This window comes from Dermochelys coriacea, chromosome 6, assembly GCF_009764565.3.
Source record: "Dermochelys coriacea isolate rDerCor1 chromosome 6, rDerCor1.pri.v4, whole genome shotgun sequence".
Taxonomy (NCBI): domain Eukaryota; kingdom Metazoa; phylum Chordata; order Testudines; family Dermochelyidae; genus Dermochelys; species Dermochelys coriacea.
Genome location: NC_050073.1, coordinates 23,454,497 through 23,589,279, shown reverse-complemented (window position 1 = coordinate 23,589,279; position 134,783 = coordinate 23,454,497). Strand labels below are relative to the sequence as shown.

The 134,783-nt window shown below is 42.9% G+C and overlaps 2 protein-coding genes across 4 annotated transcripts; one reads left to right on the top strand and one right to left on the bottom strand.

The window, feature by feature from the left end:
- Positions 1–10,217: 10,217 nt before the first annotated feature.
- Positions 10,218–35,363, bottom strand: SPTY2D1 (SPT2 chromatin protein domain containing 1). Its single transcript, XM_043516826.1, is given in 16 exon segments — positions 10,218–12,980; positions 14,077–15,193; positions 16,414–16,491; positions 19,090–19,111; positions 19,114–19,248; positions 20,271–20,486; positions 20,489–20,630; positions 20,633–20,742; positions 20,745–21,047; positions 21,447–21,566; positions 21,569–21,670; positions 21,673–22,001; positions 22,609–22,745; positions 28,681–28,747; positions 33,243–33,335; positions 35,181–35,363. Coding segments are annotated over 14 exon segments (1,875 nt in total). The 5' UTR covers positions 33,260–33,335; positions 35,181–35,363; the 3' UTR covers positions 10,218–12,980; positions 14,077–15,096.
- A 49,191-nt stretch (positions 35,364–84,554) lies between these two features.
- TMEM86A (transmembrane protein 86A) lies at positions 84,555–130,008 on the top strand. Of its 3 annotated transcripts, none has more exons than XM_038407170.2 (3): positions 84,555–84,874; positions 115,311–115,575; positions 120,055–130,008. In XM_038407170.2, the coding sequence occupies exons 1-3, from the start codon at positions 84,854–84,856 to the stop codon at positions 120,480–120,482; spliced, it is 714 nt and encodes a 237-aa protein (XP_038263098.1). In that variant the 5' UTR covers positions 84,555–84,853; the 3' UTR covers positions 120,483–130,008. The 3 variants fall into 3 exon arrangements, with proteins under 3 accessions (XP_038263098.1, XP_043372513.1, XP_038263097.1); XM_043516578.1 differs by lacking the exon at positions 84,555–84,874 and adding an exon at positions 111,565–111,967 and having other exon boundaries at positions 120,055–122,071; XM_038407169.2 differs by lacking the exon at positions 84,555–84,874 and adding an exon at positions 112,144–113,900 and having other exon boundaries at positions 120,055–122,071.
- The last annotated feature ends 4,775 nt before the right edge of the window (positions 130,009–134,783 follow it).

The following is a 134,783-nucleotide window of genomic DNA, read 5'->3' as shown; positions in this document are numbered from 1 at the left end:
GCTGTTAGCAAGAGTGCTACTTATCAGACTGGTTTCAGAGTAGCAGCTGTGTTAGTCTGTATTCGCAAAAAGAAAAGGAGTACCCGTGGCACCTTAGAGACTAACAAATTTATTAGAGCATAAGCTTTCGTGAGCTACAGCTCACTTCATCGATGAAGTGAGCTGTAGCTCACGAAAGCTTATGCTCTAATAAATTTGTTAGTCTCTAAGGTGCCACGGGTACTCCTTTTCTTTTTACTTATCAGACTGTTTATCTCTAAGTAATGCTCTTTTTAATGCTGACAGAAGCCATTTCATAGAATCATAAAAACACAGATGGAATGAATGTATTGGATCTTTTAGTCCATCTCTCTGCCAATGCATTTTGCCAACTGGACATAACTTCAAGGTCCAGCGTGTTTGCAACCAAAATAAATCCAGTTATCAGGAATTTGAAGGAAATAAATATAAAGATCTCTGAATAGGTATTTCCCACCTCCCCATTTATTTTCTACAGTTGCCACTTTTCTGTGTTGCAGACTATTTTGGAGGCAGGACTATAGGCCTGATTCAGTGGAAAGACTCTCATTAACTTTAAGCTCCTAGTAAAACTCTCCCTAATAGCCTGCATAATACTCCTTGCAATTTCCAGCAAAGAATATGTTGCACAGAAAGCACTTTGTATACATAACCCAGATACCATAGATAGGTGTTAGGGGCCCACAGATCATGTAAGCTACAGAGAACCCATGTTTGGACACCTGCTGGCTGATAACAGATGCATCCAAAAATAGCAAATGCTTACTTCCAAGCATACACTGCCGTTTCCTATGCTGAAAATCAAAGAGCAAACTTGAGGAAGATCATCAGTCCTCAGGATGAAAGAATGTTCTACCCCAAAAGACAGGCCTGACAAAATTAATACTTCTTTTGCTGCTCTTCTGCTTTCCAGTCCTTAGACATGCTGCTAGACCAGGGGTCTCAAACACGCAGCCCGCCATAGACAGCGACTCCATGGGTGCTCTGGGGCTGGAGCACCCACGGGGAAAAATTAGTGGGTGCTCTGCACCCACCAGCAGCCAAGCTCCTCCTCCCCTGCTTGCCCCCCGCCCAGCATGCTGCGTCCCGCTCCTCCATCTACCTCCCAGCACTTGGCGGCATTTAGGACTTTCCAGGAGGGAGGGGGAGGAGCAGGTGGCGCACTCAGGGGAGGAGGGAGAAGAGGGGGCCGGGGCAGGAGTTGGAAAGTTGGTTGAATAGGGGAGGGAGGGGGCGGAGTTGGGCAGGGAGTTTGGGGAAGGGTTGGAATGGGGTGGGGAAGGGGTGGGGAGAGCAGGGCAGGGTGGCGCCTCATGAAGGGCTGGAGTGGGGTTTTGCAATCTGTTACCAGCCAATTTTGAAGTTCTCAGCTATTTTGACTTGATCATGGTGTGTATCTGTGCTGTGCCAAGAGTACTAGACCATTGTGATATCAGAGAACTCACCCAAATCACCACCCTTACTCAGTAGCTAATTTGCATGCTACAGTTTCATTGGTTGTATGAGGGAGACTTCACGGATGGTGGATTTCTTGGCCCAACTGCCACACCCTTGTGCCTAGCTGCCACTCACAAATCAGTGCAACCACTACACAACACAACCAGCAAGTCCAATACAGATAGCCCCTCACCCCAGCACACACCCCTTCTTTGCCACCAACACAAATCAACCAAAATCTCCAAGCACAACACAACAGGCACTAATCAACACAGCTTTCCATCCAACGCACATTGCCCACCCTCACTCATACTTACATAAACTTGAGTGGCTAAGTGGCAAGTCCTTTGCTAGTAAGCATATTGGGCTACTGTGACAACACAATAAAGTCAGTAGAAAAATCACTGTAAGATGCGATACCATTTAAGGGGTAGAAAAAAGGTATAGATTATCAGAAACAGTACGTGACACTGTCATTAAAAGATTACATGATAACAGTCTCAAAGGGGCAGAGAAAAGTGGTGTGCAACCCTAATTTTGGCAGGTGTGCTTAACTGTGCAGTCTAACATTCGCTTAGTGTAGTTTTTTGTACAGGATGTAGTACAATTTGCACGCAACACTGAGATTGGTTTCGTATCAGGATATCAACCGAATATGATGTTCTGGTTGATGCAAAACGTTGCCAGCTAAGTGGCCAAAAATGAAATGACTGTCAAAATTAACACTGACTTTTCACATTACAGTTTTTAAAAAGTTAATACGTTGACTTTTAATAGCATACTATATACTCTTCATTTTTTTCATTTTTTGACTATACTTTTGTATCGTATGAAAAGGTTGCAATGATGCGGCCCTCAGGCCAATGTACTAGTCCTCATGTGGCCCTCGTGGTGATTTGAGTTTGAGATCCCTGTGCTAGACTAAGCCTTTCAGTTACATCTGACTGTGTAATGAAAAAGCATAGAACAACAGATACTAGGCCACATTTAAAAAATACTTGGAGTTTAGGAAGTTTTTCCTTTTGTGTTCATGGACCATAGCATATAATGGGTTTTTAAACAAATATACAATATTATTGGGGTTACAAATATGTAAATAAAAATGAATGGATCCTTTTCAAGTATTGATCTACCTCTTTTGTTTTAAGCCTTTGATTGATAGTACACCACAGTGGATCTTTTAGCTATTAGAGGAGCATGCCTTTTGGAAAGCCAGTCCCTTGAGTTTGAGCACAAAGTACAGACTAAAAGCCAGTCTGGAGAATTTGCCTGGAGTCCTGCAATATAAATGCCAACAAATTCCATTCCTGTTTGATGGCATACATCCCCCATTATCTACTAGTAAACAGCAAGATGGATCAGAGTGCAACAATGAATCTAACTAAGGGTATGTCTACACTATCCACCGGATTGGAGGGCAGTGATCGATCCAGCGGGGATCGATTTATCGCGTCTAGTCTAGACATGATAAATCGACCCGAGCGAGAGGCGGAGGCAGAATCGACAGGGGAGCGGCAGTAGTTGACTCACCTTGGTGAAGACCCCACAGTAAGTTGATCAAAGTACATCAACTTCAGCTACGTTATTCACATAGCTGAAGTTGCGTAACTTAGATTGATCCTCTCCCCTAGTGTAGACCAGGGCTAAGTAATTTCATAGTACACACTTCTACAGAGAACAGAATCTCCTTGCAAATCAGACCTTTTGTGCATCCATCAAGGCAGTTGGAAAGGGCAGTAGCCAAGATCAAAGGAAATGAGGAAAAAGACAAATTTAGTTTTACAGCATATACAAAATGAGCCATCACAGCTGTTATTTTGCTGATGTCATTCTTTTTTGATGATCTTTGGGCAACTGTTATATAATGAATGATGTCACAATTTACTTCAGTGCATAGTCCACAACTGTACAGCCACCAAGTAAAACTCAACCTGCTGGACTGCGTAAAGTCAGTTCTCTGAGAACTGGCATTTCAGCTTCAACCACTTGACACATAACACTTGTCTGGCAAAAGCAGTGCATCTTTAGTAGAGAACCCCTGTGAGGAATTGTACAATGATTGTAGTTTTCTGGATGGTTTTTGTTTTGGGAACATCACTGAAGGAGAAGTTGCACCTGGCATCAGGTTGGGTGAGTATAAAACCAAGTATGAACCTGTAGTGAAATGTTAGCCATCCCATACTAAAACAGATCACAAGGGTGCTAACAGCATTCCATATTTTCAGATAGTAAGCATTTCTGGCCCATTTCACTAGATGACAATTCAAGTCCTGGTTTTGGCAGACTAGGAAGCAGATCTCTTCAGCTAGTATAAATTTTCATAGTTCAATGGAGCAATGATAACTTACACCTGCTGAAGATCTGCTTCCTGGTCCCTCCAATTTTCTCTGTGAATCAATGGCCAAGATCAGATGGAAAAGAGAAGTAATAATCCATTCTTGAATGTGGAGCTTATTCTTGAATAGGACCAGCAGCTTTGAACAACTGCCCCTCGTACATAATGCAGCAATGAATTAAAGGAGTTGCCTGAAATACCAACTACTATGTACAAGTATGTCAGGGGAATTAATGTAACAGTTGGATTAGTTTCTCTCTAACATGGGTTTGAAGAATGGTGGCATTTGGCTAGCCCCCAAGTCTTTGTTGGAGAGTTGCATAGTGGGTTCAGAGAGCCTGAGATAGCTTTTACTCAGTGGCGAATATCAGCAGATAGGTAGCAATTGGTGAGTAGGGCAGATCAGACCAGTCTGCAGCCATCTCTCTCAGGTACTGTTTCTGATGACCATGATACATGAGGCCTTTGTGACATTGATGTTAGATTGCATCAAAGCATTCCATTGTGGGCAACAAAAAACTAGTGCAGAATAGCAACTTGATTGTGATTGTCAGTAGCTAATGGCATTCTGTCTGTGTTAGTTTCACTGTCTGTCTAAGTGGACACTTATTGAGTTTAGGATTCTGGTTTTAATGTTTAAGGCATTTAGCAGCTCGACTCCCAGCTATTTTAGTTTCCAGATCTCTAAATTCTACACCACTCTCTAAGCTTCAAGAGCTGAAAGACAGCTGCATTTAAAAAACAGGTACTATCTGTACCTTTGTCCCGATAGCTAGTGTTATGGAATGCCTCATTTTTGACTTGAGAAGGACTATGAAATTAATTCCTTTAAAGGAAAGTTTCAAAACCTTTTCTTTCAGAAGGACCCTTAGCTCAGAGCAATAGCATTTTGATTTTGTTTCCTACTGATTGTTTTAATCTTGTACAATTTAAATAATGTAATCTTAGCTTCACAATAAAAGTGGTCAGGAAGCTTTGGTAGATATAAATATCCTTATTACTATGTTAGCAGGCTTTGAAATACCCATTTTTGAGTTGATATGCATAGGCTTCCAGGACATTCTGAACTTAAGTGATCACAGAGAAGAGTAGTAATACTATAGACTACTATTTGCACAGTTTATTTCCTGAAAAGGCAGCATGTGAATGAAAGGAAAGATCCTGTTCTGGATAAGGCTGCTAGGCTATCATTGAATAAATCTGTATTGACACTTCAATTTGTATTGACTTTGAAGTCCAGCCAAACCTTCCTTGAACTTTGGGGATGTTCAAAACCAACCTGAGCTTTTTGGCTCAAGACTTTATCTAGATATCATTGATAAGCTGTATCCTAATACTTACTCAACAGGTCATAATCCCATCTAAACTCTTTTATCCACTCCTTAATATAGTCTTGCAAGCAGACTAACATTGTTCTTCAAATATGACATGAGGATCCTCATCTTTTCTACTACAGTAGAAATACTTGGTTGATGATTCATTTATTTGTATTTCTCACATCATCTCATCGGCTAGCTATCATTGCTAATAGCCCCTTTCTGGCAATTAGAGCAGATGCAGATTTAGAGAGAGGAGTTCCTTTGGAGCAAATGCCAGAAACATGTTGCTTTCTGAATAACCATTTTAGGGAGAGGGCAAATTAAATTATAGGCTTGACCCTCAACCGGTATAAATATGTGCAGCACTGTTGAAATCAACAGAGGAATGCCAATTTGCCCCATCTGAGGATGTGGCTGTTCCTTTGTAGCAAAAATTTTCATTTGCATTCCATAGTCTCTGAAGCTGGTTCCAGGTTAGTTTTACAGATCCCGCATTCCTCCCTGTATTAAGCAAAATAACTCCTAGTACAGTGGTTTTCAACCTGGGATCTGCAGACTCTTGGGGGTCCATGAAAGCTTGTCATTACCATAGAACAGTGGTTTTCAACCTGTGGTCCGCTGACCTCTGGGGAATCTGCAGACTATGTCTAAGATTTTCAAGAGTTTGCACCTCCATCTGAGATTTTTTAGTGGTCCATCAGTGTAAAAAGGTTGAAAACCACTGTCCTAATAAAATATATGACTATTAATTTCTGAGGGCATTCACTATTTGTATGTGTTTGTTTATAGGCTGGCTGCAAAAAGAAAAATGATTCACACAAGAAGTAATGGATGCAGTCATGCAACTGACAACTAAATGCAGAGTTATTATTGATATCAAGAGTGACAAGGGTGTTCCATTACAAATGCAGAACTGCAGCTAAACACACACCAATGTACAATATCTGTTGGTGGTTTAAAGAAAAACTATCCATGCCATGTCCAGTGACTAGCACCTAACAGTCCTCAACGTGGTCAAGCTATTGTTCATGTTGTTGGTTTCACATAAAGCAATTGAATGCCACTGTGTCATAATTTATGTAAAAGTTGCTCAGGTCCTTAGATTTACACCCAGCACACCTTGACCCACAGAACCTGGAGATTTGGGCCTCCATACTAACTGAATATTCAGAGGATATAGCCAACTGTAACCTGCTATAAAAAGGAGAGTGGAAAAGATCTCTCTCATATCCAATTTCCAATTTCTGGGAGAATATTTAGCTTTGTATTTGTACAAGCAAGTGAAAGTTCATATATGGTTTGTAAATGTATCAAATAGAATGGGGTGGGAAAACTTACTCTGCAGGATAGAATCCTAAACTACCAAACACACTGATCCCAATCCAGCAAAGCATTTAAGCAGGAGTAGTCCTGATGAAGTTAATAGAACTACTTGTACTTAAATGCTATGCTGAATAGAGGCCAGAGTTTTCAGCACTTTGAGGGTACAAGTTCCTGATGAACAAACTGCAGGAGACTTCAAAACTCCTGGTGATTCTTTTAAATATGCATGACTGGTATTTACTGGGAAGGCATCCCATACCTTCAACTCCTTTTGGTATTTTTTTTTATTGCAACTACCTTTTCAACAAATGCAAGTCCCAGCCTGTGCAGAACACCATTGCATGCACAAAAGTGAGACTGGAAGGTACATAAGAACATTGTAAGATGAAATTTAGTAGATTATTAAATTGTTAGGGAGATTTTTTTTGGAAGCATTCCAGCCCAGTTCATAGTGAACACTTTTTAAAGCTGGGTGTTAAGTCTTGATGAAATAACCTTTGTCTGCTTTTGATGATACTCTGCAGTCTACACAGATTCAAGACAACTGAAAATCAGATTTGAATTTTAACCAGTTCTTTGTAGTTCAGAAGTGTTTTCTGTGAAAGGAATACGTCCTGGGTCAGGTACTGGTAGAGGTACTTTCTTTGCAGCCTCATACAAAAGTGTAAGGCATCCTATTACGTGGAACATGAGCTACAATTTCTCAGACACCTAGGAAGCAGCAAATCAGGCTGAAGAAACTGCCTACAACTCTAAAACACATCATCTTCATAACTAGCAGTCTTGAAACTCATTCAGTTTAACTACATACTGTGAAAAAAGAAAAGGTGAAATCTTCATATTTTAATTTTGTTCTCACAATATTAATTTCAATCCTCTACTGAAATCTGCATATCCAAAACCTCTAGCCATGTTAATCTTATAACTATATTGAAGGTAAAGGATCCAAATAGTAAGTGACCATGATTTGGGAAATGTATTAGCAGTGTTCTTGATAAAACATTCTCTGTGAGCTCATTCTCTCGAGGGAGACTATCTGAGGATGTGATGCAATGTCCAAATTAAACTAATAGCAATGGAACTGAAATTCCAAGTTACTTCTAAATTTGGATTTACAAATATTAAGATTGCATGAAATTTGTGCTTGTGAAAGATGCCCGATTTACAGCCTCAGAGAATGAAGTCTTGGGGATAAATGAAGACCAGGTTCATACAGGCAGAAGCAGCACTGGCTTCTCCAAAGAAGGGGTAGGTCAGTCTCTGTGCCCATCCTGTCCTTGACCTTTCTGTCCTGGGCATGGTGGCAGCTGATGTTTAGTTATAGTGCAGGTCATAAAAAACATATTTTACCGCCTCAGAGCCATCATTCAAAAACTACTTTTGCTCCTACCAACCAAGGCTGGATTTAAACCAACCATCTCAGATGATGCTGCGTGTCCCAGTGCCAGTCCGGTGACACACCGATTCCCTTCCACAAAATGTTAAAATAAAACCTACCCCGTCAAGATTGAATGTGCTAAACGCACCAACTAAATAGGTTAAGTTGTCCCCCATGGACACTACACTGCTGACATCACAATCATGGAATCCCACCTGGTGCATAAAGATAGGAAATAGGAATTAGGTAAGTAAACATTTTCTGCAAAGATGCTTTATTCTATATAGTTTCTTATTCATTTTTTTTTAAATTACAAACCACACATTCCTGCACTTACCAAACCCCTCAATTAGCTAATTTCATGCCCTAACAGGTTGTGATGACAGCAGCATACTGCATGCTTAGACATCAGTTGAAATGCAAACCAGCTCTTATTCTGCTTACTCTGAACATTCAGCACATGCTTCTGACCTTGGCAGGCTTCCAATGCCACATTTAAAAAGTCTGGTAACATAGGAGTGATGGAAAAGACTGCTTTTTATTACCTGGCCTCAGCCATATAGACTTTAAGGTCAGACGGGACCATCATGATCATTTAATCCAAACCTCACCACTCCTGTAATAGACCCCTAACCTCTGTCTGAGTTACTGAAGTCCTCAAAACATGGTTTAAAGACTTCAAGGTGCAGAAAATTCACCATTTATACTAGTTTAAACCTGCAAGTGACTTGTGCCCCATGCTGCAGAGGAAGGTGAAAACCCACAGGGTCTCTGCCAATCTGACCTGAGGGAAAATTCCTTCCCGACCTTGAATATGGCTATCAGTTAGCCCCTGAGCATGTGGGCAAGACCTCCCAGGCATAACTCAAGCAATTCAAGAGACCCCAGTGTACACAGGACTCTAAACCACTGGAACCCAAGATCCTTTGTCAGATGTATATAAAATGGGCAGAAGTACGGTGGCACCAAATGTCAGAAACTATAACATTGCCACCAAATTTGAGGAATTAGAAAGCTTGAGACCCTAGCTTGAGGAATGCAAATAAATTCAGAAGTGGGCCCTTGTGTTTAACATAAAAATAATCAGAGCTCTTATTCTCTGTACAATATCAATCTGCTGTGAACATGCAAGTTTGCAGAACATTTTGAAATGAACTTGACTACCAGTCTCACTGCACATGGAGCCAAGTCTGCTGAAGCATTCACCAGCACCACAGCAAGCAACAGGGCAGCCTTCAAAAACTTAATCCAAAGGACAAGTCCATCAGGAGGGGGAAATAAGTGCTAGTGGCCTGCTTTTCACCAAAAGAGGAAAATGGAGGAGTTGGGCACAAACAGCACCTGAAATGCATGGGCTTACCTGAAAAACTTACCAATGTGGAGGAAATGGGGGGAGGAGGAGGGAGTCAGTTGGGAGAGGATGGAAACAGTTCAGCTGACACCAGTGCAGAGAGCTGTGAATGAAGTTTCCAAAGGCAACCTGAGCACCAGATCTGTTCTGGGGAAAGCCGCTGACTGACTGTAGCCGTAAAAGCCAGACACAGGCAGGGAAGGCTTGACATTAATAGGCCCAGTTACCCTAGGAAACTAATTACATCCTGCACAAAGACAAAATTACAATGTAATATGCTCAGTGTATCCAAGAATCTAGTGATCAAGAAATCGGACAAATTATTTTAAATAAATTAAGTTGCAGTTAAGCTGCAGAAAAGGAAACAAAACCTGGAAAAACCACAGCTTCAAAGCAAAACAAGGTATTAATATTAAAATATGATCATCCCTGGAATAAATTTCTGCTTCTAAGTGTACCCCAAAAGCACTAACCCATTCTGTGCTCCCAAAAAAGGGAAGCAGATGGCCTGATTTCCACTACCTTGCACCCTGTGTATTCATTTACCCTCATGCAAGGAATGTAAATTGCTACCAAATCAGAATGGTATTGATTTACACCCAATTTTCATAGAAGCGAACAACCATGAAGGATGAGGCAATGGAGAAACAGGCTCCAAATCTTTTATATTTCAGAAGTTGGTCAGTAACAGGACAAAAATTTTGTCATAATCAGACCTGAAACTGTGCATGGCACACTGTTCCCACAGTTCCCCCTGTGGGCCCCATTCTTGTCAGCAAAACGAGGCAAAAAGTCTCATCATAAATACATTGGGCATAAGGATGGAGTCAGCACTGAGTGGAGGGATGGTCCTGTCACTGTGTGGTCTCAAAATTTGTTTTCCTGAATGGCTGAGTTACCCTGCTAGATTTTCATACATTGAGGTTGGCTATTTGAGCACTTGTGATCACTTTCTTCCCCTTCAGGACAACTGGGGCTCACATAGTATCTTGTAAGGAGTCTAGGAGGAAAAAAATAGTATAAATCTTATAGAAATTAATGCAAACCAATGACAAATATAAATAAAATGTTTAATACCTGTAATTTATTATATACATATGCAAAACTTATCTGCACTCTGCATGTGCAAAAGTATACACTTTCTTGCCAGCACCCAGAAAACTGTTAAGCTATATAAGTTTTTACCTGATTTGTCACATTGTGTAAAAAGACATTGTGCACAAATGAAACCCCCAAAGAAAATCAGAGGCTAAAACAGAAAGCATTCAGTTACACACTGATAATTCAATATTGCATCACACTCACCAGAATAAATAAAAGTCAAGTATATTCATCACAATTTAAACACCAGTCTCTCTCCATATATTTTCTCTCTCTGTTTTGGTCTTCTGCTGTATTGGGAAATATGCTTCAGATACTAATTAAGTTTCAAAATGAAAAAAAAAAGTTTTCCTGCACAATTTTGGGGTTTACACAAAAATAATTCCAGACTCCAGTGAGGAGATTTCATATACTTTGAAAGATTTTTACTTTAAAGCACAGGACATAATTGCACACTAAGGCTTCCTGTGATATGCACTACCCTGACCTCCGGACAGCGCTGTGATGTGTAAGCACAGCTGAATTGTAAATACAAAACATTTTCAAAAAGTCTAATACAAAGTGCCCTTAATTTCTTTTAGTAATACAGGTAAAGAAATAGCTACTGTAATTGTGCAGTTGAAGCCTGGAAGGGTTTTATGAAAACTAATCATTTCAGACTATCAAGTTGAAAGGATCTGTCATCCGTGATAGCAGAAACAGACTAACCTATACTTTTATACTCCTACATTCATGAATAGATTTTTTTAGACCCAATTTAGTAAAAAAAAGGCACATCTTCAAACGCTGAATTAAAATCTAAAACCCAAAATAACGTTTAATTATGATGAACGTCACTAGCTTAACATGTAATCCTTATAAACAGGAATAGGCAGTGGTTTTTTGTTGTTGTTTGTTTTTTACTTGAAAGTCTTTTGAAGAGTCATCAGATATTGACTACATTAACAAAATAAAATTAATTATCTGGTAAAGAATAAACAGATTTTTGGATATAAAGTAATTTTTTAGTACTTTCCTAGCTGATTTACAAGCAGGAAGAATGCAGTAAATGTACAATGACATGTTAATTAAATATAGTACCTGTACAAAGTTTGAAACATTAGTAATCCATACTAGCTATGAGAAAATATTTCCTGACTGCAAAGATGAATTAAATTTCTATATGAAATATCAAAAAAATTTAAAAATTATTATTTTATGAGGGAACAAACACAGCACAAGGTGTACTGTGTTTGAGGAAGGTCGGCAATGGAGATGATATTCCAGTCATATTGTACAAGACAAATGACAACACAGTGCTTTCAAGATTATAAAGAGTTGAACTAACCTTGTAATAGTGGTTAATTACAGCATATCTCTGCCAAGTACATAAGTAAAAAAAGGATAATCGGGGCTTTATTTCACCTATTTTTATCTGTAATACAGATTTAGCTCTAAACTGAATATTTTAGAAGTGTCATTTTCTAATATACACTTTGAAAATGTCAGTGGATCAAACAGTGAATACGTTTTTTATTTCCGAAGTTTTTTTCAACAATTCAGATTATTGTTTGGGGCTAATATAGTAATTAGCTGACAAAGATCAGCTTTGATGGGCTGACAAAGATCTAGAGGTTCAATTCAGTTTAAAAAAAAATGAACAGCAACTTGGTCATGGTCCCAACATTCAGTCATTGTCTTGAGTGGATAATTCTAGAAACTACAGCAAACAATTCAGTTGGTCCCATTAAGCAGAGCAAACATACAATAACATGTAAATAATCAACCAATTAGGTTACAGTATCTTGCATCATCTCAAATGTATATTGAGCAGGTACAATAGATGGATCAGTTTTTGTTATTCAATATACACAGTTTTTAAAAAAATACAGAGGCGCACTGGTAATGACCTTCATTTGGGTATCTCTGTCAATTACTACTACACAAACCTGTAACAACTATTCAAAAGGTTCATTCATTTTAGCAATGTATTGAAAAGATGGAATGCTACACCACTGCCAAAACAGTTAATAATAGGGACAATGCCCCCTTTTTCCTTACGAGTCAGGTCACCCGCTGCCAATATTGGTCGTTCCACTTTGATGACAGAATTGCTGTTTCTGGAGGCAGCAATGACATGAAATGCTCTCTGATAGGCTAAGTTCCCTCCTTCCTTGTGTATCTACTCATTTTGCATGCAATTTCTCTTCCCCCTCTCTCATTATTCCTTGGCCAGTCTCTTCCACTTACCCCCAATAACCTTGTAACACTTTGCCAAATGCTTCTAGCATTAGAGGTTAGTAACAGTTTAAGTATCTAATGGTAGAAGTACTATTAATGGAGAGCTAATGCTTGAAACAGAGTAGAGTAGTGATACAGGCTCTTTGATGAGACCACACACTATGGTAGCTTGGGGGGATAAAAAGTAATGCATCATTAGTTTAGGGCAGTGAACCCAGAGTGCAATCTCTGCAGATTTAGATGAACCCTGTGCGTATTGTTTACATGCTTATTTTCTGAGAGGAAACTTATCTTTGTAGTGCATAGCTTGAAATAAATGTGCAATATGGGCATCAAAATAGAGGGCAGAACTCTCTTGATACATATTACATTTAAATTTTTGGTTCACTAAAATTAAATCAGAAGTATTCACTAGTTAAATTCAGGATGACAACTGCAAAGTTATTTGATATCACAGAGGAATTGCAAATGCATCTTGGCTTGATCATAAAAAAAACCCTGAAAATTCTGTTTCAGAGTAGCAGCCGTGTTAGTCTGTATTCGCAAAAAGAAAAGGAGTACTTGTGGCACCTTAGAGACTAACAAATTGATAGAGCATAAGCTTTCGTGAGCTACAGCTCACTTCATCGGATGCATTTGGTGGAAAAAACAGAGGAGAGATTTATATACACACACACAGAGAACATGAAACAATGGGTTTATCATACACACTGTAAGGAGAGTGATCACTTAAGATAAGCCATCACCAACAGCAGGGGGGGGAAGGAGGAAAACCTTTCATGGTGACAAGCAGGTAGGCTAATTCCAGCAGTTAACAAGAATATCAGAGGAACAGTGGGGGGTGGGGTGGGAGGGAGAAATACCATGGGGAAATAGTTTTACTTTGTGTAATGACTCATCCATTCCCAGTCTCTATTCAAGCCTAAGTTAATTGTATCCAGTTTGCAAATTAATTCCAATTCAGCAGTCTCTCGTTGGAGTCTGTTTTTGAAGCTTTTTTGTTGAAGTATAGCCACTCTTAGGTCTGTGATCGAGTGACCAGAGAGATTGAAGTGTTCTCCAACTGGTTTTATAACATTCAAAAACCAGTTGGAGAACACTTCAATCTCTCTGGTCACTCGATCACAGACCTAAGAGTGGCTATACTTCAACAAAAAAGCTTCAAAAACAGACTCCAACGAGAGACTGCTGAATTGGAATTAATTTGCAAACTGGATACAATTAACTTAGGCTTGAATAGAGACTGGGAATGGATGAGTCATTACACAAAGTAAAACTATTTCCCCATGGTATTTCTCCCTCCCACCCCACCCCCACTGTTCCTCTGATATTCTTGTTAACTGCTGGAATTAGCCTACCTGCTTGTCACCATGAAAGGTTTTCCTCCTTCCCCCCCCTGCTGTTGGTGATGGCTTATCTTAAGTGATCACTCTCCTTACAGTGTGTATGATAAACCCATTGTTTCATGTTCTCTATGTGTGTGATATAAATCTCTCCTCTGTTTTTTCCACCAAATGCATCCGATGAAGTGAGCTGTAGCTCACGAAAGCTTATGCTCTAATAAATTTGTTAGTCTCTAAGGTGCCACAAGTACTCCTTTTCTTTTTGAAAATTCTGTATTTCACAGAACTTAATTCTAATGTACTCTTCCAGACTTTGGAACTGCTTGCATAAATAACTGCTTCATATTTTAAAAACCTGATTTTTAATGCAAGAAAAAACATAAAAGTGTACTGTACACTCAATATGTAAAAACAGATGAAACTGTAAAACCAATTTTAAGATTTACAGGGCAGAAAAAAATCCTTAGCATTTGCTTGACCCAAAAAGCACTAGTTATATACAAACGCTGCAAATTCCTACTTTCCAGGAAAAAGGTTTATTATTTGTTTTTTACTGAAATCGGTTGGCACTGACATTCCAGACATAAAAACGCTAATGTAATCTTAGTCACACTGCTAAATGCAAGGTATAATGAATGACAAGCATTTTTTTAGAAATCGAAAGTTCTTCTGTTTAATTACTATTTTTGTTAAGACACAAGGTTCTCAAATCAGAAAAACATCATTTTATTGCTTTAAACAATGGCTGAAATTTACAACCAAGCTATTTTCAACAGAAGATGATATTTCAATATTTTGAGGGATCCTAACTCAGGAGATTTAAGACACAAAGCAGTACTTTTATCTCTCAAAAATAACTAAGGAACATAAATGGCATTCATCTCTTTTTTCCCACATGTCAAATGAAGAATGCAAGTCTGATTTACTGGTGTATGGGCCCACATAAATCTTGCAAGCCAGTGCATAGTTAATCAATATTTCTGCTGGCATTTTGAACTAATTTAGTCAATGGAAACATTCATTAATAGCTTTTATTCCAAAAATCTGCATTAGTTTCTTTTTGTAAAAGATTAACCCTGGCAAGTATTAAAAATAAATATTTAGGGCCAAACTTAAGCCTTGTTTTTCTATGCCCTTTCCTCCCTTTACATATTTTCTTGCTCACCAATAAGCAAATAAAAACTAAAGTTGTACTATACAAGGAGCTGAAATATGGAGGCTAAGGGGTGACCAGGATAGTAGAAAAACAGAACAAAACCACTGTAAATCAGTTAATGTGTCCTCAGCTTCTTTGCCTGCCTCTTACGTTTCAATTCCTCCTCTTCACGTCTCAGCTCTTCTAGGTCCTCTTGGACACCAAGTCTCAAACTGCCAAATAAGAGAAGATATCAAATCCTTTACACACGACTACCCAGGAGACATTAATGTGTACAACTCCTGCTCTCCTTTTCATGTAGGAAAAGTAACTAACCCAAATTTAGAGCTGAATACTGTATTTATTACTTTAATTTAAAATATTTGAAGTTTGGCTTAAAACATTACTTTTCTTTTTAAATGAAAGCTGCAAGGTACCCAGAATTTTAGGTTTGTTGGGTTACAAAGATCTCTCTCCACTTCAAGGATGCACAACAAGCCTAGGATATTTGGTTAAAAGCATTTTGGGGTAGACAGAAAGATATTTTGCGTAGGTGCTTTACAATTAATACCACTCTTTCCTTAGACTTAAGGGGAGCATCTAAAACCTTCAAAAACAGGTTTTTCAGTTAAACAGGGAGCCAGGTGATCAACAGTGAAAAACCCTCGTTTCAGGGTCCCAATCACACAACCTGGTGAACGGCAACTGCTGTGTAGCATTCAAGTAATTGATTGGACATTTGGTCCCCGTAACTCCATATTGCAGGCTGACTAACTTTGTGAGAAGAGTAGCTGTACCTGGGGAAGCAATGAAGACCTACTGGCCAACCTTGGTGAGAAGCTGCAAGTACACAATACATAACACACCTTTTAAAGGACAATGTAAAGGCCCATAATGGAAACAGGAAACTTCTGTAAATGTCTCTATGTTTGCGTCTTGGTACTCAGTAACTGGGGTAAAACACTGAGTAGATTTTATAACTGCACCACATTCCTCTTCAAACCATGCAGATAATAAAAATCTACTACAGACTGTTGGCCTGTATCATATTGCCACTGAAGAAAGGCCCCAGATATGCATGACTGAAAATTCAAAAATCTGCTTTATTTTTCATTTTTATTATTACTGTATTTGCATTTCTGCGTCTGGATACTGTTTATATATGCATTTACTAGTCAATTCCTTTTTCCAGCTCTCAAGAATTAGCAAAATTCTACAATATTTAAGTGATAAAACACAAGGTTTGTTAACATTTTTTGACTGGAACTATAAGACACTTATGGAAGATATTTGGCATTAAGTTTTATGTAAGCCTGTTTTCACAAAGCTTATATTTAGGATCAAATTTCACCTGACAAATGTCCATTTTAACTCAGCTGCATGACTTACAGATTCTAGTACAGTAGTAAGCAGAAGAAAATTCTTGCTACCAAAACTTAAATCTAATTCATACCTCCTGGCTTCCTCTTTCTGTTGCTCTTTCCAGCTGCTCTCCATGTAACGTAAGGCATAATCACTTTCATCTTTATACCTGAAAGCAAATACTTATATTTAATCCAATACAATGAGAAACAAAATTAGAGCTAGTCAACACTAATATATATGGCTGAATTATGAATAGGCATGTTTTTTTAAAAAGATATCCTGATATATACCCTATTACATTTCTCCAAAAAATTAAAATCAAGTTTTAACCCACTGAATAATAAACATACTTTAACTTACTTAACCGAGTATTTGTTAACCCACGTTCAATAGTGAATTACAGAAAGCGTGTCCTGTCCTATGCTGCACACCTGACACTTGACATGGCCCATTCCATTTAGTTTCTGTTGCAGTGCTATGTATATCAGACCTGCTGTTGAAGGTCCAGGTGTCCGTAACAGCATAATATGGAAAAGACTGAAATCTTTCCTAGTATTCTTCATTAAAAACCTAACAAATGTATCCATATGATTTAGTCTTTGAGCCACATGACCAACATTGTAAAAGAAAAGCACCTGACAGTATGCCAGGTTTTTTAAGTCTCTTATTTGAATAATTTTGCTCTTTTTCTTACCTAGGACTTTGGACTGTTTAGTTACCCACCTTCCTTCTCATCCACCAAAAAAGACAAATGGAAGTCAAGTAGAAACAAAGCAGGCAACTGCTTCCTCCTTCATACAATTCAACAGTTTGAGAGGGGTCACCTCTTGTGGTTGAATAGTCATGATATTTTAATGACAGCCATACTGACTGATAAGACAGCTGTGGAAGAACAATTGCAAGCAGAAGAGGATAATACTTCTGCTTCACAAATCTTCAGGTCAAAAGTGTTCGCCTGATACTATTCAAACTAATTAATTCATACGGTGGGTTATGCTTACATGGCAACTCTATTAGGGTTGCCACACTGTGCCAAAGAAAATATTGTTTTATCAAGAAAAATGGAGGTTTCTGAAATATCATTAAGTTTAAAAATATACCTTAAGAAAGGAGGCAGAATACGAAATGAGGAAATAAACGGTTTCATTTCTTGGTCAGTGTGTACATACGTTTATTGCTCTATGCAACAAATATATCAGAGGTTTGACCATCTGACAGAACAGTTAACACAAATTGAAGAGCTAGCTACAGAGCTTTACGCTTAGGCAACAAGATACTATAATGTTGAATATAGCATAAATATTTAGAAGAGAGACTTACAGGCTTTCATAGAAGGCATTAAATACCACAGGGCTGGAAATACGTATCATCAGGTATCACATATGGCAATTTGAAGAATTGATAATTTCGTCGTTTATGTTCTATTACCACAAAATTTTATATCATTCTAGTTTTAATCAAAACATCATGCAGTACCTCGTCAAACGCCTTACAGAAGTCTGAATATATTATGCAACACTATTACTTTTATCAACCAAACTTGTAATCTCATGGAAAAAAGAGATATCAAGTCAGCTTGATAGAATCTATTTGCCATAAAGCCATGTTGATTTGCACTAATTACATTACCATCCTTTAAGTGTTTATTAATCAAGACCCGTATCAGCCACTCCACTATCTTGCCTGGGACACACATCAGCTGCCAGGCCTATAATTATCCAGGACATATCATTTATCCTTTTAAAAACTTGACACATCATCAGCTTTCTCCTCATCTTCCGGACCTTCACCAATGCTCCAAGACTTATTGAAAATCACCATTAATAGTCCAGTGAGCTCCTCAGCCAGCTTTTAAAAAAAGTCTTGGATGGCAGTTATCTGGACCTGCTGATTTAAAAATGTTTAGTAGCTTCTGTTTAACACTCTCCAAAAATATTTGTGGAATGGAAAGCATGTAATCACCATGTGATTAGACTATAACATCTGTTTTACCCCCAAATACAGAACAGGAATATTATTGAACCCTTCCATCTTTTCTGGTTATTGATAATTCTACCATTTCCATCTAGTATTAAACCAATAACGTTGTCAGGATTCTTTTCGTTTCCAACATATTTTAAAAAGTCCTTCTTATTGTCCTTAATTCTGCTGGCTATAGATTTTTCCTTGTGTCCCTTTAATTCCATTATCAATTTTCTACAATTCCTAACTTTCAATTTATATTCATCACTGTCAACATCTCCTTTCTTCCATTTGTTATATATATTTTTTTTTTGTTGCCTTCACTTCCCCTCTAAATCAGCTTGTTTTTTGTTTTGTTTTTTTTAAACCAGCATGATCTTCCACCTCAGTTGTTGGATTGTGGATTTTGGAGCATTTAGTAAGATGTTTTTAAATGATCCTCAATTATCATTCACATTTTTTCTGATTAAATTCTTCCTTCCAGCTGATTTGGCTCATAATTGTTTTCAGCTTTGTAAAGTTGGCTCTGTTAAAGCATCAAGTGTACATATACATATACACATACACATACATACACACAACACACTATAAATGTGATCAAGTCATGATCACTTGTAACTAAGCTACCATTAATTTTTAGTTCTGTGATCAATTCTTGCCTGTTAGAACAAGGTCTAATAAAGAATTCCCCTATGTTGCGTGCAACACTGAGTGTTTAACAATTTACAGTTTCAGAAGAAAAGAGCTGGTCAAACAAAATTAATGTAGGACATGAAAATAGTTACATCTTAATTTCTCTTACTTATTCCGATCATAGCCAAATATTCTCGAATATGTTTTGATATTTCTTCCTGGGGTTGCCCTTCGTCATCAATGAAATCATCCATTTCAGAATCATATTCCTCATCATCTTCTATTTGTCTTTTATAACTTATAGGTGGAAGAGAAGGCCTTGGAAGAGCTAAAGAGAAAGAGTAAAAATATTTACGACTTCTGTAACTCATGTGTTACAAATAATCTTCACTACTGAAATGATTTTTATTTTTTCTATTTATGTTTTTCCCTATTACTTCTCTCCCCTCTTCTTCTTGATAAATAAATGATTTCACCTGACTCTGTGCAGATACATCTATGATTTGAGGTACAATTTGCAGCTCTGGGCTACAAGACTGAGTTTTTTTTAAAAAACTGATTTGGACATTCCAAAAGTCTCAGCAAGAGGAAATATTTCCTCTAAGCTACGTGTACAAGCCAAGTTTCCCATCATTACAGTCAACTGCATCCCAGAGGAACTGCCAGAATGAAAGGTAAATTTATGCCTGCATTCTTGCTCAACCATGGAATTTCAAATACAATCGTTTGCAAAAGTGCTATCCCATTTACAACTGCAAAGATTTTTTTAAAACTTCACTTCCCCATGTCAACAAGGTGGAGTAAATCCAGACAACACTTATTAAGCATACTTCACAGGTTTGTTGTGGGTCCTAATGTTATGAAGTACTTTGATATCTTTGAACAGAAGTCACTATTAAAATTTAATTCAGTCTTCACTATTTTAAATGACACCTGGCCTCAGGAATCCTTCATTTCTCTCCCCTTTGGCCACCCACCCACCTACCCTTAAAAAGTAGCTTGTGGTTATAAAAGTTACCTGAAAAGACCTAATTACATTTTTTTGGCTAGTTGGACTCCTCCCTCCTTCCTATTTATTAATTTTGTTCTTTTTCCCTGGAAAAGACCTCACCTATCTAAGGATCTTATTTTCTTGGGTGTAAGTGTTAGGTGAAGAGGAAAGAAATATTGGAATGAGCAGCAAGGGGAGAGAAAAAGTCATACTGCTATTTAGTGGCACTCTTCAGAGTGCCATTCGGGCTATCTACAACCTCAGTGGCCATTCTGATCAACTTGAACCTCAGAAGTGTGGAACAAGCAATGCATGAAACTTATTTATAACACAAACATTATTTGCTGAAAACAGCATACCTTGTGGATGAAACACTGGTCTATGTCCTGGAGGAGGTCTCGTTCCATTCATTTGTGCATTACTTGGTCTGGAGACTAGATTTTTAGATGAAATTGTTTCTGATACAACAGTGCACTTAGGTTTTGGAGGTGCAACTGAGCCGCTGCCTGGTCGCCCAGGTCCCATGCTTGAATTGACTGATTTTGCAGGTCCTGTCCCCGCACTGCTCCCCGGCGCCCGGGCCCACCCGTGCCTGCACTGCTCCCCGGCCGCCCGGGCCCACCCGTGCCCGCACTGCTCCCGGGCCTGCCCGTCCCGACAGTGCTCCCCGGCCGCCCCGGCCCGCCCGTCCCGACAGTGCTCCCCGGCCGCCCGGCCCGCCCGTCCCGACAGTGCTCCCCGGCCGCCCGGGCCCGCCCGTCCCGACAGTGCTCCCCGGCCGCCCGGGCCCGCCCGTCCCGACAGTGCTCCCCGGCCGCCCGGGCCCCCCGTCCCCGCACTGCTCCCCGGCCGCCCGGGCCCGCCCGTCCCCGCACTGCTCCCCGGCCGCCCGGGCCCGCCCGTCCCCGCACTGCTCCCCGGCCGCCCGGGCCCGCCCGTCCCCGCACTGCTCCCCGGCCGCCCGGGCCCGCCCGTCCCCGCACTGCTCCCCGGCCGCCCGGGCCCGCCCGTCCCCGCACTGCTCCCCGGCCGCCCGGGCCCGCCCGTCCCTGCACTGCTGGGCAGCCTGCCCATCCCTGCACTGCTCCCCGGCCGCCTGGTCCCGCCCATCCCTGCACTCTCCCGGCCTCCCAGAGCTGGAATTTTTAATAATTTCATGCTGAGGGGGTGCTGCACTACCCAGTTTTGTATGGACAGAAGTAGATTTTTTCAGACTAAGTTCTTTAGCAGATTGTAGTTTCTGAGCCCCATTAGCAGGTGCTTTTGAGCTTGGTGTACGAGAGCTTGACCCAAATTTCCTACTCCATTGACTGAAGATTTACTATGGATGCTAGTCGATGACCTTTTTAAAGATCCATTTGTGTAACTTTTGCTTTTTCCACTTGACTGGATTTGGAGGAAGATGATGACCTTGCATGTTTGTTGCTAAACACAGGCCCACTGGATTTCTTATCAGCACCACACTGAGAGGGGAAGCTGCCTTTGAAGAGGAATGTTTATCCGCTGAGTTTTTACTAAGTTTTGCGTTTATAAACTCTTTGTGAGAAAACACTTTATTGAAGAACTTGATGCAGTTACATTCTTAATCTCTTTTTCAGGTTTTTTTTTCTCTTTCTGGGTTTCCCCTTTTTTGTTTTTCCGGTCCAAAAATTCTTCTCTCTCAATTCTTCTGCTGTTCTTGGCCTTTCTTCTGTCTTTTTCACTACTTTTATTTCTACTGGTTCATACTGTTTTTTTTCAGCGAGCCTTAGAAGATCTACAAGTTCATAGGGGTAGGAGCACTTTTGGGAGGTGCCTTTGGTTTCACAGCAGTTTTGGATGGTTTCTCTTCATATTCCTCTGGTTCATGCTCAGATTCAGTCTGACTATATTCAAATTGCTCTGCCTCATCTTCTGTCATATATTCTGCATCTGTGCATCGATCAACACTTTCACAAGTCTGCCTCTTTTTCGGCTTCTCTTCAATAGGAATGCCATTATAGCCATAAAAGTTGTCCTTTGTCCGTGAAGCCATAGCTCTTGCTTTTCGGTCATGTTTCATTTCAATACGCTTAGCTAGAAGTTCCTCCTTCTTCCTTTTGCTTCTAGTTCTGTAAAAAAATATCAGGAAAAGATTTTTCAGCCACGTCTAATCTAAATTTCTGCAGATAAAGAATTCCAGAGGGGTTAAGTAAATATTATGAAGAACATGGCTACAGTTCAGTTTTCATAACAACAACTATAGGGAACATACACACTACTTAAAAACACCAATGGTCTGAATAAAGTCTATAGCCAAAAGATTTAAAATTAATCCAGATGGGGTTAGCATATCTAATTTTAAAGGCACAATGTTCTGACGTAAAGACAGGAATCCTGACTTTTTGTCACTTTCAGACACTGTTAAATACAGTTTTTTCAATATTAAAAGTTGTACAAAAGTTCAGAACAATTCCTTGTGTCCACTCCTGGTTCATGCTATTAGTCCATTCTGGCTGCTTTGACAACGAGTGCAGAAGTGCTGTTGAGCAAACATTTGGATTCACAAAGGAGAACGTGCGCAGCCCTGCTCTACAGTGGTTCTGACTCTGCAGGAATTATGTAAGGACATTCCAAAGAGTAGGGATCTATAACAATAATATTCAAAGGCACGTAAGGAGTAGGGTAAAAATGTCCCAAACAAAGTCACTGAAGAAGTTCTTCTCCAGTAGGGAATACTCTGAACAACATTAACAGGTACCTTTTCCCCTACTTTCTTCTTCTTTCCGTCTCAGAAAAGCTTGCACTGCTGCAGAATGGACACCTTTGACTTTTGGATCTTTTTTGGGAGGGCCTACTGCCAAACTGTATCTTTTCTGCAAAGAGAAAGCAAATTGATCAGAAGAAAACAAAGGGTTTAATATTTATAGCTGTTTTTACTAAATGGGAAAATCACAGTCAATGAGAAGTTTAGGCTATCTACACTACGGACTTTATAGTGGCACAGCTGTACCACTGCACCTGCGCAGCTGTGAAGTCTCCTGTGCAGCCTCTCTATGCCAGCAGGAGAGAGCTCTTCTGCTGGCATAATTAAAACACCCACAATGAACGGCGGTAGCTATGTCGGCAGGAGACGCTCTCCTGCCAACATCGCGCAGGTCACACTGGTGCTTTTGTCAATGAAATTTATGTCAGTCAGGGGTGTGTTTTTCAGACCCCTGACCAACAAAAGTTTTACTGACAAAAGTGCTAGTGTAGACAAAGCCTCAGTAACAGGAATTTATCTGGCTTTAAATATGTTAACAATGAAAGGCAATATTCATTAAGCAACAGACTAACAAGAAATGAGGCGGCTCTGCATTGCACAGGAACAGGCCCTATGTACAAATGTCACAGCAAAGGAGCCATTCTGGGCATAAAAAGGACAAGGAACCAGAAAGGAGGAAATGGACCAAAAGAGAGGACAGAAGAGAATCAGAAGGGATGAAGAGGAAAAGGAGGGGAGATTGAAAACGTGTGCAATAGCCACACCAGTGGTCTAGTAGAAACAGCCATTAGAATGGACCCAAATACAGCTCTACACTCCACGGCCCAGTAGGGGAAAGGAGTACCACACACATCACAAGAGCCTTTGTCTGGAGAGTGAGGTAATACACCTCACTCTTGGATGAGTCCCCCCTTTCCAGATGGGAAGAGTTTACAGGCTTCATCCAGCCTTCCTTGTCTGCCTGCATACAAACTAGAATCAATATAACATTGGCTCTATTTTATATGATTAGTTATTTTTGATGCAAATCTGTGTGTGAACCCTAATGTCAGATTAAGAATAATTTCTTTGGATATAATTTAATTTGGTAAAAAAATCAATTTACATTACATCCAGATAGGATACTCTTAATCCAAAATGGGTGTCCACACAAAGATTTCCTCTGACATAATTAAAGGTGTGAAACTGATGTAGTTATTTCAATTCCAGTGTGAGAGCAGTCAAGCCCTTTGACTTAAGTGGTTACTATCACACAGAATTTTCAAGGAGTGGAAGAAGTAAAAAGGAGAGAATTGGGGATTACTGGAACTTCTTCCCTCAGATAAAAGAGGCTTCAAACTAAAAAGGGTTAGAGAAGGAAGCAAAGGTGACAATGGATAAGATAATGGAAATAGGGGAAATTAGTTAAATCCAAAAGCACCTGGGAGAACCAGAAAGAAAGGTAATTTTAGAACATGTATATCTTCCTTTCTGCTAATAAGCAAAAATCTTTAGCTAATTGGACAACTAGGTGAAACAAAATTGCTCTAAAATTTTGAGATTTCCCCCATTTGAAAGAATTGCCTGGGGAAATGAGCTGAAATTCTGCCATATATGAAACCGTATTTGAAGCTGTATTCCTACAGCTGGCAGTGTGCTGAAACATCATCACTGGGGTGGCTAGTCTCATTCAACACATTTCACCACCTAGACACTTAATTTAAGAAATAATTTTACTGGATAACATCTAGAAAAAGAAATCTATGCCCAAATACCTTGGAGGTAGAAAAACTGGTTAGCAGTGTAATTTTACACATACTTAAGTATATATCCAACTGGAGTTTTTCAGCTCTAATTTCTGATAAAGACTGCAACATACCAACACAAATGCTTTGAGTGTTTTATATAACAATACGAGCTTGTGTTAAAACAAATATGTATATATTAAGATTCAAGGTTCAGAAGATCATTTCTACTAAACACTAAGCCAAAACTGGTTCTTAGAACACCAGCTGTAAGGCTCCTGTAGCAGCTGTTTAAAAGTTGCCTTTTAGTAACTCCTGAAATTGCTAAAACAAAACTAAAAAAAACCACAATCTCATTTCAGTAGCAAACCTTGACATTCAGCATCAAGTTAAAGAGCTTTCTACAACCTGAATGTATCTACTGATAGATATGTCCACACATAAAACGTATCTTCACAATCTGAGTGCTTCTTGCAAACCCCTTACTCCTTTGAGTAGTTAACTCACACAAACAACAATCCTTTGCACTTGCAATTGAAATCAGTGGGACTAATCATATTAGTAAGGCCAACTAGAGAGAGTAAAGATTTCCAGGGTTGGGCCCTTCATTCGAAAGGCACCAATAGCAGTTTTGTTAGTTGTTCAACTTTGCTATTAGGTACAAAATAAAATGTCCAGAGAACTAAACAGTTCAGGGGATCTGAATTGGGATCTGAAGTTTTTCACATCTGGTTTTTTGGTTGAAATCCAACCCATGTTTGTAGTGGGTGAAAATTCTGCCATATAACAATTCTTCAGAGGTCTATGGGAAATGAGTTGGCATCTTCAGTCCACTGCTTATTGGACAGATATTTATACATCATCAAGATTGATCTTTCTGTTGACAGTTTCAGACGTTAGACCTAAGACTGAAAAGACAAAGACTGAACTACCCTCTCGTTCTTAGAGGCAACCCTTCCAGAACAAGGTTGATGCACACTGGTGAGCAGTTTAGAGAATCCTGCACTGCTACTACCGGGTTATATTTTGCTCTGTGGATGATTTCATTCCTAAAGCTGATAACACATTTCACCAACAGAAAATTTACATTTGAAAATTTATCATTCAATTTCTACAAATTATTTTAAAAAATGAATGTACAAAATAGAAATTTTGTTTAAGGGTTTTGTACAGGAGGACCTCTTGGCAAAAAATGCTTCACATATAGCAGGGCCAAATGCAGAATGATTCATCACATTAGAAAGGCTTATAAAGAAATTAAGTGTTAGAGAAGCATTTTTGAGCACTGTATTATAATGCAGCAAAACACTGCTTTCTGGTGAATAAACAGCTCTACAAGCAACCCCTCTCGATACCATTTGTGTGTGAACTTGTAACAAGAATAAACAGTAATATTTTTAAAATTAGTCTTTTCCAGTCAAGGAAGCTTTCTAAATGTCATTTCTATTTGATCTTGAAGATGCAGCTACCAAACACTGCTCAAATTATTTACAGTATTTCTCATGTTATGAATCACTAGTTCTGTTCCAAAAAGTATTATCTTCAAACTGTTTGTAAGCATCATGAAATGAATAACCAGAACAGGTTTATAAGTTTAGCTCTATTTAAAAAATGAATGGTTGGTCTGAAGCACAAAGCTGTTTCAGAACCATCATACAATTAGTCTAAACTGTGAGCTACTCCAACATCAGTTTCCTGGAATGACAGACAAGATAAGAATGAACATTCTACTTTTTAATCAAGTAAGCAGCAGCTACACCAATCAAGTTTCACACAGTTATCAGAAAGTTTGTCAAAGGAATGGAGAAACAGCCTTTAGAAAAGAGCAGGTCAAGCTATTCTGGAACCGTGTGCTTCTCTCAAACTGTAAACACCGATTCTCTCTCAGGGTAGCAACTGATAGCAGCTCCATGGCTAAATATTGCTAAAATGTACCACACTGGCTTTGCTTTCTCACAAAATATAAGATAGGTTATCAAGGCTCATCCTATGGGCATTCGAAGCGCCTGTCCTCAACTTTACATTGTGTGCCTTAAAATACTGAAAAAATTATTCATCCCATCAATGAGCTCTATTGTTAGAAGAAATTCGCTCCCCCACCATCCTCCTCCATGCTCAGAGGATGCTCATTTTTACCTCATCCTTCCTGAATTCTGCCCACAGCCAACCAACCACCAGCCACAGGCAAGCTGGTCTGGCTCCCTCTGAAATTGGCTTACTGTGCCCCAGAATAAAGTGGAGGAGCTGTTTGAGGACTAAGTGTTTTCAGATCGACCTTTGTGTCCAGGAATGAGACTGCACTGGAGTCCCACAGTTAAGCACTCTACATTGCATTCTGAGCTACAACTAGACCATCAAACCTGCAGGATATTCTCTATGCTGGAAAAAACCCTGTGATTCATTTAAAAAGCTAAAGATCTGGGATCTACTGGGCTTAACCTGGTGGATGACAAGTAATAAATGTTAGACTACCATATTGGTGATTCCGGTGCAAATATTAAAATGCAGGAGCTAGAAGTGTCAAAGTTGCAGCTCATAAATATGGCTACTTAATGATTATGGCCAAAACTTTTTTTGGTTTTAAATTTTCTTCCTAACACAGCACCTTTTCTCTACAAAAGAAACTATAAGGTCTTGATTCAGGGACAGGTGTTCTGGTGCTCATACTAAAGAGTCAGGTAGTTCAGGCTGAAAATTTAGCTTTAGTTTAGTTATTACAAAATCCAATTTTAATAGAAATGTTTCATAACTTGAAAAAATTAGAATGAATGGTTTGTTTCATTTTAACCATTCCCTTGCACTGTCTCCAACTCAACAATGGCATTCTGAAACCAGAAAAAGTCTATTTTGGCTGAACAAGATGAATGAAATGCAAAAGGTAAACGAGGTAGAAGAAGAGTGGAAAATTTAAAAAATTACTCCTAGTTATTAATTTAAGGTGTTAGTAGCACAAGTTTATTAATTTTTTAAAATAGTTGTAATCTCTCAACCATAATCTCAGAAAACATGAAGGATAAAATACAATTCGAATAGCTAAAAAAGAATTTTTAAAACTGAAAAAAACAAAAGCAATTTGAGCACCACTCAAATCATTAAGGTAAACCAGTGGCACTCAACCTTTCCAGACTACTGTATCTCTTCCAGGAGTCTGACTTGTTTTGCATACTCCCAAGTTGCACCTCAATTAAAATCTACTTATTTACAAAATCAGAAATAAATACACAAAAGTGACAGCACATTATTACCGAAAAACTGCTCTCTTTCTCATTTTTACCATATAATTATAAAATAAATCAACTGGGATATAAATGTATTGTACTTACATTTCAGTGTATAGTATACAGAGCAGTATAAATAAGTCATTGTCTGCATGAAATTTTAGTTTGTACTGACTTCGCTAGTGTTTTTTACGTAGCCTGTTGTAAAACTAGACAAATATCTAGATCAGTGGTTTTCAAACCGTGGGTTGCGACCCAGAACTGGGTAGCGGAACAGAAGGGACTGGGTCGCGGTGGCTCTGGTCAGCACTGCTGACCAGGCTATTAAAAGTCTGGTTGGCGGTGCTTCCCAGCTAAGGCAGGTTAGTCCCTACCTGCTCCGACATTGCGCTGTGCCCCAGAAGCAGCCGGCAGCAGGTCCGGCTCCTAGGCGTGGGGGAGGAGAAGGGGTGCCCAAGGGACTCCATGTGCTACCCCCGCCCCAAGCACCGGCTCCGCACTCCCACTGGCCAATAGGAGATGGGGGAGCAGTGCCTGAGGGCAAGAGGCAAGGAGAGCCCTGTGGCCCCCCCATCCAGGAGAAGGACCTGCTGCTGGTCGCTTCCAGAGCACAGTGCAGTCCCTGGACAGGCAGGAAGCCTGCCTTAGCACCCTCGCTGACCAGGAGCCGCTGGGAGTAAGCCCACGCCCCAACCCCGTGCCCCAATCCTCTGCCCTGAGCTCCCTGAAAACCCAGAGCACCTTCCTGCATCCCAAACCCCTCATTCCTAGCCCCACCACCAGGGCAGAGCCCTGACCCCCTACTGCACCCCAATCCCCTGCCACAGTCCTGAGCCCCCCCTCAAACCTAGAACCCCCTCCTACGCCCCAAACTCCTCATTCCCCTCCCACATCCCAATCCCCTGCCCCAGCCCAGAGCCCCCTTCCCACACCTCAAACCTCTCATTCCCAGCTCGCTGGGTTATGGGCATCAGCAATTTTCTTCAACTGGGTGGCCAGAAAAAAGTTTAAAAACCACTGATCTAAATGAGTTGATGTACCTCCTGGAAAACCTGTGTGTATCCCCAGGGCTGAGAACCACTGAGGTAAACTATTCAAAAACCTCGACGTTGATGTTCATTCGGAAATTTCCTTTGACCAGAGTCTTGATGTCTTGCTTACAGGGACAATAAAAATAAAAAAAAAAATCAGTCTGAATATTTTATATTTATGTTATTTTCATAAAATTTAAGATTATGGTAGCTAAAAATGATCACGGAAAAAATATTTTTCCGTTTACTCTATGCATTTGACAACATTTATCAATAGCAAGTTTCACTGTTCCCTCCATATAGTCATTTCCCTTGATTGTGCTGGTCTTTTACATAGCAAGAGATTAATACAAAAAAATGAAAGTCAGATCCCTACATACACATTTTGTCACAGACTCTGCCGGACCCTAGAGCTCAGTTATAAAAGAAAATCAAGCTTAGAGTAAAAAAAACAAAAAAAAACTTCCTAGTCCAAACCAGCATTTTTATACCACATCCTATGGCTTGTCCATTATCATATGGAAGTGGTCTAATAGAATGGTGTATCTAGGCTGTGGGTTTATGAGGTGACATGCAGTTTACATGAACCCATGTACGTGTGGAATAATTGTAGACAGGTGTGTCATGTTTTTACTCTACATCATGTCCAATCTTCATATTTCATATGCAGAAATGACATGCCCAAAGTTTTCCACTACCCACTAGAGGAGACAATACACATTCCAATGAGCACAGTAGGTCTTTTGAGTCTTCAACTGCTCATAGGTTTTTTCAAGTATACACTTTGGGTTATAAGCTCTGTTGGCTAGACCTGTTCATAGCTGTTTGTGCATTGGTGCTACTTCTCAGCCACAGAAAGAAATTTTATAGGGACAGGGCTTTATAACGGTGCAATATAAACCATGTTACTGACAGCCATGTGTCTGCAAATTCCGCCAGAGGCTACTTCTTCAACATTCGATTTGTACTACACCCATTAAATCCATCAGCATTAGTCCACACGGTTCAATTTACTCACTTACACATACCTAAGTCTGGTTTACCATAAAATACGTCTCTTCAATTAGTGCAAGTCTGGAGGAAAGTTGTTTCAGTTTTCAGTGACCTCCATGAGATTTAAGTGCTATTCTCTTTCAGGTTTCTAATTGCTGTGTTTATAAATTCTCTGTAATAAGGATTGACCCTTCATCAGAAGTAGAAGAGATCTCCTTTGTCAGTGGATTTCAACCTGGGGTCTGCAGGACTCTCTCTAAGGAGTCTGTGAAAGTTTTCATTACCACAGAACAATGGTTTTTCAACCTGGGGGTTGACAGACTATGTCTAAGATTTTCCAAAGGGGTCCACACCTCCATTTGAAATTTTTTTAGGGGTCCACAAATGAAAAAAGGTTGAAAGCACTGTCTTATGTGAAAGCATTACAGTTACTGATGAGAGGTTCCTGGCAGCAGCCAGGAGTACAGAACTAGATAAAGGGGTGATTTTAGTTGTAACTATTCTCACAAGTGTGTGTTAAAATGTTGTAATTTTTATATTGCATATTCAATATTTTGCACTTTGTAGTACCTTCCATCCAATATCTCAAAGTACTTGATCTTCCATTAAGCCAAAGAACACCCCTGTGAAGTTGAGAAGTCTCCACTTCTCACAATGGGGAAATGGAGACAAGAGTTTAATCCTGCACCCACTGAAGTCCAATGGTTAAAACTCCCATGATTAATATGGTGCACGATCAAGGTACTAATGTCCAAATCCTGAAAAGTATTTAGGTTCCTAAATTCCATTGACATCGATGGAAGTAAGCGCCTAAATACTTTTGAGGATCTGGGCCTAGTGACCCTGCCCAAGGTCACACTAGAAACCTGTGCTGGAGCAGAATACTGAATATATAGTACTGAAACCACTGTACAGCATAATAATCTACAAGACAGATAAAATGTGCTTGCAGCTGCCACCACAAGGGGCATATATCACTTTTCTGCAGCTCCTATGGAAACTTTTGGCAACATCTGCCTAATAAGCTCCTTAGCCAGATGTATATACTCATGTTTGTATTTACTGATAACTTTACAAGGCGTTTTCTTTAAAAAAAAAAAAAAATAAAATAAAAAAGCCAACATTTCCCTTACCTTGTAATGGGGAATACTCTCTGAATTAAACTTACTACTTACAAACATTTTTTTATTATTTCTGAACTTGGTTTTTCTATGGGGAGATGAACAGACCTACAATTTTACTGGGACATGATGCAATACTATCATCCCCATCATCATCATCAAGGCAAATTCCAAAGGGACACAGCCTCCGTGCAGCTCGAGTACCACTCCAATTATCTTTAGCTAAGTCCTTAAGACAGTCTGGCTGAATGTTCAGTCTAAGACTCTCTTTGGCAATCTTATTGTGCCACTGAAGCTTTTGATGACCGCCCTAATCACCAGCCATGTAGCACCATTGGTTGGCAAACAAGATTTTTGTAATTTGTTATACTATCAATGTTTTAACTAAACATTTTTTCTTTTGATAATGACAAATTTAGTGAACTTTCACACAGATAACCTTTTATATAAATAAGTGACAGAACATCATTTTGGCTTCTAACAAAGGGCAACTCCTAAAAGACTTAATAGGATGAAGCAATTATAAACCCTTTCTGCTAAATAACATTTTAAATTCAAACAGATATATAGAACGAATACAGTTTTGAACCCAGAAAAGGATGTTGAATGATGATCAAATGTTCTGGCTGACAAACTAGAAAGTAGTATTTTTGTTCCAGTTTCAAGGCAGGCTGCCCACCCAACCTCAGCATTCCCACTCCACCTTAATTGCTCCTCTTAAAATATCAATTTATGGCCCAGATTGGAGCCAAGCTGTCTCTATGCTAGACCCAATTACAGCCCCTCCTCTCTGAATTGTTGCATGGAGTTCAAAAGGCTGGGACTCAGAGGCTCTAGATCTAGACAGTGGGCAAACTACGGTCCGCGGGCCACATCCGGTCCATCAGACCATTTAATCCAGCCTCAACTCCCGTCAGGGAGCAGTGTCGGGGGTTTGCCCTGCTCCGGCGCTCCAGCCAGGGAGCTGGGTCGGAGGCTTTCCCCACTCCGCGCGGCTCCCAGGAAGCACCAGCATGACCCCCCCTCTGGCTCCTACGTAGTACGCAGAGGTGTGGCCAGGCAGCTCTGCGCACCATCCCATCCACAGGCACCGCCCCCACAGCTCCATTGGCTGCGGTTCCCAGCCAATGGGAGCTGCAGGGGTGGCGCCTGCAGACAGGGCAGCACAGAGTTGCCTGGCCGCACCTGGGAGCTGGAGGAGGGACATGCTTCTGGGAGCTGCTTGTGGTAAGCGCCACCTGGAGCCTGCCCGCCTGAGTACCCCCGTACCCCAATCCCCTGCCAGATCCTCCTCCTGCCCTCTGAACCTCAATCCCAGCCCAGAGCCCCCTCTTGTACCCCAAGCCCCTCATCCCCAGTCCCACCCCAGAGCCCTCACCCCCCCGTGCCCCAACAGCTTGCCCCATCCCTGATCCCCCTCACTCTTCTACACCCAAACCCCTCATCCCATGGCCCAGCCCCCACCCCACACCCCAACCTGGATCCCCCCTCCTAAACCCTGAACTCCTCATTTTCTGGCCCCACCCCCAAGCCCGCACCTTCCGCTGGAGCCCTCACCTCCTCCCACAATTTCATGCACACTCATGGCGGGCCATACAATTTCCATACTTCGATATGGCCCCTAGGCCAAAAAGTTTGCCCATCCCTGCTCTAGATTCCATTGGGAAAGCATTCACTAATTTTAAGGGAAACTGCAGCAAGACACCTCAAATCGATATTCCAAATACAAGAAGGAGATTGGTAGGGAAACACAGATGGATTCTAAAGTCTGGAAGCCAATGAATGATACATAGATGGGAAAGACTACAGAGCAAGCTTTCCAGTGCCCTTTAAATTGACCGTCTCAAATACCCAGCCTTTCTGCATTCCCTCAGGGACAACATTAAGCAACCTGTTTTGGTTTTCCAGTTTTAAAAATCTTGTTGCCAATGACTTTATTCCACTCAAAATACTATGTTGCCAAGAACATTAAGATTAAAGCAGCAGAAGTCAGGAAAAGGCTACAGTCAATCTATGACCCTAATGAGCATGCACTATAATAACAGTCTAAGTTAAAGACCACATACTAGTTCTAAAAAATACAAATACACTTTTCTACAAATCAGATGAGTATGCACAGCATCCTGTTGGTTTTTTTTCCCATTGTCATGAAGTGGAACATTTGTCCTTTACTGACCAAGACCTATAAGTCTTCATTAACACTCACATACTAAAAACTTATAGTAAATAAGCCTTCCTTGAGTAAAATTCAGGGAATAAGTCATGAAGAAAAAAGCTAATGTAGCAGTGAATTTGTGGCCTTTATGTGCCAGGAAGTATTGCTAACGAATCTGTATGGTACATTTAACATTACGTATTATGCGTAAGTATGGTTTATTGTATACCTTTCATAAACTCAGGTATACACAAACATCTTGTATTACTTTGTATCTAAGGTTATAGAAAAATGTATTATATTGCATACAGCGATGTGATCATTAAAGATATTGCAGAGAATACACAGAAGGGGGGAGAGTTACCTAGCATATGAAACCATAACTTAATTGACTTTCCATAGTGTGAATCCTTAGTTGTACAACTTCAACATTCTTGTCACATTTCTTAAGGTTTTTCTAAAAGAAAAAAAATAAAATAAAATGTTCTTAACTGTCCTGCAGGTTTGCAAAGAACTCACAATAGCATGTGTAAATTCTATAATCCGGAATTATTCTGCTAGACCCCACTAAACCACATTGTCCCTTACATTTGAAGTCAACAGGGGTGCCTTAGATGTCTATCTTCAGAAGCCCACAAGAAACAGTCTCTCCTATGAGCCTTAGCAACTGCACCTAAAAGGCCACACAGCAGAGTTCCCACTGCACATCTCACTGAGAACAGCAACCCTTCCTAAGCCCCTCCGCACTACACAGATGGCCTTGCCTACAAGCAGAAGTTGCACTAATTTCACTTGTATCAGTGCAGGGAGACAGGGAAGCCTCAACTCCTGTAAACCTGAAATGCATTTTTTTCACTCTACAATTAAGTTAATCATGCAAGTAAATCCTGCTGATTCAGCTTCCTTTGAAGACAATGGCTATGGCTAAATACCTATTAAAAGCAACAGAACAGGGCCCTGAATAGTATAGACCCTCTGATATGGAACATGAGAGCTGTTTCAACAATGCATAGTAATAACATACAACTATTTAGGATAAGCAGCAAATACAAGTATTCCATTAAAACGGCATGAGAAAACTGAGTAGACAATGTAATTTTAAAGGTGTAAGACATCTAACTACTACAAGACACAAACAGATCAAGTGTTAGGGATAGAATACAACATACAGGCAAATTAATTACCTGTCAAGACAAAAGTTAAAGGTTCTGTTTTTCCTGCAACTGCTGATTCCTCACTAATACCAAAAACAATGCCTCTACCCCACCCCAAAATTTACACCAAGGTAAGTGAAGATATCAAATGTTACCAGGGAAACAGAACCCCAAAGCTCTGACTGAAGAATGGACAAGGCCACTACACTATTTAGCAACAGTAAATTTCCTTAGCTAGCTGGAGTGATCACTGCTGAAAAATGAGAAAGAAGTTCCTTGCCCTCTCCAAATAGATACACTGTGTTAGAAGTAATTTCAGCCCCTGCTAGTCCAGGGTAGCTGAGACAGCAGCAGGGAATCCAAACCATCTAACACAGTACTACCACCAGGCCACTTGCCCCTACCTGCCTTCAGATTTCACATGTACCAATTAATTGGCTCGTTTTATACATAAATCTACATTAGTTCCACATAAAACTGATTTTATTCCGTTTGTTGTAAAAGTGAACCAAGGCTGACATTCATTTTGTTTTAAGAAAAAGAAATTAACCCCAGCAGACTGCAGTCCTCCACCGGCCACAGCTGCCGGCTTCATTTCACAGCAATCCAAGCTATAAAAGCTCTCCGGGGCTGCCTAGGAAGGGCGCTGCTCGCCGCACGGTCTTTCTTTCTGCATCGGAGTCCCACACTGCAAACAAAGGTCAACTGTATTTTAAACGCAAGCGAAAAGCATGATCCAACCCGGACCCCAGGAACTGCGGCTCCCTGCGAAAACTTCACCTGAAGGAGCGTCTCATTTCGGGCAGCTGGGCAGAGCAGGCGGGGGACAAGCCCGCTCCGCTCCCCCGGCGCCGAGAGCCGCGGCTGGAAAGGCCCCCGCCGCGCTGCTCCCGGGAACTGACAACGGACTCTTGGCTGGCAGGGACATCAAAGGCCCGACGCAGCCCAGCCTGTGGGCCCCCCCCCCGACTCTCACCGGCGGCCCCCCCCCCCGACTCTCACCGGCGGCCCCCCCCCCCGACTCGTCCCACCGACCAACTCAGGTCTCCCCAGCTCTCCCGAAAGCCTCCCCCGGCCTTTTCCTCCTCAGCCCCCCCCCCCCGACCCTCACCAGCGCCCCCTCCCCCCGAGCCCCCGCCCGCTCTCACCGACACCGCGCTCAGCCCCTGCTGCTCAGACGCCACCATCAGGATCTCCCGGAAATCCATGTCTGCGGCTCCGGGAAGCGATGGGCCGGCGGCGAGTCGGGCCCCAGACCTCCCAGCTGAGGAGGCCTCACTCCCGCTGCAACTCCCCGACCACTTCCGGCCCCTCCACAGCCGACGGCTGCGCCGAGCCAACGTCTTATATGACCTCGTGTACGTCAGCCCCTTCATACGTCACTTCCTGGCTCACGTCACAGTCCCCCTCCGTGCCTGGGACACGTGTCATCAACAACACGTGACTTGGGTTCTACTGGCTCCACCTCTTCCCCGCTGCAGGGAGGCAGAAGCAGGCCTTTAGGCCGCGCCCCCAAGGTGCAGGGAGGGGACGGGATCAGAGCTTTGGCTCCACCCCACAAGGAACGGGGAGGGTGGGGGAATAAGAGTTACCCACCAGGGTACAGGTAGGTGGAAATCAGCTAAACAGTGTTCCCACCTCCCCAACCCCTGCCCTTAGGATGCAAGGGAGGAGTATCAGAGCTACACTCCCTTGTCCAGGATGCAGGGAATTGGGGAATCAGTGGTACCGGCTCCCCGCCCATCCCAAAAAAATGCAGGGAGGAGAGAATCAGGCCTCTACACCCTCTCTGATGCAGTCTGGGGTGGTGGTGGGATTCAGAGCTGCACAACAAGCCCCCAATATTCCTAAACTAATTAACAATTTAAATTGCAGGTACAAGTTCTAGAACATGCTGCAAACTACTCCCTTCTCAGCCTGGCATCTTGCTAACTTGCAGTTTCATGGCGACTTCTGTGATACTTGGTGTTTTCTTAAAGCATCAGTTCCTGGAATTGTGATTGTAACAGATTCTCAGTTTTCATTTTTTAAAAAGTAATTTTTAATTCCTCTGGTTGCAGAGAAAATGTGACCTCTAAAGACTCAAAAGCCAGACGGTTAATGAAAAGAACCCAATTTTTGTTATTTTTTTAAACTCTCATAATTTTAAGACGCTCTCATGATTTTAGGGAGGGGGGCTGATTCATGCCTTTTGAATGCTTGCAGTGGGCCATACTGCATCACAATACTTCAAAAGGGCAAACATGCACTTCAGGAAAGAGTGTGGTGGGCTGTGTGTGCCATATACTTCCAAACCTCTCCTTCCTCCCCTGGACACACATAAATTGGACTCCTAAAATACTTGGTAGCCTAACAGTACTCAGAATTCTATACAGGAGCAAAATCTGTAGCCAAACTCTAATTGCAAACTTCATGACTGGGACAAAATCCCAATAAAAATCCCATATCTGCAGTTCTGCAAAAATTAGGAACTCTCATGAAGACTGTAAGGCAATTTTACTTTGGCTATCAAGATATGAAAAAGGCACTCAGCTTCTGGTGCTGTGCCAACTAAAGCAGCAAGCACTCTGTGTACCAAAAATGGAAAACCTGATAACACATTCCATTCCCCATAGCAGCAGGTCTGAGCAATGCTCAGCTACAGAACAACAGAGTAAACATCTCAACCCAAACTCAAATGATGCTCAGATCACTGACAAAATCCAAAAGACAACACAAACCACTGAAAAGAACAAATGAGAGGTAATATTGACTCTCATCAATACCCTTAACTCTACCATCTCCTTCTCTCTCAACTCATTTATTCCTACCAGATCCCAGCCCTGGCTTACACCTCAGATCCAATTCCTCTGGCCTGATTTGCCTCTCAAAGAAAAATGAAGACCCAGAAGATTTTTTGTGTATAAGATTGCCCTCTTCTCCTCCAATTCTGTCATCTTTCTCACCAAACAGTCCTATTTCTCCTACCTTAAACCCCAACACTTGTTTGCCAGTTTTCACTCCCTCCTTAAACTCTCCACCACCACTCACCCTCTCCATCCAGGTTCTTGTTGACTGCAGGAAGATTGGCAAGATCAGACTTTCCCTATTCCTCCTCTCCTCATCCTTTCCTTTCCCACATCTCTTCTTTCCAGTCACCAAGTGAGGGGATGTTTTTTAGGATGGGGGAATAAATTCCTGTTTGTACATACAGGGAAAGCAGTAAGAGGACAGAGAGAGTTTCAAGGCGAGGGAATTGTGAGGGCAGGGGCAAGGAAAGTGAACAACAGAAGAAGGGTGAGTCAAAGGGGAAAGTGGAGGAATTGAAAGTGGAGAATAGATGACCTGAGGTTCGTCATTTATTCTCCACTTCCAGTTCCTCCACTTTTCCCTCACAGTTCCCTCACCTTGAAACTCTCTCTGTCCTCTTTCTGCTTTCCCTGTATGTATAAACAGGCATTTATTCCTGCATCCTAAAAAACACCCCCTCACCTCGTCCATCTCTCTCCTCCCCTTTACTTCTAATCTCAGTGGAAGTCTGGCTACAAGTGCTGCATCAACATCCTTTCCTTTGACTTACTCCTAAATCTCCTCCACACTGGGTTCTAGCCCATTCATTCTACTAAAGTCCCCAACAACCTCCTCAGCCAAATTTCAGGGCCTGTGCTCCTTCCTTGACTTTACCACTGACTTTGATACAGTGGATCACTTGTCTTCAACATCCTGTCTTCCCTCAGAATTTATTGTACTGTTTTCTCCTAGTCCTCTTCCTACAGAATTCATCTAGGGTCTTTTTCATTAGAACTTCCCGGCTTATTTCCTCATTTGTCATGCCCCTGCCCTCCCTTTCTAGATAGGCCTCCTGGCTTTGCTTATGACTTAGATTCCTGTGCAGTGGTCACCAACCGGTTGATCGTGATTGACTGGTCGATCATGGAGCACCTGACAGTTGATCTCAGACTCAGTCTAGGGTTGCCAATCCTCCTGCAGCCAAACTGGGAGATTGGCCGCTAACAGTCCGGTGGCACAGTGGGGCTAAGGCAGGCTCCCTGCCTGCCCTGGCCCCGTGCCGCTCCTGGAAGCGCACCTCAACCCCTGCCTCAGTCCTGAGCCCCCCAGCATCCAAACTCCCTCCCAGAGCCTGCACCCCCTCCTGCACCCCAACCTCTGGCCCCAGCCCTGAGCCCCCTCCTAGAGCCTGCAACCCATCCTGCACCCCAACCTCCTGCCCCAGCCCTAAGCCCCCTCCTTCACCCAAACTCCCTCCCAGAGCCTACACCCTGAACCCCCTCCTGCACCCCAACCCCCTGCCCCAAGCTGAGGCCGGAGCCCCTCCCACACTCTGAACCCCTCAGCCCCAGCCCAGAGCCCACACCTCCACCCCCTGTCCCAGCCCAGTGAAAGTGAGTGAGGGTGAGGGACAGTGAGTGATGGAGGGAGGGGGAATGGATTGAGTGGGGCGGGGCCTTGGAGAAGGGGCGTGGCAGAGGCATGGCCTCAGGGAAGGGGCAGGGAAGGGGGTGGGGCAAGGGGGTTTGGGTTTGTGTGATTACTGTTATTTCTACGTTTTCTTTGAGGTAGATCCTGGGTTGCACTTAAATTCAAAAAGTGATCTTGTGCTCAAAAAGGTTGGAGACCACTGCTGTATAGCAACAACAGTTCTTGGGGACAGATTTCAGAGTAACAGCCGCGTTAGTCTGTATCCGCAAAAAGAAAAGGAATACTTGTGGCACCTTAGAGACTAACAAATTTATTTGAGCATAAGCTTTTGTGAGCTACAGCTCACTTCATCGGATGTATCCTAGGGGAGTAAGGCTATTAGTCTGGGGTTTCTGTGTTTGCTTAGTTTAATCTTTTTTGCATTTGATAATTACATTTGGTCCCATACACTCTCTTTTCTGCTGACTAATCCTGGGAATGAGTGCAGGAACTAGGGTAACCAGATAGCAAGTGTGAAAAATTGGGACGGGGTGGGGGGCTATAGGTGCCTATATAAGACAAAGCTCTGAATATTGGGACTGTCCCAATCAAGTTGAGACATCTGGTCACCCTAGCAGGAAACTGATCTTTTCCTAGATCTGACAGGATAACAAGGGCCAGTCTTGGATACAAGCACTATGATTCCTTAGAGTCCTGCATTTCTGTGACGCTCAGTACCCAGTTGCCGCTTTTTCTTGTGCATCATAATAGAGTGACAACCCTGCCAACATTGTCTCTACACTAGTGGTGGTTAAAATGATGCTGTGTCTGTGTGTCATCAGGTTGTGTGGTGTAGACATTTCATGGGCCACTGATGAGTGACTTTGGGACATGTAAACATTCTCAGGCAGTGCTTGAGGGATGGATATCATTTCCATAAAATATGAGTGATTTCAGAAATTTGCAGATTTCAGAGTAGCAGCCGTGTTAGTCTGTATTCGCAAAAAGAAAAGGAGTACTTGTGGCACCTTAGAGACTAACAAATTTATTAGAGCATAAGCTTTCGTGAGCTACAGCTCACTTCATCGGATGCATTTGGTGGAAAAAACAGAGGAGAGATTTATATACACACACTCAGAGAACATGAAACAATGGGTTTATCATACACACTGTAAGGAGAGTGATCACTTAAGATAAGCCATCACCAACAGCAGGGGGGGGAAAGGAGGAAAACCTTTCATGGTGACAAGCAGGTAGGCTAATTCCAGCAGTTAACAAGAATATCAGAGGAACAGTGGGGGGTGGGGTGGGAGGGAGAAATACCATGGGGAAATAGTTTTATTTTGTGTAATGACTCATCCATTCCCAGTCTCTATTCAAGCCTAAGTTAATTGTATCCAGTTTGCAAATTAATTCCAATTCAGCAGTCTCTCGTTGGAGTCTGTTTTTGAAGCTTTTTTGTTGAAGTATAGCCACTCTTAAGTCTGTGATCGAGTGACCAGAGAGATTGAAGTGTTCTCCAACTGGTTTTTGAATGTTATAATTCTTGACGTCTGATTTGTGTCCATTCATTCTTTTACGTAGAGACTGTCCAGTTTGGCCAATGTACATGGCAGAGGGGCATTGCTGGCACATGATGGCATATATCACATTGGTAGATGCGCAGGTGAACGAGCCTCTGATAGTGTGGCTGATGTGATTAGGCCCTATGATGGTATCCCATGAATAGATATGTGGACAGAGTTGGCAACGGGCTTTGTTGCAAGGATAGGTTCCTGGGTTAGTGGTTCTGTTGTGTGGTGTGTGGTTGCTGGTGAGTATTTGCTTCAGATTGGGGGGCTGTCTGTAAGCAAGGACTGGTCTGTCTCCCAAGATCTGAGAGAGCGATGGCTCGTCCTTCAGGATAGGTTGTAGATCCTTGATGATGCGTTGGAGAGGTTTTAGTTGGGGGCTGAAGGTGATGGCTAGTGGCGTTCTGTTGTTTTCTTTGTTGCGCCTGTCCTGTAGTAGGTGACTTCTGGGTACTCTTCTGGCTCTGTCAATCTGTTTCTTCACTTCAGCAGGTGGGTATTGTAGTTGTAGGAATGCATGATAGAGATCTTAGAATCATAGAATCATAGAATATCAGGGTTGGAAGGGACCCCAGAAGGTCATCTAGTCCAACCCCCTGCTCAAAGCAGGACCAAGTCCCAGTTAAATCATCCTAGCCAGGGCTTTGTCAAGCCTGACCTTAAAAACCTCTAAGGAAGGAGATTCTACCACCTCCCTAGGTAACGCATTCCAGTGTTTCACCACCCTCTTAGTGAAAAAGTTTTTCCTAATATCCAATCTAAACCTCCCCCATTGCAACTTGAGACCATTACTCCTCGTTCTGTCATCTGCTACCATTGAGAACAGTCTAGAGCCATCCTCTTTGAAACCCCCTTTCAGGTAGTTGAAAGCAGCTATCAAATCCCCCCTCATTCTTCTCTTCTGCAGACTAAACAATCCCAGCTCCCTCAGCCTCTCCTCATAAGTCATGTGCTCTAGACCCCTAATCATTTTTGTTGCCCTTCGCTGTACTCTTTCCAATTTATCCACATCCTTCTTGTAGTGTGGGGCCCAAAACTGGACACAGTACTCCAGATGAGGCCTCACCAGTGTCGAATAGAGGGGAACGATCACGTCCCTCGATCTGCTCGCTATGCCCCTACTTATACATCCCAAAATGCCATTGGCCTTCTTGGCAACAAGGGCACACTGCTGACTCATATCCAGCTTCTCGTCCACTGTCACCCCTAGGTCCTTTTCCGCAGAACTGCTGCCGAGCCATTCGGTCCCTAGTCTGTAGCGGTGCATTGGATTCTTCCATCCTAAGTGCAGGACCCTGCACTTATCCTTATTGAACCTCATTAGATTTCTTTTGGCCCAATCTTCCAATTTGTCTAGGTCCTTCTGTATCCTATCCCTCCCCTCCAGCGTATCTACCACTCCTCCCAGTTTAGTATCATCCGCAAATTTGCTGAGAGTGCAATCCACACCATCCTCCAGATCATTTATGAAGATATTGAACAAAACGGGCCCCAGGACCGACCCCTGGGGCACTCCACTTGACACCGGCTGCCAACTAGACATGGAGCCATTGATCACTACCCGTTGAGCCCGACAATCTAGCCAGCTTTCTACCCATCTTATAGTGCATTCATCCAGCCCATACTTCCTTAACTTGCTGACAAGAATGCTGTGGGAGACCGTGTCAAAAGCTTTGCTAAAGTCAAGAAACAATACATCCACTGCTTTCCCTTCATCCACAGAACCAGTAATCTCATCATAAAAGGCGATTAGATTAGTCAGGCATGACCTTCCCTTGGTGAATCCATGCTGACTGTTCCTGATCACTTTCCTCTCCTCTAAGTGCTTCAGGATTGATTCTTTGAGGACCTGCTCCATGATTTTTCCAGGGACTGAGGTGAGGCTGACCGGCCTGTAGTTCCCAGGATCCTCCTTCTTCCCTTTTTTAAAGATGGGCACTACATTAGCCTTTTTCCAGTCATCCGGGACTTCCCCCGTTCGCCACGAGTTTTCAAAGATAATGGCCAAGGGCTCTGCAATCACAGCCGCCAATTCCCTCAGCACTCTCGGATGCAATTCGTCCGGCCCCATGGACTTGTGCACGTCCAGCTTTTCTAAATAGTCCCTAACCACCTCTATCTCTACAGAGGGCTGGCCATCTCTTCCCCATTTTGTGATGCCCAGCACAGCAGTCTGGGAGCTGACCTTGTTAGTGAAAACAGAGGCAAAAAAAGCATTGAGTACATTAGCTTTTTCCACATCCTCTGTCACTAGCTTGCCTCCCTCATTCAGTAAGGGGCCCACACTTTCCTTGGCTTTCTTCTTGTTGCCAACATACCTGAAGAAACCCTTCTTGTTACTCTTGACATCTCTTGCTAGCTGCAGCTCCAGGTGCGATTTGGCCCTCCTGATATCTTTCCTACATGCCCGAGCAATATTTTTATACTCTTCCCTGGTCATATGTCCAACCTTCCACTTCTTGTAAGCTTCTTTTTTATGTTTAAGATCCGCTAGGATTTCACCATTAAGCCAAGCTGGTCGCCTGCCATATTTACTATTCTTTCGACTCATCGGGATGGTTTGTCCCTGTAACCTCAACAGGGATTCCTTGAAATACAGCCAGCTCTCCTGGACTCCCTTCCCTTTCATGTTAGTCCCCCAGGGGATCCTGGCCATCTGTTCCCTGAGGGAGTCAAAGTCTGCTTTCCTGAAGTCCAGGGTCCGTATCCTGCTGCTTACCTTTCTTCCCTGCGTCAGGATCCTGAACTCAACCAACTCATGGTCACTGCCTCCCAGATTCCCATCCACTTTTGCTTCCCCCACTAATTCTACCCGGTTTGTGAGCAGCAGGTCAAGGAAAGCGCTCCCCCTAGTTGGCTCCCCTAGCACTTGCACCAGGAAATTGTCCCCTACGCTTTCCAAAAACTTCCTGGATTGTCTATGCACCGCTGTATTGCTCTCCCAGCAGATATCAGGAAAATTAAAGTCACCCATGAGAATCAGGGCATGCGATCTAGTAGCTTCCGTGAGTTGCCGGAAGAAAGCCTCATCCACCTCATCCCCCTGGTCCGGTGGTCTATAGCAGACTCCCACCATGACATCACTCTTGTTGCACACACTTCTAAACTTAATCCAGAGACACTCAGGTTTTTCCACAGTTTCGTACCGGAGCTCTGAGCAGTCATACTGCTCCCTTACATACAGTGCTACTCCCCCACCTTTTCTGCCCTGCCTGTCCTTCCTGAACAGTTTATAACCATCCATGACTGTACTCCAGTCATGTGAGTTATCCCACCAAGTCTCTGTTATTCCAATCACGTCATAATTCCTTGACATCACCAGGACCTCCAGTTCTCCCTGCTTGTTTCCAAGGCTTTGTGCATTTGTATATAAGCACTTGAGATAACCTGTTGATCGCCCCTCATTCCCAGTATGAGGCAGGAGCCCTCTCCTCACAGACATTCCTGCCTCTGCTTCCTCCCGGTATCCCGCTTTCCCACTTACCTCAGGGCTTTGGTCTCCTTCCCCCGGTGAACCTAGTTTAAAGCCCTCCTCACTAGGTTAGCCAGCCTGCTGGCAAAGATGTTCTTCCCTCTCTTCGTAAGATGGAGCCCGTCTCTGCCCAGCACTCCTCCTTCATGGAACACCATCCCATGGTCAAAGAATCCAAAGCCTTCTCTCCGACACCACCTGCGTAGCCATTCGTTGACCTCCACGATTCGACGGTCCCTACCCAGGCCTTTTCCTTCCACGGGGAGGATGGACGAGAACACCACATCTTGTAGGTGTTTGTCTCTGTCTGAGGGCTTGGAGCAAATGCTAATAAGCGATGGTCACATAAACACCACCCTATATCGGAAACCTACTGACCGCTATTCCTACCTACATGCCTCTAGCTTTCATCCAGATCATACCACTCGATCCATTGTCTACAGCCAAGCGCTACGATATAACCGCATTTGCTCCAACCCCTCAGACAGAGACAAACACCTACAAGATCTCTATCATGCATTCCTACAACTACAATACCCACCTGCTGAAGTGAAGAAACAGATTGACAGAGCCAGAAGAGTACCCAGAAGTCACCTACTACAGGACAGGCCCAACAAAGAAAACAACAGAACGCCACTAGCCATCACCTTCATGTACTGTGAGTAGTCTCATTAACATCAAGTTAAACATGTGTATAAGTGTTTACAGGACTGACGACTTAATTTACAGGTCAGCTACAGTTATCAGATTTCAAAGAGATATGTCTGTGTGGAACTTCAGTATTTTGCTTTTTTCAGATAATACTTTGTATCAGTTATTCTGTCCCCATTTCATACAGCACACTTTGTGTAATAAATTGAATGTTTATTCCAGCAAAATCATCCCTAATGTCCAATGGTAAGTTCTCAAGATCATAAATTACCTTAGATATTAGCACAGCTGGCGATCTATGCTCAAGAGAAGCCCGAGACTTGAATAACATGGGTGTTGCAAATCAAGATTCAAGTAAGTGGACAGAGAGTTTGCACAATGCCTGCCTGTTATGCTTGGCTCTAGCCCTTGATTTCTTGGGCACTAAAACTCAACTAAAATCTGTATTTAAAATGACATATTAAAATATAAACAGAAAAAGAGTAATTAGGGTGGCAATTGGCAGGAGATGGAGTGACGTGGCAGGTTGGCTCAAAGGTGTGCCAAGAAATGAGAATTATAGTATCAAAAATCACGAACTAGTGAAACAGTGAGAGGACAAATGGTTTACAAATTAAAATGGAAGCTGAAATGTAACTAAATAATTACAAAAGTATCTATGCTTGGAATAGATACCTATTCTTAATAGTATCTATTGCTTAAATGCCACAAAATAAAGGGGAGGGGAACCCCCAAGATTAAGATATTGAATAAAGGGGAAAGTGCCCAAAAATGGGGATGGGATCAGTCGGAGAAGGACTGAAAACAGTATATACTGGAGAGGCTACAGAGCCATAAATATTTTCCTCCATGGCTAGGATGCTGTCTTATTTGCACCCAAACCGCCTATTGACTTAGTTGCTCAAGGAATGCAAGTTTTTCAGTAATAGTGTCCAAAAGTAAGTAATTTCTTGTCTGAGGCACTGAGGTCTCTCAATTCAGTAAATGATTCCCTTGGACCAATGAATTGATACTGGTACAAGATCTCTACTAGAGACTGGCTGGAACCAAACCCACAAATCTATACATCGGATCTGGACTCAGAACCCAGTGATGAGCAATTTGAATAGCATGTGCATCCTGTTAGTTGAATTTGAACAAAATGACACTACTGATGCAGCTGTAAACCCAGATGAATACAAGTCCCTTAAGTTGACAATGACATCACAATCACAATTCCCCTCTGTGTCAGATAATAGGCACCCAGCATCATAAGGTTAAAAGCTGTGTCACTGTTCGATTCTGGTTGCTTGTCTGTATGTCATGCAAAGAGTTACAGCTCTGCCGTACTTCTTCCCTGGTTGTAGTAAATAAATAAAAAGGTAAAATAAGTGAGAGTAAATATTAAAACATAGGCAAAGTAAGAAAAGAGAAACTAAGGACTTGATCCTAAGTCCAATCCTTTCAACTAACTCAGGGATTCTCAAACTGCATTGCATTTCAACCCCCTTCTGACAAGAAAAATTACTACACGACCTCAGGAAGGAGGACTGAAGCCTGAGCCTGCTCAAGTCCCACCACCCAGCATGGGGGGCCAAAACCAAAGCGTGAACCCCACCGCCTATGGCAGGGGGCCCATGGCGGGGGGCCTGTAACCTGAGTCCCACCACCCAGGGCTGAAGGCCTCAGGCTTCGGCTTTGGCCCCGGGTGGTGGGGATTGGGCTTCAGCCCCAGACCCCAGCAAGTCTAATATCAGCCCTGGCGACCCCATTAAAATGGGGTCATGACCCACTTTGGGGTCCCGGCCCACAGTTTGAGAACTGCTGAACTAACTCCAGTGGGCTTTGGATCAGGCACTTACATTGCCAAGCTTTCCAATCTTGGTTTCACCTCATTATAGTTTAATCCTGCCAGAGTACAAGTGCAAGAGCAGATGGCGCCAATGTCCTTATTATGGCAGCAGCAGTAGAAAATAGTATGCTAAGAGATATTGCACAATCGCATGCCAAAAGAAGCGTCTGTGAACCTTATTTGGTGCCAGCCTGTTGTTCTTATTGGCTGCTTGTCAGACAAGTTTGTACATGATGTTTTTTCTCCCCTAAAAGTCTCAGCATTGCGTTACTGAGCTTTAAACCCCAGAGGGCCTCAGCATATAAGACTTTTTCACATGTCGGCATTGAGATGAAGGTGAATAGCAAAAAGAGCATATGAAGGATTGTATTATTTAATGTGGAATTAAAATCTTTTCATGATCATACGTTTCTTATCCAAGTAAGAAGTGTGAGTTTCCTGCATGCAATTGCAGATGGTTGTGGTGGCATCCGAAGCAAATCAGATGGATTGTACATTTTTACATATCACTCCTGAGCCAAAGTATATTCTTTCCAAACACATTTATCTAAGTGTTTGCATTTTGTTCCCAAACTGTGCTAGCAGCCTGGTTTTCAGACTTAGTCCCATTGCTTTGTGCTCAGTTCTTCTGGAGATCAGGCTCCCACTACTTTTACAAATCTTTAAAATAAATGAAAACAAAATACAGTAAGATGCCTATTCTTATTATTTATATTACTGTCAAGCAGTGCCCCAGTCCTAATAAAAGAAGTGCCGGAATGCGCTTCTGGTACATCCAGTAAGTGATAGTGGTGTAAGTAGTGGACCACCATTATTGCTCCCCCGAAAAGTGCCAGAAAAGTAAAGCAACCCAATGAAACAAACTCCCCCCACCATCATATGACCACCTTTATTCTCAACCCACCCCACTCAGACAATAGGTACACCCTGCAGCATGCTCTTCTAAAGATCAACAGACGGGGGTTCTGCTAGAGCAGGGTACGGAGTCAGTTCCAGAGTTGAGGACCCCTGACAAAAATTGCCTTGCCATCATCCTCTTTCATTTACATAGAAAGCAGTTAGCTCAAGAGCCTCCTTTGGTTGCAGCTGTGTCCGTATCACACTGAAATAGAGAGGCTCTCTCAGGTAACCAAGTCCTAAACCATGCTGGGCATTATAAGATTAAACCAATGCTTTAAACTCCACCAGGAAACTAACTGAAAGCCGGAGCAGATCGTGGCGCAGCTGTGTAATATGCTCTCTGTATGAAGCGCTGCCTAATAAATGGGCTGCTACATTCTACACTAGCTTCATCTTCCGAACGTAGCCCCATGTTGAGTGTATTACAGGAGTGTAATCTCAAATGGAGTTTTCACCACATGAGCCTTTACAGTAATAAATTGTTTTCAGTGCACTCAACATAATAAAAACTAGAGAGTGTCATATTTAAAGCCAGTAGAATGAAATCTTGATTATCCGCAAGAAGGTCCTGATCTTGCAAAATGCTGAGCCTTTAAGTCAATGGAAGTTGAGGGTGGTCAACACCTTGTGGGGTTGGGTCTGAAATGCAGAATTGGCATTCATTTGGATAAATATGGTTTCAGTTAAGTGAGGGACTTGTAGTAGGTAGGGGGCATATTCATTTAGATACATTTATTAGGTAGTTCAGCTTTGTATGGTCAAGATTTCACTATCGTCAGATATTAGCTAAACTTTCTTCAACCTCTGTTTGGATTTATCCTCAATTTCTTCGGAAACTTGTAATCTGCATCTCTTCATATTGCACATTTGGTGTTGCTTTGAAAAATGAAGACCTTCAGCATATTAGTAAACAATAAGCTCTTTTCTGATTTTCCTTCTGCAAAACTGTCTTATCATCAGTGATAGCCTTATGCTGTAATATTCTCCCATTTTATCCCCAATATAAGATGTTTATAGGGGAAACTGTCCATTCTGTCTCAGTTTTACTTTGATAAAGCTAATTCCATTTACATAAAATTAATACAGTAACTCCTCACTTAAAGTCCTCCCGGTTAATGTTGTTTCGTTGTTACGCTGCTGATCAATTAGGGAAAATGCTCATTTAAAGCTGTGCAATGCTCCTTTATAAGGTTGTTTGGCAGCTGCCTGCTTTGTCCACTGCTTGCAGGAAGAGCAGCCCGTTGGAGCTAGCTGGTGGGGGCTTGGAACCAGCGTGGACTGGCAGCTCCCCCATCAGCTTCCCACTCCCCTAAGTTCCCCAGCAGGCGATCAATTGCCTGCAGTTCAGCTGTCCCTCCCCCCACTGCCATGTGCTGCTCCTGCCCTCTGCCTTGGAGCTGCTCCTGGGAGCCTCCTGCTGGCTGTGCAGGGGAGGGGGGAAGGGGGGGCTAATGTCAGGGTGTCCCCTTACCCCTTCTCCGTATAGAGCAGGGTGGGGACAGGACAGGGCTCAGGACAGAGAGCACTTGCTGGCCGCAGCTGCTATCTCAGCTGCTATCTCAACTTTCTGATCTTTTTAAAGGCAATATACTTAGAATGGTGTCAGCGTACTTAAAGGAGCAATGCGCTTCTCTCTCCCCTCCCTCCATTCGTGCTGCCTTGTAGAGTATGAGGCTACTTTAACAACAATGCGTTAACCCTTGAGGGCTCAGCCGAATGCTAGTTCATCATTTAGCAGCAAGGCATTCCCAGGGAAATATCCCACCCTCTTCCACCGTCTGACTTCACCATCTCAACCAAGCTTCACAATCATCATTGCTGTGTACAGTATTCAATTGTTTGTTTAAAACTTATACTGTGTGTGTATATATACCTATAAAAATCTATCTATCTATCTATCTATATTTTTGTCTGGTGAAAAAAATTTCCCTGGAACCTAACCCCCGCCTATTTACATTAATGCTTATGGGGAAATTGGATTCGCTTAACATCGTTTCGCTTAAAGTCGCATTTTTTAGGAACAAAATTACAAGGTTAATCGAGAAGTTACTGTCGGACAACAGAGGTCATAGATTACAGTGAAATACTAAGACGTCTTCAGCCAGATCCTCAGCTGCCATAAATCAGCATAGCTCCATTGACTTCAGTGGATCTATGCCAATTTACAACAGATGAAGATCTAGCTCAGTACTATGGCTACTGTAGTCAATATAGCCATTATAGTGGCATCAGACTGGAATTTGAACTTTAACTCAGATTTCTTTGCTTTTGTGAGTTTAAATATTATTTTGAAGAGCTTTTTATGGAGTAGGAAGTTGATCTGAAAGTTGGAGGTATTCCCATCCTTGCAAGTGAGCTTTTTGAAGTAGGGTCACTGCAGTGTTAACATACAGCTGGAGCGAACTGGGCCCTTGTCAGCTTTTGCAATCCATACATTTCAACTTTTGAATTGCAGCCTTCAGGGCAACACAAATGAGAGGATCAATCTCTTCAGCGTCTAAGGCTGTAATGAAGCGGTGGTGCCCAGTGAGAGACGATTGGGCTTTGTACATTAATTTTCCTGTGAAACACTCGTCCTCTGACAGTACTAAACTTGTAAGACGTGAATATTTAAACAGAATGCAGCATACACTATTTAAACAAAGTCCACTGCAGGGAGGAGCCAGCCAGAGACTGAAGCACAAGTGGTGCTGGATTTAGGCCCAGGATGCTGGAACCATTTGAATAGTAGGGGTTCTGAGAGCCATTGAAGCAAACTGTAAACCCTGTACATGATGGAAACCACTTCAAGCCAGGGGCTGTGGCACACCCCCAGCTAGGGTTGCCAACTTTCCAGGTGCAGAAAAATGAACACCCTTGCCCTGACCCCTACCCCGTCCCTTCCCGAGGCTCTGCCCCCACCTCTTCTCCAAGCCCCTACCCCCCACTCACTCCATCCCCCCCTCTGTCGCTAGCTGTCCCCCACCCTCGCTCACTCACTAATTTTTATTGGGTTGGGGCAGGAGGATAGGGTGTTGGAGGGGGTATAGGCTCTGTGCTGGAGCCAGAAATGAGGGGTTCAGGTTGCAGGGGGGGCGCTCTGGCCTGGGAGGGGGGGTGAGAGCTTCGGCTGGGGGTGTGGGCTCTGATGTTGGGCTGGGGATGTGGGGTTTGGGGTGCAGGAGGGGGATCCAGACTGGGGCCGAGGGATTCAGAGTGCAGGAGGGGGGTGTGGGCTCTGGGAGGGAGTTTGGGTGTGGGAGGAGCCTCAGGGTGGGGCAGGATGTTGGGGTGTGGGAGGAGGTTTGGGTGCAGGTAGCAGGTCTGGATGGTGCTTACCTCAGGCAGCTCCCCAGAAGCAGCTGGCATTTCTCTCCAGCCCCTACACTGTGGCGTGGCCACGCGGATCTGCGCTGTCCCATACACAGACACCACCTCTGCAGCTCCCATTGGCCATGGTTCCCAGACAATGGGAGCTGCGGAGCTGGGGCAGCAGTGCTGATTGCAGCCATTAGGATCCCTTTTTGACCGTGTGTTCCGATCGAAAACTGGACACCTGGCAATCCTACCCCCAGCACCTCTAGTTCCAGCACTTATGTGTATGCCATTATATCCCAAAATACATATGTCTTTCATATACTTCAGTAAAAATTGTCCTTACCACTTTTGTTCCTTACAGAGGACATTTGTGTTTTGAAGCCAGCGAGAGCAGTTGCAGATGCAGCTTAAGCAGGGACCTATGGACACTAATAATATTTTCTACAGTTTTATCTGAATGTTCTTTCCCCTGTGCTGACTGGCTGTTCACTCCAACCCTTTCCCACCCCCATCTCACAGTCTTTTCTGCCCCAGAGCCTTATTCCACACCTGCCCTTCTTATCTTGCTCCTTCCTCCCCCCCCACCCCACTTGGTTTAATGTCCCCTCCCCCTTTCTTTCTATTGAGCTTATTCCCTCCCAATGAAGCACCCACCTACCCAAGAAAAAAATCCTGACACTAATTTGATGTTTGACACCATCTCTGTTCATTCTGCTGGTTTGTTCTACCCCTTTCCTACCTTGCATCCGTCCTATCTATGTAGACTGTAAGCTCATACAGATAGGAGACAGCCCCCGCCACAGTGTTTGTGCAGTGCCTGGTACAACGGGGCCTAGATCTTGGTTGGTCCATACTAATAATGTACTCTGCTTGTAATTTTCTCTGTTCCCTCTGCTATTACTTATGCTGTCCAAGCTTGAGTAAGCTCCCCCCTCTCTCCGCGTAGCTTGTTCTGCCGAATCCTGCATTCTAACTTTATTGCATGGGGCTGAACAGAGAGTGAAGAAAGACAATGAAGAAAAAAGCCATTGCCTGAGTGCAAATGTCCTTTGGAATGAAGAAAAGCGGCAAGGACTATTTTTACTAAAGTACATGAAAAACAGGCTATTTGGGGCTGTAATGGCCTATATACAATTTATAGTCATAACAGCTGGTGCTGTGATTCTATTAGATCTCACAAGGTTCAAGGCAGGTCAGTACAGGTTGAACCTCTCAGGTCCAGCACTCTCTGGTCCCGCAACATCTGTGGTCTGGCATGATTTTATTTTATGTTTTTTATGCTTTATCTACTTATTTCATTGTGCCAATACAGTAAAATTGTGTAACAACACTAACACTTTGTTATGAAGAGAGGCAGTAAGCCTTGACTAGGTGGGGTTGCAAGCATTGTTCCTTTTATTTGCCTCGGCGAGATAAAAATAAAAAGAGACCCGCTTGCTACCCTCCCATGGTTCAGAAATTCTCTGGTCCTGAGGGTGCCAGACTAGAGAGGTTCAACCTGTAGTTGGATCGGAGACCCCGACTGAGGAAAAACGAGGAACTGCAAGAAGCAGCGTTGGGGAGTTTTCAGGTAACACTCTTCTGAGTGATCCAGTGCATTGGAATAGCATTGAGTGTATTGTATAAATGCTTTGTCTTTCAGATGAGACCTTCTTGTGGACATGGCATTTCTCAAAATCACCGGAGTTTTAGCCTCAGTGTTTTGGCTAAATTCTACCCTCACTAATTACATTCTGCCTGCCTAAATTTTCATGCCGTTTCAGTTCAATTGAAGTTAATTGTCACTTCTTATCCTAAGCATTATGTAGTTGCTGTGCACTCATTAAACAGTGACTACCTTTCACCCCAGATGCTGTTGCATTTGAATGGAGGGTGAGGGATCACTATATACATGGAAGCCTTCAGAGTGAAGGTGCTGTATGAATACAAGATATTATCATGAGCATAATATTCCCTCTTTTAAGAAGCCTGATTATTCAGCAAAACCGATCCCACAGTTAAATGGTTCTGAAAATGCCCATCAGCAGACCAGGCTCCCACATTTTCCCAATCTAAATTCAAATCAGCACCACACTTACCTTTGGAGCAAAGGCTACAGATTTATTTACTCTTTTAAAAGAATGATCTAAACAGTGGCAGCATTAGTCAGAACACTGATCATTACTGTTGACTTTACCAAAGAGCGGCTTTCTGTAACGTCCCACTTCTAGCAAGAGCAACAGAGCACTTCAGTGGCAACAGTATCCCACTCTTAAGAATAATTAACACAATGGCACCTGTCTCCTGAACATTTCTTCAGTTGTCATTATGTATGATGATAGCCTTCAACACATGCCAGACAAAGGCTCTCTTGTGCAGCAAGCACCCACTCAAGAAGTCCAAGAACAAACTGTGGCCAACGCTTCTGCTCAAGGCCAGATGCTGCCACATCCCCACAGTACTGTGATTTTACTGTAGGCCAATGACAGGCTGCATATGGGGACAATGCATCTCTCTGTGCTCTGAAGAATTCCCTGGTGCCTCTTGCTATGGGATGTGCGTCCAGAAGTTTTTGCATCATGCACAATTGAGTACAGCACCAGTGAGAAGGAAGGACATGGAAGTCGCTTGTTATTTTACCGTGAAGTTGCACTCTCTTGTGCAAGGGAAGTCACTTGAGCTTGAATCATTTGTGTGAATTCTGTAGGGTGAACATATAGTCTCTGGCAGCACAGAGGAGGGATTTGGAAGTGGGGTACGGAAGGGGCACACAGTGTAAACCCTCCCCCAAAGAGTAGCACAGAGTCCTCAGTTGCTAGTATCATCCATCAAACTGTCAGAGTGACAGAGATGCAGCTGTGCAGCCACTTCTCATCAATTGCTGGACTGGGCAAAGGATTCCTTCCCGCCCACATCTCTTAGATCTCCTGTGCAAAGCCAAGTGCTCTGGCTTTGTGTCAGGGTGAGGAGTGGCATTTGCCTGTTGGGGGAAGTTTCCAGCCATAAGTTACATAAGAATGGCTCTTACTGCTCGTCTCCAGGTAGGGTGACCAGATAGCAAGTGTGAAAAATTGGGACGGGGGCGTGGGGTAATATGCACTTCTATAAGATAAAGCTCTGAATATCAAGGTGTTTGGTCACCCTATCTCCAGATTAATTTCTTCTGCATTGTTTTTGTGACAAGCACACTGCAGACAAATTATTATAACTCATTTACAGAGTAACATATTCTAAATTAAGTGTCGAATCGCAAGGTCCTTAGTCAGGGAAACCCACAACAAAGGAAATGTGTCAAATCAGGGCCATACTGTACCATCAGTTTTTAGGCAGAAATACTCGATGATTTCAATTATACGCCCCCTGCTAAGCACCTGCAGTATCCATTGGCTTCAGTGCCTCACTTTGTCAGGGTGAATATTTTAAGGCTGATTAGCTAAATGATGCTAATCTAAGAGTCACTATATGAAATTAGAAGGAGTGAAACAACTGGATACACTTGATTCTTAAGACAAGAACATTAGACTGTGTTAGGAGAGCTGGAGTCTTGTCCTGTCTCTGCCACATATCTGCTATGTGACCTTGGGCAAGTCACTTCACCCCTCAGTGCCTCTCCCACCCTTTGTCTATTTAGGTTATAAACTCTTCAGAACTTGGACTGTCTCTTAGTCTCTGTATGCACAATGCCTAGCACAATGAAGTCCTAATCTCAGTTGTGACCTCTAGGTGCTACTCTAATACAAATAATAATAGGACAAGATAATAGTAGCAATGTCACTGTGCCAGTTTCTTGACAATTCAGCTGTATGCTGGAAAAATCTCCTTTGATGGCTGGCTCCAGATGCTCTCCTGCATTAGATTGCATTTGGCACAGAAAAGGAGAGGTGCTGTCAGGGAGAAAGTTATACCTCCCTGCTTCTCATGCACCAGCCCCATATGATTGGCATAATATAGAGCAGCTAATGGGCTGCTCTAATTTACACCAATTAGCTAAGGTCCCAAGGGCTTTACACTACTTGTGAATTAGTGTAGCTCAGGTGCACTTTTCCCACCCACAACTCACCTCTTCCTGCCCCCTACATAGGACGCAGATGGACATTTGTCATAGGAACTAGCTATGCCACTTTATATTAGCTCAGAGCTCCCCCTTGCCAGGGGAATTGTTAGCTGGTCATTAGGGCCAGATTCTGCTACTTTGCACTTGTTTGAGTGGCCTGAAGAGGCCAGAACAGCAGGAGGGATTCTGAGCCCATTAGTTTCTCTATCTTCCACTTTTGCTAGATAATCTCATGATTTGTGTGGGAAGGAGGAATCTTCAAATGGGACAGCCATAGCTAAGAAACACTCTGACTGGGAACAATTCCAATTTCCAGTTATTTTATTGGCAATTGTGAGCCAGCATGATTTGTTGATTCTGTACAGAAATGGAAACAAACATGAAATCTGCCTCAGGAACGATAAACTGATTTAAATTCTCATTTGTTTATAGTTTCTGGGGCCTCTTAACAAATGTATAAGAGGGAAACTTCCTAAGGTTCATATAATCTTACTCCTTTCCTGTGCACTTCCTAATGTTCCATCCATCCACACCTTGAAGAATACAGCAGAAAGGTCCTCAGGAGGGGAGCATCCAATGCTCTCCTGTCCTGTGGAGTTCCTGAACTCTGCAGGATTGGAGCATTTCTGAGATTCCTCTCTGCTCAGGAACTCTTTGGGCAAAGGGAGCTTTTGCTATCTCTCACTCCTGCAGAGTTCCTTAGCTCCACAGGAGATGTGGAAGCTCCTCTCCCACCCTGAGATTTGCCCTAGCTACCTAAAGTTTTGGCATGAAAAAAAATGTTTTGTGTCAGATCCTGACTGTTAATGGGTCAGCTGCCTCCTAAGTGCCCCCTCATGGTCTGAGGTTGCTCTGCAGCAGCCCTGCCTCAGTTTCCGTACTTTTCAGGGCTCTCCCACTCAAGCTACCATAACAAACTCTTTGGTTCAACAACAGTTCTCCTTAGGGCTGGATTTATTAAAATAATCATATCCCAAATCAAGTTATCAAATCTCCACAAGTCTCTACTTCCCCTCCCCACCCCCCTTCCCATTAGGAGTCTCCAAGGCCTTCTATGGCTGAAACGTTTTCTTTAAAGAATCGGGGTCCGTGCTAAAGTCTACTTGCTCTCAGCAGTCATTCCATGCCTTGATAAACCTCTGCTGAAGTCTCACATACTGGCTTCATTTCAGTCATTTCACTCTACAGTTTGCTGCCTGTTGCTCTTTATAGAGGAATCAGTTTCTCCATACTCAGCTGATTTTACCAATTAAACCTCAAGTCACACCCCCCTCTCAGGGGTGGTAGGCAGGGTTAATTGGCAGACCCATTCTAGACCTCTAGCCCTGAAAGAAGTTGGGCACCCTGTTACACTTACAACATATTTTCTATCAACTTCTGAGGATGTTGAACAAAACCAAAAGGGACAAATAATGGTTGTAACAGCTTCCCTTTTAAGTTTAGAATACAAAGTACCCTGATTCTTGAATTATCTGTGATATGTGAAAGTCTGAAGGGCCCAAGTGATATAGTTTTTCCGATTTAGGGATCAGAAAATAAAACCCATAAAGGTTCACGACAAAAAATTTTCAAAGGGGCAAGTTTTAGCTGCTTCAGATTTCTACATAAAGGAATCAAATTCTGGTGTCAGTGACCCTGGCCTAAATCTAGAGTAATTCTATTGACTCCAGATTAGTACCTGTGTTATTAAGAGCAGAATTTGGCCCACTGCTTTGAAAAATGTCCTAAAATAAATTTACTGTTCAGATGCAGATTCATTTTTATTTGGAAAGTAATTAAAGGTCTGCAGGACATAGACATGCTCTGAAGGTAAAATTGAACAGTATGGAGTCACTATAACACCTCTGTCTATACAATCCAGCTAACTGGGGTTCTTTGGGAAGATCTGTTTTCAACCACTGGCAATTTCCAAGACTTTGCTGACAAAGCCAGAGGCCAGTTCCTGACGGTGACATCTAATGAGTGCAGCTGCTTGCTCCAAGGAGTTTGATTAGCTATCACAGTGACATGTCTGTGTCCCCCATCAATGCCTGCTATTTTTCAGCTGGATTTTTTTTGGAGCTCTGTTCAATAGTTGTTTGGCCAGTTTATTTGGCAACTCTGCTGAGTTACTGCCCAGAGTCACATGAACCGGGAGCAATGCTAAGCAACTAGAAGAGGAGAGACTGGGAGCAACAAGAAAATATATTTGTTTTTCTCCGGTAAAACATGATTTACCAGCCAGGATGCTCTTTTTCAGCAGTCTCACCAGGAAAATTAGGTATCAACCTAGCCCAGAGTATAACCACACCATGCAATTTAATCCTACATGTTACTCATACAAATCTCTCTCAATGCACAGCAGTTATAGCTTATAGTCATGGAAACATAGAAGGAAGGATTAGAGAGCAGTAGTTGGGGACAGTAGACACAGACAGTGATGAAAGGCTGCCATGGAGAACTTCAGTAGGTTACGCCTGTAGGCAACAAAGAAGAGGTAGGTTATCACAGTTCTGCAGAGCAACCCCCTGTATCCATGACACTGAGTTTAGGGGGATCGGTGCTCCTTTAACCCCTGGCATTGCCCCCAGCGCAAGTTATAAACAGCCTCAGGAGTCCTTTAAACTATGCCAGTTTGTAATGGGCTTGGTGGGGATCACCAGAATGCAGCACATTCTGGTCACACCCTCTTCCATGTGCCCCCAACACGGAGCAGGACAGAGCGGGGCATAGAACCAGCTACAGGAGCTCTATGCTAGGCAGAGATTCATCCATACTTGGGGAATCCTAAGATGCCCACTGAGGGCAGCTTTTGAGCCCCTTTGCACCATTGGAGCTGCACAAAGAGGTGAGAGCAGGAGCCAGAATCTGGCATTGCTCAGATAAACAGAGGACTTCTGTCCCCAGGACACTCAATCTGGCACCTTGCATCAGCGCTAAATTCATGCTGAAATAAATAAACTGATCCAAAGCCAATAGAAGTCAAAGGCCTTATATCCAGAAATCCAGACTCTGTAGCTGTGTGAGAATGTAAATGACTGCTGCAGCTAGTACTGAAAAACAACAGACGTTATACTGGCCACATCCAAATCACGGAACCATTCTGTCCTCATGTAACTGGCATTTGTCCCACTGCAGGCTGTCATGTGCTGCTGAACTGGATAGCTGACATTGCACCTTTTAACTTCGCTTACATCAGCTAAGAAATTTCTTTGTTTCTCTCCCAATGACAAGGAGGATGGTGACTGTCAAATGAGAGATGGGGGGAAACTAGCTGTCTCCTGCTGCTGCTGTGGCTGCTTTTACTGCTGAGGCAGATAAACTCTTGTCTTTTGAAATAAAAGTTACTTGGACATAACATGGTTTTCAGAGTGAGTTGCAAATTTAAACAGTTAATCCCAGAGATCTCGGCTGAATTACCCCACTTTGTGGGTGAGATTTAATTCAGCACCTAAAAAAGCATCAACTGACATTTAAAAAACCCACCCTTTTTTCCCCTCCCCCAACTTTGTGCACTCTGACATTTCCTGGTTTGCTGAATATAACTCTTTATAATAAAATTAATCACTATGTGGGATCATGAAAAGCAGAAGTCTCTTTGCAGCCTGTGAAATTTCTGGTAGCTGTAATGTCATACAATGATGCATTATGGGATAACTTTAGTGAACCAAGAAGGGCCAATATAGTTCACCACTGGAACTGTAGCTTTTTAAGCCAAGAGATGGGATTTTAATTTACTTGGTTTGTGTCTTTTTTCTCCTTCCCCCATAAAGCAATCCTAACTCCCCCACTGCTTCTATGATTCATATAGCTACAGTATGACTTTTGTCACCTTCTTAGCCCTGCCCTGACTTCCTCCTGCCTTATTGCTACCCCCTGTGGCAGTCTATGTCCTTTCCTGTTTTTCCTCAAGTTGCTGCCTTAGTGTTCACCGTCCAACTATTATATCTTCAGCTACCTCCCACTCAGATGCTCTGTGCACAGGGAATGAGTGAAGTCTGGGATCTGCCTCTTCATCGCACCTGCTATGATAGTCACACTCTGCTTCCTGACTGCTCCAGAGGCCGTGAAACAGTGCACTGCCCCTTGCTTGGGGCATAGAGGTTGCTAAGTCCTGGAACCAGACAAAAATAGCATTGTGGGGCTGAAGAAGCAGCGACCATTTTAACGTCTGGTATTTTGTGTCATTAATGTCATTTAATAGCAGTTTGTCTGAACCTTTTATTAGGGCTAAAAATCGATGCTATATACCATTGGGAAACTTAAAATTCCATCTTTTCATTGCCTGGCAGCATTTATTTTTAGACTTTGAGGGTTTGCAAGGAATAAAATAACATCTTTCTGATTATCATCATACCCTTTCCCTCTTCCTTTTCTGACCTGATTTTAGAAGCTGCTATCTAAAGAACTATTTGTAGCCAAAATATTTGTATTTGTAGCTGTACAGAATCTAAAAGACTGGAATCCATACTTTCACATGGGAACAATTTTCTCCTTCCTACCCCAAGGAGCAGGGCAGGGCACAGACTGGTATTTGGGCTGTGCTGCTGTCTAGGATTACTCTTAAATATATTGCTGTTTTCTGGCCCACTTCACACCATTGCTCTGTATACAACAATGCGTAGCTACAACAAGCTACAATATATATATATATGAGTTGTGACCTACCTGTGGGAACTTCAGAGAGATGGGTGGAGAGCACCTTGCAGTGGTTATACACTGTGGTATATACTATATTATAGTGGTCTATTTTCAGCACCTGTGGTTACTGTGTATTTCAATCCTGAGTCATTCCTGAATTTATAGCCACTGAAATGAAGCTGAAAAACATATTAATCAGGATCCTCCGAGTGGCTGAAATAGAATCTTCCATCAACATTTATAGAACAAGTAAACATAGACAACTCCAAGACTTTATCTTTCTTATCATTTATTAAACACAGACCTCCTCAGATGAGGGGTTTTTTGTGGGACAGTAAATGTCTCAGAGTCACTGCGCTCTTTCCTGTGAAAAATTGTCACTATCTTTAGTGTTTTTTAAGGTCAGTGTCACAGAAATGTTATGCCTATCCCTAAGTCTAATGGCTAGCTGCCAGGTTCTGTACCCATTCCTCTGGGCCTGAGTCCCCTTTCACTTAAACCAGTTTTACTCTAGTGTGAGTCTGTTAAAATAAATGACACAGTACAGTTGCTCCTTATTTACAGCACTGAAAGCGAGGAGCATCAACCTCCCCCCCCCCATTTTCTTTCCCCTTTTATAAGAGATTGGACCGAAGTCTACAGATTTCTCTTTAGTCTGTGAAGTGATGTCTTTTCTCATTTTACTCAGGCTTTCTTTGTCAGCTTTGTTCTCTGATGTCTATAAATCTAGCGGGGTTTTTTTGTGTGTGTCTGTTTGATTTCTTGTTTCTCATGCCCAAACTGTCTGATTGTCTTTGCTTTTACTGGCTGTTTTTCCAAATGTCTCCCATAAACCTTCTTTTACTGTTTCAGTTGCAAAGCACAATTGCATAATTGTACTAACTGAATGAATTTTCTCACAGATTTAGTTGAGTGGAGATAAATAACCTTAAACAGTCTGCTAATTGCAATAATATTGTGCAAGGATTGGGAGCCTTAGGAGAATTTATATTAAGACTCTCCAGTTGCAGTGAATGGCTACACTATATTGTCAAACATTCTGCCATAAAAAACACCCTCTGTAAAAACTGCATTGCCCTTGCTTTTAACCAACAAAACAGGATATTATTGGGGATCGCTAAAGTCATGGGAAAGCCCATATTCTGGCAGAAATCTTACTGAAGGAAAGGCCAAATCCTACAAATGCTGACTGTACTACTTAGAGTATGTCTACACTGCAACTGCAAGATGTGATTGCATTATGGGTAGACTTACCCGAGCTTAATCGAGCTAGCTAGGGTACCAACAGCAGTGAAGCCACAGCTATATTGGAATAGTCCCGGGGCATTGATGCGGCCTTCACCAATATAAGGGGTTTTTCTGTTGGTGCAGGAACACCAGCCCCCTGAACAATGTTAGCTACATTGGTGGAAGCGCTCTTCCGTTGATATAACTGTCTAAACTGGGGGTTTTGTCAGCACACCTACGTCAGTCAGGAGTGTGAGTTTTTCCCACATCACTGACTGACAGAGTTATTCCAATATAACTTTGTATTGGTTTGTCTCTGTAACACAGGCACTAGTTTGCTGCACTGTGGGCCTGACCTAAAGCCCTCTGAAGTCAATGAGAAGATTCCCATTAACTTCGATGGGCTGTGGATCAGGACCTATTTCTGTAAATGCTTTAGCTCAGCAAAGGTCAAGGAGATGGAATTAGGAACATCCGTTTTATAATATGTTTATTTCATTTCCTGTAGTCAAATTAATCAAAACTAAGGCCATCTATTCAGACACGCACATCTTAGTGCACGGTATCAGCAAAGTAAATATTGTTATTATTTGTATTACAGTAATGCCTGAGGTCAAGGTCCCATTGTGCACACATATAGGAAGAGACAGACGGTAAGAAACAGAGCTGGGAAATAAACCCAGACGGCCTGAGTCCAAGTCCAGTGTCTTGGCCGCAAGACCATCCTTCCTGTTATACATGATACGAAGTCACAGTTACCAGTACAAATAAGAATAACAGTAGATTGTATGGAAAGGATCAATAAAAAAAAGGATTGGCTCTTGCATTTCTATATCCGCTTCACTTCAGGCTGTTTATACAGTGATAATTACTGGATCTGCTATGGAAAGCAAAGAACAAAGCCCTTGAGTATTACCCCTGATAAGGGGACTCTTTGAAAGAGATTATATACACATGTTCCACTCGGGTCCACGGTCATAATCCTCTTGACATTTCACCTTTCAGAGTAATGAGAAAGGCCTTGAGGGAGAGATTTTACCTGAAGCAGCTTTTTTCTTTACAGTTCATATATGGTCACAGGAAAAACAGCCAGCTTCCATCAACTACAGTAAAAGCAAGCAAACTCCAACTCCAGTTGAAGCGATTCATTTGTCCCATGAATTATTCTAAACAAAGCACCAGAGGTAATGTATTGGCCTTACTGGAAACTTCTCCTACCATGGTCTTTTGCAAGAGTAAAGCTGTTAGTTAGACTTCTCAACCACTTGTAATTCTCCTCTTTCTTGTTTAAATCTGGATTCAGCTGTTTTATTGCCCATTATACATTGTCTACGGCTGGCCCTGCCTCAAAATCTAGGTCAGGGATTGGCAACCTTTGGCATACAGGCCGTCAGGGAAAGCTGCTGGTGGGCCGGGACCACTTGTTTACCTGCAGCGTCTGCAGGTTTGGCTGATCGCAGCTCCCACTGGCTGTGGTTCACTGTTCCATGCCAATGGGGGCTGCAGAAAGCAGTGTGCAGTCTTCCCGCAGCCCCCCTCTTCCCACAGTTCTGATAGTTTGTCCCCTAATAACAAACAGGGCTCCTTTGTGCTAAACCAGAAATATATATCAGATGCAAAAATGTAGATGCTTGTGCAGAAGAACACTTAAAATTACTACTAAATTCTGTATGCTTCAGGTATGTGAATCCTCACTTTCTTCGGTTCCTGTCTTTCTTGCCTCCTGGAAGAAAAATGTAGAGAAAGCCAATGCAATTGCTCAAATATATGTGAAAGTTACACTAAAAAAATATGGAAGATCACCTCACTGGTACATCAGCCCAAAATTCCTCTGCCCTAGCACAGCATCAGCCATATCTAGTTGGGGTTTTAGAGCAGGAAGGCTCATTGAGGGGGATGGACTCCAAGTACACTTAAGGAGAAAAGAAAAATCTCATATTTTAGTTCAAAATCCACTGAGTTTGGAGGAGTCTGGATTTCCCTATCTATGATGTCCACTGTGGTTCTATGATTCATCGATTGCAAAGCCCAAAGCGATCACTGTTATCAGCTAGTCTAATCTCCTGTATAATGGAGGTCATAGAACTTTCCCCAAATAATTCCTGTTTGCAGTAAAAAATATCTTTTAGAAAAACATGTAATCTTGATTTAAAAATTGCCAGTGATGGAAAATCCACCAAGCCCCTTGGTTAATTTTTCCAGTGCTTAATTACGCTCTTCCAGAATTTATGAGTTTTACATAGACAGATTTCCCACATCAGTGTAACACTGTTTCTTACCTGACAGGTGCTGACCTGTCTTTTGTTTTGCTTGGCTTAAGACCTTATATATATTGGAGATAAAGTCAGTGGGGCAATTGTATTTAGAAAACAGAGAGTGGCTTGTATCAGAAACTTCTGTTCTGGTTCAAACAAAGGATTTACAGTTTGTGTTTAAAAATAAAGAGAGGGATAAGCCCTTCTACTAGGCATCCAACCTGGAAGAATCCCTGCAGCAAAGGCACTGCATAGGGACACCTATAGTCAGGGGCCTACTGGTGGTGGGGGGAGGAAGAGAGTGGGTCAGGAGGTGGACAGAGAGCCACTAACAGGATTCTGGGTTGTTCCAAGCTGCAGAGCAACTCTCAAGGCATTCCTTGAGAGGCTGCTATAAATTAATGCTCTAATTTATGCCAAGTGATGGAGTGGACCCCATAGCACACAATTCTGGAGAAGCATAAAGATGGCTTAAAGAGACCTTTCTGTATTGGACCTCTGAGAGGCACAGCATAGAACTCCAGCCATTGTTTCTAAACTGTAAATATCTACAGCAGTAAGCCTGGGGGATTATGTGTAGTTTCTTAGTTCTTTCTATTTCAACATTTGGCCCCACTGGTCTCCAAGCACCATCAGACCCTTGTGATACCCATCCCTACACAATGAAAGCAGGCTACAGTTATTGTGAATAATGGGCTGTAGTTCCTCTGCTTTAAGAAGGGAATTTTAGGTCATGTGCCACTCCTTTCCACAGCTGTGCTGTGTGGCTCTGAGGTTATGTTAAAAATGCTGAGGGCATAGACTGAAGGAAAGTGGAAATAGTTCTACCAAGGTTCTAGGGTAGGCATGGCTAATGTTACTCAATTTTTAACCAGCTCAGGCTGGACTTTGACAACAACTAATTGAGACTATATCTGAGGTGCATGCCCTGGCAGAACAATCACAGGGTTGATTAGGGTGATTAGCCACTAGAACAAACTCCAAAGGGAAGTGATGGATTCTCCATTTCTTGAAGTTTTCAAATCAAGACTGGGTGCCTTTCTGGAAGATATGCACTAGTCAAACAAGTTATTGGAGTCCATACAGGAGCTGGTGGATGAAATTCTATTGCCTGTGTCATATAGGTGGTCAGACTAGATGATCTAATGTGCATTAAACATGGGAGTGGCTATGAGATTGAGTCCCTCTGTGTTTTTAGAATCATAAATAATCTCATCTTTTTTTAATCCACCAAACAAATACACTGATATCTTTTACATTTTGTTATTTTTGTGTTGGTGAATAACAGTGGGGTTATTAGAAGCAATACCAAATGCTTGGCATGATATTCATTTTGATCACACTTGATCAGTGGCAGGTAGTGCCAGCATCAGAGATATGATTTGCTTTTTTCCCCCAGTAGTATTTTGGCATTGGTCTCCTTTGGATCTCTGAGGAGCTAGGTAGATATTTATGCCCCAAAATGTGAAACCATTCAATGCTAACCAGAATGGACAGGAGTGTAGGAAGCAAAGGCCAGCCAATAGACATAATTAGTAGTTTTGAAACAATAAATTCAGAACTCAGGAAGCATGAAAACAAATTCATTATTGATTCAGTCCCTGGAATGTTTGATTCTATCTGTACCATACAGAGAATGTTATCAGCACCAAGGTTATGTTCCTTTTATATATATAACACAGACGATTTACGCTGTGGGGGAGGACAACAGCAGTAACTTGGTCATTGGACGATATCAGATCTATTTCACCTCTGTTCCCATCCTTTTTGTTCTATACCTCACCCCATCTCACAGTGTGATGAAATTTAGAGTTTTTAAATGAGGATTATTAGAGATTTAATTAGAGAGAAAGGACAGTCTTGTGGTGAAGGCTCTGGGTGGGATTCAGGAAGACCGGGGTCCCATTCCTGGCTCTGCCACTGATGTGTTACAGGAGGTAAGTTATCTAATCGCTGTGCCTTGGGTCCCCATCTTTAAAATGGGGTAACTTTTCCTTTGTATGTCTCACCTATTTAAATTGTAAAATCTTCATTGAAAGGACAGTCTTTTATTAGGGCCCAGAGCCACTAACTGTATTTAGGCATCTAACTCCCATCACTGGGCCTACGTGGTTGTGCCCATAGACACTATTGCAATACCAATAATAAGGCTTTATTTAATGTTGGTTAAACTGTTTTAGATTCTCAGGTGACAAAGGTTATGGTCAACATTTTTCCGCTTGTGTGTCTAAAGCTAGGCACCAAAATCCATATTTAACACTTAAAGAACTGGCCTAATTTTAAGAGGTGGTGAGAGCCCACAATTGAGCAGGTTGATTCATGATCCTCCTCAAAACTAAGCTGCTCCCTATAGATCTTAGCTTAGTTTAAAAGGGGAAGAGGGGATGGGATTAACAACCCCGGAATGTTTCTGTGCAGAGCTTTCCCCTGCCTCACTACCAGGTTTTTTGCAGGTGATCTCTGTCTGAGCCTCCATTTCAGCTGCTGTTGTTGGACTCCTCCTGTCAAGCCAGTTTTTACTGCTTTGCTCATGGATTCTTAAGGTCAGAAGTGAATATTATGATCATCCTCCTGCATGACACAAGTGAAAGAATTTCATCCAGTGAGTCCTGCTTCAAGGCAATAACTAACACCCCAGGAACATCACTTTTCTGCTAGAGCTACCCACAAGCCTTCACATGTGTCCCCTCCATTTCCTGTTCCAGGCATAATGGCCTCTCTACTGTCTGCTGGGCTTCCACCACTGTGGGAGATCTTGAGCTTCCTTCTTCTACTAGGATCTCTCTCTCCGTGTCATAAGGCCACCTCAGGCTACAAGATCCAGTGGCTTTTGTCCTCAGAGCGAGTAAAGTTGTCAGATCAATTGCAGGCCTGTCAGGGGAAACACATTCCCATCAGCCAGGCCCCTTTTTGGTGGGAAGGGGTGGGGTGGGGGGGAGTGTAGGGAGCAGGGCCGGCTCCAGCTTTTTTGCCGCCCCAAGCAGTAAAGAAAAAAAAAGAAAAAAAAAAAAGAAGCAGGACCTGCGGCCAGAGAGGGAGAGAAGGACCCGCAGCCGAACTGCTGCTGAAGACGCGAACGTGCCGCCCCTTTCTATTGGCCACCCCAGGCAGCTGCTTCCTTTGCTGGTTCGTGGAGCCAGCCCTGGTAGGGAGAGGTTGGACTGTGGGGGAAGCTGCAAGCTTTTTTGCCTTCAGCTTGGCTCACTGTGGCCAAGCATAGTCTATTCATTTATGTAAGACCAGAGCTAGCCTTGAGCTGTAGAGTCAAAGAAATAGAGACAAAGTCATTTTCAATAAGGACCTTTCATTGCCTACGAGTCAGGAAGAAAAGACTCTTTTGGCTGCTCTAATCTTTGTTGGATTTGAATCAGATTCTTTAAAAGAGCCAGCTGTCATGTACCCGTAGCACATGCATGTGGGAAATCTAGACTATGCCGTATTATTAAATCAAAAAAGCATTCTAGCCCTTTAACCCCAGAGTACTCTGTGCTTGTGCTATTGCTCTCACCTGCACCTGTGTATTAAGTGCATAATAAAGTAGCTTCTCTTGTGTGTCTGGCCAACCTGTTTCCGGAGCATCCAGTAAACGGCCATAGTGTTGGTCTGCTTTGTGTGAAATTCTCTTCTGCCAGCCCTTAGCAAGCCAGAGAATTTATGAAAGACAGACCGCACTGTGTTTTTTACATTGCTTCCTGTTCCCCTTAGGCTTTGTTTTTGCACACTCAGGAGCTTTCCTGCTGACTTAAGGCTTTTGTTACTTTTACCTCTATCTGCTAAGAATATTGCTGATTGTTCAGTTGCGGGTAACTGACAAAGGGGGTTGTGGAGTTAGTTTTACAGTAAAGTCTGGGACTGTCTCCATGAGGCTTTCAGCTGTTCCCATAGGAATAGTACAGGGAGAAAAGAAAAGAAAGCAGACGTTTCAGGTTCCAGTTGTTAATTTTTATTTTTTACTCATGCCTGTCACAGATCATTTTCCATAGTAACGGGTAGCTGTGACACCAGTATAGACGACCAATAGAGCCCAGCTCCAGTGTTCTCCTTTACTTCAGTAGTGTAGGCAAGCTCAGAATTGTGGGGCACCGGGGCAATGTCAGCACTAGGAAATGGTGGGGGGAAAGCCATTTTCAAACAAGCTGAATGTGAACACAGTGAGCTGGCTGGAGTTCGCCAGGCCCCGAAATATACTACAGTGAATTCCAAAAGCAGACTTTTACGTGCTTTCTGTTTCATGTTTTGACCAGCTTCAGCTAGCTATGTTCGAAGTTCACTGGGGTGCAGGGAGAAGGGGAAAATGGTGTTAAAAAAATTGCTTTAAAATATGGCTCCATTTCCTTAGTGCAGACAGGCCAACAGGCACCGAGAAAAGTAGTGGTTTGCCCAGGTCACACAGCAAGTAAGCAGCAAAGCTGGGAATAAAACCTACATCTCTGACTCCTAGTCCAGTGCCCTCTTCCCCAGGACATGCTGCCTTCCCTCTTCATCCTCTCAAAAGCTGTGCAGGCCACCACATCCTTCCTCCATCTGTCCTTATTGGAAATTCCTCCTTGAGTTGGGGCACCTCAAAAAGTTTAGTGGAACAGTTTGGCCAGGCATCCAAACCCTCTAGTGCTCACCTGAGCATCTTGAGTCTATAAAACAAGCTGGAAATCTCACAAGAATAGGCTCTCATGAGACTTCAGGCACCTCTGGTCTCTGCTGCAAGCCAGAAGTGAGTGTCTTGGAATGACCTCAGGAAAGGTTTGGTTTCAGTTCAGTTCCAAATGGGTGAAGATTTGAAGGTGAAAGAGCATGTTCACTTACCCGAATTGGTTCACCCTTGCTTAATTCCTTCATTATTCACTGTCCTGCAGTTCAATGGTGTGCCAAGCAAAACACCAGTCACTGCACTCTAGCATGCCAACTAATGAAGTTACAGGAACATGCCGAGTCCCAGGTTATTGGGAGCATTTAATTAACATGCTTAAATGCAGTATAAAAAGATAAAGACGCAGATTTATTGGATATGTACATCTACAGACACAACTCTTGCAAACTGTTTCTAGAGTCCTGGGTGTTGTGACTGTCCCTCATGAATAATTTCATTCCCCACTACTGCCCTCTTACTCTCCTCCCCCTTTATCTGTTATTAAGAATAATTTTATTTGCATTTATCTTTCATTTTACTTTTTATTTTGTTAATTATTCTTAAAGGGCCTGATACAAAGCCCACTGAAGTCAGTGGGAGTTTCTCAGGCCCATAGTGCCATTAGATGTACCCAGTGCTTTACAAAACTGAGGGTCAGAAAAAGAATGGAATGCCTGCCTAAGGGGCTTACAGACTAATGGCACAGATGGGTACAGTTGAGTACACATCAATATCAAAATGAACAAGCACCATGCAGATAAACACGGCATTGTTTGGTCACGGCAGCATGGAACAGATGATTGTTCAGAAGCTTCTTAGTGGAGGTGAGGGTACAGCAGTGTGGTTCAACCTATTTACCATTGTGGCCCACAGTATGTTATGTGGGCTGCATCCAATACTACCTGTATGGCCCTGAGAATGTCACATGGGCTGCAGCTCTGTGCTGATTGGCCCATGGGTTGAGAACCACTGGGGCAGAGAGATACATTGATTGGAAGAATGTTCCAGGGGTACGGTATGACGTGGAAAACAGTACAAAGCAGCGAGTAAGAGAGAAGAGCTATCTGCAATAAGGTTGCAGTAGTAAAAAAAGTAAAAAAAAATCCATGAAAACTGGTAGGAGTTTTACTTTGTTTTTAAAGCAAATTTGGTTTTTGACTAAATGAAATTTCTCACAAAAAGTGTTGGCTTTCTGCACATTTGGTTTTTGCCTTTTTGGTCAAAAAACAAACACCCAAATTTAGGTGTAGGGGTTGATGAAAAGTTGACATTTTCATTAAAATGTTCGGGGGGGGAGAGAGAGAGGGGAAAATAGCCATTTTTTGACAAGCTCTATCAGCAGTCAGGTTTGATGAAGAGGGGCAAGGAATGTAGAATCATAGAAACAGAGCTGGAAGGGACCTCAAGAGGTCATCTAGTCCAGAGGGCTGGACTAGATTGTAAAGTAGAGAAGGAAAGAAATTATTTTAATTTGCCTACCTTTTATCCTAGGTAGGTTGCATGGTTTAACAAGACAATATGCAACAGAACCAATTGAAATCTTTGGTTATTTGACTTATATTGTTCATGACTGTGAGGTGTGCGTTAGGGAGTACTTGGAAACTGAAGAGACATTTGAATTTATACAGCGAGGAGAGGGAATTCCAGAAGGTGGTCGAAGAAGTGGGAAAAGAAAGTATCTTGCTGGAGCTGTATGAATGGCCTGACATGTGGAGAGGTAGGAGATAGTGATGCTGGAAAGGAAGAGGTTACAGCAACAAATATGGGAGATAATTAGAGCGTGGACAAATGTTTGGGCAATGGGAGCTGTGAGGAAGGGACATGTTCTGGAGATGTTGTAGAGAAAGTAACAACAAGTCTGGCAAGAGCCAGAATCCAAAAAGGAAAGAACTGAGTCAAAGATTGCACCAAGACTGTGAGCTTGGGGGAAGTGGAAGGTTGATGTTGTCAGTAGTGACAGAGCACGAGAGGAGCAGGGCTTGGGAGGAAAATAATAAACTCAGTTTTAGGACGCAGCCATCCCTAGGCTGTGCTGTGGGCATGTTGCACTGCCCTTCATAGCCTACCATGGGAAGAACAATCTAGTGTAAAGGGATCATCTAGTGACAGAGCCAGTGGAACAGCTCATATGCCAACCCTGCTCCCAGGGTGCCAGTGCATGGGATGTGACTGGGGAAAAGGAACATATGTGGTTTATGTCTGTGCCCTGGCAAATCTCGGCTGTCAAAATGCTGCTGTAGGGGGCCACTGGCAGATAGTGTAAATTACAGCAGCCTTTGGTTTGCTCTGATTTACAATGGGGGATTGGCCTGGTGCACAGCTCACCCAGGATTAGGGAGCATAAAGACAGTTGAAGGCTTGAAGCCACCTTGTCCTCAGTTGTTTTGTGTGCTCACTCACAGCCAAAGATGTGGGCCAGAGAATTACGTCTGAGGTGGTAGCAGGACACCCAGGAGGAGATTTTGGGGAGAGAGAGAGAGAGAGGAGTATGTCTTGTCTGCAGAGCGTTGGCCAGTATAGCTACAGCAGCAGGACCCCCTATTGTGGATGCAGCATAAGAAGTTATTTTTTATTTTTTTTTATAGGGGCCCTATAAAGATAGCCAGCCAGTCAGGCAGCGGCACAGACAGCTGCAGCGGCACAGGAGCTAGCAAACAGAGCTCTAAACAGGGGAGTTTGAGTGGGAGTTCTGTTGGAGGAGAAGGTAGTTGTACTTGGTTTTGTATTTTTAGTATTTGTGTGTGTGTGTAGGGGCTTTGTGCTGGGAGAGCAGCTGAGCCCTGCTTAGGGGGTGGGGCTTCTGACTAGGGGCCCTATAAAGGTAGCCAGCCAGTCACGCAGTGGCACAGACAGCTGCAGCGGCACAGGAGGTAGCAAACAGAGCTCTAAACAGGGGAGTTTGGATTGTGGTGCTTGTTTGGGGTTTGCTTTTGCTGGGGGAGGGTGGTCTTCTTGGTGTGGCTTGTGTTTCCCAGATTAACAGGATTTAGGTGGGAAGGAGATGACAGATACAGAGGCAGCTGTGGGAGTGACTCCTGTAGTGAAAGACACATTGAGGATGACTGGATGTGGAAGCTGTGGTATGTATATGATCCTGGAGGGGGGAACCGGTAAGAGTTTTTTCTGCATGAAATGCCGTCTGATAGAGCTGATGGAGGAAAAGATCCGAGGTTTGGAGATGCAGGTGGAAAGTCTGGTTGAGTTTAGGAAGGGGTTTGAGCAGATGATGGAGCAAAGATATGAGGTATCTGAAGGGAAAAGCTCAGACTCACAGATGGAAGCAGGGCTGGGGAATTTTGAGGAGAGACTGGATGAGGAAAGTGGTCAGTGGAAACATGTGACTCAAAGAACCAGGCAGAGAAAAAGACGGGCTAGTGAAGGAGAAATAGAGCTTAGGAACAGGTTTGCAGAGTTGGAAAATGAAGATGGGGCTCAGCAGGTACTTGTTGAAGGTGGAAGGGTAAGGAAGAAGAGAAGAGAGGCTAGTCCTATAGGAAAAGCGGAAGAGGTCAAGGGAGACTACACCAAATATGAGCCCCAGGAGGATACAGGATGGGTTGAAGAAGATTGTAAGGGAAAATAGGAATGGAAAGAACTTGCAGCCAGAGGGAACAGGAGAGAGACTGGAGAATAGCACTGTCACCAGGAAGAGGCAGGTCTATGTGATCGGGGACTCTTTATTGAGAAGAATAGACAGGCCTGTAACTAGAGCTGATCCTGAGAATAGAAGGGTGTGCTGTCTTCCAGGTGCTAAGATACGGGATGTAGACCTGAGGTTGAAAAGGATCCTAAAGGGAGCGGGAAAGAATCCCCTAATTATCCTTCATGTGGGAACAAATGATATGGCTAGATTCTCGCTGGAAAGTATTAAGGGAGACTATGCTAGGCTGGGGAAGACACTTAAGGAAATTGAGGCTCAGGTGATCTTTAGTGGGATCCTTCCTGTTCCTAGAGAAGGGCAACAAAGGTGTGACAAGATTATGACTGTCAACAGATGGCTTAGGCAGTGGTGCTATAAGGAGGGCTTTGGGATTTATGGCCACTGGGAGGCATTCACGGACAGAGGTCAGTTCTCTCGGGATGGACTTCATCTGAGTAGGGAAGAAAATAGACTTCTAGGATCGAGGCTGACACAACTGATAAAGAGAGCTTTAAACTAGGAATTGGGGGGAGATGGATGGGAGATGTCCAGAAAATCTCCACGCCAGATTTTAGCATTGAGAGGGAAGAAGATGAAGTAAGAATGGATACAGCTGTGGGTAGGAGAATGTATATAAGGAGTGAGGGCGGTGTGGATACTAGTCTAATAGGTTATACTGGATGTAGAATGACTGTGCCTAATAGGGTACAAAATGTAAGCGAGGCCAAACAGCAAAAATTAAGATGTTTATACACCAATGCGAGGAGTCTAGGTAACAAAATGGAGGAACTAGAGCTACTGGTGCAGGAAGTGAAACCAGATATTATAGGGATAACAGAAACATGGTGGAATAGTAGTCATGACTGGACTACAGGTATTGAAGGGTATGTGCTCTTTAGGAAAGACAGAAACAAAGGTAAAGGGGGTGGAGTAGCATTGTATATCAATGATGAGGTAGAATGTAAAGAAATAAGAAGCGATGCAATGGATAAGACAGAGTCTGTCTGGGCAAAAATTACATTGGGGAAGAAAACTAGTAAAGCCTCTCCTACGATAGTGCTTGGGGTGTGCTATAGACCTCCGGGATCTAATTTGGATATGGATAAAGCCCTTTTTAATGTCTTTAATAAAGTAAAAAGAAAAGGAGTACTTGTGGCACCTTAGAGACTAACAAATTTATTAGAGCATAAGCTTTCGTGAGCTACAGCTCACTTCATCGGATGCATTTACATGCATTTAAATGCATCTGATGAAGTGAGCTGTAGCTCACGAAAGCTTATGCTCTAATAAATTTGTTAGTCTCTAAGGTGCCACAAATACTCCTTTTCTTTTTGCGAATACAGACTAACACGGCTGCTACTCTGAAACCTTTAATAAAGTAAATACTAATGGAAACTGCATGATCATGGGAGACTTTAACTTCCCAGATATAGACTGGAGGACCAGTGCTAGTAATAATAATAGGGCTCAGATTTTCCTAGATGCGATAGCTGATGGATTCCTTCATCAAGCAGTTGCTGAACCGACTAGAGGGGATGCCATTTTAGATTTAATTTTGGTGAGTAGTGAGGACCTCATAGAAGAAATGGTTGTAGGGGACAATCTTGGCTCAAGTGATCATGAGCTAATTCAGTTCAAACTAAATGGAAGGATTAACGAAAATAAATCTGCAACTAGGGTTTTTGATTTCAAAAGGGCTGACTTTCAAAAATTAAGGAAATTAGTTAGGGAAGTGGATTGGACTGAAGAACTTATGGATCTAAAGGTAGAGGAGGCCTGGGATTACTTTAAATCAAAACTGCAGAAGCTATCGGAAGCCTGTATCCCAAGAAAGGGGAAAAAATTCATAAGAAGGAGTTGTAGACCAAGCTGGATGAGCAAGCATCTTAGAGAGGTGATTAAGAAGAAGCAGAAAGCATACAGGGAGTGGAAGATGGGAGGGATCAGCAAGGAAAGCTACCTAGTTGAGGTCAGAACATGTAGGGATCAAGTGAGACAGGCTAAAAGTCGAGTAGAGTTGGACCTTGCAAAGGGAATTAAAACCAATAGTAAAAGGTTCTATAGCCATATAAATAAGAAGAAAACTAAGAAAGAAGAAGTGGGGCCGCTTAACACTGAGGATGGAGTGGAGGTTAAAGATAATCTAGGCATGGCCCAATATCTAAACAAATACTTTGCCTCAGTCTTTAATAAGGCTAAAGAGGATCTTGGGGATAATGGTAGCATGACAAATGGGAAGGAGGATATAGAGGTAGATATTACCATATCAGAGGTAGAAGCGAAACTGAAACAGCTTAATGGGACTAAATCGGGGGGCCCAGATAATCTTCATCCAAGAATATTAAAGGAATTGGCACCTGAAATTGCAAGCCCATTAGCAAGAATTTTTAATGAATCTGTAAACTCAGGAATAGTTCCAAATGATTGGAGAATTGCTAATATAGTTCCTATTTTTAAGAAAGGAAAAAAAAAGTGATCCAGGTAACTACAGGCCAGTTAGTTTGACATGTGTAGTATGCAAGGTCCTGGAAAAAATTTTGAAGGAGAAATTAGTTAAGGACACTGAAGTCAATGGTAAATGGGACAAAATACAACATGGTTTTACAAAAGGTAGATCGTGCCAAACCAACCTAATCTCCTTTTTTGAAAAAGTAACAGATTTTTTAGATAAAGGAAATGCAGTGGATCTAATTTACCTAGATTTCAGTAAGGCATTTGATACCGTGCCACATGGGGAATTATTAGTTAAATTGGAGAAGATGGGGATCAATATGAACATCAAAAGGTGGATAAGGAATTGGCTAAAGGGGAGACTGCAGCGGGTCCTACTGAAAGGCGAACTGTCAGGTTGGAGGGAGGTTACCAGTGGAGTTCCTCAGGGATCGGTTTTGGGACCAATCTTATTTAATCTTTTTATTACTGACCTCGGCACAAAAAGTGGGAGTGTGCTAATAAAGTTTGCAGATGATACAAAGCTGGGAGGTATTGCCAATTCGGAGAAGGATCGGGATATTGTACAGGAGGATCTGGATGACCTTGTAAACTGGAGTAATAGTAATAGGATGAAATTTAATAGTGAGAAGTGTAAGGTTATGCATTTAGGGATTAATAACAAGAATTTTAGCTATAAGTTGGGGACGCATCAATTAGAAGTAACGGAAGAGGAGAAGGACCTTGGAGTATTGGTTGATCATAGGATGACTATGAGCTGCCAATGTGATATGGCTGTGAAAAAAGCTAATGCGGTTTTGGGATGCATCAGGAGAGGCATTTCCAGTAGGGATAAGGAGGTTTTAGTACCGTTATTGAAGGCACTGGTGAGACCTCAGCTAGAATACTGTGTGCAGTTCTGGTCTCCCATGTTTAAAAAGGATGAATTCAAACTGGAGCAGGTACAGAGAAGGGCTACTAGGATAATCCAAGGAATGGAAAACTTGTCTTATGAAAGGAAACTTAAGGAGCTTGGCTTGTTTAGCCTAACTAAAAGAAGGTTGAGGGGAGATATGATTGCTCTCTATAAATATATCAGAGGGATAAATACAGGAGAGGGAGAGGAATTATTTAAGCTCAGCACCAATGTGGACACAAGAACAAATGGGTATAAACTGGCCACCAGGAAGTTTAGACTTGAAATCAGACGAAGGTTTTTAACCATCAGAGGAGTGAAGTTTTGGAATAGCCTTCCAAGGGAAGCAGTGCGGGGCAAAAGATCTATCTGGTTTTAAGATTCTACTCGATAAGTTTATGGAGGAGATGGTATGATGGGATAATGGGATTTTGGTAAGTAATTGATCTATAAATATTCAGGGTAAATAGGCCAAATCCCCTGAGATGGGATATTAGATGGATGGGATCTGAGTTACTATAGAAAATTCTTTCCTGGGTATCTGGCTGGTGAATCTTGCCCATATGCTCAGGGTTTAGCCGATTGCCATATTTGGGGTCGGGAAGGAATTTTCCTCCAGGGCAGATTGGAAGAGGCCCTGGAGGTTTTTCGCCTTCCTCTGTAGCATGGGGCATGGTTGACTTGAGGGAGGCTTCTCTGCTCCTTGAAGTCTTTGAACCATGATTTAAGGACTTCAATAGCTCAGACATGGGTGAGGTTTTTCATAGGAGTGGGTGGGTGAGATTCTGTGGCCTGCGCTGTGCAGGAGGTCGGACTAGATGATCAGAATGGTCCCTTCTGACCTTAGTATCTATGAATCTATTTTGCAGGCATAGCTAATCCACCTCCCTGACGTACATAAACGAAGCTGACACTCTTTTCTGTCGGCATGACCCAGGTAAGTCAAACAAGTATTGGCAATTTCCTCTAGGGTTGAGCCTTCACCAAATTGGTTACAAACCTAAGAATTTGCTCTCATCACCCCCTGATAACTTTCATTCCTGTAGGGAAGCTATCTCCCACATAAAGCCAGAGAACAATCCCTAACCCATAAATATTCATACAATATATATAAAGTTGATGGAATAGTCTTTGGTTAGTGCATGTTTCCACTCTGTTGGGAGCTATTCTCTGAATGCAAACTATTCTCTGAACACTGGTAAATAATAAATACATTTGCAAAAAAAACAGGATCAATTTGATCCTGAAAACAGAAAAAAAGGGCTAAATTCATCACATAATGTATTTTAAATGAATAGTTCAACCAGCTCTAGCTATCACTAAGTTCACAACATGTTTAAAGTAACATTTTTATCATGCTAATGAGAGCTGGTTGGGAAATTATTTTTTCCTTGTGAAAATTTTAGATTAAAAAATAGAAAAAACTAACTTTGTTTGATCAGAAACTGAAAATTTTAGACCAAGAGCCAAAAAAATTCAGTTTGACCCAAACATTGGTGAAAACGGGCATTTTCTTAAAAAAAACTCCATCAAGAAATATCTTGACAGATTTTTTTTGAACAGCTGTAATACCAACATTTTTGCCTGACCAATTCTGAATAAAAAATGCAAGATAATACTAATTAAAAATTAAGGTTTAATACAAGCCAAACTTAGTTGCATTGCATCAAACTTAGCTGTGTGTCTCAAAAAGGGGCCTGGAAATCCAAGCCTGAGAGGAAAAGTTGTCTGCCACTGCAAACGATGTTACTGCAACGAAAGGTTCTGATTCCACAATCTGATTATTTCCTTCTGTGCAGGGTCCTCAATGTTATATTGGTACCTAATATAGCAGGAAAATGGGGTTGCAAAGCACACTCCCAGTACTGCTCCCATGTCCCGAGAATGACCCTAAGGAATTGTTAATATTCCATTAGTAAGTGGGTAATGAGAATGTGTGCAATAAATGGCTCCTACAAATCAATGGAAATCGAGCTGGTATAAAATCTGTCTATTGCTTGTTGCTGCTGGTATATTTTTATGGGAAAATCTAATATATTGATTGGCTTTTTTTTTTGGTAGAATAGCTTGCATTAATGGCTTGGTTTGACCTCACAGTGGCCTGAAAAGTACCTGCACTCCAACATCAAGATTTTCAAAAGTATCTGATTTCAGATGCTGTAATTTTTGGGTGCCCAACTGAAGAGATCATAAAAGGGGACTGTAGTGGCATGGCTGGAGCAGCAACCTCTTGTGGACCTTCCGGAAGAAGTCTTGGTCTCTGGTGTCCACTGAGGTGGGCTTCAGCCCACCAGTTAATTGTCCCTTCAGTCCTATGTCCTTCTGCAGGAGTCGGAGGGGCTTAGCAAAAAGCAAAGGCTAACTCACTACTGGTTGGCCCACCAATACTCCCATGCAGGGCCTCTGCTGTTTCTTTCAAGCTTGGTTTCCAAACAGTCCCTTATTAGTGCATCACTTGGTCCTTAGAGTCTAGCTGCTCTGGGAATCAAGCCCATCTCCTCACATCTCTACAGGCAATGTTCCCTTCAGGCAGAGAGGCAGAGCTCTGTCCTCCTTCCTGGCTGGCCAGCCCTAAACTGAGCCAGGTTCTCTCCTTTTATTCCACTTCCAGGCTTGCCATTGGTTGCATATAGTGGGGATGAGGCTAACTGGGCCTACAGGCTCTTCTTAACCACTCCTCTCTGCCACATCATAGGGCCAGATTTTCAGAAATGCCCTGCACAAATCAGGCCCCCTGAAGGTGTCAAGCCAGACACCCAAAATCACCAGCTACTTTTGATAATCTTGAACTAAATAGTTCAGTCGCTTTGACAGCCAATGTATAACTTCTCAGTCTCAGTTTGTGTTTCCCCATCCAGTTCTTCTTGTGTTTATCGACTCTGAACCTCGGGAAGCATTGTTCTTCTGTGAGGACAAGAAAGGACTACCTTGGGCAGCACATTGTTTTGGGCTGATATCTGTTCCCTCTATGTATTCTCATTCCCTCTGTCCTTACAACTGCAGTTTGTTTCCTCTGAAGGCTCTGATGGATTCATGTGTCTGCATGATTCTGAGCAGATTTTTGCACAGTAGTTGTCCTGCTTTTATTCTGCTTTGCAACTTAAATGTTTAATTGCATGCAATCTTTGTTCTTGCATATTGCTTGTCTGAGACAAGCCCAGCTTTCCCCTGTTTGTCTTAGATGAGCAGTACAGCAGTTAACAGGACTTGTTGAGACTCATGTGGTAACTGAATCACTCGTGCACAGAACTCCCTACTATCTGTTGTAACTATAGATGCATTTTACACAGAGAAATGGGGCACAATTTTTTGAAGTTGTAGTCGATTCATCTTAGCTCCCCACTGGAGTATCAGTGGATTTATTTGGTATGGACTGGGTTTACTCAATTTATTTTAATTGGGAGATTTGCAATTCTTGTCAATCTCCACTGATTACTTACATGTCTGTATTTGATTTTGAAGAATAATACAAATATATGTGGTTTAAAAACTTAGATTTGTGAACCACTTCTGGGCTGGAAAAGTAAAAAAAAGTGACTCACCCTTAATATTTTTTGGGGGAGAGGGATAGCTACTGGAACAAAATCTAATTAGTAAACCTGCAGTCTTGATCAGGTTCAGTTGTATTTATGTGATGGACTCTAATCTTACATATAAAGATAAAGTTTTTAACACTCATGGCTGTGAAGAAAACCTTCTAAATGTGAGCAGTTAGTTACCTTCCTGAATCTGTAGACAGCCTAAAGCATTGGTGTGAACTTGCATTGTCCCCCATTCATTTTGTCATTGTGTTAACTCTGAGTCTACACATGGCACACTATGTTTCAGTTTTAACTATTTCACTTTGATCATTTTAGCAGTTGGAATGGGGAAGAGGATGAGAGTACAGCTTATGGGGTGGAAACTGGGAAAGAAGAAAGGAGGAGAGATATAGGCAAGGAAGAGGGAGAGAAACAAAAAAGGGAAGAAAACAGCAGTGGTTCTAAAGATGAGCATATTTTCTCATTGAGTAATGCTGAAGTGATAAGAAGTTACTGAACATATAATAGATATGGGTAACTAAGGGCCTGACAATTACCTGTGTGGAGCTCATAGCAGGATCAGGGTCCAAATGTTTAGTTACTTCCTAGGGTCATAGTCTACTCTTGAGCCCATTCACATTGTCATCATGGGAGTTCTGCTGAAGTGAGATGAGGTAATTTCCAGATTTCTCTGGGCTTTGAAAAAAAATTGGTACAAGGAGGAATAGCTTATAGTTGCCCTCTAAAGGAGAAAGTACTAGATTTCTTTGTATAAATTATATATGATTGGGTAGAAAAAACAGAATATGTGCATATTGGTTGGTATAGAAACCGAAAAGAGTGTCATTGAACTCAAATGGAGATGGATATAATTGAAAACAAAGATTTTCTATAATATTTTCTTGGATATTTATCCAAGAAATCTCACAGGCCCTGGCATATGAAAGTAGTCTGGATTTCAGTAACAAAGTGCTCCAATAATGAATATGAGAAGTCAGGAAGGAGCAGATCAAGGAATGCATGACAGATGATTCTTTAAATAAAGCATCTCTAGTACTTACTAGATCACACATCTGTTTTTGCTTTCCTCAACGGTTTTGTTCCCAGGCACTTTAGCATTAATAATAGATTTGAAAGTCTAAAACAGAATGTACACCCCTGGCTATATTATCAGAAAACATAGCTTGTTCTAGCTGATCTTGGGGCTGCAAACTAGGAAAGCTTATGGGATTTCCATGTTCTCAGAGGCACCTGGAGATCAGAGGTCTTTTGCTACTGCTTTATCCTGTAACTGGGACAATAGACACCACTGGATAGAAAGCATTTAGATTGCTGCTAAGAATTCAGTTACATAAATATTTCTAGCACTTCATATTACTAAGATAGCCATTGTAATGTAAACCAATACATAAGCTCTTTGGGAAGGGATCGTCCTTTTGTTCTGGGTTTGTGAAACACCTAGTATAAGGGGCCCTGGTCCACGAGTGGAGCTCCGAGTGCTATGGTAATACAAATAATAGCATACTCTGAGGCTGACATGCACCATCATGGGCCTTATCCATTGAAGTACTTTCATTGACTTCATAGTCCTTTGGATTAGGCTCTGAGTGCATGTAATTGGGAACCACCATTGACTATTTAGCCAAGAGAGACTAGCTCTCGGGTCAGTGCTACCTGGATCCACTGACTTCCCCTGCATAGGAGGCCACCAAGGGGGAAAATATGGAAGGAAAAACTTCATTATCAGACCAAAAACCAAATTCTTAAGAGGTAGTTTCTCTCTCTTTTCATAACCCACAGACATTGTTCACCAAAGCCATTTCCGTACTGTTTCACACACAAAAATCCCTGAAGTTCTGTTTTGCAAACCCTGACCCAGTAAGTGTATGATCACATGACTATTATTGAACTCTGTTCATGCTTACTGTGAGCATGTTTTTAAAGAAAAAAAAAATCAAAACTGCAATAAATTTCCTATTAACAAATTCCCTAAAGCTCTACTTTAAACAAAATGTTTGTTTTCATGTGGCTCATCACAATCTCTCCTGCATCAGTCAGAAAAGTAATCCTAAACTAGAGGGAGGAATCCAGTTCCTGCAACAACAACTAAAAAGATACTCCCACATTCCAAGAACAAGTTTATCAGCTCATCAGCTCATTGCATCCTGTATTTCTTTTCTTTCCTTCACATACCAGCCAAAGTGACTCCAATGGTTGCCTGATATACTGTTTCTCCAAATGGAGGGTGTTTGTGTGAGGATCTGTTCTGTGAGTGTTTTCATTATGATAAGCAGAGAATTTTAGTCTGTGTTCCAAACCATGATTTCCAGCATTGTACCGGACTTAGGAGGAATACTCATTTTATATTATCACTTTAGAAATAGACATTAAAGTGTTGGGAATAATGTATTAGCTGTAATGAAACTGGTGTGCTATTAATAATGTTGGGAAACAGTATAGTTTCATCTTATATTTAGATTTTAAGCTCTTTGCAGCCGGAATCATGATTTCATTGTACCTGGCACAATACTTCCCTGATCAGGACTTCTAGGCAACAACCCATAACAAATTATTAATAATAGCTTGTGCAGGAAATGATCTTAAGATGATATGCCTGACCCATTGTACTCAATTCAACCAGATCATATAGTGCCTTGTGCTAAATGAGATTAATTTTCAAAGTACCTCCCTGGGATTGGGTAGCCAAGACATTTCCACAATGTTCCCCATCACTTGTAGTATGTTTCTTTGAGCTAGTTACTAAAATAATAAACCCATGTTACAGTTTATACTATTACAAAGAACTATATTGAGTATCTGTATGAATGGAGCAATACAAGATTTGCTGGATCTGTCTTTAGCCACAGTTAATATCCAACAAGATAAAAACCTCACAAGAAACAATTAAAAGATGTACAAATGGTGACCATAGGAGGCCCTTTGAGTGTCTTACAACAATAAAAGCCAATACCAAAATGCACAAAAATTTGAATATATACACCCTACTGTGCTGGGTAAGTAAAGGCTCAAACAAACAGATGAGTTTGGCTAAGAATCAAGGGCCAGATTTTTGACATTCCCAGTAGGCATCTATCTGCATCTTTAGGCATCTAAAAACCTTTAAGAATCTGGTCCCTAGTTCTGCTCCTTTTAAGAGGATAGCAAGATTCCCTTTGACTTCAGTGGGGCTGGATTCAGCCTTAATTGTGCATTGCTGTATATTGCAAAGAAATTTCTTCCTGATCTCCCTTCAGTTAGTGCCCTGAAGAATGAGATTTGATTGCATTTACCTGAATATATAGCAACACTTATCAAATTAACTAGCCTAATTAAAAATCTAGCTAAAGTATTCAACTGCCTGACCACCCTTTGTAGCAGTGAAATCTGTGTGTGATTTCATGCTGTGTGGAAAAGCATTTCTTCTTGTTTACTTGATATTTACCTGTTACTAATTTCATTGCAGAGACATTTTGTTCTCGTAGTACATTTCAGTTCATTCTCTCTACTTACAGAGCCCATCTCTAATTGGTAGATAATGCCAGGTGATATTGGAAGGGCATATTCATGGTTCTGTAGAAAGGAATGAAAAATTTCTCAGTTATATCATGGGCTGGTGGGCAAAATGCTGCCCTCAGTCCTTCATTGATGTCAGTGGGTTTGCATAAATGTAACTGAGAACAGAATTTGGCCCTGAACAGCAAATTTACGTGCTGACCTTCTGCCCTCAGTTATACCTTTGCAAACATCTTATAGTGTTTGCACTGGTTTGATGTGAAGATGGTTTTAGGTCAATGTGGTAGTCTAGATAATAAAAAACACCCAGACTCCCATTCAGCAATGCATGTAAGCACATGAGTATTTAGTCCTTATTAAGCAAAGCACTTAAACAAATTTGTGTTGCCCATAAAACAACTTTCTCCAGTATGTACTTGTGTCAAAAAAGTAGCATCAGTGCTGAGCTGAGGCTACATGTAGTGAGAATCTGTTGATATGGGTTTGTTCCTGGCATTTAGAAAGTGAATATCAAACACTAAAGAGCCAGAGACTAGCTGGGAAGAATAGACACAGTCACATACCCAACATAAACAGCATCAAAAGACCCTTGTCTCTTTACTAAATAAATAAGACTGAAGGAAGAGGGGGACTGGTTGTGAATTAAGAAGTTGGAGGAGAGAGGGAGGGGAAATGGGATGCTACTACGAGTGGCTATGAAACTTCAGTCAGAGTGAAGAGAAAAGAAACTAGGACCACAGAGATATGTAGGCAGGGTAGAAGTGGGGATTATAGAGAAAGAATAGGGTGCATGAAAGGCATGTGGGAATTCATGTAGAAGGTGGATGTATGAGTAAAGAAGGGAAGAGGCCAGGATGGTGTTTTCTGGAAGATCACCATCGGTGATCTACACTATGGATGTAGAAGCCCTCTACACCAACATTTCACACAAAGATGGACTACAAGCTATCAGGAACAGTATCCCCGATAATGTAACGGCAAACCTGACCTTTGTGACTTTGACCTCACCCACAACTATATCACATTTGGGGACAATATATACATTCAAGTCAGCAGCACTGCTATGGGTACCAGCATGGCCCCACAGTATGCTAACATTTTTATGGCTGACTTAGAACAACGCTTCCTTAGCTCTCGCCCCCTAATGCCCCTACTCTACTTGCGCGACATTGATGACATCTTCATCATCTGGACCCATGGCAAAGAAGCCCTTGAGGAATTCCACCATGATTTCAACAATTTCCATCCCACCATCAACCTCAGCCTAGACCAATCCACACAATCGGTCCATTTCCTGGACACTACTGTGCTAATAAGCGATGGTCACATAAACATCACCTTATACCAGAAACCTACTGACTGCTATGCTTACCTACATGCCTCCAGCTTCCATCCAGGACACACCACACAATCCATTGTCTACAGCCAAGCTCTATGATACAACCGCATTTGCTCCAATCCCTCAGACAGAGACAAACACCTACAAGATCTCTAGCAAGCATTCTTAAAACTACAGTACCCACCTGCTGAAGTGAAAAAACAGATTGACAGATCCAGAAGAGTACCCAGAAATCACCTACTACAGGACAGGCCCAACAAAGAAAATAACAGAACGCCACTAGCCGTCACCTTAAGCCCCCAACTAAAACCTCTCCAGTGCATCATCAAAGATTTACAACCTATCCTGAAAATGATCCCTCACTCTCACAGATCTTGGGAGACACACCAGTCCTCACTTACAGACAACCCCCCAACCTGAAGCAAATACACTCCAGCACCACACACCACACAACAAAACACTACCCCAGGAACCTACCTTGCAACAAAGCCCAATGCCAACTCTGTCCACATATTTATTCAAGTGACACCATCATAGAATATCAGGGTTGGGAGGGACCTCAGGAGGTCATCTAGTCCAACCCCCTGCTCAAAGCAGGACCAATCCCCAACTAAATCATCCCAGCCAGGGCTAGGACCTAATCACATTAGCCACGCCATCAGGGGCTCGTTCACCTGCGCATCTACCAATGTGATATATGCCATCATGTGCCAGCAATGCCCCTCTGCCATGTACATTGGCCAAACCAGACAGTCTCTATGCAAAAGAATAAATGGACACAAATCTGACATCAGGAATCATAACATTCAAAAACTGGTAGGAGAACACTTCAACCTCTCTGGCCACTCAGTAAAAGATTTAAGGGTGGCAATTTTGCAACAGAAAAGCTTCAAAAACAGACTCCAGCGAGAAACTGCTGAACTTGAATTAATATGCAAACTAGATACCAATAACTTGGGTTTGAATAGAGCCTGTGGAGTGGCTGGGTCATTACACATATTGAATCTATTTCCCTAAGTTAAGTATCCTCACGCCTTCTTGTCAACAGTCTAAATGGGCCATCCTGATTATCACTACAAAAGTTTTTTTCTCCTGCTGATAAAAGCTCATCTTAACTAATTAGCCTTTTACAGTTTGTATGGCAACTTCCACTTTCTCTGTATGTGTGTGTGTATATATATCTTCTTAGTGTATGTTCCATTCTATGCACCCGATGAAGTGGGCTGTAGCCCACGAAAGCTTATGCTCTCATAAATTTGTTAGTCGCTAAGGTGCCACAAGTACTCCTGTTCTTATATTTAGATTGTAACCTCTTCAGTCCTCTCATGGCCTTCCTAATCTGTAGTTTGCCTAGCATATGTTTGGTGCATATAATAAGAAATGAAAACTTATTGATGGGCATATATCTATTGTGTAATTCAGTTGGTGGTCTGACATATAATGATTGATGGTGTTATTTTAATATTTTGATGAAAACAAAAGGAGTACTTGTGGCACCTTAGAGACTAACAAATTTATTTGAGCATAAGCTTTCGTGAGCTACCGCTCACTTCATCGGATGCATGAAGTGAGCGGTAGCTCACGAAAGCTTATGCTCAAATAAATTTGTTAGTCTCTAAGGTGCCACAAGTACTCCTTTTGTTTTTGCGAATACAGACTAACACGGCTGCTACTCTGAAACCTAGTATTTTGATGGTGTTATTTTAATTGATGGTGTTATTTTAATATTTTCCACTATGGTTTACTTGAAAGGATTCACATGAGTCCCATTTTATATATATAAAGATTGGTAAACTATAAGCAGTTTGGAGAGTATGGCAAAAACTGAGAAGATCTGGATCTACTTTTTTGTTGCCATGTAGCAACTAGATGTGCCATATTCCAGAAGACTTTGGCACACTAGTAGCAGGTGGGTGAGCCCTTTAGGAAGTGGAATTTGGGAGTCGGTGCACAAAAACAACAGGGTCCATCAGAATCCATGTCTAGAATAAGTTTTTTGCAGCACTAGGTTTCCAAGATGTGCTGGATTCTAGAATTTTTTGGCACATAAGTAGCAGCTGGACATTTTCTTTATTTGGGAGCTGGATCGTGAAAATCAGCAGGCTTTTCTGGAAGGATCTGATTTTTACTCGCATCTATTTGTGAGTGTATGTGTTTATGCATGTGTCTGTAAGTGTACCCATGTTTTGGTGTGCGAGTACGTGTGTGCATTTAAAACTACCGTGGACATCAGGCGGACAGGAGGGGAGGGAGGGAAGTGGAAAACTGCCAGCCTATTCCTCTCCCCTTACGAGCTGAGTCTATTGAGCTGCAGGTTGTGAGCCTAGAGAGGAAGGCAGAGGGAGGGGCGACTGAGACAGAGCTGGCTGGTGTCACACCCCCAGCTCCATTCCCTTCAGCTCATTAGCTCCGGCCTTTATGATGTCATTGCGTTCTAAAAAAGAACCCAGAAAACAATCGGCACTGAGAGAAACAGATACATTTTCTGATCCTATTTAAAGGGAAAGCGCCAGGCACCGGGACCCAGCCGCAGAGCCGGAGTCAGGGACTGCCGTTCAGCTTGAAGCCTACCGAGTAGACATGGTGTCGCCGGTCACAGTGGTGAGTGCACACGGGGCTTTGCATGGATTGGAGACGAAACCGGAACAGTAACAATGAAAAACCCAACTTTTTTTTTTTTTTTTTTTTTTTTGAAAGGGGAACCTGTATACATGGGACGGAGTGTGGGTGACGAGGACTGGCCCCATGCTGGGCTTGCGTTCAGGATCGCTGCCCCCACCAGGGACCGGAGTAATGCGTTGCGGCTGCTGCCTTGGGTTGTTAAATCCGATTCTCCATCAGCTTGTTGGCTCTGGGGAGAGGGAGGGAGGTAGTAACAGGGGGCCAGAATCTGATTCCTCAGGCTCAAGGCTACCATCTTCTCCAGCCTGTGCCTTCCTCTGCTGGGATGTGGGGGGAGAACTAATGCCAGGGGAAAGGGGGGGAGGAATCCTACGAAAAAGTGCATCGGCTGAAAACACCGTGCACGTGACCGGGAAGCGTGACTTTGTTGATTTCTCTGGTCTCACCGGTTGGACGCTGTCTGAGTGATGGGGAAGGAGAGCCCTGCTCGGTCAGCCCCCTCTCCCTCGCCCAGCAGCCTGAGCGGAGCCTCCCCCTGGTTTCTCTAAGGAGCAGCAGGCACTATCCTATTGCTATTCGTGGTATGTTTGCAGAAAGAAAAGGAGTACTTGTGGCACCTTAGAGACTAACAAATTTATTAGAGCATAAGCTTTCGTGAGCTACAGCTCACTTCATCGGATGCACTGTGATTTATGTGCCCGGGCGCGGGTCTGTCAATATCCCTGTGCGCATTGCACATCTGGGAACCTCTGTGCTGTGTGCGCTGTATGCCCGTGTGGGAGGGATGAGCAATGTGCATGGACCAGCTCTCTAGCAGCGTGCCTGGGTGTGCATCGTAGGTGTAATACAGCCTTGTCCACTCACCAGGATAGAGGGATCCTCTGGGGAGTTAAGGAAAAAAAAAAGTTAGTGTCCTTCCTTCACATTATAATAATTTATCCCAATGCATTCTGTTCTTCCTCTCGCCATTCAGTCTGGATCAGTAGCCGCAATAGTGGTGGTGGAAGAGGGGGATAATCCCTAGCCTCTGTGCCTGGCTAATTATCATGACAATTTTGCAAGGCTGTCATTATATTTGTGGCTGGCCGTATGTTTATGCTGTTCCAGTACTACAAAAAATATCTCTGTAGGCCCAGTTAAAGTAGATAAAATATTCAGAAAACACTTGGTATTAGCCAGAAATGCCCACCAATATTTTAAAATACTCCGGGTATTGTTTTTCATGCAGCATTCAGACCAGCAGTGAAAAGCAAGGTACTTAGTGTACCAGATAAATTTCCAGTTATACAGGTATCAGTATAAATTATCAGTACAACATCCATTGGAGATGGTATCACATCCCCCTTTCATAATGGAATATTCTATTTTACTGCACTTTGGTTCCTGTAGGATAATTTTAAAAACACTGCATAGGTGAAAGACCTTTTTTCCCTAAAAAAATAAATCACTGTTAAATTTCAGTGTTTATTAACATTAAAGTATATTGTTCATAGGGGATCATGACTGCACTATAAATTCTATACACTGATATATCCTAAACATCATATGTTTGTCTGGCCTTTTGGCAGCGGACAGGGAGGGAAGCAAAGAACAGATTGCAACTTCACCTCCTGTTAAAATAGGAAAGAAAATGAACAATTATGTACATGGCAATGTAGATTTTAAATAGAAATACAAATATTGCTAGGAATGGACAAAATTCTTACACCCATGAAATTAAGAGCAAAATTTGACCAGAATGTGTAAAAAAAAAAAAAAAAAAAAAAAAAAAAAAAAAAAAATTCTGAAAAACATTTCAAGGTCTACAGTTGTAACTGGGTATTGCCCATCTTGTTATTTATTACTAGCAGAAGCCAGTATTAAGATGCCTAATTGTAATTTTCTCTTTACATTTTCTTTTGGCAGAGTCAGTGTCCTCAAAGTATGCCTGGACCTGAAACACTGCTTGCAATTTTGCCAGACAGGATTGATGTATCTGTTCCTTTTGCCACCTGAGTAATTTCAGGGGGTGAAAATTCTCTCTCTCCTGCTGAACATGATTCATAAGGGCTCAGGACGGAGGGAAAAAATATGTTGTAGCTGTTGTAGGTAACTTTCCTTGCTGCCTTCACTGTATTCAGAAATCTTGTGTATTCCATCAGACAGGGTTGCTGTAATAGATCTGCTCTTTTCTGCCTTTCTGCTGAGATTCTCCCGTTCCTTTCCATTGATGTGGGAACCTTCTCTAAGTAAAATTGAGTTTCAGTTGTTTTAGTGATCAGCTTCTCTCCCGCTCCCCCCCCCCCCGGTGGTCTGCTCCCCGTTTTTTTTCTCTGGACCCCTCAGTTATATCAATATTCCTAGCTCTGCCTTGGTTTTCCAAGTCTCTTCGAGCTTTCCTGTTACCCAGGATGCTCTTTTTTGGTAAATCCTTTCAGAAAGAGACCATTTTGCTTATAAGTTTCCTGTGGACTTTTGCCTTCACTTCTATGTCCATTTGTAGTTCTCATCTGCAGACTCAATTGTCCAGATTATCAGATTTCTGGCTTGACAGAACCTCTGCTTCTTCCTCCTCAGAGATTAGTGAGGGCTGTATTGCCCCAAGTTCCGCTCTAATATTACTCTTTCCCAGCAGTAGCTGCTCCAGATGGAGTTAGCCAGCTAAGTGCAGGCAACTCTTCTCTTCTTCCTTCACCAAGCCAGAAGCAGCACCATGGCCTTTTTTTTTTTTTAATTATTATTATTGAGGCTTTCATCCTGTAAACTTATCAGAATTTTTGTCTTTGAGACTCGGTCCCCCTCTTCCTCTTGTCACAAGGCATCTTGGGACTTTATGCACACATTCATTGGTGCACTCAGTATCATAAGATATATCCCTACATGTGCATGTGTATATATCTTCCACTACCTTGCCTTAATTTAAATAGACAACCCCACATTTACCCTTACACTAATATACTAACACAAATAGTCACATAGATACTAAGGTCAGAAGGGACCATTCTGATCATCTAGTCCGACTTCCTGCACAACGCAGGCCACAGAATCTCACCCACCCACTCCTTCGAAAAACCTCACCTATGTCTGAGCTATTGAAGTCCTCAAATCGTGGTTTAAAGACTTCACGGAGCAGAGAATCCTCCCACAAGTGACCCGTGCCCCATGCCACAGAGGAAGGCGAAAAACCTCCAGGGCCTCTCCAATCTGCCCTGGAGGAAAATTCCTTCCCGACCCCAAATATGGCGATCAGCTAAATCCTGAGCATATGGGCAAGATTCACCAGCCAGATACTACAGAAAATTCTTTCCTGGGTAACTCAGATCCCATCCATCTAATATCCCATCTCAAGGGATTAGGCCTATTTACACTGAATATTTAAAGATCAGTTAATTACCAAAATCACATTATCCCATCATACCATCTTCTCCATAAGTAGCATCTCCTCCATACTCCTCCTCGAGTAGAATCTTAAAGCCAGATAGATCTTTTGCCCCCACTGCTTCCCTTGGAAGGGGAAATACATCTTCCTAGTGTAATGGATTGGATATTCCTAACATAATCAGTATTTTCATGTACTTGAGTGGTTCACAATTCACTTGAAAATGGGTAAAAACCAAAAAACTTTAGAAATCCCCGATTTTTTTTTTTTGTAAAAATGAGTAAAAAAAACAAAGGGCCTTGTCTATGTGGAACTGGAATAATATTACTTGCCTGTCTCACAGGGTAGTCAAGAAGCTTAATTAATATAATCCGTACTAATAGAATGTGCAAGACCACATGAGGAGGTTTGTGTATGAACTAACAGAGCTGGTTGTTTAGCTGAAGTAACAGTGGCTGTGACTTTAAGATCCAGAGGTCCAGGTTCAGTCCCTGCATATGAGCCGATATAGGGTGTTATTACATTAACATGGAAAAGCACTGTGTGATCCGAGGATGAAAGAACTCTATGTACATCTTATGTGCCTTCTTATGGTCTCCTATTTCAGGGACACAAATAGTTTATCTGACTGAGTTTAACTGACAAATCTATAGCTGCATCAGGAATAACTAAATGTTAGTCAGTAGGTTAAACAGTCCCTTCACTACAGCACTTAGCCCAGAGATATTAGGCATCAGCAATTGATATTGATTTGTCATCTTCCTGTTTTCAAAGTACTCTGGCCAATGGCTCTCTTTGAAGTGATTCCCTTGTGCTTTACATCAAAGCTAGAAGTTCTTTGATCAAAACACTTCAAAAGCAGTAAGTGCAAAGACTCTTTACCCCTGTCTTGGCCAGGCCTGCACAATAGGTTGCTGTCTCATATTCCAGTGACTGTCCCTTGCAGTCAGTGCAACAGTCGTGAAGAGGTGAATTGGTCTTTAGAGCCTGAATTAAAGTAACTTTGAAATATCATGCAAACACTGTTAATTTCTCTTTTTATACTCTTAAAGGGGCAACCTTTGAAGTTCGCTCTTAGTGCATATGTTCTAGAACATGTTTAAAACCAGACCATGTAGGCTAGGTAAAGGTCATTGTGAGGGGGCAGCTGCCCCTCACTGGCAGAAAAGGGGTTAAAAGCAGCCCTAGGGAGGCTGCAGTGGAGGCAGCCAATTAGAAAGGGGCTGAGAGGAGTAGCCAATCATGGCCTGGCAAGCCCATATAAGAAGGTCTGCAGTCAGAATAGAGTTCAGTAACTGACTGGAACTCAAGGGGAGAAGCCCAGCACCTGGGACAATTCAGTGTTGCAAGCAGGGACTGGAGAGCTAGAGAGTGCTCCTGGTTGGCTGCTAGGGCCGGTAGGCTGAGGCCCTGAGGTAAGGGCAGAAGAGGGTGCTGGAACTGCATGGGAAGCGGGCTTGGGACAATGAACTGCAGTTGCCACTGAGGGAAGAGGCTGGGTGGAGATTGCAGGTCCCCTGGAAGGGGAGAACACAGTGTGGCACAGCTGGAGTGCAGTGTCATGAAGAGGATGCTGTGCTCCTAGGAGTAATGTGTGTCCAGGAGCAGAGATGACGGTGGGTGAGACACCACCAGAAGAGGGTGCAGAGCTAATTCCCAAGACCACCAGTAGGAGGTGCTGTAGTGGTGAGTCGCATCCTGTCGCAATAATACACAGGTTTGTCCTAAAGGAATGTGGGTTTACCTCAATTTACATATTAGCAGTAAACAAAACCATTAAGCTAAACCAGTGGAGGTTATCCTCAGACTGAACTTGAGAGACGGAGAATCAATATGGCTCCTGCACCCCAGAGAGTCACTGGAAACTGAATCCCCAGAAAGCCTTCCTGACTTCCAGGAGAAAGACAATTCCTTTGGAGGAAGTACAAGGGACAGAGAGAGACTCCATCTTTATCTTACCCCTGAGGAGACAAAGAAATCAAATGAACACTTTGTGCACTGTGTATTGGTTCCTGGCCAAAGGCTCTAGACTGCCATGCTGGACCAAGAATGATTAGTGAGAAAACTACCTTGAGCACTATCTGTAGCTTGGTAAGTTAGGACTTAGCCATTAGAAAGTGTATTTTTACTTTTGTTTGTAACCCATTCTACCTTCTACTTGGGATCACTTAACCTTGCTATATTTTACACTGTAATCCAGCCCAGGGCTGTGTTTGAATGGTAAGGCTTGTTAACTTCAGTTAAAATGGTAAGTTGTACTTTTGTCTCTTTAAAGGAGCAATGAATCTTCTCACTTCCCTGAGTGTTCCTGGAGAGGGCTGGTGGCTTTAGGGATGGTTCTGGGAAAATTCAGAAGTGGGGGTGTGTTGGGGTCCATGGCCTGGTCATTGGAGACCTGAGTGGGGCTGTTGTGTTGTAGGAAGATGGGGCCAGAGTGCAGAACCAGGGCTGAACAGCACACAGACGCTCAGGAAACTACATGTTTGTCTGTTGTTGTTCAGGCTGAGAGCCACAGCAGCAGAGCATTTAAGGCACACAGGGCAGCTGGTGACACAACGTCTCTCTGATGTGTGTTGAACCCCAAAATATTGCACTGTGTGAAATTACATCTTAAAAGTGAATTGTGGAGCAGAAAATAGACTAGTGCCCTTCAGTTGTGCTTGCCCAATGACAAAGTCAAGCTTTTTTAACAGTTGGTTTCTGCTTGTTTTCCCCCTTGAAATACAAAGTCTGCATTCCCCTCTTGTTTGCTGGAGGACTCTGGTAAAACCTTAGGAGGACTGGAAGGGTGATAACACATGAAGCTGTAACCAGAGCAGCACTGCTTCATTCTACAGTAGAAGTGGGAAAAGAAACTGACTTTTAGGCCATCAATGTTCTGGTCCTCCACTGACCTTGTAAAAGTTGGCAGAAGAAAATGATGAGTCTTTAGATTTCATAAGGGAGCAGCAAAGTCAAAACCAACTGCTTTGCAGTTCACCTTTAACAGTATGCTGGGATAGCTGACTAGCAGGCTGAAAGGTGGATGTGGGATATCCTGGGCATATACCACAAAGGGATTATTACTGGATACAAAACCAGATTAGCACATGGAATTGTTTTTGGTTATCATGCATATCATCTCTTGCCTGCCTGCAGTATTGACCTGGGTGGGAAAAATATTTGAAAACCGCAGCTGATGACATGATTCTTTTTCTCTTGTTTTCTAAGATCTTTGTGTGTACATTCCAGATGCAGCAATTGTCTTTGGCTACTCGGGAGTATCATTTTCTCCTAGTTTTTATTTCCCCTCCCTTCCCCTCAAATACTCTTACATGGAATGAAGCAATTTGTTAAAGAGGGAAGAATCCTTGAATGTAAAGAAGTTGGAATATGGAAGTTTAATTTCTACCGCCACCACAATTTATTGCTAAAGAAATAACGTATGGAGGCTTGGCACTATAAATGGGACCTTTTCTCATACATACTATGCATATCTTATATGTATGTTATAGTCTTAGATAACATAAAGAAGGGTATATACTGCAAAGTGTATTATGGCATAGAGTCATAGATTCCAAAACCAGAAAGGACCATTGTGATCATCTAGTCTGACCTCTTGCATAAAACAGGCCATAGGAGCATGTTACAGATAGATTACAAGCCATCTCTGATAGAATCAAGTCTGGACCAGATCCTCAGCTGGTGTCAATCAGTGTTGCTCCTTTGACATCAGTGAAGCCTCAGTTGGTATAAAACTGCATAGATCTGGCCCAGAAATGGCTCATCTCTGCCAGACCTTCCCAATGTGTTCTTCAGTATTTTGACAATTCTGTTATAACTGACCCTGTTGATGGAAGTTGCAATACTTACTCTGGGATGCTGTTCCTCCTCACTCCCAATATCTCAAAGCAATTCCTTTGCATCTGTGGCATATACCACCTTCCAATCTTACCAGGCAGCTCTTATAATTGATTTGGATATCTCATAACTTTCTGGCCTTTCCTCGCTTGTGGTACAGCAGCAGAGACTTGGTTAATGGAGGAAAGCCAACATCTTGACCCTCCTGGGGACTCTCACTTGACAGGCAGGTGGGGATTGGGCACATACTGCAGAGATGGACTACTTGAATTGCGAACACTTGCTGTGTGAATTGGGAAGGAGAAGGCAGCATGCCAATTGCTCCACTGCAGATTATTACACTAGTGGAAGGAGTTAGTGAGTTCTTCCCTTGTTTTTGAAAGGGACTAGTGCAGCAATGATGAGTAACACCAGCCTTAAAGAGTGGGGTTGTAAAACTGGAGCGAAAGCAAGCAACAAAACCCAGACTGAAGCACTGTTTCTTTGGTGTAGGCTAGGATGGCCTGTGGGCGCCTTCTACTAGCAGAAAGAAAAGAAAACAAATGTAATGCATTACATGGAGACTATTTGTTTAGTAAATATTTGCTGATTAATTCTGTTTTCACCCAGTAGCCACTGGCATCAGTCTTAATGAAAAGAATGTTTTTTGAAACTTATTGAAAGGGGTTTTGTCCTCTCCCACTTAAACAGTTTCTAGTACTGGTCTAGAGGGACCTATTGCTGAAAGCCACTGTCCGCTCATGTCTTCTTGCAGCCTCAGAGCCCCTGCTGTCTCTGGGGCCAGGGTATTATTTAGGCTTGACCTCACCCACCCACTGATCTAGTCTTGCTAGTGTAGATCTAGCCTTCTAGACAAAAAACTTAGACTTGTAGCCTGAGATTTTCAAATGATCTTAAAGAAGTTTGAATTCTAATGGGATTTAGGTTCCTAACTCCCTTAGACCCCTTTGAAAATCCCTTTGAAAATCCATAATTCTCTTCTAGTGCTGCTCAACCATCAGCAGCAATGGCAGACTCTGCAGAAGGTTTAGGCAGTTTAACTCTTGCCTGTACTGGTGTTTCCACCATTACTACCACTGGTGGAGCACCACAGCTCTGACTGTTCCCTGGTCTTGACAAGGCTGTATTGGTTAGAAACCATTTTCAAGCATAGTAACACTATAACATGATGGGCCAGTTTGTATCCATGTATGCTGTATCAGGGTTAAAGAACAGGTTACAACTGTATTTGAAGCCATGTGATAGGCTATGTAGGAGGTAGTTGGTTTATAGCTCTGTTCTGGGGACCATGTTCAATCCATGCTCTACACCTGTGCTAGCAATAGTGGTGGAAAACCTGGCTTGCCAATATTATTCATGCCTTAAGAACTGGTGCCTAAAGAACCCAACTCAACCTGCACTCCCAGGGCTTCTGCTCTATTCCATGTAGGTTCTTATACTGCACCCATTTCTGTGGTATTGGGATTCTTCCATTGATGTGTTAAGCAACATGACTAGCATCTACCATTTGTGCTTTCTCCTCCATTCCTCTTTTACCTCTCCAAATGACTGTACAGCAACTTTGACTGCTTCTGCACAAAGAAAAATCAGTACCCTTAATTCTCTGATGACAGCATCTGTAGAATTGGGTTGGTGGTGAATTTATTGTCCTAATTTTCCCCTAGGCCAGACAAGGCCATTGTGTACGGTTGGCTATACTGTATGCACAGTTTAGTTTATGATCTCTGCACACATGGAATTCATGCAGTTCTGCAACACTTGCGCTTTTGGGACCTAATCTTTAAAGGTGAAGAGTACCATGGGTTCCTAAAGTCAACTCTCATTGAAGTGGCATGCTGGTATCCTTCAAACAGTGCTCTTTATGTCCTCAGAATCACATTATGAGCACTAAGTCACATGCTGAGTAGCTTTTAAATTCTCATGGGACACCTTGAGCCAAAACCAACTTGCTTGCTCATGAGGTGTTCCACGGTCTCTGCATGACTATGGGAAGCAGGATTCCCTTCCCATGACCCATTGGTACACTATTTGATTTCAATGTCTGGAGACATTAAGAACAAGGCAAACACAAGACAATTACTGAGTATGTGGTGCTGCATATTTCCAGGGACCCTCATTTAGACAGACTGTGCACTGGGTTTGCATGAAGGAGGGCTTTTCAAATATTTCCCTGCCTGGTAAAATGTATTTTATTTATTTAAATGTTGTTTTTAAGTGGTCCTCTCCAAAATGCCCCCAAATCATTCCATACTGCTAGTTGCAACCCAAACCACTTTGGGGGTAAATGTTCATGCAGGTGTGACCATGGCACTTGTAATAGCAGCACTTCTCACTCCACCTATATGGGAAGTAGGGCACTGAGTATATAAGAAAATATCCCCACACTGGGAGCCACTGCAAACAGGGCTATACCCTCTCCCAGGCTAGCAAAAGCATGAATGAGTTTGCCACTGGGCATACACGTCTCTTTTGGGAAAGCAAGATGAATCTACTATGGTGGTTCTCCCCACAGGGTCCTGACAGTAAGTACCTGATGCTTCAGAAAAGTCAACTCCCTCCAATAATGCCCCTAGCTTAGTGCAATATAATATATGGGGAGGAAAGGCACATTCTTTTGTGACCTTGGCTTGTGATCAGCCTGTGTCCTGATGCATAATATTTGTGGGTTGTTTTAACCAAAATTCCAGGCCCTTCTCTAGAGAACAACCTAGGATTTGTTTGCTTTGATTTAAAGGCAGTCATCTTCTTAGGCTACATCATCCGATTTCCCCTTCCTCACAAGGGGAAAGCAGTAAAGGAAAGAATCTTGAAAAATCCATTGTAAGTCTTTAAGGGTAATGGGATTACCACAGTGGAAGGCTAGATCTCATTACAGCTAAAATGTTGTATGGTCACAAAAATATAACAAACATAACAAAGAGGGGAACTACAAAGCCTGTGATGGAGATAATGTGTTGGGCCTATAAGTGTCTAGATAGAAAAAGCTAGAAGCGCTGCATGGGCTGGTTATTCAGCTTCCCATATGTCCTGGGTATCATCAGATCTTTCCAAGCCAATGTCACTGTTGATCAGAACCAACTGAATTTCCCTTGTTTGTGCTTGAGTGTACATGCCTGATGTTAGTTTTGCTGCTTAGAGAATACACACTGTAGAAAAGTATTTTTCAACCTGTGATCCGCAGACCATGTCTAAGAGGTCTGCAAATGGTTGTCATTACCATAGACCAATGGTATTTAACCCAGGTTCCACAGATGATGCCTATGATTTCCAAGGGGGTCAGCACCTCCGTTCAAAATTTTTTAGGGGTCTGCAAATGAAAAAAGGTTGACTACTACTGTTGTACAGCCCTACACCCCACATGATAAACAATTGGCCTTAGTTATGAACAACTGAAATGGGAGGGTTATAATAGACGATGCATTTATACCTTCATTAAGGCTGTTGCTCCTGCTCCCACTGGTTAAGTTTTTAAAAAATCAGTGCTGATCACCACTGTCAACAATGCAGTGGAATGAAATTGCTTCATTAGCACACACATTAGCACACATATATTTTGTAACTTTATCTGACTCAAATCTGCATTTTTTTTTTTCAAAAATGCTAAAAGTTTTGGCTAAAACATGCCACCCAGCTCTATCCGTTACGTCCTATTCAAAATCACGTGGCAATTTATTACAGTAAAAGGCTGCAGTGCTGGTATCCTGCTGCTTGGTACTCATGTTGGATAGATGGAGCAATGTACTCCCCTCGTCCATGGCTTAAACTGCCATAGCTAAAAAGCATTTCATTCATGACTGGCTTCTAGATAACAAGTCTGACTGTTTAACCACTTGGATCATCGCTGCACCTACTACTGTACAAGCGTCAGTAAGTATCCAGGTAACCATGACAAAGCTGCTTCTGGGATTGTGGTGAAGAGGAGGGAATTGATCATTAGCTGGAATAGCAGCTTGAAGGTTGGCAGATTGCTTTTCATGTACAGCACAGCCCCATTTAGCCAGATGTCTCGAAGATTTCAGACTGAAAGGGCTTTATGTAATAATTGTGTAGCGTTACTGGGTAAGTGATTCACATTGTGGAGTCAGATTTCAGAGTAGCAGCCGTGTTAGTCTGTATTCGCAAAAAAGAAAAGGAGGACTTGTGGCACCTTAGAGACTAACAAATTTATTTGAGCATAAGCTTTCGTGAGCTACAGCTCACTTGATGTCAGAGGAGCAAGTGCAGATTTATATCACCTGAGGATCTGCCCCATTGATGACAATAGTTACTGAGGTTTACCCAGTTGTGAGATTTAGACTGAGGCACATGGGGTTTAAATAGCCTTGCAGTCTGGGTTTAAAACAATAAGGAATGTCAAAGCTGAGGCAATTCATTACTAGGCAGACCACATTTCCTTCGGTTCCTTCCTTCGGAGATGTCTTCTTTCATTAACAGTAATTTTGTAAATTACTTCCAAATCTGTAGTCTGAAAGTGTGAAGGGAAACTGGGCCAGCCATACCTTTAAATAAGAATTGTTGAAGCTGTGTATTGAGCCCTTTGTAGTGTTTGAATGTAGGAAGTCACTCCCCACACCACCCAAAGCCCAGCTCTTCATGCTGACAGACTTTAAATTGTGTGAAATCAAAATAATTTGGCATCAGGCAGAGGGATTTCCAAACGTAACAATATACATTCATGCTAATGGCAGGAAGCTGCAGGTGACCTATTGCCAAAGGTTACGAGTAATTTTCCAATCAAGAGTTATAGCTGAACATCTTTCAGTGTAGAATAGATTAGAGACAGAGGAGCAGATCCTCAGCTGGTGTGGGTCCAGTGACTTCAGTAGAGCTATGGTGACTTAGTTGTGGGACTGGCACAATTTTCTGCCAGGATCAGTAGTTATTTTGTTCCTTGTGCTTTTGTGATAGAGGTGTGATCTAAGCAGGGAGCTATGCACTCCTAGCTTCTAATTCTAGCTCTTACATTGATCCCTTGGGTGGTCTTGGGCAAGTTGCATAACTTCTGACTTTCTTCCCCTTATCTGTAAAGTGAGCATAAGGGCAGACTGTGTGGAACAATTAGCTGTTTATAAAAAGCTAATTATCTGCTAGGACTTTGAACATGCACATACCTGCACCATCATATTATGAGTGCAGACCCCTGTGTGCCTCTCAAAGTAGTTTAATACCCATGCACATAACCATTAGAATTTGTACCTGCAAAACCCACTGGGGTCAGTGGATTGTGCATATTCAAAACACTTGTTGCACTACATTATTGAAAGTGTTTGCACCTGCCAAGCTTGGCTACATTGGGATGGGAGGAGGGGCATGTGGAGCCTGTTACTATGTCCACTGAAGTCAATGGCAAAATTCCCTCTGACTTCACTGGTGTGAGATCAGACCCACGCCGAGGCTAGTGTCTGAAAATGACTTGTCCAAGTCACAGGAAACGTGTGGCAGAGTCTGGAAATTAAAATCTATATCCCCAATGCCATGCTTTAACCTCAAGACCATCCCCCAAGCACGCAGTCCATTCAAGAACAAAGACAGCTGCCATTTGTTCTTAACGTTACATCTCACCAGGATATGCATCTCTATTGGGGCGCTTCAGTATTTTGCTCTCATTTTCTTCATCACCACTGGCTTTCTGTGAGAAGAACATGATATGCAGTTAAAGCATCTATGCCTGTACGAAGTGTACTACTTCTGCTCTAAGTTGAGAGCAATGCAATCTGTGCTTTGCTCCTAGTGTGTTTTTCCTGTAACAATGAATCACACTTGCTATTGACAGATTCTGCAGATCCAGACAGCACCCCGGTGCTAGCACCTTTACAGTAAATCTCCTTATACAGCTGTCAGCTGTATAATGGCTTTCATCATCACTGAAATCCATTATCACCCTTATTCCCTGTATATCACATATCTCCTTTAACTTGCAAAGTCTACAGTTGCCAGGCACAGTGTGTGTGAGAGTTCATTGTGTTAATCTAGCATGAGCAGTATTTCTCCAGCCGGACTCTGGGGCTGCTGAAGGAAGTTTCACATAGAAAAGAGTCTCCTGGCTTTGCCAAGGGAAGAGAGTCTGCTTTGGAATCTTAAACAGGGTTGTGATGTTCCATTAGCATACAGCTCAGCCATGTTACTACTTCTCTAGTCTGTCTTATGGGAAACCACTACATGTGTGTTTGAATCACCATTTACACAGACTCAGATCACTCCCCATAGACTATACATGGAAGTGACTTCCCAGTCAGGGATGGCCCCATTCCACACAGAAGGGCCTCTCTTCCCTTTCTTTTGGGCCTCCACTCAGGCCTGTACATGCGGGGGAGCAGTTCTATCCTCCACTGGCATAAGTTAGGACATAACGGAGCTCCTCTCTGCCTGCTCCTTCCTAACCACTGGAACATGCATTCCATGCTGGCCATGCCAGAGGGGTAGCGTGGCTGGTACAGGAGAGTTTCCCTGCACAGTGGGGGAATTTGGTGCTTATACAGTGCAAAACAGACAGGAGAATCTGGCCTAAACGTATGAAGAAGGAAAAAATGTAGCATTGCAGCCTGGAAATTGAAAGGGTAACTGTGGAACAGGCACCACACAGTTAGTAGCAATACAACTCTCACCAAAGCATCTTGCTGTGTCCCATTGGTGAGACTGTCGTTTTTTTTCTCCATTGTAATAATTCTTTGCCTTTCTATTGACACCACCAACAAAGATGTCAGTGAAGTGCCCATTGAAGTGGTTTATTTAATATATGTACCTGCTCTACTAGGAAGATGGAGATCATCATTCTTTTCACATATAACTTGCTGAAGACTGTTTCATGGCCTAATTGGTCACCAGTAACTCCGCAACCTAGAAATTAGTCACCTAATTATTCACCATTTTGACCCAGCAACCTAGAAATAGAGGCCTTATTCTCCCTTATGTTAAGGCCCTTTTTACACCATTTTGGCAATGTAAAGGGGCCCTAAGGAATGCCCCCTTGAGAATACCCCTGCAGAGAGCCTCCTCATCTCCTGAAGAGGTAAAGTAAGGACTCTACGATAGCCCTGCTCCCAGACCCTGGCATGAGAATGGCCAGAGTACAGTGCACTCTGGCCACTATCTCTACTTTCCAGGGCTCTGAGGAAGCAGAATTTAAATTAGAGCAGCCTTGGGGCTGCTCTAGTTACACTCTGGGCCAGAGATATCCCTGCACAACTCCAGAATATGGTGAGTACAAAGTGGCTTAAAGCCATCGTTGTTCTCTTGCTCCATCCACACTCAAAGTACAGGATTACAGTTAGAAAGCAGGCTGTGAAGCTCTGTATCCCATTACCACTTTCTTGAGCCTTCCAGTCTCCTGCAAGGCAACATTTAAAATGACATGAAACCTAACACTGCATTTTTTTCCTTGATAATGTAAAATCTGTGTTCTTTTCACAGAAGAATGTGATATAAATAATGATGAGTCTCATGAGAACATGCGCTTGTGACCTGAAAACCATCACCACAATCATCCATGAAGATATTTCTTTTTTGTAGCAGTAGAAGTTTTTGATCTAGATTGGCTTGCCAGGCTAAGTGTGTAATTTTTTTTCTTTTTCTTTCTGAGAATGAAATTCTTTTGGGGAAATACACAGCATCTTCCCTGTGATTATTGTAAGCCTGCAGTCTGGTAGATGGCTGCTTCTGGCTGTACTGGAATTTATCATTTGCATTACATTAGCCCCTGGAGGTCTCAGTCAAGAATTCGGGTCCTTTTGTGCTAAGCACAACGCACACAGAGTAGAGCAATAGTTCCTGCCCAAAGGAGCTCGCAGTCAGAGTATGATGAGAACCAGGTGGACACAAGCAGATAAAGGGGGTGTGTGGAGCACATGATAACAAGACAGTTACGGTTCGTGCAGTAAGCAGCAGTTACAGCATATCATCTCTTTAACCATTTCCAAGCTTTTTTTAGGTATCGCAGCAGAGGTGAGTTTTAAGGAGAGATGATAGAGGCTAATGTACTGGCTTTGTAGATCATATTATTGTAAACCAAGAATGCCTCCCAGGCAGAAGGGAAAGCACAGGAGAATGAGAGCAACAATTCCTCTCCTCCAGCATTTCACACAACCTCATGGTCTGCTAAGGTAAGATGCTGTCTTGCTAACACCACTTTCTGGTGCTCAGTTTCTGATAACTGATAATAACCATTCTGAAAGTGCTGATTTGTCATGAGCTCCCTTCCCCCTCTAGAGGTATCTGAAACAGCAACACCTTTTAATTCTGTTGGCTACTGGAAACAGTACATTGTTGACCACAGGCAATGAATACTACCTTGAAAACTGATGTACAAAGATTGCGAGGGTTTCAGGAGTTAGTCGGACCCCCTTCCCCACCCCCATTTCAATCATATTTCTGCTGTTGGCTAAAAAGGGTTTTAAGAGCCCCTGTTTACAGTAGTACTTTAGTCCAATAAGTAGGATAACATGACATTTGGTGCAGAAAATCAGGTTAAGTACAGGGTGAAATGTGTTTCTGATGATCTGGCTTTATGAATCATTAGCCACAAAATTAAGGCTTTGTAGCTGAGTCATGTTGGCTAGTACTTGAAGGCTTTCCTTCTCTCCCACTAAATAGCGGACAATTACGCTAGTTACTTTTGACGTGGAAAAAAATTTGAACTAGGCTGTTAAATCCTCATGGCATAGTTGCAGAAAAGTGTGCTCACTTCACCTTATCCTGTGATATTCACAGTTTCTGTGCTGCCTAATGTGCTAGGTACACTCATCCCTGCTAAACAGCCAGTTGTTGCCAACAGTCACCATAGAGTGTTAATTGAAATACCACTCTTTCTTCCCATATTTAGGACAGGAAATAGTTAACAACTGTGGTACCTGACATGGTAACAAACACTGACACCTGGATAATCCAGTACCTGGTGTCACTGTGTAATGACAGTACAGCTGCAACGTCAAGAAATGGAGGTGAGGTGGTTAACAAAGCAAAAGCTGGTCCCAGCTTGCAGGCTTTGTAATTATATAGGGGTGGTGGTGTATTTGTTTAGGGCCAAAATGTGACCACCTGTACTTTAAAGTGGTTATACTCAATGGGGGAGCAACTTCCTCTAGCTTCTAGACACTTGATTTTGATTCCATGCCTGCAATTTTGCATCTGGAAGTAATTGCAGCTAGTTTTATGGGCACAAATAACTACAGAAGCATTTTCTAAGTCATATGCAATTGCTTGATTACACCCACTAATAAGATAGATATCTGGTATATAAAACGTCCTATTTTTCCAGTTAGGAAACTGTAGGGACAAATCATAGGCTGAGTTGAACCTATTAAAGAAATCAAATATTTTCCCTTTCTCCCATACTCCTTCAATACAGTATAGTAACATCTTTCACTTCCCTGACACATCTAATGAATACCTGTTCCTCCCCTTTTGATTTAATTCTCTTCTTAGAAATTAGTTGTGTTGATATTGATTATTGGGTATCTCTGTCAGATTTTATCATGGTGGCGCTAACACTTCAGCACTTTTATTTGCTTTGTGGAGTGGTGGCAGGGCAACTCCTGCATAAAGTCTAAGCAGCGATAGAACCTACCACTCAGTTACCAACTTCTGTTACTACAAATGTCCTATCCCTGATCACTATACAAGGAGACCTGTTAGTTATTTTCAATTTGTAGGCCCCTGGGCAACTCCCAAAGCTTGTCTGACACCCATTTTCTCCTCCACTCCCCCTCTAATCCCATGTGCTATATATTCTTTTCCTAATATTCTGAATGGTGTCATTTTAAAAAGAGAGGGAGACCTATCCTAGAGGAGTCCTTACAAAGATTCACTATTGATATGGTAGAATCACTGCATAAATTTTCCTGGGTGAGGGGAGAAACATTCTGTGTAAGAAATAGATATTGTTGGTGGTGGTAGACCATTGAACCTGGTACTCTACTCATGAGATGGTTGAAAAGTATCATGCATGATATCTTGGTTGGGGTTCTTGGATAAGGAGAGACAGCAGGCTCTTTTCCTGAGAAGTCTGAAGGCACAATGGGAGAAATTGACAGCAGGTAACAGATCTTCACAACCACCTTCCCCTGGGTCTTGCAATAAAGTAACAGGGACTAATTCCCCATGGCCGTCAGCAAGTGTTGCTGCTTTGTTTAATGGAATTGCATCTCTAGGTTCCAGGGCTAACTCTGGTTTATAATAATACTTGATTTGTGACATCACAATCAGTTCCTTGCCAGCAGATCGGCACCCCAGCCTCACTCACCCACAGTATACTTAGCCTTTTCAATACCACCTGTCAACGTTGCCAGGGCAGAGAGAGGCTGGTGTTTGGCAACACAAAATTGAAGTAGCTACTATTGCTGAGTTACACTGGGCTCCAACCGTGTGGTTGAGTGGCGCCCAGTCCTGTGGGCAGACTGCACAGCCACAGGACAGTAGAGTTGACAATAGAGATTGTCTTTATTTCCTCAGAGCTATGCTGCCAGAGATTCACTTGCCTCATGTTTGGTTGGGACAAGACATATGACTGGGATGGTTTTAGTTCTCTGCTGACTAGTGTTCAGCCACAATGATTAATGCTGATCTTTGCCAAACAGAGATGAAACTGAAAGTCAACAGGATGGCAAAATTTTGCCTCGTAAATTAAGAATCCACTTTGATAGAGGGGAGGCCCCCCTTTTTATGCCAATTTGATTAATTCTCTCGCACCCCATCCTCTCCCACACCTCCACTGAGGTGCCACGAAAGGAGATTTTCTGAGACCAAGGCTACTCCAGCAATACATTCAAGTTCAGCACCCAAGGATTCCAAGGGCCAGTGCTAAAGGTTTAATTGTATTCTTTTGGTAGATATCCATAGTCTACTCTTTAGAAAAAGTCAAGCATTTTTAGCTGCCAACCCTCTTGCTTCGGTCAGTGGAGGAGCAAGGCTCTGAAGAGATGTGAAAGGATTGTTTTGCTCAACTGGGGGTATTGCTACTGAGCCCACTGTAGAAAGAGAACACAAATCCCATTGGGGTCCAGGGTGAGGAGTTGATTTGTGACATTCCAGGGTGGAAAGTATTAAGCTAATTAAGTCTGCATTAGTGTCCAATTGGCAGGGGACTCCCTCAGATTACTTAAGAATGGCCATATTACATCAGGTCAATGGTCCATCTAGCTCAGTATCCTGTCTCTGACTGGAGCCAATGCCTGATGCTTCTGGTAGTTGGAGGCTTAGGGACATCCAGAGCATGTTGTGTTGCTGGATCATTGATGGATCTATCCTCCAGTAATTTATCTAATTCTTTTTTTTTAAACCCACGTATGCTTTTGGCCTTAACATCCCTTGGAAAAAAGTTCCACAGGTTGACTGTGCATTGTGTGAAGAAGTACTTCCTTTTGTTTGTTTTAAACCTGCTGCCTATTAATTTCATCAGGTGACCCCTGGTTCATAAGTTATGTGAAGGGGTAAATAACACTTCCCTGCTCACTTTCTCCACGCCATTCATGCTTTTATAGACCTCTATCATATTCTCCCCTCACTATCCAGTTTCTAAGGTGAACACTCCCCGTCTTTTTGAATCTTTCCTTGTTTAGAAGCTGTTCCATAACCCTCATTTTCATTTTTGAGATGGGGCAACCAGAACAGTACGCTGTAATCAAGATGTGGATGTACCATGGATTTATTCAGTGGCATTATATTTTCTGTTTTATCTATCCCTTTCCTAATGGTTCCTAACCATTCTGTTAGCTTTTTTGACTGCTGCTGCATATCGAGAGGATGTTTTCTGAGAACTATCCAGGATGACGCCAAGATTTTGCTTGAGTAGTAACAGCTAATTTAGACTCTCTCATTTTGTGTATATATAGTTGGAATGTTTTCCACTGTGCATTACTTTGCACTTATCACACTCAATTTCATCTGCCATTTTGTTGCCCAGTTTAGTGAGATCCCTTTGTAATTCTTCACAGTCAGCTTTGGACTTAACTATCTTGAGTAATTTAGTATTTTCTTCAAACTTTGCCCCTTCACTGTTTTACCCCTTTTTCCAGATCATTTGTTAATATGTCAAACTGCACTGGTCCCAGTACAGAAACTTGGGGGACCCTGCTGTTTACCTCTCTCTACTGATTCATGAGAGGACCTTCCCTCTTATCCCATTATGCCTTACTTTGCTTCAGAGCCTTTGGTGAGGGACCTTGTTAAAAGCTTTCTGAAAGTTCAAATACACTGTATCTACAGGATCACCCTTGTTCACATGCTTGTTGACTCCTTCAAAGAATACTAGTAGATTTGTAAAGGGAAATCATGCGTTACCAAAGGTATGTTGACCCTTCTCCACCTTATGTTCACTTGTGTCCACAAATTTTGTTCTTTACTATAGAGTCAACCAATTTCCTTGGTACTAAAGTTAGGCTTAGCAGCCTATAATTGCCAGGATTGCTTCTGGAGGTAGTATTTTTTTTTTGTTTGTTTGTTTTTTAAAGGCACTACATGAGCTACCCTCCAGTCATCGGGTATAGAGGATGACTTTAAGTAATGGTTTATAGACCACAGTTAATGATTCTTCAGTTTCATATTTGAGTTCCTTCAGAACTCTTGGCTGAATACCATCTGGTCCTGGTGATTTCTTATTATTTAATTTATCTGTTTTTGTTCCAAAACCTCTCAATCTGGGACAGTTCCTCACATTTGTCACCTAATAAGGATGGTTCAAGTGTGGGAATCTCCCCCACATCCTCTGTTGTGAAGACTGATGCAAATAATTCGTTTAGCTTCTCCTCATCAGCCTTATCTTGCTTGATGCTCCTTTAGCACCTTGGTATCCAGTGGCCTCACTGATTGTGGGGGAGGCTTCCTGCTTCTAATGTACTTAATTTTTTGTTGTTAGTATGTGTCCTTAGCTAGTTGCTCTTCAAATTCTTCCATGGCCTGCCTAATTATACTTTCACACATGATTTGCTGCAACTTATGCTCCTTTCTATTTTCCTCACTAGATTAGGGCTTCCAGTTTTTAAAGGCTGTCTTTTTGTCCCTAACCACCTCTTCTTGGTTTTGTGTGGTTCCCTTTTTTTAATTTAATGCTATAATGGGGGATTTCTTTGGCATTTTCCCCCGTGCAAGGATGTTCAGTTGAATTACATTGTGGTCGCTATTACTAAGCGGTTCAGCTGTATTCACCTCCAGGGCTAGATCCTGAGCTCCACTTAGGGCTAAATCAAAAACTGCCTCTTCCTTTGTGGTTCCAGGACAAGCTATTCCAAGAAGCAGTCATTTATGTTGTCTAGAAATTTTATCTCTGTATCCCTCCCTGAGGTGACATACCCAGTCAATATGAGGATAGTTGAAATCCCCATTATTATTGCATTTTCTGCTTTTGCAGGCTCTGCAGTCTCAGAGTATTTCAGTCACCATCCTGGTTAGGTGATTGGTAGCTTATTCCTGCTGCTGTATTTTTATTGTTCAAGCAAGGAATTTCTATCCAAAGAGATTTTTTTGGTTCAGTTCAATTCATTTTAGATGTTTTACTTTATCTAATTCAGCTTTCTGTTGCACCGGTAGAATGGCATTATTGTGACTTATTTGGTCATTCATATATAATATATATAGTACCCTGGTATTACCATATCCCATTAATTATCTTCATTCCACCAAGTATACACTGTCTATTATATCAGTATCCTTGTTTAATTCCAGACACTTTAGTTCATCCATCTTAGTATTTAGACTTCTAGCATGTATGTGTAAGCACTTGTACATTTTGCCAATATTCTGTTGCTTGCATTCATGTGTTATTTTTAAATGGGACTTTTTTTACATGTGACTGTTCCTCACTAGCTCCTACCTGTACTTTACCAACTTCTTTCTTGTCCTCTTTACTAAGATATACAGTTCCTTCTTTAATAAATTCATCCCTAGTTGTTTCCACCCAAATCATGTGCTCCTTTGTATCTGTTGGCTTTCCCCTAGACCTTAGTTTAAAAACTCCTCTACAAGCTTTTTAAGTTTACATGCCAGCAAACTGGTTCTGTTTGGTTTGGAGGAGGCCATCTTTCCTGTATAGGTTCCTCCTTTCCTAAAAGTTTCCCAGTTCCTACACCTTCATCTTATCCACTCTCTGAGATCCTGCTGTTTTGCCTGTCTTTTTGACCCTGTGCATGGAACTGGAAGCATTTCAGACAGTGTTGCGATGGAGGTCCTGGACTTTAATCTGTTACCTAGCAGCCGAAATTTGGCCGCAAAGACCTCTCTCCGACCTTTCCCTATGTCACTGGTACCTACGTGTGCCACAATCATTGACTCCTCCCCAGCACTGCACATAAGTCTGTCTAGATATCTTATGAGATCTGCAACCTTTGGACATGGTGGCAATTTACTGTGCATTTCTCCCAGTCATCACAAACCCCACTATATATTTCTCATTTAAGTATGACAGACTGTATTAGCCACAGCAGGGACAAGTGTTTAATGACACTGCTTCCTGACACAGGTGTAATTTGTCAGGGAGGCTTTGTGCCCCATAGCAAGGTTGGCATGAATGGTCAACATTAAAATCTAGTTACATGACGTCTGGCCTTCGCTTAGGCATGTGCTAAATGGAGCCCTCTTCTACAAAGCATCACAAGTTTCTTTCATGTCACTAAAAACAAGACTTGCTATACAGCTGACCCAAGCACCAAGGCCAACTAGAGGTCGCAAGCCACTTTGTTATATCTGCCTGAGTTCTCTACAGGTCAGTCACCCAGGGCGCCGGAACCTTTGTAGAAGTGGCGGGTGGGACAGGGCACACAACTGTGGCTAGTGGGGGGCCACAATTGAAAGGTTCTGTGGGGACATGTGACTGCCTCAGCCACCACCCCTGACTCCCCTCAGCAGAGAGTCTGCTAAGCAGGCAGCTGTGCTGGGAGTCCAGCAGCAGGGAAGGAGAAGTAGCCTCATGGCAAGCTGCTCAGTCGGCAGCCAGGCACCCTGTTTCCTCCCTCCCCTCACTGCACAGACACTGCCAGGGGGAAATCTGCCTCCTCGCTGCTGGGTGTCCTTGCCAGAGGCATCCTGAGAAATATGGGGTGGCACATGATCCTGCATGCCCCCCACCTCACCACACACACTGCCTCTGCCAAGACCAAAGTGGATTCCTGCGTCCCTTTTACCCTAACCACTCCACTCCCCTCCTGTGCTCGGTTCTTCCCTAACCCTGCACTCCCTCATGGCACTAACCCCCTCTGTACCTCCTCGCCCCCCAGGTACTTGGTGCAGCCAGTCTCATACCTCCAGTAGCTGCTGTTGGGAACCAGCTGTGCAGCCCGTCCTCTTTCTGCCCTTCCTGCAGCCGCTGTCTGGCACCTGCAGCACCATGATCAGCTCCCCTGTGGTGAAGTGCAGCCCCTTCCAGTGCCGCTCCACGCCTGCCCGTGGTTTGCACTTTGGGGGGACAACACTTTCCCTGCCCTCCCAAATTATACCCAGGTGCCCCATGGTTCTGGCACTGCTGTCAGTCACCCACCATAGGAGCAACCAGATGTAATGGATGGGATCATCTCATCAGCAATCCCCTTCTCAGGTACCACCCCCGTAGCCATTCCCCCTTCCTGGTTTTATTAGTTACTCTACATGCTCTCTTTGCAGTAGCAGCGTGGGTGGAACAGTAAGTTAGCCCTTGCCACAGCTGCTTGTCTGCATGTGGTACAAGGTTATAGTTATTGCACTGAACTCTTTAAAGGGGCAGGAGTCTCTCTGTCATATCAGTCCGGCTTCTGGGACCTATTTTAGAGTCACCTCTACTGAACTGTGCACGCTTATAAATGTGTTCCTGTGGCAGGCCATGTGATCATGTATCAAGTGTTTTCCCAATAGCATTTCAAAGACATAAAGGCTCAGACTGATACATTGTGTTAACACAGTATTTCACCTGAGTCTTTGTAAGGTGGGAGAATGAATCAGCTTGTTCAGCAGCAAAAGTAAACAGCCTCAGTCAGCAAGCTCTATTGGTCAAGGTTTTGTTCTTGTGTTAAAAGGGCAACTTGGGGCACAAGCTAGTCCTTTGAGCACAGGTGTGGAACTTGCCCTTCTCTCCTGAGGCAGGTTCATTCCTGCACTGGAGCAGGGATGGAGGGGAGGTGACTTGAACCTCATCTCTTAACTAGTAGCTAGTTTGAGCCTGAGTGTGGGTTATTAGCATCACTATTGCAATGGCCGCTTTGTGCCGCTGCTAGGGTGCTGAATTACCAAAGTGCTGGACTGTTTGATCCCTCATCTCCATCCTCTGGCCTTCCTCCAACCTGGCACCTGCCCATCTTAGAGTGCCACCCTGTGCCAGACAGGGAGCGGCTTCTGCAGCTGCAGCACAGAGCCGTTAGCCACGTTAGTGCAGAACAAACACAATGCAGGCGTGAGTTTGCCCTATAGAATTTCCTCTATTCCCTTTTGGGAGCCTGATTGGACCTGTGTCTCTAGCCTTGCCTTCTTATTGCTCCCTTCAAGCTCTAAGCTACAATTAACCCCTTACTTGGAAACAAGCAAGGCCTCTGAACCTGTGTCAGTCTGTCCTACTGCAATTAAATCTAGAAGATGCTGGTTTAAAGGCCTTCTGTACCTCCACATTTATTTGCAATGGTATACAGCAATTGGTGCTAAAGGCAAAGCACCAGACATTTTCTGGAAGAAAATTTTCCCAGAGAGGATAGAGGGAATTCTCATTGAGAGGGAGAAATAAAATAGAGGATTTTAGGTACTATCCAAACTGAGCAGTCTGAATCCTCTAACAGACTGAGCCAAAACCCTGTATCTAATCCCCAGCTGACCGTAATTTCCCTTGCTTTATCTGTTATGATACTACACACATCCAACAGTTTTGTTCAAGGTACCCACAGAGAAATGAGCTGGAGTGGTAACTGTGTGGGAAGGGGAGTCAGTGAGAAGCTAGAAGGACTGGCTTCCCAAGCTCATCTGCTGTGGCAGGCAGAGGAGAACCAACAGCAGCGTACCTCCAAGCCAGAAGTCCCTACTTCTGCACATGTGACAACATTCCTATGGCTGGCCCTTCACAAATAGGTCAACAGATGATTAGCAATTGCAGATTGGGGTAATCAATCTGCTTCAGGGAAAAGACAATTGACTACTGAGATCAGAAGAGTCCCCTTCCTCCTCCCATGGTCTAGATTCTTTCTCTGAAACATCCAATATTGACTAATGATGTAGGCAGGTGCTGTACTCCAGTGTTTCTCAACCAGGGGTACAAGTACTCCCGGCGGTACTCAGAGATCTTCCAAGGGGTACATCAACTCATCTAGATATTTGCCAAGTTTTACAACAGGCTACATAAAAAGCACTATCAAAGTCAGTGCAAACTGCAATTTCATTCAGACAATGATTTGTTTATACTGCTTTATATACTATACATTGAAATGTAAGTACAATATTTATATTCAATTGCTTTATTTTATAATTGTATGGAAAAAATGAAAAAGTAAACTTTCAGTAATAATGTGTTCTGACACTTTTTGTATTTTTATGTCTGATTTTTGTAAGCAAGTAGTGAGGTGAAACTTGTGGGTACGCAAGACAAATCAGACTCCTGAAAGGGGTACAATAGTCTGGAACAGTTGAGAGCCACTGTTGTACTCAGTGGTAGATCTGGTAAGAAAACCTAAGAATACAATCTTCTCCCTTCTATCTGTGAAGAGAGCCTGACAGTTGCACATGAAGTCATGACCCCCTCTTCATGCCATCACAAATCCAAGCCAACTGCCTTGCCCTAGGGCTCCAACTTGAGACAAAATGGTTGACATTCATTCTAACAGTCACGGTAGTTTATGGAGACCAGAGAATGAGAAGCCCAAGCCATGACTTGGACTGGCAACAACACCCACCACAAAAAAGCTGACAACCACTTAAACATTTAGAGACACAGATAGACACAAACTGGAAATGAAAACAATTATCCCAGGAGGGCAGGGACGTGTGGGAGGCCAAGGGCCAATAAAAACAGTTTAACTTTGCGAAGACAACAGCGTGTATAATATGCTACTTGATTAAAACAGGCCACTCTGAAGGGTGAGTGGGGAAAGTGCCCCAGCTTTTGTTGGCTTATACAGAATGTTGTGCTAAAATGTTACTAACTGGAATATTTGGGATATTAAATTTTTATAAACAGGTTTCCTAGTAAGCAGTTATACAATTTTGCACATGTAAATGCAATTCCTCTGCAATATTTACATTTTACATAGTAAGTTTCAGCCCAGAGTAAAGTTGGCAATTGAGTTTATAAATCCCAGAAAAACAGCGTTTGAAAGAATAGTGAAGACAATAGAAGCTTATTTAAACTCATGACAGACATTTAAACTAATGCGTATAGTCAGCAGTAGCAGGTTCTTACCTTACCAGCATCAGGACAAAGCCATCACAGATGGCTCAGTTTCCCTCACTCTTGGGTAGCTGGATGATTTGATGTGGTCCAGCCCTCTAGCCAACAATGAGGTCTCTCTTTTTGAAAGGAACAGAAATCCAAACACCTGACATATTCTTGGCCAACGCCAGGCCATAGTCTTCACCTGTGTAGACATAAGGTTGATTAATACCAATAGGAACTGGTCCTCCATAGGCAAAATAATCTCCCCTGCACTGATCTCTGTTGGTGATGAGTGAAGGGAGACTGAACATCATAGTCATGTACCCAAAATGGGATTCTAGCTTTCAGTTTACCTCTCATCCCCTGTATACCTCTTTACCACTAGGTACTTGCTTCATCCTTCCCCATGGTCCTTCTATATGTTGCCTGTGTTTAGACTGTCTCAGCTCTGATAGGGAAAGGAGGAATCACTTCCTCTTTACCTAATCCCTAGCCGCCTGTTCTACAGCAAGGCTGCTTCTTACATGCCCTGCCATTCCTTCCCAGCATGCCTTGCTGTCCCACCCTACAGTCACCTGGTCCCTGACTACGTCTCCCATTAGTCCCGACAAACTACTGCCCCAGACTGCACTTGTTTGGGGCTGAACCAGGACCAGGGCAGTAGTAGGTCAACAAGGGCACTTAACGGGTCACTCCATGCTTTGTTACATAACTAGGGTTACCACCTGTCCAGATTTTCCCAGAATTTGTCCCATTTTAAGGTAGCTGACCTGGAAATCTGTAAGGGTGCTCAGCTGTCCAGTTTTATGGGCCCAGGATCATCCCAGATGTCCCTTTTTTTGTATCTCAAAAGTGGCACCCTATACAGAACCCATTTAGAATAATGCTGGTCTAGAAGATGTAAAGGGTGAACTATTAACAATGTGACATCACACTGCCTCTCTATGGCCGGAGGGTTATCCTTAAAATTACAAATTCCAGGTATACACCAGAGTAATTGAGATCAGAATCTGGCCAAAAGTGTTTGAAAAATTCCAAAACTAGTATTAAGATGAAGTTTATAGAACTATAAAACTTCATTAATGATTGTTTAGGTTGCAACATCAAGCACTCAAAAATTAGGAAATACTAGTTTTACAGTTGCACTGCAAACTTAATTGTGCCCTTTTGTGCATCTATCCTGTGTACTGAAGGAGGCAGCAGCTCTGGGGAAAATAGTGATTGTGTAATTAAAGAGTATATGGTCATGCATACACACAAGGGGGCCAAATTAAGATTGCACAGTCAACCTTAAATCTTGTAACCTAAGTAATGTTCAGTTAATATAGGGGTTTTAAATGCAATTTGCTAGATTTTTTTTTAAAAAGGAAAAGTTAAAAACAAGTTCTCTTATGTGCATTTGTAACCACTTCTCCCTCATGCATCACAAACAAGGCTAGGCTTGAACCCTGACTTTTCAGCACAGACGTCTACTACTTAATCTACAGGAAAACAAGGCTGTTGTTTCAGAGGTGGAAAGGACTGCAGGGGCCAGATGCTGGGCCTGGAGGATGGTTGGGTATCCTGGCCTGTGTGTGTGTGTGTGTCTCCCTCCCTCTCTCCTCACTTCAAACCAGGAGTTGAAGGAGCTTTTGCTCTGTATGGCATCCCGAGGAAGGGGGATGGGCTGCTGGGGCTGTATGCTGGGTCTGAAGGGGTGGTTGGGGGGAACCCAGCAATCTCTCCCTCTTCCTCCCTCCCCTCCGGTTACAGATATTTGGTAGCTCCTAGGTGTTCCCAGTACAATGTCTTCTGTTTTGCTGACAGCATAGATCTGGTCTTAGAACATTCATGTCCTGTTAATATTTTGGTGTTAAAGTTTTCCTGAGAAACACAAGTGAGAGAAGGAAAATAATGATTTTCCCCAGTTTAGGTCTTCAAATCTAAATAGAATTTCATGGGACAAAGAAAAGGCACTTCTCCTTTCCTTATTTCAAAGGTTTGTGTCAAGCAATGGAGGAATAAGAGCGTCTCTAAAATATTTCACAAGAATCTTTTATATGGGGAAGTGCTAGGCAACCCAAATATGGGAGTCACTACCAGCTCCCCCTCTAATGTAAGAAGCTAATGTGCTGTGAGAGAATGTTATCTAGCCTGGTTGCTTATTAGAACAATTAAAATTTGTGTTGGCAATATAAATAATGTACTCAGAGGTGTTACAAAATCTCACTGCTAAGGAGCTGCTGCTACGTGGAGGAACTTTCCATTAAATGCGACAGTAATTTTGAAAACCTTATCTCTTGTGACAAGCTCTAGTTTCCTAGGGTTGCTCATTTGCTGTGGTTCTATTGCTTCGGTCCTATTGCTTCATATTTTACCCATTACAGACATTGCATTTGAAGAGACTTTCCACCTCAGTATTCCAACTCTGCTTTACTCCACTGAACTTGTGGGGGGAGTTTGGGCTTCAGTACTTGGCATGGCACTAGGAAGATGATGTAGCCACGCACCAGAAGAGCCTGTCTTCTAGGGGCCTGAACCAAAGCACATTGAATCCATGGAAGGACTGCCGTTGACTTCAGTGGGTTTTGCCTCAGGCCTCACAATCCTCTTTCCAGCAACAGAGGGCCTAATGAGTGGTGAAGAGGCCAACCCTCTTTTCCATACTCCTGAAGCCGGGGTTCTGTAACTGGGTTTTCGGCACTATAGCACTATGACCCATAGAACATCACATTACAAAGCAGTTCTGGCTTTGCTGAACTTCACAGCTGGAACTAAACTGTTCCTCTCCCATATTCACCCCAACATTCTGTTGCATCAGTGACAGTCCATATTCTGACTGGACAAACAATCCCCAAACCATCAGTGCTGGGGAGCTACACACATCTAACAGTGGCCATGGGGACAGTCAATAGAAGCACTTGATCTAGGGCCTCCAGAAAATTAGGAGCTGTAAATCCCTCTGCTGTGGGCGTGAAGGTCGTGCCCTCTGAGACGATTAGGGTATATGCTCACCATGCTGAATAAGGCCTCCTTATTAACACTGCTTGGAGACACACAATATAATCACCCCTGGCCACTTAAGAATACATGATGTTTGTAAAAACAACAAGGAGTCCAGTGGCACCATAAAGCCTAACAGATTTATTTGGGCATAAGCTTTTGTGGGTAAAAAAACCCCACTTCTTCAGATACACGATGTTTGTGTTTGTCTCATTTGTGGGCCAGAATCTAGTCTCAGTGACATCAGTGTAAATCCAGAGTAACTCCATTAGAATAGATGAGAGCAAACATAATTTGGGAGATTTTCCATGAGCCGTCACATATCAGCTGATGGTTGGCTGTCCACTGTGGGGTACTTTACTCTATTTTGTTTTAACTCCATCAATGACCCCTTCAAAACCATCCACCAATGGCTCTGTTGGAAGTTCTGTTGCTTTGGATTCTACTGTGGAAGCTGGTCCTCCCCCAAGACTCCAGCAGCTATCAGGCATGATTCCAGTAATAAGCTGACAGCCGTGAAGGTAACCGCCTTTTCCCCTACCCAGCTGGGTACAGCATCTAAGATAGTTTTAGCTCTTGGTTAGAGAAAAAAAATCCACCTCATTTGAATTCCTTATGTGTTTTTCCTTATATGACCTAAAGTGGAGAGAGATACTGGGCTATGGCAGCATAGCATAATGCTTCCCCTTAGACCACCCCACTGTTTAGAGATGGGCCCAAACTGGATCACACCCTCAGACTTGGGATAAGGTTGGATCTCGCTGGAGTCTGTTTTTGAAGACTCGTTCACCTGCGCATCTACCATTGTGATATATGCCATCATGTGCCAGCAATGCCCCTCTGCCATGTACACTGGTCAAACTGGACAGTCTCTATGTAAAAGAATAAATGGACACAAATCAGACGTCAAGAATTATAACATTCAAAAACCAAAAGGAGTACTTGTGGCACCTTAGAGACTAACAAATTTATTAGAGCATAAGCTTTCGTGAGCTACGAAAGCTTATGCTCTAATAAATTTGTTAGTCTCTAAGGTGCCACAAGTACTCCTTTTCTTTTTGCGAATACAGACTAACACGGCTGCTACTCTGAAACCTGTGATTCAAAAACCAGTCGGAGAACACTTCAATCTCTCCGGTCACTCGATTACAGACCTGAGAGTGGCTATCCTTCAACAAAAAAACTTCAAGAACAGACTCCAGCAAGAGACTGCTGAATTGGAATTAATTTGCAAACTGGATAAAATTAACTTAGGCTTGAATAGAGACTGGGAATGGATGAGTCATTACACAAAGTAAAACTATTTCCCCATGTTATTTCTCCCCCCCCCCACCCCACCGTTCCTCAGACATTCTTGTTAACTGCTGGAAATGGCCCACCTTCCTTGTCACCATGAAAGGATTTCCTCCTTCCCCGCCCTCTTGCTGGTGATGGCTCATCTTAAGTGATCACTCTCCTTACAGTGTGTATGATAAAACCCATTGTTTTATGTTCTCCGTGTGTGTGTATATAAATCTCCCCACTGTATTTTCCACCAAATGCAAAAGATTTACAGTGACTTTAGTGAGCTTTGGATCAGGCCCTCAGTGTATTTCAAAGGCAGTAGTAGAGCATTTAACACTGTCCTGCAATGAAAAAAAGAAACCTACTTCTTCCCCCACTTCCACTCAAAACCAAACAAACCCCAAACCCTTATTTTTGGGACAGAGACTCAGGACTGCTCCTTGACTGAACAGCTAATGGGAGTGAAGAGCGTGTTAAAGTTCAAGTGGCTTTTGTCTGATGGGTAAATGCTGCCAGTCGCAGAGACTCTCTGAACTAGAAAAGAAGCAGCCTTTCAAAGCCAAGGGGTGCATTCTACAAAGGAGTTTATTATACTGTAGCCTCTAATGATCCTATTGATTTTTTTTTAAATGACTTGTTTCTTTTAGGTGAAGAGTGAAGGCCCCAAGCTGGTGCCATTTTTTAAAGCCACTTGTGTCTATTTCGTCCTCTGGCTGCCAACTTCCAGCCCTTCCTGGTTCAGTGCCCTCATCAAGTGTCTGCCCATCTTCTGCTTATGGGTTTTTCTCCTGGCACATGGAATTAATTTCTTAGTCGCACATCGAAGTGCCAGTAGGATCCTAGCAGGGTTAATATTCTCCGCAGTGGGGGATGCCTTCCTCATCTGGCAGGAGCAAGGCTATTTTGTTCATGGTAAGTGATGCGCCAGTTCTGAAGGGATGTAATAACAACCAGTTAGCATTTATTTAGTGCTAAATTTCTTATGCAGAGCATTTTTATTTAATGAATAATCCATTGTCATGTCAGTAGGAAGAACTCATCCCATGCATAAATCCCTTGCACTGAAATTAGAGGGGGTGCACCATGGATGGATATGACCCATGTCCTCCTCTGTACACACATTCCAAGAGCCTGAGGTTGGCTGGTAGCCCTGTCATGGTGCTGGCCCAGGATTGATTCTCAGCATCTGTCCTCATTCCCAAGTCCTGCCAGTCCAGGGAATGTGGCAGAAGGACCTCACACCACTCAGCAATTAGCAGCTGGCTGGGCTCTGTGTAATCATCTTATACAAGGATAGTTGCTGTGATGTGCACTCCCAAGGCCCCAGTGTAAAGCAGAGAACAAGTGGCTCCTCAGTGTTCTAACAGGGAAGCATGTGATTAGGGAGCAGGGTGGGGGCAGGGGTTAGTCATATGCACTTGGAACCAGAGCTGGGGTTCGAGTTAAGTGCCAAGGGAAAAAGTCGCTGCCAGAGACCAAGTCAGGAGGAGACGCTGGAGTTGAGTCTGGGGTAGGGTGTAGAAGCAAAGACCTTGAACAATGCAGGAACAAATGGTGGTCTGGGATAAGGAGAAACAGGCTGCAAGGCAGGAAACGAGTCAGGCACATAGGTAGGGTATGTAGTGACAGCCAACCAAGGATTCCTCTAGTCACTCAGACAACTTTCTATTCCTACTCCAACTTTCTATTCTATTCTTTCTGGTTTAAGTAGTACATCTAAGCCAATTAGTGGGGCTGGACATCTTGACATCCCCCCCCAATCAGGAGCTTTGTGGGCAGGGCCCTATGCAAGCTAGAGCTTCACTAGCCTCCTCCAATCAATCATTCAGGTGAGCTTCTGGGTGGTGGCGGCTGGGGTTTGAGGCTCATGATCCTTCAGTGCCCCTGGGGCTAGAGGTGGGTGATAGAAACCATGAGGCCTAGTCCTAATTAGAGGTGTGCCGACTTGAGTCACAACCTATCTTGAAAATGTAGGACTTTCAGCAAGCTTTGACCAGGTCCCTCTCACCAAAGGCTCTTAAGCAAACTAAGCGTTCTTGTCATAAAAGGGAAGGTCATCTCATAGTTCAGTAACTGGTTAAAAAGATAGGAAACAAAGGGCAGGAATAAATGGCGAATTTTCACAGTGGAGAGGGGTAAATAGCAGGGTCCCCAAGGATCTATGCCAGACCACTGCTGTTCAACATATTTATAAATTTGGGGGGGGATGGGGAGGGAGAATAAAAAAAAGGTAGTGAGGTGGCAAAGTTTGCAGAGGATACTAAATTACTTAAGTCCAAAGCAGACTGTGAAGTGTCAAAAGGATCTCACAAAACAGAGTGACTGGGCAACAAAATAGTAGATGAAATTCAATGTTGATAAATGCAAAGTAATGCACATTGGAAACCATAATCCCAACTATACATACAAAATGAGAGTCTAAATTAGCTGTTTCCACTCAAGAAAGATCTCGGAGTCATTGTGGATAGTTCTCTGAAAACATCTGCTTAATGTGCAGCGGTAGTCAAAACAAACAATGTTAGGAACCATTAGGAAAGGAGAGATAAAACAGAAAAGGTCATTCTATAAAGTCATTGTACACTCACACCTTGAATACCATCTCTAAAAGAATATATTAGAATTGGGGGAGGGAAAAGTAGAGAGAAGGGCAATGAAAGTGATTAGGAATATGAAACAGCTTCCATATGAAGAGAGATTAAGAGAGACTGGGAGTGTTTAACCTAGAAAAGAGACAACTAAGGGGGTGGGATATGACAGTCTATAAAATCATGAATGGTGTGGAGAAAGTAAGTGTTATTTACCCCTTCCCATAACATAAGAACCAGGGGTCACCCAATGAAATTAATAGGCAGCAGGTTTAAAACATAAGGAAGTAATTCCTCACACAACGCACAGTCAATCTGTGGAACTCATTGCTGGGAATGTTGTGAAGGCCAAAAATATAAGTGGGTAAAAAAAAAATTCTGGAGGATAGGTCCATCAATGGCTATTAGCCAAGATGGTCAGGGACACAACCCCATACACTGGGTGTCCCTAAATCTCTGACTGCCAGAAGCTGGGAGTGGGGATGATCACTCGATTCATTGCCCTGTTCTGTTCACTCCTCTGTAGCATCTGGCATTTGTTACTGCCAGAAGACAGGGTACTGGGCTAGATGGACCATTTGTCTGACCCAGTGTGGCTGTTCTTATGAATACCCATCAGCCCATTTTCTTCAGGAGCTGCTGACACTTTTGTCTTGCCTCCTCAAATGTTTGAACTGAGTTTTCAAAGCAGTCTGAGCCAGTGGTTGTCAACCTTTTCACAACCCTTTCCTATCAATGGCAAAAAACTATGTTAACACAGAAGTAAGCTTGCCTGGCTGAGTTGAGCAAAACTCAATCGGAAAACCAGAAAATGCAGAGTTAATGTTGCCCATGCTACCTTGACTCTACCCTCTTTTAGGAATGCCCAAATACGCCCTGTTAACACACACATGTTTATGCTGCCAACCCCACAGTTGCTGAAATGTAAGAGCTCTTCACCACCTTTTACAACCCATTCACTTTCACCACAGGAGGATTGTAGAGTACTTACAAGAGTTGAATTTCAGCACATATAAAATGTTAGGAGTGGAAACTTTAACTGTATTTCTATATTAGCACATGCACACACACACACACACAAAAAGTTAAATTGGTAAAATTCTCTACTCCTCATGTTTAGCTCATTAAGTCTCCCCTCCTGTTCCCTGAATTAGTCTTGAGGCCCTCATTTGCTCTATTCTTCTCCCCGCACCCCATTTCATCCCTTTCCTCTAGGGCCCTTTCCCATCTATCTAGCCTTGTGCCCTACATGTGCGCTCTTCCTCTCCGCTCTGTCTACCAGTTCCATTCTGTGGATGCACCAGCAATCTGAGCTGTAGATCAGCTGGCCATAGCACAACAAGACACTCCCCAGCGCAGAGGGGGCAGCGCCACCTGGTTGAGTTGTTTTAGCACAGTGTGCTGGCTTGTGACCATGACAGACAAGCAGAACAAACTTCTCACTGGTGGATTTTAGTTGCTAAGGAGCTCCTATTCCCCTTGTACCAAGGCATAACAATATAATTTTAAGCCACTGGCCTGCTGAGGTGCTCAGATTTCCATGGTTTCATTTAGGCATGAAAAATTCCAGCCAAGTTAACAAATCTGTATGAACAGAATGGAACAGACTTTCAGTGTATGTAGGTCTGTGGGCTGAGGGTGGGAGAAGGGAGCTGAAATTATTTTGGAGTCCATCATGTGCGACTGGCAAGACCAACTAGTAACCAGCACCTGCTGCAACACATGGTGACATTTCTTGTCAGATGGAGTAGTGCAGAGTGATTAACATATGGGCAATTCCTTCCTACACCAACATCTGGGATTTCTCAAGGGTGTTTTTCTTCAAAGGGAAGCTTGTTTGGTTTTCTCAGATCAATTGCACTTTTGATTCATTTGGGTCCTGCATGTAGCCATAAAAAAAAATTGACAGTTAAACTGGTGTAATCCTGGCCAGCTGCTTCCTTCCAGTTTATGATTCTGCTATCAGTGAGTGGAGATATTTAGACCTAGGTCCAGCTTAGTCCCAGGTTGGAGTTTGGGTCTGTGGCTAAGCAAGGCCAGAAAGTTTGGGTCTGAATTTGGAAGTGTTGAAATCTTTGATAATTGCTCACAATATTTGGATTCCATCTGGTCTAGGAGAAGATTCCTTTCAGTTTTGGCACCACCCAGAAAAACTCTACAGGTGTTTAAAGATCTGGGATCTCAAACCTACCTTCCTTCATTCTGAAATTCAAAAAAGATAGGTTTCAGAGTAGCAGCCGTGTTAGTCTGTATTCGCAAAAAGAAAAGGAGTACTTGTGGCACCTTAGAGACTAACAAATTTATTAGAGCATAAGCTTTCGTGAGCTACAGCTCACTTCATCGGATGCATCCGATGAAGTGAGCTGTAGCTCACGAAAGCTTATGCTCTAATAAATTTGTTAGTCTCTAAGGTGCCACAAGTACTCCTTTTCAAAAAAAGATGTTAGGTCTGAAAGACTTGAGTTTTGTTTCTTCCTGGTTTATCTGTAGAGTTAGCAGAGATGATTGTCTAAAAGGCAGAGCAGAATTATCCTCGGTGTGACTGTGGGTACATCAAGACATTTTCCTAGGGCAGGAACCAGCCTGACCAGATGTCACTGTATTAAGGTTCCCCCCCCCCCCCCCGGGATGGGATTTTCAGAAGGGCTGAATGTTGGCCTACCTCTGCTCCCACTAAATTCATGTGGGAGTTTTACCACTGGGAGCAGAATTAAGACAGCACCTTCCCTGTGACTGTTTAATCTGATGTCATAAATTAGTTATTCCCATTAAAGCTCACACTTGCTGTGTCAATGCCTCTTTCCAGGTCTGCTGATGTTTGCCATCACACACATCCTGTACTCCTCAGCATTCGGGATGAAGCCTTTGGACCTGAAAGCTGGCTTTGCGATGACCCTTGTCTCCAGCTTCTGCTACACCTTCCTGTACTCCTACCTCTCAGGACCATTCACCTACCTGGTTGCTGTCTACATCGCTTTGATCGGCTTCATGGGGTGGCGCGCCATTGCTGGGGTACAGCTGTGCAATGACCTCTGGACTTGGACCAAGCTTTCAGCCTGCATCGGCGCAGTGCTTTTCATGGTGTCAGATCTGACCATTGCAGTTAACAAGTTCTGCTTCCCGGTGCCCTACTCACGTGCCATCATCATGGCCACTTACTATGCAGCCCAGATGCTCATTGCACTCTCAGCTGTGGAGAGCAGGGATGAAGAGGACTTCAAAAAGAGGAATTAGATGGAACACCAGTAGGCTCGTGAACAGCATGGATTATAACTGGGTTGCTGTAGCAGCATTACTCACTGAGGGAGATCTCCATCTCTCAAGTTGCATTGGTGATAGAGATTTTGCTTCTTTGAAGCGTTATCTTTGGGTTTTTTTAATCTGACTCTCCTTGAATGTCATTTACTTCACTGTGGAGACAACACTGGAAAATTTAGACTGCTCTTACAGTAGCTACTCATTGACCTTTTCCTCTTGGAAGTTTCAGGAGTCCTCTCTAAAACATTGTATTTGTTAATCCTGAAGCTGATTCTGAATGTTATGGAAGGAGAAGGCTAACTTAAAGAGACTGTGAAAAGAGGCTAGGCAGGTTAAGAGGCTTGCCTTCCAGCCTGGGCACACATGTCCCAATCCCAGCTAAGGTGATAGGGATGTGACAATGAGTTTAGGTGGTGACTAGACTAGACCCCAGTTGTGGCCATTACAAAGCCACTACACAGGGTGCAGCAACTGACAGCCTCTGCTCAAAGAAAGCCCAGGAGTAGCATAGCAAGAGGATAGGTAGTGCAGGTCAGGGCTGAAGTACATTGGTAAGAATTGCGTGGTGGGAAACTTGCACTGTACCGGATTCTAACCGGGACTCTTTTGTGAATTCCAAATTCATGCAACTTCCTATTTAAATGCCATTCAAAGTTTTTCTGCCCAATGTGAATGCTGCTGAGCATTAGTACTGCTATACACTTGCAGAAGCAACAACAGAATGCAACAACATTCTGAACTTTGAGAAAATGGGAAATGAAAGGCATTCTTTAAGCAGACTGGGTTACGATGAAAGGATACGTGCATGAAAGTTAATGAGTAGTTTTAGCAGGCAACTTTCAGCATTTGCTTGCCTAGGGTAGTCCTGTGGTCATGTGCTAAGATATATGATGGAACAATGGTTCTGTCTTTCAACATCAGACCTCACCCCCTGTTATCAGTAGCTTTATTGACTGAATTAATAAGCCTGGGAAACCTCCTGCACCTCCTCCATAGGTGTTGAGAACTCTTGAATCAGTGACAATGCTAGTGCCAACCCCAAAAGACTCCAAAACAAAGGCAAAGTATTGAAACACAAAGCATATAAAGCAATGCACACTAGGATATAGCATACTTCGATTACTGTGAAATTACTGCAGACCCAAGTTTATAGACGCAGCCCAGTAGTGTTAACAGGCAATTGTTTTAACTTGGCAGATTTTCAGGGAAACCTATTTATCAATTAAGGCTAGTAGGCTTCTCTTTATTTGCATGTCTACACACCTGACCCTATACATATGTGCACAGTAGTATGGTATTAGCAGCCACCATAGACAACCTGAGTCCAGCTTTGCATCACACCTTTGGAGATACATTCCACTAAGAAATCATAATTTATTTTTTCTGGGCTCACATTCTATCCATAATGTGGGAATTGGGAGACTGGAATTTGACATTTAAGCATTTATCGCTCAGTATTTACAGCTGCTAATGAGAGAATATTCTGCATATTTGCACATATTTAATATACTCCTTATTCGGGGTATTTTATTTGTCTGTGAGCATTTTCCCTTACCTGCAAAGCCAGCTACGTAGAACAAGTGTCTGTTTTTTGCCAGTCAATGGCAAAGAACCAAGTTTGTGCCACTTGACTTGGCACAGCCCACTTTGAGGCTAAACTACCTGAAAAAGAACGATTTGTGCATTCAGATCAATTCACCCCCATTTCTCCTAATGTCGTGGAGCCTGTAATAAAAATTAGAACCATTAGAGAGAGGAAAAACCTATTTCCAACCAACCCAAACTATTTGGCAATCTTATCCTCCCCTCTGCCATAGCAAAAGTATCTCTTCCATTAGACTCTGTTAAAGGATCCTGGTGAGGTATTTTTAATTTCACGATTATAATTTTACTTTTCAATAGTTCCTTCCCTCCTGCATGCTGTTTAATTTATTGTGGGTTGCTCACAAGTGCTGAGCTGCCCCTGATTTGTCTTTGATGCATGACAAGTGGATGGAGAGGCATTTCCTATGAATATACAGTGATAGTGCATCAAGGGGGCTTTCCTCTCCCTTTCCCAAATCAGATGGTGTCCCTTGAATGTTTATTTTGTGGCCCTTCCTCCCATGGTACTCAAATAAGTAGTCCTGTTGATTCTAATGAGACCACGCCGGTGAATAACTGTTCCTACATATGAGTGAGGAGTTCACAAGTGGGCCCTGTCACAGGGTGCTCTACGCACCACAGGATGGCATCTCCTCCTGGTGGTTCTGAGGATTAGCTCTACCAGACCAACACCCTTTCCCATAGTTGCAAGCCACCTCTCTGTCCGCAGCCCCTCTTTCGCTTCAGGAGTTGCTGCTTCCTCTTTGTGATTCAGCTGTCCAGCCAGGTCATCAAGTGGGTTCCCCTTCCACCATACTCTTTCAGAGTCTCCTTCCACAGGCAGTCCTCATACCCACTGCCCTGACAACATCACTCCAGCAGTCTTCATGTTCGCTGCCCTTAGCGCTACCACTCTGCAGTGGTTGGTAGGGGAACCCAAGCCTGCCCTCTATTTGGGGTTCCAGGCCAGGCCCCTGTAGTGAACAGTTAAGGCCTGGCTCTGTACCAACCTTACTACTCTCACCCCAGACTCCTTCCTACTATGAGTTTTCTCCCTTACCTCAGGAAGTGAAACAACAAACTTCCTCCCTACCACCTTCTTACACTAGCTCCAGTCTCCTGGCTTTGTAGAATGCTTGCCTATCCCCTCACAGGTGATCTTCCTTCTAATTAGCTTCCTCCAGTCTAAATCGCCCCTGTTTGCATCCTAATTGGTTGATGAGGCTTGACTAGGCCTAATTCAGTCCTTACTGTGGGGAGTACATCTCATCATAGGCCCTATGCAGTGAGTGCTTTGTTTCTGAGACTGAGCCTGCAGGTTTCTTGTAGGTCAGTTGCCATGCCCTGACTGAGGACTTGTCTATACATACAGGGCTGCAGCAGCACTGATGCAGTGCGCGGTTGTAGCACTTAGTGAAGACACTACCTATGCTGACAAGAGAGCTTCTCTCATCGGTGTAGTGCTGTCTACAGCAGCAGTCCTGCTGGTTTAACTGCGTTGCTCAAGGGTGTGGATTTTCCGCACCACTGCATGACATAGTTCTGCCGACATAAGTCTGTAGTGTAGACCAAGCCTCAGTTTCTGCTGCAGCCCTGCTCACTATGCCCCTTGGAATCCAGCAATACTCCCTTTAGTTCACATACTCCTCTAGCCTTTGCTCTTTGTGGGGTCTCCCAACACTGTTCCCCCTTACAAAGGCAGCTCCTGTTTTCCCTGTTATTAAGATATTGAAAGTAAATGGCAGGTTTCTCAGGACCAAATATGACACAAAGAGACACTGTCAGGTTCAAATTAGTCCCAGGTATAGAGTTAGTAATGGTATCCACAACTGGTATAAATGGGACATTGATTTCTGTGGAGCTTTGCCAATTTACACCAGCTGCAGATTTGGCCCACAGTTTGCAAAGCCCTTTGGGCTAAACCCTGCTATCTACGTAGCAAGACACTATTAGTCACTGAATAGTCTGTGCATTAAGTCCATGAATTGAAAGAAAATGATCTTTATCCGTGACTGGTTGCAAGGTGAACACACCACTTGTGCCAGGGAAATACTAGATGGGTGACCATCTAAGTGCAGCACCTCCACCTGACACCCTCTTCTTTTGTGTGTCTGTCTCAAAGGGAGATGCTGGGAGAGAGACAGGCACTGCTAGAACAAACCAGGCTGCAGTGTTGGGTTTTATTAGAGAGCTACATGGACGAGGACCCCAGTGTCAATCAGCCCCCTGATTTTATATTACAGACAAACTCTTCCGAGCCAATCACGCTGATGGGGTGGCGTTGTTTTGGACTCTTACCTGAGAATGCTGCAGTTTAGGAAAATATAATTCCACTTTGATTTAACCTCCTATAAAATATGTGGGCCTCCATTCTCTGGTTCACCCAAGGAGTGCTTGGCATAGGCTGGAGAGGGGGCAAAGGTCTCTTGAAGAGACTTTTGCACCTTGCCAAATCTGTAGCCCTCTGGCCACATGGTCAGGCTGTAGTGTAAAGTGAAGTGGCCTGAGGGCTGCAATGATACAAGGCAGGGGTGGCCAACCTGAGCCTGAGAAGGAGCCAGAATTTACCAATGTACATTGCCAAAGAGCCATAGTAATAGGTCAGCACCTCCTGCCCACCGGCAGCCTCCCCGATCAGCACCTCCCCCTCCCTCCCCACACCTCCCGATCTGCTGTTTCATGGTTTTTAGGAGGCTCTACAGGGGTGGGGAGGAGGAGTGAGGACATGGCAGGCTCAGGGGAGGGGGCGGGAAGGGGTGGAGTGGGGGCAGGGCTTGTGGCAGAGCCAGGGGTTGAGCAGTGAGCACCCCCCGGCACATTGGAAAGTTGGCACCTGTAGCTCCAGCCCCGGAGTCAGTGCCTATACAAGGAGCCACACATTAACTTCGGAAGTGCTGCATGTGGCTCCGGAGCCACAGGTTGGCCACTCCTGATATAAGGGAATGCTGATCAGGCCCCCCGTGTGAGTGTTAGCAACAGAGGACAGCTTCTGCTCCTCTCCTTGGCTTGGTGATGCTCCCATAAACCTTCCTTCTCCTTGGCTGATGCAAAGAGCGCTCTCTCCTGTGTAACAGTTCAGCTCACAGAGTAGCACTTAATCCATGGGACGACTGGCAGAGTACAGCACTATTCTACCTGAGCACGGCTGACAGGACCAGTGGGCAGTATTAGCAGCAGTGTGAGATAGGCCGCTGACACTGAGAACACCCCACACTTTCATTACGGAATAGTTTTCACACCCATCAGTAGCCCTACATAGTGGGATTCAGTATGTTGAACAGACATTTTGGCCTAGATCCCCAATAGTACTATTCAGACTCTTAACTTCCATTGAGTTCAGTGAGGATCTGGACCTTCCTTCCAAGGACTCTTCATATTTTAGAAAATTTAAGTACCATTGCAAAAGGCTGGGTTAACAATAGTGCCCCCCCAGAAGCATCTGCTGCTTTATAAACATACACCAGAAAGGTTAGCTGCATTACTGAGGGGGGACGCATTGTAAATAGCACAAGCCCCTGTAATCTCCTCCCTCTAATGCTGTTGCACAATATTTCCCGTATTCATTCACTCAAGGGATTGCTTCTGCTAGAGCGACCAGCTGTAAGAGGCATGCAGCATCTCCATTCATCAGTTTTGCTTATCTTGTGATCCCCAGTTTGGCCCCTGCATTGCTGCTCTTTGTGGATGTCACCTGCTGTTACACAGGCTGCTTGTTTGCAACCATCTTCCTGTCATAGAGCCAGCTAGAGAAAATATGCATGTACAGTGCTCTAACTGTCTGCTGGGGCCAGTGCTAGCAGGATTTTAGTGAATGGCTAATTTAAGGCTTATTTAACTCTCTCTTGGACTCTGTCATTTTGGCATATCTGTTCTTCGCTTATGTTCTCCAATGATTCCCTCCCCTGTAAGAAAGACTGACATGCTCAGTAAAGGAGCGAATGGATACCTTCATTGAATGTTATAATTTCCCCCGCCCTGAGTTAGTAGGGTATCACTTTCTTCACTTCCAGAGAGTATTATTCTTCAGTTTCCGGAAGCAGTTTTAATTATTTTTCTGTAATTTTTTTTCATCTCAGTTTATTTTACGATCTACCAATCTCAGGCCTTGATCCTGATGATGATTGCAGAGGGTTCAATAGGCGTTCCTAGGTGATCTGTCATTTTGAGAGGAGGGAGCTAGCATAATCTGAGCATGGGTACTGTAAAATGCACTGCTTCTGTTGTGGGTCTGCGCCGGAGAACTCTGAGAGAGTCGAGGGTTGCCCGGGGCATCACAGACTCAGGCTGTTAGAGAGAGTCACCCTGGTCTCTTGCCCGTCTCCCTCTTCACATCCCTTTAATCCACATGACTTGAACAAAACCCTTTTTCCTAAGAGAGCCTTTCTTGCTGAGAAGAGGCCAGCTGCTATGGGCACAGATTTGACACAGCCAGCTCCAATTCTTCTGATTAAGCCTGGGAAACATTGACCAGTTGCTGAGGGTGCGGGAGGGGTGCAGGTGGGCGTCTGTTTTAGATACTGTTTCCTGGGACAAAAAAACAGTTCAACACTGGTGAAAGCAATCTGGGATTTGAAAGGCAGTGGCAAAATAGGAATGGAGAGCACATAAATGTCCATCTTGAGTCTTTTCCACTTCCTTCCTTAACTCTCCCATTGTCTCTCTTTGCCTTTTAAATTTGAAGGTATTGTTCTACTTCCCTTTGCCCCACTCCAAACACATACACAGCCTTTCCCTTTAGAAGCAAAATCTTTAAGGAGCATCGTCCATTCTTGGGCACGATAATGTTGCAGGAAGGGAGTAGAAGCAGTGTACGGTACATTGTATTCCTGATCCCAGCAGTATTAACTCCTAAGTATAAGAGGCATCCAGTAGTTACACACTGTATACCAGGGGTAGTCAATAAGCGGACCACTGGTGAAATCCAGACTGCCAGATGCTTTTGAACAGTCTCAAAAATCTTTTTACTTACTTATTTTTTTAAATGTCTCTGGCATCTGGCCCTTGACTAAGAAATTTGGACCTTGACAAAATAATTGACTACACTGCACTCAAAATCCCCTCTGAAATTCTTGTGGGTGGTTAATTGAGGTTATATATACAATACAAACCACATCTTGCACTACTGGACTAACCATTAAGTGCCAGTAACTCCTTATTCAGGGAGACAAAGAATGTGGGAGTCTGCTTGATCTGCCTAGCTTTTATCCTATAGGGGACCCAACTCCTTTACTCACAAAAAGCTTCTCTTGAAACCAAGAGGCCTGATTTTCACCTCACTCCATTGTTACACTCCTGTAACTCCATTGGGCTGGGCTGGGCCTTACCAATATCACTGAAGTCCATGGAGCTACAGTGATGTAAAATTGGCGTGTAGAGGAGACTTCAGCAGAGCCACTCTTGATTTACACCAGCGTGAGATCAGAATTGGGTCAGATGGGTCCTTAGTATTTAATACATGGTTTAGAAGAAGGATTTGAAGGCTTTCACTCCCTGCCTTTCTTTGCAGCATAGCTCTTTATTGGCCTTGGAGGGGAAAGTGGTCAAAACAGAGCAGATATAAAGCTCAGTGGCAGATGTCTCCTTCTCTATTTTGGGTGCATGGGAGTGGTGAGTTGCCTAGTTTTGGCAGAGAGCTGGTCTTTTATCTGGAGAGGCAGCAGAGTTGAGTAGTCTGAGCCCAGGACTGGATATCTACACCTCCCAAGTTCTGAGCCTGGCTTTGACACCAATTCCTTTTTTGGTCTTGGTTAAGTCAGCTGGTCTGAAAGGATGTAATTCTGATTAAAGTCAATAGAGGTATGCCAGTTTACAGCAGTTGAGAATCTAACTCTCTGTGTCTGTTTTTTTTCCCCCATCTGTAAAATGCTTACCTACCTCACAGGGCTGGGTGAGGATTAGTGCATGTTTGTAAAGCACCTTGAAAGGTGTAAAGCACTAGATAAGTGCTAAGTATTATTATACTATAGTATTCAAAATAAAAATGCTTTGAAGACCCTGCAGAAATTCACTTGAAAAAAAGGTGACATGAATAAATGTTTCAGTTAGATTTCTGCATCAAATGGAAAGCAAATGGAAAACAGTCATTTGTATGATCTATTAGGGAGGAAGCCAAGCCAAAACTCTGGACCCAGACACACCCAAACTTCAAGGGAAGGGGTTTTTAACAAGTCTGAACTCAGATCCCAAAGTTGCAGAAAGTTTCTAAAAGTCTAGAAGCAAAACCCCAAGATGTGAGCACCGCATCCCAATTTTGCAACGCAGGCTCATCTCTGAATGAGTTAGAATAAGCCTGATCCAGCCAAAACAAAATATCCTAATTCTAGCTCAATTATTGCTGAAAATGTTGAAGTTGAACATGCTGTGGTTCTGTTCATCTTTTCTCATGCAGAAAGTCAACTAGAGTTTAAGGAATGAGTTACAAAAGGGATATTTAATTTCCTTTGATCATAAACTTCATTGGCTTTAAAGCCAGTGGAGAGGGAATGCCCATTTTGGAATTAATTCCTGTCCTACTGTAGGTAGGATGTGTACAATTTTCCAGCTGAGAATGTGTTTGTATGAACAGCCACTGGACTCAGAACAAACTTATGAACAGAATTATGGCTCCAAAATATGATTGGATCTCTCAAATGGTATAAATTGGCATAACTCTATTGATTTCAAATCAGGCCCCAAACTGTAAATTATTTTTTCCAGTAGCACCCACACTGGGCTAGGTGCTGTACAAACACAAATGAAGGCTGAAGCGCTTACATTCTAAAAATGGGTGTATACCTGTGAAATGGATCATAATTCTCAAGCAGTAAAACTTGCATTATTATGAACTCAAAGGCAAATACAATGCAAATTTGTATTGTTTCTTTAAATGTTTGATAGATATTATTTTTCTTAGTTTTGAGGAAGTTCTGTTGACGATGTATTTTTTTCCTTTTAATGTAAAAATATATAAATTATGTCTATATACCTATAGATAGACTAAAAAAAAAAGTGGCCAGTTGGCTGAAATGCCAAAATTTAAGTGGCTTGTATTGTATCTGTGGTGACACCAAATTGCTGTAGAAATAAACTCATTAAAAGAAAAGGTGGATGAAATACAGGCTTGATGTACTGTGGCTAGTGATAATTTGCTACTTCAGAACCCTTGTAACTAGCTCTGTGAAAGAGGGGGTCTAGGGCCTGCTTCTGCTCCTATGATACATCAGTGGGAGCAAGATATGGGCCTATGTTATGCCTACTGGCACTAAAATAGAGAGAACATCAGGAAATTTAGCACCAGTAAGGAAACTATTATCTTGGCAACCTAATTAAACAGCAAAAACAAAAAACAGGCCTCCCACACTGGTTTCTTTGTTGAATCGGGACAATTTAGAAATCCAGGGCCCAAACTTGCAGTCCTTACTCAGGGCCTATGCAAGAATAGGCCCATTTTGTTTCCTAGATAGGACTGTTCATGGAATCCGCTGCTATTCGCTGTGGGGAAGGTTGGCAGAATCTTTCCCTCAGTGAAAATATCCCATTGGGATAAGTGGTAGTTTTGTCTGGGTAAGGACTTCAGAATCAGGATACAAGTCCTGGACTGGTTAATCTCAATGACTCCTATATGAACTGAACCTCCTGTGTTCTGGTGAATTAAAGGCAAAGCATATTTTTAAAGATTTAATATACAAATCATGCAGCTCCCATTCTCCATTCACAGTCTCAGCACTTAGCCATGTTTTAAAGGGACTAGCACTTAACTAATCTATTTTGCCATCAATTTAAAAGTCACCACATACAGTATGGCCACTTGATACTATCTATGATGCATTTTTATGTTAATTTTACTATTATTCTGTATTTGGAATGTAGTTTTTCCTCTAATTTCTTGTATGTGTACCAATAATTAAAATATTAATTTACTTGATGTTTGTTCTGCCTAGCTGAAACTAGTTTTTGCTTGTTTTCTCTTTCCATGACAGTTTCATCTTGAAATACAGGTCCCGAGTCAACATGGTTCTACTTCAATTTAACCCAAGTAGAACTCCAGTCAATGGACCTGATCTTCAGCTACTGTACATTGTGTGTTGTTGTTCCATGCAATGAGCTATGCCATTCTACTCCAGTTGAGGATTTGGCCCAGTATTTTTTGGCCATATTTGATGCGATGAACGAGCTAGTTTGGCCTCATTAACCATCCTTTCTATCACCGATGGGAATGCCACATTTGGAGGAACCTTCTTTTTTTTTTTTTTTTTTTGGTACAATACAGCCCCAATATTGCAATGATTTATTTTTGTAAACTTAAAACATGCAAGCCCCATTTAATTCCAGGGGACTACTCAGATGCTTAAAAAGTTAAGCACATACATAACTTTTTGCAGGATCAAGGCCTAAAGACTTCCACATTCATCTAGGTGAAAATTACCTGTCAGTTTGGGAAAAAGAAGAAAAAAAATTAACACTGAGATTTCTTCTCTTCTTCAAACCTCTTTTAAGCAAAAGAGATCCTGTGAGCACCCTTCCAACATCCTCCCTCCCTCAAATAAAGTGACCCATCATTTGGGAATGAACCACTGTTACACAGGAACTTTGCTGCATTGTTTCCAAAATAGTTGTCACATCATTTAGGCTACGGTACCGTGGTAAGTCGACCTACGCTATGCAACTCCAGCTACCTGAATAACTATAGCTGGAGTTGACATACCTTAGGTCGAGTTACTGCAAGGTCTACACCACGGGGGGGTCGATGGGAGAAACTCTCCCATCGACTTACCTTACTCTCCTTGTCGGGGGTAGAGTACAGGAGTCGACTGGAGAGTGATCTGGTGTTGATTTGGCGGTTCTTCACTTTCCTCATCTCAGAGCGTCAATCCCAGCTGTAGTGTAGACATAGCCTTAGCATCATCAGAAGGTGCCATGCCTTTTCATTTGCAAACTGTTTCAAATATTTCCAGCCCCACTGGGTTGGTATGTCCCCTTTTAACTGTGCTCCCTTCCCACTCACCAGCACACTCCAGGTGGCACATGGAATGTAAAATACTCTCAACCTGCAGAGAATATTGGAGCACATGACTGGTCAGCATCGTGTTTATCTTGCAACAGTTTCCTGGAAAGATTAATGCTACACTGGAAGAATAGGCACAAAATCAGTTCAAGCAGGTCATAGGTATTATAATTCTTAATCTGGCTTTAGCCATACCAGCAGCAGCAGCGGTGGCAGGTAGCTGCATATTATGAGATTAAAATGCCAGTGACTGAAGCCATCATGTTTTTTTTATTAGTTCTTAGGGCTTGATCACACAAACACTGAAGCCTACCCAGGAGTAGTTTCATTGAAATCTGTGGGGCTCTTCCCATGAATAGAGTTATACATGGGTTATACTATTTGCAGGAGCAGGCCTTTACATAATAATCTTTCTTTGATTCCCATTTGTCAGATCAACAGTGATGATGGGGCCAAAGGAAGCCTTTCCACCACGTTCTATCTTGTATCAGCTTTCCGGCTGCATTCATCTTTAAACCTTTTTGTTGTGCCTCAATACATATTGTTTATTTAGTATTACCTAACAAGAAGGCTAGCTAGGAATAAACAAACCACATTATATTATATTACAGAGAGGAAGGACGGGTCTTCTCTGAGTTGTTGTCCCTATGGTTGCTCCTCATGAGGAGGCACATGTGCTTGTGCAGTCTGGATTGGAGATATTTTGTTGCTGTTAGCAGCATGCATCGGGCCATGCATGCCCCATATGCCTCCTTGTACTCTGGCCTGAGGGCATATAGGAAGGAGAAGACCTGCAGGACTCCAGTTCCTTCTCAAATGCCTGCGGCTCGAGACAGAAGTTTCTCAGGTCTGCTACCTTACTGAACATGGCATTCTGGTAACACTTATTCAGAAAAAGAAAAGGAGTACTTGTGGCACCTTAGAGACTAACAAATTTGTTAGTCTCTAAGGTGCCACAAGTACTCCTTTTCTTTTTGCGAATACAGACTAACACGGCTGCTACTCTGAAACTTATTCAGAAGTATCCATTCAAGGCTCCATCATCTACCCATTCCACCCTATATCCCTCAAGGTGTTTTCTGAGGACAAGACCCTAGGAACCAGCCAATGGGTGACCCCATCAGCCATGGCAAGAACACCCTGGGGGGCCTACTCCTTTTCCTTATGCCCCTCCCCAATGGGCTTTTTGGGGACCAAGTCTACAGATTGCCCTCACACAAGAGCACCCACTAAGATTCTTGGCCACCAACACCTCAGGGCCCTCCTCATCCTTCCACCAGAAGAACAGGAGCTGAGAATAGAGGAGGCGATGCTACCATCCCCTTCATGCCCACATGAGGCAACCATACTCTGCCATTCTACACAGATGATTTCAAAGCCTTATCCTGCGTCCCCACCTGCACTTCCTCGCTAAAGTTTCAGCAGCATTCCATATCAATCAGGACATCCAACTACTGGGCTTTTACCCCAAACCTCACTCTTTGAGGGAAGAGACCAGCCTCCATACTCTGGATGTAAGAAGAACTCTGACTTTCTACCTACACAGGACTAACTAAACCCTTCAGGAATTCCACCAGGCTCTTCAGTTTCTCTGCCAAGAGGACAAGGGGTCACTTTATTTCCATCTAGATGCTATCTAAAGGCATTTCAGGTATATTCTTGCATGCTATGAGTCCTTAGGAATGCACCCCCCTCCTAAAGTCACTGCTCATTCAACTAGGGTTCAATCCACTTCCACATCCCTACCCATCAAGGTTATTTGTAAGGCAGCCAACTGGTCCTCTGTTCACATGTTCTTGCAGCTTTACGCCTGCATGTATGTCTCCAGAGCAGCCTTTGGTGAAGCTGTTTTACACTCTGTACTAACTCTGCCTCCTCAGCATCCTCCTGCTCATTGAGGTACTGCTCCCGGGGGGGGGGGGGGAGGAGAGGGGTCTCCTGACTGGGAGCTCTCATAGGGACAATAACTCGAAGAAGGAGGAGAGGTTACTTACCTTGTACAGCAACTGGAGTTCTTTAAGCCCTGGTCTACACTAGGCATTGAGGTTGAATTTAGCTGCGTTAAATCAGTGTAACCCTGCACCCGTCCACATGACGAAGCCCTTTTTTTTTTTTTTTTTTTTTTTTTTTTTTTTTTTTTGACTTAAAGGGCTCTTAAAATTGATTTCCTTACTCCACCCCTGACAAGGAGATTAGCGCTGAAATTGGTTTTGCTGGATTGAATTTGGGGTACTGTGGACGCAATTAGATGGTATTGGCCTTCGGGAGCTATCCCAGAGTGCTCCATTGTGACCGCTCTGGACAGCACTCTCAACTCAGATGCACTGACCAGTTAGACAGGAAAAGGCCCGCGAACTTTTGAATTTCAATTTCCTGTTTGGCCAGTGTGGCAAGCTGCAGGTGTCCATGCAGAGCTCATCAGCAGAGGTGACCATAATGGAGTCCCAGAATTGCAAAAGAGCTCCAGCATGGACTGAACGGGAGGTACGGGATCTGATCGCTGTATGGGGAGAGGAATCCGTGCTATCAGAACTACGTTCCAGTTTTTGAAATGCCGAAACATTCGTGAAAATCTCCCAGGGCATGAAGGACAGAGGCCATAACAGGGACCCGAAGCAGTGCCGCGTGAAACTTCAGGAGCTGAGGCAAGCCTACCAGAAAACCAGAGAGGCGAACGGCTACTCTGGGTCAGAGCCCCAAACATGCCGCTTCTATGATAAGCTGCATGCCATTTTAGGGGGTTCAGCCACCACTACCCCAGCTGTGTTGTTTGACTCCTTCAATGGAGATGGAGGCAACACGGAAGCAGGTTTTGGGGACAAGGAAGATGATGATGATGATGAGGTTATAGATAGCTCACAGCAAACAAGCGGAGAAACCGGTTTTCCCAACAGCCAGGAACTGTTTCTCACCCTGGACCTGGAGCCAGTACCCCCCGAACCCACGCAAGGCTGCCTCCCGGACCCACCAGGCAGAGAAGGGACCTCTGGTGAGTATACCTTTTAAAATACTATACAAGGTTTAAAAGCCAGCATGTTTAATGATTAATTTGCCCTGGCATTCGTGGCTCTCCTGGATATACTCCCAAAGCCTTTGCAAAAGATTTCTGGGGAGGGCAGCATTATTCCATCCACCATGGTAGGACACTTTACCACTCCAGGTCAGTAGCACATACTCGGGAATCATTGTAGAACAAAGCATTGCAGTGTATGTTTGCTGGCGTTCAAACAACATCCGTTCGTTATCTCTCTGTATTATCCTCAGGAGAGTGATATTATTCATGGTCACCTGGTTGAAATAGGGTGCTTTTCTTAAGGGGACATTCAGAGGTGCCCGTTCCTGCTGGGCTGTTTGCCTATGGCTGAACAGAAATGTTCCCCGCTGTTAGCCACGTGGTGGGGGGAGGCAAAATGCAACCTTGTAACGAAAGCACATGTGCTATGTTTGTAATGTTAACAGCAAGGTTTACCGTGAAAGAGTGTACCCATTGTTCTATAAGATGTGTCTTTTCAAATCCGACTGTCTTTTTTTTTTCTCCACCAGCTGCATGTGTTTCAAGGATCACAGGATCTTCTCCTTCCCAGAGGCTAGTGAAGATTAGAAGGCGAAAAAAAAAGCATTCGCGATGAAATGTTCTCTGAGTTCATGCTGTCCTCCCACACTGACAGAGCACAGAGAAATGCATGGAGGCAGACAATGTCAGAGTGCAG

Bases quoted from the DNA above. Each gene is read 5' to 3' on its own strand.
- TMEM86A (XM_038407169.2), top strand. From the start codon at position 113,688: ATGAGCCGTCACATATCAGCTGATGGTTGGCTGTCCACTGTGGGGTAC. The intron at 113,901-115,310 runs GTAACCGCCTTT...TGTTTCTTTTAG, and splicing joins ATAAGCTGACAGCCGTGAAG to GTGAAGAGTGAAGGCCCCAA. The intron at 115,576-120,054 runs GTAAGTGATGCG...GCCTCTTTCCAG, and splicing joins GCAAGGCTATTTTGTTCATG to GTCTGCTGATGTTTGCCATC.